At 47.0% G+C, this 105,164-nt stretch overlaps 2 protein-coding genes across 13 annotated transcripts; both read right to left on the bottom strand.

The window, feature by feature from the left end:
• Nucleotides 1-9,594: 9,594 nt before the first annotated feature.
• Nucleotides 9,595-25,538, bottom strand: PIGV (phosphatidylinositol glycan anchor biosynthesis class V). Of its 12 annotated transcripts, XM_054690841.1 has the most exons (7): nt 25,467-25,538; nt 23,096-23,235; nt 20,821-20,910; nt 20,524-20,687; nt 17,773-17,906; nt 13,192-14,313; nt 9,597-11,847 (listed from the first exon to the last, which is right to left on the bottom strand). In XM_054690841.1, the coding sequence occupies exons 5-7, from the start codon at nt 17,848-17,850 to the stop codon at nt 11,566-11,568; spliced, it is 1,482 nt and encodes a 493-aa protein (XP_054546816.1). In that variant the 5' UTR covers nt 17,851-17,906; nt 20,524-20,687; nt 20,821-20,910; nt 23,096-23,235; nt 25,467-25,538; the 3' UTR covers nt 9,597-11,565. The 12 variants fall into 12 exon arrangements, with proteins under 12 accessions (XP_054546819.1, XP_054546816.1, XP_054546814.1 ...); XM_054690839.1 differs by lacking the exon at nt 25,467-25,538 and having other exon boundaries at nt 23,096-23,292; XM_054690834.1 differs by lacking the exons at nt 23,096-23,235; nt 25,467-25,538 and adding an exon at nt 21,875-21,914.
• A 3,942-nt stretch (nt 25,539-29,480) lies between these two features.
• ARID1A (AT-rich interaction domain 1A) lies at nt 29,481-98,914 on the bottom strand. The gene is given in 22 exon segments (XM_037500520.2): nt 29,481-32,539; nt 35,456-35,586; nt 35,949-36,840; nt 37,309-37,411; nt 37,493-37,633; nt 37,713-37,863; nt 38,244-38,419; nt 38,588-38,720; nt 39,853-40,060; nt 42,068-42,277; nt 43,427-43,536; nt 43,633-43,778; nt 44,879-45,191; nt 45,811-45,978; nt 46,526-46,615; nt 46,874-47,114; nt 71,448-71,564; nt 72,579-73,028; nt 74,249-74,461; nt 97,814-98,265; nt 98,268-98,797; nt 98,799-98,914. Coding segments are annotated over 22 exon segments (6,819 nt in total). The 3' UTR covers nt 29,481-30,811.
• Nucleotides 98,915-105,164: the final 6,250 nt, after the last annotated feature.

Here is a 105,164-nt window from a genome sequence, read left to right as displayed (position 1 = left end):
GTCCTCCGTGTGCCGGGCACCGCGCCGAGCGCCGAGATTTGGGTGGTGGACTCGGTGATCTTCTTCTGGCAACTCCAGGCCACTCTCCGCCGTCTCTGAGGACCGATTGGACAGGCATTTCAGGGGCAACGGGGGTGGGGACAGATAAATCTGCCTTGAAAGCCAGGGGCTTCCTAACTACTGTCTTGAAGTTCACAGGGGGGTGTGTGTGTGTGAGAGAGAGAGAGAGAGAGAGAGAGAGAGAGAGAGAAACACAGAGAGAGAGAGACAGAGAGAAATCCTCCGACTTAGATCTGTGATCCAGACCCGGGTTTCCTAGGCATCAACTAAGGTAGGGTTCATGCCTCAAGATTTCAGTGTTTTCCAGGAATTCTGAATAGATTCACTTGTTACTGCCGTGTAACAAATTACCACAAGTTTAACTACTTAGAAACACATCATTTCACGGGAGTCTCCTCATGCCACTGGTGTGGCTGTCTTAGAGCTTCAGAGGCTGCGATCAAGGTGTCAGCAATGCTGCATTCTCTCAGCTCAACTCAACTGGAGAACACACTTGTGAGTCCATTCAGATTGTCATTTCTTTGTGAGGGCTTGAAATTTTCACTGGCTGTTGGCTGGAGGCCTCCTTCAGTTTGCAGAGATCATCTGCAGCTCCTGAGACCATCTGAGCTTCCACATTTCCTTGCCATGGGTCTTCTCCAACATGGCCGCTTATTTCCTCAAGCTCAGGAAGAGAGTCTTTAGTTCCAGTCAGCTAAGACAGTTTTATATAATGTAACTTACAAATGTATGTAAGGGGAGTGACATCCCATCCCTTTGCCATATTCCCTAGGTTAGCAGCAAGTCACAGGTGCCACCTGAACTCAAGAGGAGAGGATCACACAAAGGTGTGACTACCAGGAGGCAGGAACCACTAGGGGTTAGTCACCTTAGTGTCTGTTCACCACACTGAGGACTCTGAAAACCTAAGGAAAGCCTGGAGACTTGAATAGGAGATTCAGAAAGGAAGTCGAAATACATGATGGGGCGAGGTAGAACAGCAACAACAGTGACCTCAAGGATCACTAGCCGATGCACATTCCAAAGGCCACACAACAATGATGCCCTTGGTGCCAAAGATTCTGGGTTTGATGAGCGCCCACCTTGGAGTGAATCACCCGTGGACTTCCTCCTCTCTTGCTCCTGGGCTATGAAACAAAGTCACAAAACTGAGCATACTGGTTGTAATAGATTTCTGTTGTGCTGCCTCAAAAGGGTCCTCTTGCAGTCCTCTTTCTTGTTCCTTGTCACTTCACAGGAACGAAGCTATCCTGCTTGATTTCCAGCTTCCCTCCTCTCTTTTAATTTCTATTTGCATCTCTCTTTATTTCTCATTTTAAAGAGGGCCTTCTGCCCATGGCCAGCCTCTACTCATGTCCTACCTTTCTTCCTGTTCCTCAGTATTGCAAACACATGTTCAATTCTTCTCCACTAATTAAAAAGAAAACTAAGCTAAAAAAAAAACAAACAAACCCCAAAACCCAGCTTTCCATGTCTGGCTGCCTCCTCACTCTAGGCTTAGATTTATCTTTTTTCTTTTTTTCTTTTTTTTTTTTTAAAAAGATTTATTTATTTATTTAGACAAGTACTGGGTATAGTCAGAAGCACGGGAGGGTGAGAGAATTCACCAGAGCCAGAGCGGGGAGCAGAGCAGGCAGAAGGACCAAAGTACACTGCTGAGGGGAGCAGCGGGTATGGCAGGAGAGGTCTGCGCGCCATGTGGGACCCTCCTCCGGTGGCCAGGGAGCAGCCGGGGATCGAACTGGTGCTGCAGAGGCTGGGGGCAGCTCAGAGGCTGGGGGCAGCTTTGCAACCCAGCACTCAACCGCTGCTCCACAGGGGAGGCCCTAGATGTATCTTTTTTCTCTCTCATTTAGAGTCATATTAAAGAGAATTTACTGGGTCTCCCTCGTGGTGCAAGGGGTTAAGACGCAACCTGTGAAGTTATCTGCAGTTACTGCAGCACAAGTTCAATCCCCAGCCAGGGTGCAGCAGACCTCTCCTGTTTAGCCCGCTGCCCCCCTCAGCAGTGTACTTCAGTCAATCTGCCTGTTCTGTTCCCTACTCTGTCTCTGGTGAATCCTCTCCACCCCCACCCCCCACCTCTGGCTTGTACCCCAGTTCTTGTATGCATAAATAAATAAATCTTTAAAAAAAATAAAAGAGTAGTTACCACTTCCTTGTCTCCTATTTGCTTCTTAACTTTTTACAATTTGGCTTCTGTGTACATCACTTGACTAAAACTTTTCTCTAAAACATCATTAGTGACCCATTTAGTATGGCATGAATTATTCATTCTCACTGATACCCAGAGGTCCCAACCTTTCTGACAGATGGGTGTAGCCCTGAGACTGAATTATGGCTAATAGAGTGGGAATGGAAATGGCAGATTGGGCCACAAAACTCCCAGGTACTGCTCCTGCCTCTCCTTCCCATCTGCTAGCAGAATAGAGAACCCGGAGACAGTCAGTTCAGTGTCAGCGTCTTACCCCTACTCAATCACATTAATAATTCAGTAAGACTATATTCAACTGATGTAATTCTAGAACATGCACAATTTTTTTTTTTTATTTGTAGCAATTAAGTCTGATGGTTACAAGTAAGAGAGGCCTTTATGGTGAAGTCCTATGGCTCTCTGGCCACGAATTAAGCTGAGAATTTAAAGAATTCTTTCTGCCAGGCCACTGATGCATTCAGAAGAATTCCTCCCATACCAAGTCCCTGTAATCATCAGCACTACCATAACAGTCACATACAGTAAGCACTTGGGCCCCCAAGGCACTTGCTTTAGTTGGCACTTCATCATAGATAACCACAGGTGGTAATTTGATTAATCATGATGCCACAACAAGCCATGGATTAGTGGCATGTTTCTCAATGGCAAAGAGCTTAGCACATACAAATCCAATGACATAACTCAACCAGTTCCATAATCCCATCTTTGGAGGTCTCTTTCCTGGGACCACTCCTAGCACCCATTTCTGTATTGGTTAGGGTGCAGTCAATGAGAGAAACTATGCCAGTTATCAGACAGAATTTAATATAAAGAATGGTTAGAATGGTGGACTAGGTATAAAGTTGTTAGCCACATCACTAAAAGGGTAAAAAAAAAAACAGACATAATGCAGACAGCATCAGCTAGGGCTAGAACAAAGGGAAGAGTCTGGGATGACTAAAAGCTAGAAACTCCAGGTCTCTAAATCTGGGGTTGGTGTCTGGTATCTCTGAATTTAGAGGAGGATCAACACTTCCGAGGAAGGGGTGCTACCCAGCTGGTGTGGGTGCTTCTGGAACACCTTCGTGGTGGTTCAGCAATTGTTGGAAAAATTGCAAGGTGGGTTCAGCTACTACTACAGGAAGGAACTGCTACTGCTGGGGTGAAGGAGCATTGCTGGGGTGACCTCACAGGAACAGGAAGCAATGAGAAGTCCTTTCTTCCTCCTCTGGCCCCACTATCTCCCTCTAGTGGCCCTTGTTGGCAGAACCAAACAGAGCCCGCTGACAAAGCAGAAATGGGATTTGCCAGCCCCAGCTCCAGTATTTCACAGCAGAAAGTACAAGGGTGGGTCTGGAGCTGAGAGGCATTAACTTGACAACTAGCACAGGTGCCTTTATAAAGTATTAGAGGAAAGAGGTGAACTCAGGTGAAAATTAGATTTCAAAAACAAGAAAGAAAGGGAGACAGAACAAGTTTAGAGATGATGGGCCTGTCAGAGTTGGAAAAGCTGACTGCTTCTGGACAACATAATGTAAAACAAGATTGGAAAAGGTCTTAAACAACCTGAGTTGAAAGATGTGATCACCACTAAGGCAAATATGTTTAGAGTGTGACCTTCCCACTTAACTTCCCTGTTACTTCCCCAGGTGAAACCTCCCCAGTTTCAGCATAGCTATGTTACATTCAGAGTGAGGAAAGAGTTTAGGAGACAGTGGTGATACGGTTGTACAACGATGAAAATATGCTTAATGCCACTGAACTTTACACTCAAAAAGGTCAAAATGGTAAATTTTGGTATGTGTATTTTTACACACACACAAGCCTTTGGCTGTCTGAAATTTAAAATAATTTACCCCTGCCCCCCACCCCCCGCCCACCACCATGCTTAGACCAGTAGGAAGTAAGCTGTGAGAGCTGAACATTCTCCAAAGAGGTCATACTTTCCAGAACCCATCTCAGATGTGACCATGAAGAATAGTCAACCATGGGCCTCCCCGGTGGCGCAGCGGTTGAGCGCTGGGCTGTAAGGCTGCCTGCAGCCTCTGCAGCGCCGGTTCGGTCCCTGGCTGCTCCCCGGCCACCGGGTGAGGGTCCCACATGGCGCACAGACCTCTCCTGCCGCCCGCTGCTCCCCTCAGTAGTGTGCTTCGGTCCTTCTGCCTGCTCTGCTCCCCGCTCTGGCTCTGGTGAATTCTCTCACCCTCCCGTGCTTCTGACTGTACCCAGTGCTTGTATAAATAAATAAATAAATGTTTAAAAAAAAAAAAAAAAAGTCAACCAGGAAGAACTTCCCAGAGGGCACAATTGGAAGTCATAGAGGATGATGGCCAAATGAGTTCCTCCTAGAACAAAGTCAGGATCTAATTAAGGAACTACCCCAGCTCGACATATCTGAAGAGTAAAGAATTGGAACTGCTTGGGACCAGTGACTGTTGTACACCTTCCATTCTTTCTTTTTCTGAGTAGGAAGTTACCCTATTCATGTACTGAAGTTACCCTATTCATGTACTTCCATTGTATGTGGGTGTACCAATTTGGGGGTACCAATAACTTGGTACCAATAACTTGTGATGTAGCTCCTAAGAAACCATATCTGAAGCTGACTGAGACTTGGAGTTGAATAGAGTGACTAGAGGGGATGTGGCGTTACCTCTTTTGCTAACCTCTTTGCAGAAACAGAAACAGCAGAAACAGGCATTTGGTCTGAAAGAGAGATTGAGGCAGACTGTGATAGATACATGAATACATGTTCATTTCTTCCTAAACTCACAACCCAGACTTCACTTCCCACTAGGGTAGCCGGATTTGGCAAATAAAAACACAGGATGCCCAGCTAAATTTGAATTTCAGATAAACCCTGCATGAAACATGATTATACTGAAAAAACATTTATTTACCTGGAATTCAAATTTAACTAAGCATCCTGAATTTTATCTTCCCAAACTCCCTTGCAGTTTTACCATGTGACTGAAATGGTATCAAAGTATAAGTGGTGTGCATTTCTTCCAGGCCTGGGGCACTCTGAACATCTAGAGGAGGGCTGATTCACAAAATGGAAGAAGCCGGCATCCCAAGTGGCCAGTTAGGACCGGCATCTCTTCCCCTACAGCTGCACTAGGACAATGTAAACAAGAAACATTTATTATTAGGCCACTGAGTCTTGGGCATTGTTTGTTATAGCAGTTATCCTGTGCTGAGGGTGCCCCTCATCCTTAGATTCAAAAGCTTTTCTCATCTTTTTTTTAACCTTAATAGCATATGACCCTGTTAATCATCTTTCTTCTTAAAACTCTCTCTTTCTCTGATAATGTTTCTGGTCCTTTGATGATGATGATTTTAAAAATAATAAACTATCATTCCTGAAGTTCTTCCTATGTGCCAGGCTCGCTATTAGTGTTTCCTTTACTCTTCATAGCTCTGTGGTAAGTGCTATTGCCCCCATTTTAGAGATGAGAAAAGATTTAGAGATGTTGACTCACTTATCCAAGGTCTTAGAGGACTTCTCTTGACACTTTCCTTTTGACAATCCCATCCAGCATACTGGCTGCTGTAATTATCCTGCCTGCATGGGTCAGTCTCCTTGTCCCAAGTTCCACGTTTCCTGGCCAGTGGGGTGCTGATGGCACTGTAAACTCAACGTGCCCAAATCGCAGTTATTTTGTTCTTAGTACTGTTCTTTTTTTTTTTTTTTAAAGACTTATTTATTGATTGATACTAGCACTGGGTACAGTCAGAAGCGCGGGAGGGTGAGAGAATTCACCAGAGACAGAGTGGGGAACAGAACAGGCAGACTGACGAAGTACACTGCTGAGGGGAGCAGCAGGTATGGCAGGAGAGGTCTGCACACCATGTGGGACCCTCGCCAGCGGCTGGGGATTGAACCGGCACTGCAGAGGCTGTGCGCAGCCTCGCAGCCCAGCGTTCAACCGCTGCGCCACAGGGGAGGCCTTTTCTTCTTCTTCTTTTTTTTTTTTTTAAGATTTATTTATGGGCTGCCGCTGGTGGCGCAGGTGGTTGAGCGCCATGCTGTGAAGATGTCCGCAGCCTCTGCAGCGCTGGTTCGATCCCAGCCAGCCGGCGAGGGTCCCACATGGTGCGGCAGACCTCTCCTGTCTCGCCCGCTGCTCCCCTCAGCAGTGTATTTCTTCAGTCTGCCTGTTCTGTTCCCCACTCTGTCTCTGGTGAATTCTCTCACCCTCCTACACGTCTGGCCTGTACCCTGGTTCTTGTATAAATAAGTTAATCTTTAAAAAAATTTTTTAAAAAGATGTATTTATTTATGCATACAAGAGCTGGGGTAGAGGCCAGAGATGCGGGGGGCGAGGGGATTCACCAGAGACAGAGTGGGGAACAGAACAGGCAGATTGACTTAGAAGTACACTGCTGAGGGGAGCAGCTGGCGAGTCAGGAGAGGTCTGCTGTGCCATGTCGGTTGCTCCCTGGACAGCCGGGCATTGAACTCGTGCTGCAGAGGCTGCGGATTGCTTCATAGTGCAGTGCTTAACCTCTTGGGCCACCAGGGAGGCCCCCTTAGTACACTTTCATGTGGTAGCTCATCTAATTCCCACAACATCCATAAAAGACAATGTCACTATCTTATCTACAAGGTAGGCAGTGTCATCCACAGTTTACAGAAGAGTAAATAGGCTTAAAGGTTTGGTATCTGGCTCACATCTCCATAGCTTAGTACACAGTAAAGCTGGGCTTACGGGTCATTTAACGGTCTAGATCTCAATTGCCTACTTCCTACGCTCATTCTCTACCCTTACCTTTTAAATCCTACCTATCCTTCAAAGTCCAGTTCAAAGGCCATTTCGCTACAAAATCTTTTCAGGTCTTTCAAGCTGAGAGATCGCTACCGTGTGTAATTTTATAGAGCACTTACTTTGTATCTCACGTTTTCTGAAGTATACAAAACTTTAATTTATTCTCATCATCAAGAGGTTCAAGTAGAGATACAGAGCAAGAAATCTGAGTATCCCTTCACTCCCCAGAACTTATGACTTTCTGTTTTGATTAATGATTCTGTATCTCTGCTAGCAACTCTATCAGTCGAAGACAGGAGGCATAGCCGAGTCACCTTCAGTCCCCTAAAATAGGCATTAATAAACAACTGCTGAAAGAATCCATCATTTTCAAATCCCTGGAGCCTGTACATATTACACGTTTAGATGAAGGTAAGAGGGTCTGTTCAAGAAAAGTGATTTTTTTTTCTCCAGGGGTGACTGGTAAAGACATGTCAAACACTCCCTCCCCTCCCACCATCATTAAAGAACAAAAAAGCATCTACCTCTAGGTATATGAAGCGTCTGGTTTCTGTTTTAGCTGGGTCTCAGAAGGAAATGACTTTTCTCTGAAATTGTAGACGCCCAACCCAGCTGCAGCATTGTTAGACCTCAGGGTAAACAGGAAGCTTCCTGCCTTGGGCCCTTCATGTCCCTCTCCCAGACTATTAAAGGCTGATAATAGGATGGTAAAAGGACAGCTGCTGGCCATAAAAATCCAACTATCCCTTAGATCCTTAGAGAACAGCAACTAGATCCCACCAAGGTCAGAGAGAAAACAATCTTTCTGCAGGTCACAACAGGTGTGTCTACCTTGCAGAGATCCTGTTATTTTTTATGACCACTTGTAACTATAATGGTCTTTGTAGAATACCAGAGTGATTTAGTATTAGTTGATCCTTAGTACTGGAGAGAAGAAGGGATTCCCACTTAGAGGGTTTCTGGCCCTTGAAATCACGTTTTTCTGGGGGTGATGCGATCTACTGTGAAGGTTAAGCTGAGACTACCAGAGCAGTGAGATCACCCTGCCCCATAGAGTTTGAGTCACCTCTTTCTTTTTTATTTTTTTTAATTTTTTTTTTTAAAGAGGCACGTATTGTATTTATTTGTTTGTTTGTTTGTTTGTTTATACATGCACTGGGTACAGTCAGAAACGCGGAAGGGTGAGAGAATTCACCAGAGCCAGAGCGGGGAGCAGAGCAGGCAGAAGGACCGAAGTATACTGCTGAGGGGAGCAGCGGGCGGCAGGAGAGGTCTGCGCGCCATGTGGGACCCTCCTCCAGTGGCTGGGGAGCAGCTGGGGATCGAACCTGCGCAGCAGAGGCCGCGGGCAGCTTCGCAACCCAGCGCTCAACCACTGCGCCACCGGGGAGGCCCTGAGTCACCTCTTTCAATAGAGAAACAATTAGTCCTGACTATCCCCCCAAAAGAGGCAAAGACAAGAATCCACGAGGGCAAAAAATCTGGAGCTCCTGACTCAGCAATAAAGAGCTGGAACAGGACCTCAACACTTCCTGCACACAGAGTGGAAGGCCCTGGGTTTGCAGCTGTTGGTGAGGGAGGGAGGGAAGTTTCTGCCAATTGGAGGGACACTAGGGCAGGGGTGATCATCTTTTGCCAAGAAGGGCACTCGGATGTCTTGGCAGAAGGCAGAGGGCTGCCCCAATCTGTGTGTACATTTTCAGAAGCATTTGACTCTGGACCAAATTCTCTCAGCTGTGCTAAAGCTGGGGCGATGGCTGGGAAATGCTTATTGGCCAGGCTGACTAGAAGCTCCAACAGAGGGTGCTGGGGCTCAGCCAGCAGCTTCCCTTCAGCTGGCAAGTTTAGCTTTCTGTCATGGTCAGAGGGAGTGTATCAAAATTCCAATTCTCAGGGCTCTCTAGTAGCTGCTTATGGTTATCCACCTATTTTGAAGTTTTTGCTTGCTGGAATTTTTGGCTCAAATGGGGAATGAGTCGTAATGATGCAGCCTCTTACCTGGCTCAAAGAATGACCAAAAATAGCTCAGCACAATGACCTTACTACCATTGCAGGGATGAGTTCATAACCTAAGGGGGGCCAGGACGATAGCATTTCATTCAAGCTGGATTTACCTACAATATATCAACTCATGATGCCATGAATTCTCTGACACGGGTCTATCAGTCATGCACTGAAGACTAGCAAAGAAACGATTCAGTTGCCCGGCGCAGGTTTACTTGCTCAGGACATGCAGCCTTAATTGCGAAGTGTAATTGCTTTCTCTTATTCAGAAGAAAGGTGACTTAAGTTACCCCTCAGTTGCATTCAAGGGTAGTGAGAGAGTCTAAATGCTAAAACCAGAAGACCTGAATCTTTCCTCCTAACAGCACATGTTTAAGTCTACAAAAACTGTTTCAGCTGGGATGATTCCACTGTTTAAAGTAGATCTGAAGACGGGACCTTCCCGGTGGCGCAACGGTTGCGCGCTGGGTTGCGAAGCTGCCCGCAGCCTCTGCAGCGCCGGTTCGATCCCCGGCTGCTCCCCGGCCACCGAAGGAGGGCTCCACGTGTCGCGCAGACCTCTCCTGCTGCCCGCTGCTCCCCTCAGCAGTGTACTTCGGTCCTTCTGCCTGCTCTGCTCCCTGCTCTGGCTCTGGTGAATTCTCTTGCCCTGCTGCGCTTCTAACTGTACCCAGTGCTTGTACAAATAAATCTTTAGGGGGGAAAAAAAAAAAAGTAGGTCTGAAGAACTTAGAGCTGAAAGGACCTTTAAAAAGTTACATGGCTCACCACAATTATATCATCCCACTAGGGGTAGAAGGACAGTATCATTCCCCCTAGTTTCAGAAGAGCTACTAAAGATCTGAAAATGTTCCCAAGGTCACAGCTGGTAGGTGTGGTTTCACCCAGAGGTCTAGAATCCAGGACTCCAGCCTCCTTGCACAATGCTCTTCTTACTGTGCCATTTTTTTCCCCCAAAATAGTTTGTATTATTTTACAAAAGGAAATTCATTGATTGTATAACCAAAAGTTGTTTAATGTGCACATATAAGACTTTTATTTATTTTTTGGGTGGGACCCTCGCTGGTGGCCGGGGATCGAACTGGCAGTGCAGAGGCTGTGGGCAGCCTCGCAACCCAGTGCTCAACCACTGCACTACCAGGGGAGGCCCAAGACTTTTTTTTTAATGATTTATTTATACAAGCACTGGGTACAGTCAGAAGTGTGGTGTGTGGGGTGTGTGTGTGTGAAAGAATTCACCAGAGCCAGAGCGGGGAGCAGAACAGGCAGACTGATGAAGTACACTGCTGAGGGGAGCAGCGGGCACGGAGAGGTCTGCGCGCCATGTGGGACCCTCGCTGGTGGCCGGGGATTGAACCGGCGCTGCAGAGGCTGTGGGCAGCTTCACAGCGCAGCGCTCAACCACTTCGCCACTGGGGAGGCCCACACATATAAGAATTCTCATTTAAATGAACAAATCATTAAAAAAAATCATCATAAACAATATCCCATTTAGAAAAGATGATCTAATCTCACTTATTACCTCTGCTACACTATGCAGGCCTCCACCCCACATTCAGACTACTCCAATTAGGGCCTTCGATAAAATTTACATTCCTTTTTTTTTTTTAAAGATTTATTCATTTATACATACAAGAGCTGGGGTACAGGCCAGAGATGCGGGGATGGGGGTGGTGAGAGGATTCACCAGAGTGGGGAATAGAACAGGCAGACTGACTGAAATACACTGCTGGGTGTAGCAGCAGGCGAGGCAGGAGAGGTCTGCTGCACCATTTGGGTTGCTCCCTGGCCGGCTAGGGATCGAATTCGTGCTGCAGAGGCTGCAGATTGCTTCATAGTTCAATGCTTAACCCCTTGTGCCACCAGGGAGGCCCGAGATAAAATTTACATTTCAATAATTTATATTTAATTTTACATGTGGTTCAGTGGCAAGTATAAGAGTATCTTTACTGGGCCTCCCTGGTGGCGCAGAGGTTGAGCGCTGGGTTGCGAGGCTGCCCGGAGCCTCTGCAGCACCCGTTCGATCCCCAGCCACCGGTTGAGGGTCCCATATGGCATGCAGACCTCTCCTGCCGCCCACTGCTCCCCTCAGCAGTGTATCGTCAGTCTGCCTCTTCTGTTTCCTGCTCTGGTGAATTCTCTCACCCTCCGGCACTTCTGACTGTACCCAGTGCTTGTAAAAATAAATAAATCTTTAAAAAAAAAAAAAAAAAGAGTATCTTTACTATGCTTGTTTGACAAGACAGATCCAGGTGTACTTCAGACTTGAAATACGATTTCTTCTCTTGCAAAGAATAGTTACTACTCTAAAATTTGCCATAGCCAGCACCAGAAAGGGCTCTCTAGTGAGTCACACTTCTCCCATTCCTAACCCATCTTTAAAAAAAGAGAGAAAGAGAATGCACATGAGAGAAAGGGGGTGCTTCTAATGGACAGAGAAGGGATAGCAGGGCAGGGCAGTGCAGGTAGAGCCAATATGTGTTTGTACTTTCAGACCCTGGGTTAAGGCTGCTTCAGTCTGTCCCCTGAGACTCCAGGTCATGTCCAAGGCAGGAAGTTGCAATGCAGGAGTAGTCCCAGGAGCCAGTAAGTCAGGAAGTAGCCTAGAATGCATTGTGTGATTGGAGAACAGGTTTTCCAGTTGTACAAAAGTCCCATGATAGAATTTCTGGGGACCTTTTGTCCTGGTGGGGAGTCCCCTGCAAGAGGCTTCCCAGGCATAGTCTCTAGGGACCTTAGCAGCGGCTCTTGATCCTGAAGCAAGTGAGCTGGAAACCAGTACACAACAGGCGTGGAGGAGCCCAAAAACCTGGTGAGAACCTGGAGATCATAAGAGAGGGAAAACCCACACAATTATTGGACTCTTACTGCCTCAAACTGGACTAGCCTGGCAGTTCAAGGATTAGTGGGGTAAACTACAGTCCCATGACTAGAAATGTACTATATAGGGAAAGAAATTCAATAGACCTTAGGATTTGCCTTACAAAGCTGTGCATGACACCAGCCAAGTGACTTCAATATTATGGTAAATATAGGTACAGACTCATTGCCACAAAAGGGGCAAATCAATACTAGAAACTCTATACGGTCTGATTTTAGCCCAGGGCCTGGACTCTGAACTCTCAGCCATGACATGGGCTTTGGGAACTTGAGCTGATTCCTCCATTCCGTAAGGATGGTAAAGCAGAGGGAAAAGGGTAGGGAAACAATCTTCCTCCTATGGTATTCACAGTCAGTCTCCAAACAGCCTCCCTCTCCCCCTCATCTAACCTGGAAACTCTAAGCTTTGCTGGCACTCACTCTAGGGGCTAATCCAGCTACAAACACAGAATGCTACTTTCAATTTCCTCTGTGCCTCTTATTCACACAGCTCAGAGAGGTTTACAACAGCAATGTGCGCCTCCAAGACGCAGAAACTGCTAAGGAGTGGCCAGCAAGGGGACAAAAAGCCTTCCTTGGGGTTATGTTGGAACTGGGACTAGAGCCAAGAAAAAGAATTGAATGTACAATCAAGCCCTTCCTCCAGCCCTCTCTAGCCACCCCCAGCACCCAAACATTGCACAAGACATGTCCACTGAAAACTGAGCACCTGCCAGAGTTCAGAGTACCTTCAAAAGTCAACACGCAAGTAGACATTCTGGGTATAACTGTGTATTATGGGAAGGTCCAGGGATATTCTCTGCGTTTGTTCCTATATGGCAGTCAGATCAGGTCCTTGTGCAACTCTCTTTGCACATGTCTTCCCATCTGCCCAGAATGTTCTTTCCTAGCTTCTTAAATGGAATTCTTTCTTACTCTTCTAGCCCCACCGTGTGATGCTTCGCCCTTAACTCCTTCAGTCAGTCAGTGCCTTTTCCCTCTGTGCTTCCATGATAATTTATCTCAAACAGCAACCCCTCCTCCAACCCACTGTAGTGTCTGTTTATCTGTTAAAGGTCTGTCTCCCCATTTCTACCATGAGACCCACTAGGGCAGAAATCATACATTACTCACGTTCCATCCTCAGGGGTCTCACCCAGAGTCTGGCGAAAGAATGCCCCCAAATAAGTGCTGAATTAATAAGTTAGCTACAGGTCACTCAACTGGGAAGTCAATTGTCTTCTTTGTCCTTGGCCAAAGGGTTTGCCTATATTCACACCCTTACCCAGCCAGGAGGCACCTCACCTGAACATGCATGCACAGACCACCAAACAGCAACAGCGCTACAGCGTGGACCAGGTACACAAACACCCGAGGACTGAGGAATCCAGGCTCAGGCTTCTCTAGAGTCTTATTGATCTTGTTCCTTCGCATCCCGAGTGTAAGGCAGAGCCAAGGGTGGGTGGTCACATATGTCCAAGTTGCCCAGGCAACCAGCACAGTCACTGGGGCAGCCAGTAGAAAATTGGGCACCTGCTTGAGCTCATAGTATCTCAAAAAGCCAACATTCCAGTAGATGTCCTGGACGTAGCTGTAGATGATGGGGAGCTCCCAGGAGCACCAAGGCGGCACATTTCCGTCAGCGATCCGGTAGCTCCTGTTCACAGCTAACTGCAGGAAGGGCTCGGGGATGGGGCGAGCTGAGCCCGGCAGACAGAACTGGGAATAGGCATAATACTGAAAGAGGGCAAAGGGAAGGCCAAGTGTGAGCACTGACAGTAACACAGAGCCCAGCAGCCTCAAGAGGCTTCTCAGAGGATTCAGCACCATGAGAGAAGAGAAAAAGCTTCGGCACTGAGCATACACGAGGAAGCCAGTGTTGACAAGACCGTTGGAGCGCACGCCGGTGGCGAGGGCAAAGAGGAGTCCGCTTGTCCGGCTTCGGCCCCTTTCCAGCTGCCCCATGGCGCTGAATGTCAGGAGGGCAAACAAAGCTTCTGAGTAACCCGCCGCCAGGAAGACATTGGCGGGGCTGAGGCAGAAGAGCAACGCTCCATAAAAGGCCTGGCGGGGACAGTGCAAAACCAGACGGCCCAGGTCATGAAGTGCAACTGCAGCCAGCACGGAGAACAAGGAATTGAGGGATGCTACTGAGATTAACAGGCAACTCCGTAGGCTCAGCAACCCCTTCAGGGGTCGCAACAGTTCAGTTCCTGCCAACAGGACTAGAGGGAAGCCAGGGAAGAAGGCAAAGTTGTGCTCATACAGGTAGCCGTGCTCAGCAATGAACAGAAAGTGTTCAGCATCCCAGTGAGACAGGCCACCCAGAAGACCTTCCACAATTTGGTCCACAGAGCCTGAGGGGGCGAGGCGAGGAGGAGTGAAGGCATCTGCACTGTGATCTGGGATGATGGCATTGAAGAAAGCCTGTGGGATGAAGGAGAACTAGGATTTTGGTCGAGCAACTAGAAGAAAAGAATTACCACTTAGTAAAATGAGGAAGAACAGACTTGTTGGGGGGGAATCAGGAGTTCACTTTTGGACTAGCTTAGTTTGAGCTTTATATTCTGGTCATAAGTCAACTAAGCAGTGCAATATGCAAGTCTGTGCAGGAGAACAAGCAGTGCATGGATGGTATTTAAAGGCGTGAGACTGAATGAGATCATCGAGGGAGGAAGTGCATCTTGAGAAAAGCAGAGATTGGAGGGCTGGGTACTGGACAGGTCAACATTCCAAGGCTTGAGAGAGGGTGAGAATCCAGCAATGAAGATAAAAAGGAACAGTCAGGGAGAGGAAAACCAGGAGAGAACATTATCTGAGAGGCAAGAAAGGAAGTGATCAACTAACTGTCAAATGCTGCTGATGGGTCAAGTAAGATGGGACTGAAAACTGACCACTGCGTTTAGCCATGTGACGGTCATGGTGACTGTGACAAGAACTAGTCCAGCAGAGCAGAGGAGCAAGAAGTCTCCCCAGACTGGATTTAGCAGACAAGGGGAGAAAAGAGACAATGCATACAGACAATAATTTGGATGGGTTGTACTGTAACGAGGAGCATGGAAATAAGGTGAATGATAATGTGGGGTGAGCAGAAATCTTGTTTTATTTTTCAGGTGAGAGATAAATGTTTGTTTGCCCACATGTATAATCAGTGGTAGAATGGAAGTCACTGAACATGCAGAGATAGGGGAGAATTGCTGGAGCAGATCAAAGATGACAGAATTGCTACTCAACTGGAGGAGTTCATCTCCAAGAGGACAGAATACCTTCAGCAGTGAAGGCACAGAGGTGCAGATATAGGTAGCTGATGGATGTGGTGGGAGCATATACAAGGTCGTTTCTGATTGCTTTTATTTTTCTGAGTTTTCACTCAGAAAAGGAAGTTGGGGAAGAGGTGTTAGAGAGCCAAGAGGAAAACTAAGTCACTGAGAGGTAAACTAAATCATCCATTACCCCAGTTCTCAAAATAGGCTGTGCACTGGAATTATCCAGGGATGATTTAACTGGGAATGCAGGAGGGGTAGACACTGAGGTCTTGGTTTTTTTTAAGCTCCCCCATGTGATTTTGAGGTGCAGAAAATTTTGAGAGAATGGGACAGTGAATGGGTTAAGGAAATACACTAAGACTGCCAGGTAACACAAAAGACTTACTAGTGATCTTGAATAAACAAAGATGACTAGTATAGTTGTGTGTTTTTCTCTGGACAGATACAGGCATGGAGTAGGCAGAGAACTGAATTTTTTTTTTTAAGATTTATTTTTATTTATACAAGAGCTGGGGTACAGGCCAGAGTCACGGGAGGGTGAGAGTATTCACCAAAGACAGAGTGGGGAGCAGAACAGGCAGACGGACTGAAAGCATTGCTGAGGTGAGCAGTGGGCGAGACAGGAGAGGTCTGCCTTGCCATGTGAGGATCTCCCTGGCTGGCCGGGAATCGATCGGTGCTGTGGAGGTTGTGGACAGCTTCACAGCGCTGCGCTCAACCCGCTGCACTACCGGGGAGGCCCAGAGAACTGAATTTTTTTCCCCCAAAAGATTTATTTATTTATTTATTTATGCAAACGCTGGGTACAGTCAGAAGCACGGGAGGGTGAGAGAATTCACCAGAGCCAAAGCAAGGAACAGAACAGGCAGACTGACAAAGTACACTGCTGAGGGGAGCAGCGGGCATGGCAGGATAGGTCTGCGCACCATGTGGGACCCTCGCCAGCGGCCGGGGTTCGAACTGGCACTGAAGAGGCTGCGGGCAGCTTCGTAGCCCAGCACTCAACTGCTGTGCCACCGGGGAGGCCCCCAGAGAACTGAATGTAACCAAAGTTAGGCTTGGGAGAAAGAAGCGAATTTTGTTATGTGTGGTGGACCATGGAATCTAAGTTGGGTAATAAGGGGAACTAAAGACATGAGGAGGGTGAGGGACAGTGAAATGGTGGTAGAATCAATGAACTACAAGTCCTGAGGGGTAGAAGAATCCTTAGAGCTGGGATACCAAAGAGAGTGAACAGGAAAGACAGGAGACAGTGGTTAGATGTTATCATCTTTATTAATACTGAAACTACGAAGGTACCAAAGGTAGTGCTGGAAAGAGTGACAGTTTATCAGAAGCAACTTTCAGGAATGAAAAGGAATGAGCTGCCATTAACAGAGAGGACAGCAGCAATGAAGAATAATTGGGGATATAACTGATAGCATAAGTTTTAAGGGTGGAAGAGGAAGGTAAAAAGGAAGAGACAGGGGCCTCCCTATTGGCACAGGGGTTAAAGTCTCAGCCCTATCAAACTATCACCAGCCACTGCGGCATGAGTTCAATCCCCAGCCAGAGAGCTAAGCTACAAGGTGGAGTAGAACTCTCCTGTCTCACTCACTGCTCCCCTCAGCAGTGTATTTCAGTAAATCTGCCTGTTCTGCTCCCCACTCTGTTTCCGGTGAATCCTCTCACCCCTTGCACCTTTGGCCTCTATAGTTCTTCTATTCATAAATTAATTAAATACAAAATAAATAAATTGGGGGGCATCCCTGGTAGCACAGGGGTTAAAGACAGCGCTATCAAGCTATCACCAACCACTGTAGCATGCATTCAATCCTCAGCCCCCAGTCCTCCAGGGAGGGAGCAACCCAAATGGCGCAGCAGACCTCTTCTCTCAACCGCTGTTCCTCTCAGCTGTGTATTTCACTAGATCTTCCTGTTCTGCTCCCCACTATGTCTCTGGTGAATTCTCTCACCCCCCCACACCTCTGGCCTATACCCCAGTTCTTGTATGTGTAAACAGAGGAATCCTTAAAAAAATAAATTGATTGGCTGATTGAAAAAAATACATATCAAGGGTAGCCTTGGGGGGAAAGGGAGTTGCAAAAGGCCAAATGCATCCTGAGGGTTGTCTATGGGTGAGCAACAAAGGGAGGCACCTGGGGGAAGGGCTGGGGGAAGCTGACTAAGCATACAGTTTTAGGACAGTGCTACCTCTTCCCCATTCAACTGACTCATAAAGTACTCAGCCACCTGGTAGGATGACCCAGGGCAATGTTTTCAGCTGTCACACCTTGAAACATCTCTGGCTACAAAATATCATGGTCTGTTGGAAAGACCACTAGTTCAGAAGTTAAGGAACCTGGGTCTGATTCTGTCCCTCTGTTATTTGCTATGTGACTTTAGGGAATCCATTTAACCTTTCTGGTTCTCTGTTGCCTCTTGTGTAAAAATAAGGGATTCAGTTTAGAAGGAATTAAAGGCCATTTCTAAGAGTTCTGCCCACATTTCAGCTAAAAAGTCACAGCTTTATGATTCCAACCACAAGTACGGCACAGCTGGAAGTGGAAAGGAGATGGGGCTATTCTCTAGCCCCATCACATGGAAACTGCATGTTCAGGACAAAAGATCAGAGACTGACCTGCAGCACCAAAGTCAGGACACGGCAGCTGACCGCAAACCTCAGCACCTCTTTCTGGAATGGGTCCAAGGGCCACATCCTCCCATCACCAGGAATTCAGGAGTGTTGCTGCCAGGACTGGTTCCCTCAGGCTTCTAAATACCAAAACACAAGAAGGAAATATCACACATGGGCTGAAAATAAATTTTTGAAAGCATTCTTTTTTTTTTTTTTTTTTTTAAACTTTTTTTTTTTTTTTAATTTGTTTGTTTGTTCGTTCGTTTTGTTTATACATGCACTGGGTACAGTCAGAAGCGCGGGAGGGTGAGAGAATTCACCAGAGCCAGAGCGGGGAGCAGAGCAGGCAGAAAGACCGAAGCACACTGCTGAGGGGAGCAGCGGGCGGCAGGAGAGGTCTGCGCACCATGTGGGACCCTCCTTCGGTGGCCGGGGAGCAGCCAGGGATCGAACCGGCGCCGCAGAGGTCGCCGGCAGCCTTGAAAGCATTCTTTACGGAGACTATCTTCAGTATTACCAAGGCAAAGCGAACCACCTAACTTCCCAGATGAAGGAAAAGCATCTGGAAGACAGATGGGACCACTTAGCGTCAGCCTCAAGCACCGTGTTCTTGTGAGAAAAGTTCCACACTAACAGGTATAAAGCAGAAAGCTATGTTTGCAGGAAATCTTTAAAAGCCTGTTGCATGGGCCTCCCCGGTGGTGCAGAGGCTGAGCGCTGGGTTGCAAAGCTGCCCGCAGCTTCGGCAGCGCCGGTTCCATCCCTGGCTGCTCCCCGGCCACCGGAGGAGGGTCCCGCATGGCGCGCAGACCTCTCCTGCCGCCCGCTGCTCCCCTCAGCGGTGTACTTCGGTCCTTCTGCCTGCTCTGCTCCCCGCTCTGGCTCTGGTGGATTTTCTCACCCTCCCGCGCTTCTGGCTGTGCCCAGTGCTTGTATAAATAATAAATAAATAAATCTTAAAAAAAGAAAAAAAAGCCTGTTGCATGTAAGTCCTGGGTTCAAGTTCTGACTTTGTCATTCACAAGTTCTCATTTAGCCCTTCTGAGCCTCAATTCTTAATGGATAAAACGGGAACATAGTATCCCATAAAACTGTCATGACAGTGAAAGGGAGGAAAGTGGCAAGTACTACTGACTCATACTGTGGTTGCTATTATTTGGTGTGCGTTCTTTTACTCTTGCCCAGAATAATAAACTAGGTCCCAAACCAGAGTCCCTAAAGTGGGGCACAGGACTGAACTCGAAGACCACACTGTCTGTACCCTCCAGCTTAGCCCTCTGATGTGTGCTCAGCTGGTCTGTTAAATTAAGCAAAGAAGGAAAACCACCACTCAGCAGGACTTCAGCCAGGGGGGAAGACAGAGTTGACTACTAGGGATGAAGAACTGTCATTTCCCATGTCTTTATTGGAATGACAGCAATGTATAAACAATTTCAAGGCCATTCTGAGGCAAGGAATGCACTTTAAGGCTTTTTTTTTTTTTTTTTTTTTTTAAACAATTCCTTGGACTAAGGAGCCGTGACTCCCAATCATGTTAGAATGTTCGAACACTAGTAGTCTGAAAAATCTGAAGGGAGGGCAGGGCAAGAGCATCAGAGACAGCTCATCAATTTGGGGTAAAGAACTATTCTTAAAGGAAAAGTATTTTTTTTTTTTAGGTTTAGATATTTTATTTTATTTTATTTATTTTTTTTTAAAAGATTTTTTTTTTATAGAGGCATGTTTTATTTATTTATTTGTTTGTTTGTTTGTTTTTTGTTTATACATGCACTGGGTACAGTCAGAAGTGCGGAAGGGTGAGAGAATTCACCAGAGCCAGAGCGGGGAGCAGAGCAGGCAGAAGGACCGAAGTACACTGCTGAGGGGAGCAGTGGGCCGCAGGAGAGGTCTGCGCGCCATGTGGGACCCTCCTCCGGTGGCCGGGGAGCAGCCGGGGATTGAACCGGCGCTGCAGAGGCTGTGGGCAGCTTCGCAACCCAGCACTCAACCGCTGCGCCACCGGGGAGGCCCTTTTATTTTATTTTTTAAGATTTATTTATTTATTTATACAAGCACTGGGCACAGTCAGAAGTGGAGGAAGATTAGAGAACTCACCAGAGCCAGAGCGAGGAACAGAACAGGCAGACTGACTGAAATACACTGCTGAGGGGAGCAGTGGGCGCTGGCAGGAGAGGTCTGCGCGCCATGTGGGACCCTCGCCTGGTGGCCAGGGATAGAACCTGCTCTGCAGTCTGCCGGCAGCTTCGCAGCCCAGCGCTCAACCGCTGCGCCACCAGGGAAGCCCAAGGAAAAGCATTTAAGGTGAGAAATTAACAAGGAAGATTGGTAGACTTCTTATTTGACTAATATGTTTAGCTCTCATTTCTGGAATTTTCCTCTGCTCCTCACTAGACTATGTTATATCCTCTCATTGCACCGAAGCCTTGTCGTCTTTATTGCTACTGCTTATTTAAGTTGTTTGTGGGGGCAGAATCAATCTTCTCCCAACGATATCCCCACGGTCTACCATACAAACAGGCATTTTAAGCCAGTGTTCTGACTGAGTGGATGTAAGAACAGGATGTGGCATCACTAGTTCATTGATTCTGGATACAAAATCCGTGCCCAAAGTGTTCCTCTCACTATATCTCATGTTAAGAAAAGAGGACAAAGTCATTGAAGCCACAAGGAAATAAAATTTCTCGGGAAAGGGAGCAAGATTGGTCAATAGCAACAGTACTTTTTCCTCAGCACAAGGGGGCGACTGCTGCTTACCCATCACCAGGAGGCCTGGAGGAAGGGAGGGGCCACCAACGCCACACTGGTTTGCTCATCAAAATTCAGTTCAAAGGCGAGCTTCAGAAAGCCCCAGAGAGCAGCGGGAGTTTGTGAATCCACCCAACATTTCCAACATCTGACTCCCAGAATCCAGAGGAAGCCTAGAAAGAAGCACAGCCGACCTCACACAGCTGCTCCTTCTCTTTCTATCCTAGGGTGAATTCACTCTTTTCCTGCTTTGCCTTCCCGCCCACATGCAGAAGAAAACTTGGTAACAAAAAGCACTTAACCCACCTCTGCCTCTTCACCAGGCTTCCGTTCTTCCTTTCCTCTCTCCAAAGTCAAATTCTAGCCTCCGCGACCACAGGAGACTTGTAGCCTACACTTTACCGTTCAGGTAAACCAAGTAAAAACAAAAGAAAGCCAGTGAGTTCTCCCTCTCAGCTAATTGCCACCCTCATTTCCCAACAAGCTCTTTGCGAAATCAGACTCTCTGAACTGGCAGGACACTTACAGAGCAACTAGTCTTACTCTGATTTCCCGTGAGATAAATATGCCCCAGAGAGGTGAGTAATAAAAATCTCCATAGAGATCTCATTATTAGACTCTGTACGGCCAGTATAATTACCATCGCCATTTTATGGATGTGGTGTGGAAACTGAGGCTCACCAGGGTCGAGTGACACACCCAAAGTTGTACTTAGAGAGGTGGTATTTTTGCTTCTGCACCCTCCTGGTCTTCCCCCTAGACCTCACCCGGGCCAAAGGGGACGCACTCAGCCAGGACGCGCCTCCCAGATCCCAACTCTCAAGTCCACTCCTTGCCCAGGGATAGCGCATGCTCTTGCTGGGTATGCTTAGGGCGGGGAAGGCCCTATCTGAGAATTTAGGGAAGCCTGTTGAACTGGAGCCCTGAACTCTCTGGTTGAGGCGAACATGCTCGTGGGGTGGGCAAGTCGTTGGGACCCAGAATCCTCAGAGTCAGAGGCCTCGCTGGCCGTCAGGGGCCGCGCTCCGCCAGCCCACGCGGGCCTGAAGACCTCTATAGGTCGCTTCTTTCGGATCGGGCCCCTCTCCCCAAAGGGGCCACAGCCCAGAGACCACCCCTGAGAGGGGCCGGAGGTGCCCGAGGCCGGAAGGCAGGGGAGGGCGGGAGGCGGTAAAGGAAGAGGCGGCACCCAGAGGCCGCTATGGCGGAGGGGCGGGGCTTCTCGCTCCTCCGCAGCCTCCACTTCATCTTCCGTAGCCTCCGTTTGACAACTTCCCTCCCCACCCCGAGCGCCAGGTTCCCGAGTTAGCGCCGCGTCCCCACCACCGGCCCATCTCGACCACTCAAGTGGTGTCCGAACCTCAATTCCTCCATCCGGGGCCCCGAGCGGCCCGCGCCTGCGCACTGGCTCCGCCGACGGCGGCCCCGCCCCGCTCCTGCCCGGACTCGGAGCTGCCCCGCCCCCTCCGCGACGGCCATGTTGACTCTGGAAGAGCTGGGCGAGGACGGTGTAGCCCCAGGACTCGGTGCCCCTCCGCGGTGGCCCCTGCCCGTCCGGCTGACAACTGAACAGTTCACGCTTCTCTGTCCCCCTCCCCCGCTTTCAGCTGGTCCGCCGGGGCGGCCGTTCCAGAGTCGGTGCTGTTGCCCCAGTTCCATCCCGCAAACATCCACTGAGTTCCCGAGGTGCTCTGAGGCTCTCGCGGTTGTGGGCTGCCCCGCGGCCTCTTCATAGAAGCCAGAGCCGCACTTTCCTAGCTGTCACGCAACAGCAGCTCTGCACAGGGCCCAGCACACAACAGATGTTCTCTAAATAGAAAGAAAAGCCTTGGGGTTTCTGTGGCCAGCAGTGGCACCCTGCGTCGCGGGTGTGAAGAAAGTGGGGGATCCCCCTGACTTTCCCCTTCTCCAGCTCCAGGGATCGTCTCTCCTATTTCAAAAAAAACCTCGGCCCCACTTCAGATGGCTAATGAGAAGGGTGAAAGAAACTTCAGAGAACACTCCCCCCCAGGTCTCCTTCCTCATTCAAGTAGTTTCTCTCCTAGGAAGTGAGGCCAAAAAAGAAGAAGAGAACCTTAACTCAACAAAACCGTCTGTTAGGGAGGGGCAGCCAGTTGGTACCCCTGTAACGGAAACTGTTAGAACAACTTTGCACCCTCCTTAAAGGAAACAGATAATAAATCCTTCTCCGTTGGTGGATTTCTTGTTTCTCAGGATTCCAAAGCCTTCTGTGGTTTCAGTTATCTGCCCTGCAAACGAAGCAGGGGTCTGGGTTAGCCTCTGGCCACAGCCCTGGCTGAGGGAGGGGCTTATCTTCTGCAACAGCTACTAATGTGGGTGGGAACAAAGAGAGGTTGCTATCTTTCCAAGCAAAGAAAACCAGCCCACATCAGTTGGGGGCTGGGGCTGAGGATGGGGGGTGGGCAGGGAGGGTATCTTCCTGATTCTTTATAACTCCTTTAGTCCCAGAGACCTAAACTGCCCTCAGGTATTTGTTGTGTGTAAAAGGTGGATAAAGTTTAAATCACATTTCAGTTGTGTGTTGGAGAAGGGAAAAAAATGGAGTGTGGAATGACTCTACCTCCAGGTTTTTCAGCGACACACACTTGTTCTCAACTCCAGAGGCCTGTGAATGAATGGGCAAAGCTGTGGGCACACTTGGGACTGGGGCCGAGGTTATGGCTTGAATCTCTAGAAGTCTGTGAGGCTCTAAGTTGTTCTCTGCAAAGACAAAACTGAGAAATGAACTGTTCTTGCTTTGTGAATTCTCAAGGAAAACACACATGCATTCTTAAGATTCCCTATCCATACTAAAGTCCCCCTAAAATCTACTTGTAGAAAGGACAGGGGACTCCTATGATGAGTCAGAATGTTTTTTAAAAGCTCAACTGTCACCCTTTCAAGGGAGAACTTTGAACAGGTCTTCAGCTTTACTTTCCTGCAATTTCTCCTTCCTTTCCTTCTCTGCAATCCCCCACCCCCTTTGGCACTGTTTCCTGTTTCATTTTCTGGCTTCTGCTCCGTCAGGAAAACAAGGAAGCTGAATCTTGTTCTCTGAAAGCCCTGGCTTGTCAGAATAGAAGAAGACTAAGTGGGATGGAAGGGAGTTCTGGGCCTCCAATGCTGTGAGTAAGTCGTGGAGGAGGCAGCGCTCTCTAGGCTGTTTTCAGAGTCTGCAGCTAAAATGGAGCCTGCGTCTACACAGGGAGCCAGCGGAGCGACCAGCACTGTGGGAGAGTCAGGGAGACAGAGCTGTAACCCAGAACACCAGTAAGACTCTCCTCTTCCCAGCCACTTTCGTTTAGAAGCAAATATCCCGAACCACCAAGAAACAATATAAATCCCTGAACTAAACAATTCAAGCAAGCATCACTTTCTACAATTCTAGAATGTAAGAGAGTACAGCATTTCTTTCTTGAATTTGCCTGGCTCTGCTCTTGTTCCTGTTTGAAACACGTTGCTGCCAGCCTCCTCTTTGGCCAGCCCATTATATTCAGGTCTCAGCGGAAGCATCACCTGTTCTGAGAGGCTCTCCCTGATCACTCTTATCACCAGGCTGCCCTGCTGCCCTGTTTTTTTTTTTTCTTTTTCTTTTTCTTTTTCTGTTTGTTTGGTGCTTGTGTTGTTTGCAGTGGGTGAGACAGGTCTGAGGTGCCATATGTGGGTTAGTTTACTGCCTGGGGATTGAACTCAGGCTGTCCTGGTATAGTGCTGAGACTTAACCCCTAGGCCACCAGGAAGGCCCTATTCCCTGTTCTATTTTATTCAGAGCACTTATCACCACCTGGTTGCCCTGTTAAGAATTTTAGTCGGGGGGGCCTCCCCTGGTGGCACAGCGGTTGAGCCCTGGGCTCCAAAGCTGCCTGCAGCCTCTGCAGCGCCGGCTAGATCCCAGCCAACCTGTGAGGGTCCCACATGGCGCGCAGATCTCTCCTGCTGCCCGCTGCTCCCCTCAGCAGTGTATTTCTTCATCAGTCTGCCTGTTCTGTTCCCCGCTCTGGCTCTGGTGAATTCTCTCACCCTCTAGCGCTTCTGACTGTACCCAGTGCTTGCATAAATAAATAAATAAATCTTTAAAAAAAAAAAATTGATACCTATATTTTATGGATGTGGGAACAGGTTCAAAAAGAGGAAGAGGGCCTCCCTATTGGTGCAAAGGGTTAGGTTGCAGTGCTATTAAGCAATCTACAGCCACTGCAGCACAAGTTTGATCCCCAACCAGGGTGCTGACCCACACGGCGCAGCAGACCTCTCTTGTCTCACTGCTGCTCCCCTCAGCAGTGTGTTTCAGTCGATCTGCCTGTTCTGTTTCCCACTCTGTCTCTGGTGAATCCTCTCACCCTATACACCTCTGGTATGTACCCCAGTTCTTGTATGCATAAATATATAAGTCTTTTTTAAAAAAAACCTCGATGACTATTTGAAAAAAAAAAAAAAGGAAAGAAAGGGGAAGAGACTGGCCAGGTGACACTGCTAGTGGCAGAGGTGGGGCTTGAATTCAGGTCTCCAGTCTCCCAGACTGGATTTTCCTACCACTCTGTACTATTTTAAGCTTTCTTAGACTTACCTCTTTCTCTCTCCTTTTTTCCACAATTCAGAGTCTTTATGTTAATTTTATGCTGCGAATTAACAGCACCTACCTACATTTCCTCCACTAAATTCTTCTCTTGGGCCTTCCTGGTGTTGCAGGGGTTAAAGACAGTGAGTGCTTTCAAGCTATTGCCAACTGCTGCAGCAAGAGTTGGACTGGCCGGCCAGGGAGCTGCCCACATGGTGCAGCAGACCTCTCCTGACTCGCCAGCTGCTCCCCTCAGCAGTGTATTTCAGTCGATCTGCCTGTTCTGCTCCCCACTCTGTCTCTGGTGATTCCTCTCATCCCCTACACCTCTGGCCCACACCCCAGTTCTTGTATGCATAAATAAATATTAAAAAAAAATAATTTTTTCTCTTACCTGTTGGAGTTATTGAACAATATAGGAGTACCTTCTACATGGCAGGATGAAGCTGTGACATTGAGCAAGACATAGCCCCTGTTCTCATAATGATAATCATAATATCTACCTCATGAATTTTATAGTACTTGGCATCAAGTCCTCAAGAATGAGGGTTGTTGTAACTCCCTGAACAAAAATAGGAATAGGTGATTTTTCCACTGAGGTTGTGGAGAAGCAAGTGTGGTAGTTTGCATGGAGCAGTCACCTCTCTGGAGAAATCTGACAACTCATTTCTCTTCTCCAGCTGCCTTGCCTTGCTCCTGTCACCACATCTGCAGATGACCATGGCCCCAACCTGGGGAGAGGAAGAGCCCAGTTATCTATTCTCGGTAGCTCCGTTTCCAGACACTGAACTATCTATGGCCTCAATCCTATGAGAATGGAGTAGGCGACCCTGTCAAGTGGCATTGACTTCAAGGCCACACCGTTATAGGACAAACATGACCCCACAGGTTTCTGATTCTGTTCCTGCCAACCATTAGTAGGCAGGGCTAATACCTGTGATAACAAACAGCACAAAACCCCAATTTTATGCTACTTCTTTCCCCTGTGGCTAAAAAGGCATTTATTGGCAGTTTCCAAGGCTGCTGGGTGACATCTTCATACATCTTCACACTTGGGGTGGCACCTGCCTTATTTTTTAAAGATGCCCATCAACCCCAGTGCAAAGGCCCTACTGGGTCTCCCACTTAAAGGAGCCAATCACTGATCCTTTAAAGCCCATGGACACTAGATATTTTTTACCCTTCCTTTGGTGTTTGCCTTTTAGTAGTTAGAAAACCTTGACCCTACTGAAGCATAGTGGGAAAGGCCTCAGCTACTTGGGGGTGGCAGTGGCTATAAGGCAAGAGAGCCAATGAGGCTGAGAGTATTGTTTAGGCCGGACTTGGCTGCTCTCCAGCTATGAAAGAAGGTTAAGGTCATTTGGGGGGTGGGGAGGGAGGAGCCTGGGAAAAGAACTACTAGCCACACCCCTGGGTTCTCTACTGGAGAGGTTCTATTTACTTCTCAAAAGCAAATTACTGGGCCTCCCCGGTGGCGCAGCGGTTGAGCGCTGGGTTGCGAAGCTGCCCGCAGCCTCCGCGGCGCCGGTTCGATCCCCGGCTGCTCCCAGGCCACCGGAGGAGGGTTCCACATGGCGCGCAGACCTCTCCTGCCGCCCGCTGCTCCCCTCAGCAGTGTACTTCGGTCCTTCTGCCTGCTCTGCTCCCTGCTCTGGATCTGGTGAATTCTCTCACCCTCCCGCGCTTCTGACTGTACCCAGTGCATGTATAAACAAACAAACAAAATAAATTAAATAAATAAAGCATGCCTCTATTAAAAAAAAAAAAAAAAAAAAAAAAAAAAAAGCAAATTACTCACAGCTCAGTGGCTAGCCGTTCTCTCAGCCTCTGCTAACTCCAATCAGAAACTGGTGATCAGGCTAGACTCCCTGCATTGCAGGACAGCAGATGACAGGAACCCAGGAAACCGAACTCCGAAGCAATAGTCCACACATGGCCCAGAAATGCACTCTCTAGACCAGAAAGGAGTTCAAGAGGCCTGGAGCAAAAAGCAGTCACTGGCAACATGGTTCACCAAAATCCAGATATGTAGAGCTTCCCACTTCGTTTATTCTGGAAGAGTCCTGGTTAGGCCTCTTGGCTGGTTTAGCCAAGTCTATTTCCCCCTCAATCCTGTCTGATTTAAATATTAACCACCACACTTAGTTTGACAAACACTTGCTTGAAAATCTTGGTGGCAATTTGACTACACGCTATTGATAAATACAATAAAAACCCATCTTGTCTGCTGAGCTCCACAACTAGACCGTTACCCCTGGTTGTGCTCCAGCCTAGGAAGGCGGTGCAGTGTGGTGTTAGGAAGAGCATGGGCCTTGGCTTAAGGGGGCTTTGCTTGGTTTGTGAACCCAACCACTTTACCTTCCTTTGCTGTGAAACGGGAGCTGGAATACTCACCTCCCAGGCATGGGCTGTTGTAGAATTATTCGATGTGCCATGTCTGGCACACATGTGGGTACTCAGTAGAAAGTGTGTCACTTCTGAGTGTCCACAATAATAGCATTTTCTGTTATTGCTTCTGGTTTCTCCATTGTTTTCTCCCAAAAGCAGATGAACAGAGAAACTATGCCTTGCAACATTAGCCTCATAAAAGCTGCATCTGGTCAACATCTACAATTTCATTCAACAAGTGCCTCAGTGGCTCCTCTGTGCCAGGTTGTGCTATAGGAACAGGAATGCAGCAGTGACTCAAATAAAGCTCCCTGCACTCAGAGCTTTCATTCCAGTGGAAGCCAGTACAGGCCAGGTTAAGTATAATATACTTTAGACCAGATGGTAACAAATGCTATTAAAAAAAAAAAAAGAAATGAGGTAAAAAAGGGTAATAAGGTGGGGGAGCAGTAGGTGTTTCAAATAAGGTGATCAGAGGAAAGATTCTGATATATTTGAATAGAGACCTAAAGGAGAGGAAGACTTGAGTCATGGAGATTTCTGGTAAGTGCATTCTGGACAGTTAAGTGCAAAGGCCCCAAGATGGAAACAGCTCTGCATATACAGTGAAAGAGAGCCTGGCTGAGGGGTAGCAGGAAATTACTAGGTAACTGAGGCCCCCAAAGGTCATTAACAGGGCAAGAATTCAGAGTGAGAAGCACAAGAGGATTTTTATTTCATACTTTAAAAGGGACATTTGGTCGCGGTATTGAGACTACATTCAACCAGGCAAAGCAGCAGCAAGGCCAGTTTGGAGGACATTTTAAGAATTCAAGAAAGATACAGTGTCTTGAACTATACTGGTAGTGACTGGATTGAGTATTTTCTGAATAGCACTAACCGCCTAAATGTGGAAATGAGAATTCTTTTGATACAGTGATAAGAGTCGCCATATTGAGAAGTTACGAGAGAAATAGGTGTCTACCGGAAGATAGGTCATCTTGTCTTGGAGTATTCAGATTAAACTTCCAAGCAAATATGTCAAAAAGGCAGTTCCATGCTTTAATGTGGAACCAGGGGAGAGATCGTCTGGAGTAAAAAATGGTTAAGTTGGCGGTTACTGCCAACTAAATGATTGTTTTATTTTTTAAAACTTCTAGGAAAAACATGCTCTCTTTCCCAGTTGTTCCTAAGTTTTATTTTTCTAGTCTCATCCATTTCTTTGGCTTTTTTTTTTTTTTAAAGATTTATTTATTTATACAAGCACTGGGAACAGTCAGAAGCGCGGGAGGGTGAGAGGATTCACTAAAGCCAGAGTGGGGAACAGAAGAGGCAGATGGACTGAAATACGCTGCTGAGGGGAGCAGCGGGAGCTGCAGGAGAGGTCTGCGCGCCATGTGGGACCCTCGCCAGCGGCCGGGGATCAAACCAGCGCTGCAGAGGCTGCGGGCAGCTTCGCAGCCCAGCACTCAACCGCTGCGCCACCAGAGTAGGCCCCATTTCTTTGGCTATTTTTAAGATTTATTTTATACAAGAACTGGGTTACAGGTCAGAAGCGCAGGAGGGTGAGAGAATTCACCAGAGCCAGAGTGGGAAGCAGAACAGGCAGAAGGAGCGAAGACACTGCTGAGGGGAGCAGTGGGCGAGGCAAGAGAGGTCTGCTGCGCCATGTGGGGTTCTCCCTGGCCGGCGGAGAACTGAACCGGCGCTGCAGAGGCTGCAGACAGCTTCACAGCACAGCGCTCAATCGCTGTGCCACCGGGGAGGCCCTTCTTTGGCTATTTAAACCACTTTATTTTGAGGCTAACACACTTTTTATGCCTAGCACCTCCTTCTGCAGGTGAAATAATCTCAGAGCTTTCTTAAATTCAGACTTACACTTGGCAGTGAAGTGGAATACGGTCCGGATGACACCATTCAAGGGAGGGAGCACAGCAAGGAACACATGCAAGAACAGGCCCAGGGTCCTCCCTCCCCCCACCCCCCAGAGGGACAAGCTGTGAAAGAGCTTGAAAACAATCAAAGGCCTCACAAACGTCTTACCAAGATTTAATGTACATTTATTCTTAACACGTGGAACATATAGTATAAAGATTTCATACTGAATAAATGATATTCATTAAGCCAAAAAAGGAAAAAAGGAGGAATTTACATCAAGTTTTAGCTACATTGTTTGAAATACAAATATGCAGATTTTATCACTGAAAAAATCTCAATTGTGTTTCTTCATCAGGAACTTCAACTGAACCTAGAACTTCTTCACACCTCGATTAGAAAGAAACAAAACAAAACAAAAACCCAGGAAAAAAAAATAAACTATAAGTTGATTGGCTGCTGAGACAGCAAGGACTTTTTACAGAGACCTGTACAGCATCGCACCAAGAGGGGCGACGTCTGGCAAGAGATTAAATAGCTGTGTCTCGCTTGTGCAGGTCACCAACTTGTTAACTCGTCATACTATAAAGGGGTAGCGGGGAGGGGGGGACCAAACTGTGGGGCTCCGAGGGTATGTGCAATGTACAACGTCATATATATACACACGTGGCAGCGCGGCCGCTGCAGCTAAAGGTTAAAACCAGTTCTAAGAGGTGATCTTGGGGTTATCCATACAATCAAGGAGGAGAGAAAGAGGTCAGGGTGTTGTAGGTTCACACATGATACTTTGGGGGAAAAGCCTTTTTTTTTTTTCTCCTCAACGTTTAACTAAAAACATTTTTAAAAACTACAGCTTGCTGCTGACCCAGCGTTTTCTGTTTCCATGTGAGACATTATTACAGTATGTTTACAGTATCAGGTGTACAGTACAGTACATGAAAGGGTCTACACGCTACTGCACAGGCCTTGCCAGCGAACAGGGTCTGTTCACAACTGCGAACGTCTTGGCTCCTGCAAGATTGTGAATGTACAACAATGAACCACGCACAGTTCAGCAGTCATCTTTTTTGTCCTTCAGAGGTTTTTTTTGGATTTTTTTCCTTTTTTTTTTAACCATTAAAAACAGTTATGAAATGTGGCATCCCGTTGATGCAAGGACTGGGAAAGCCATTTTTATTTTATTTTTTTCCCCAAACTCACTGTAAACAACAGTAACTTTGGTTAAAATAAAAAAAGTCTTCTATGTAGGCAGAGCTTTGTCTTTTCAAATAGGGTGGGGTCCTGAGGGGAGTAAGGTGGGCAAGGAAGAGAAGAGGGGAGGGAGGTGGGGAGGGGAGGAGGAGGGAGAAACAGGGGAGACTTTTTCCCAAGGGAGAAGCTGGACAGCACAGGGTAAACTGGATTCTGAGGTGGTTTTGCATAAATAAAGGGCAACAGTCAGTTTCTAAGTTCTCCACACACGCACACACACACAGGGAGGGAGGTGTCCCACGGCTGTCATGACTGGCCAATCAAAAATAGTACATCACAAATGACTTGTGAAACCAACGAGTTCATCAAGGGCGATACCGAGATGTCCAACAGCCGCGACTCGTACAGCGTGAACTCTGAGTGGTTCTCGTCCACTTTGGCCAGGGCCAGCAGCGCACGGGCAGCCCGCCGCATCATGTCCACGCTAGTTGGCTCAAAGGGCGGGTTCTGCATGTGAAGCAGGCTGGCCTGGCTCTGCTGGAACTGCGTGGCAGCGAGGCTGTCCTCCAGGAAGCCCAAGAGGTTGCCGATGCTGCCCTTCTGCACTGCGATGGCCCGGGCTGCCAGGCTGTCGCCCTGCGCCAAGTTGGCCAGCAGTACCACGGCCATCTCCCGGCATACCGGGTTCTTTCGGTCACTGAGGAAGCGCACCATGGTGCTATACAACTTCTCCAGGCGGCTGAAGGGGGGCGTGGCCAGGATCAGGTCCACATTGTTGTCCTGGATGCTGAGTTTGCTGAGGGTTTCCAAGACCAGTCTCTGGGGGGAGAGGACAGCATTGGGGCCCAGGGTGGAGAAGGGGTCCTGGGCTTCGGCTGAAGGGCAGACCGCCCAGTGGAGGAGTCCGTCCAGGACAGGGAGGCAGATGCTCTCGGGGTACGGGGAGAGGTCCAACTGCCCCGAGATGTTGGCGAGCGTGACCAAGGTGTTTTCCCGGAGCATCTCCAAGCAGTCCCACCACCACTCCACCTTGTTGCAGCTCACCCCTTGGTCCTGCTCCTCCTCCTTCTCGTAAGTTAGCGGCGCCTGCTTCCGCTCTGGGTGCTTGTGGTGCAGCAGGATCAGCTTGCCCAGGATCAGCAGCAGCCCCGGGTGTTTGGACATCTCAAAGTCGTTGCCTGGTACAAACGACAGGCTTCGGATGGTATTGGAGACACAGACGCAGCGCTTGGCAAGGGAATCCTGCCAATCCAGAAGGGTACACAGTGGGGTCTCATCTTTACTGTGGGGTTCGTCCTCTAAGATCTTGATGTTCCGGTGGCTCTGTGCCGGGCTGATGCCGAATGGAAACTTGCTGCTCTCCTTGGTGGCTTCTGCACTCTTAGTTCCCTCCTCAGCCAATGTACTAGACCGGGTGGACAACATGTCATCCATAGTGGCTGTGATCCGTTTTTCTGGAGGGCCATCAGGTGGGGGGCCCTCCTGCTCTGTTGTCCCTGGTGTACCCTCTGCTGTTGTGACATGTTTCCGGGTGACTGGTGGGCAGGGCACATGAGGCCGGGTAGGCAGCAGCTCTGTCTTGCTCTCAAAGTGGGTCTGGATATGCTCAGTGGTGTCCCCCCCACCAATCCGCCAGTGCAGCAGGCCGCTGTCAAACTCCTGCACGCGCCCAAGCTTATCTGAGCAGTCCACCACAAACGGGTCGTTCTTCTGCACGATCTTGACTGGAAGCTTGTCAAACTTACTGATCAATTTCTCCTCACTATTCTCTGGCGTTGCCTTATCCTTGCCCGAAAAGGCCATCTCCTCATCATTTTCAACTACTTCTTCTTCCTCCTCTTCTAGTTTAGTCCCTAGAAGGTCTTCCCCCTCCTCCCCCTCAGTGGGGGCTGGACTAGATGCCTTGCTGAATCTCCCAGGGTCCAGTAGTGTTCTCTGACCTGGGTCACCCACCTCATACTCCTTTAAAATGCCAAAGATCTCAATCAGGCAACGTCGGAAATATTCCACAAGGAGCTCTAGCAACCCTGGGAGCTAAGAAAGAAAGAATAAGAAATAAATTAAAGGAATAAAGAGGGCTAAGAAGAGAATCCTTGACTTGAGAGACATCCCAAGGTCTTCTTCCTATTCCCCCTCTCCCCTTCTAGTTCACGCTACATCTGTACAACTGGAAGAGGCAGTCTCTCCTTTCCCAAAGGCTCTCCACAGAGCAAGCTTAATCACACCTATGCCAAGCACAAAAATTCTTCCTTCTGCCGAACCTACCTTCACATAAGCCCAGGATGGAAATGCTGAATGAATATCTCTGCAGCTTACCTACCAGGGCTACCATCTCTTTCCTAACCAATTTCTGCTTTTCTGCACGGGGCCCAGTTTCCTACACATTGGCGGTTGACACTGTTCCTCTTGGGACACTGTGTACATCCAAGTAGAGCCCAAGTTTAGGTAAGGTGAGAAGGCATTTCCCAGCATGCGCTGAGAGAGGGAATGCAGGATGGACAGATGTTCATGTGCTTATTAAGCTCCCCAACATTCCAGGAGGCTGAACCTGGACAGCCTGGAACACAAACACTGGGACAAAGCTTCAGTTCTCCATACACTGGTCCAAGCTGGTGCTAAGCAGACCCAAACTGCAGCCTGGACTCTGTACAGGCCATTTACTTCTAGGAGAAAAGTCATTTCCAATTAGATTACTCTTTGGCTGACCAGTTTAGTAGAATGGAAGACAAAAGGGCTTATAGGAATGAAAAGGAAATTCTGTATTTCCTAAAGAAAATTCTGGGCTAATTCTGTACTCCCAAGGTTTGAATTTTGGCTTTTCTGGGCACTAGCTGCATATAGGACTTAAATTTTCTAAGCTGGTGCCTGCAGCCTCTGCAGCGCTGGTTCGATTCCCGGGCTGCTCCCCGGCCACCGGAGGAGGGTCCCACATGGTGCGCAGACCTCTCCTACCACCCGCTGCTCCCCTCAGCGGTGTACTTCGGTCCTTCTGCCTGCTCTGTTCCCTGCTCTGGCGAATTCTCTCTCACCCTCCCGTGCTTCTGACTGTACCCAGTGCTTGTATAAATAAATAAATAAATCTTAAAAAAAAAAAAAAAGTATTGAAAAAAAATTTAAAAAAAAATTTTCTAAGCTGGGGCGTCCCTGGTGGCGCAAGGGGTTAAGCACCGCACTATGAAGCAACCCACAGCCTCTGTAGCATGAGTTTGATCCCTGGCCAGCTAGGGAGAAACCCACATGGTGCAGCAGACCTCTCCTGTCTTGCCCGCTGCTTCCCTTCAGCAGTGCCTTTCAGTCAGTCTGCCTGTTCTGTTCCCCATTCTGTCTCTGGTGAGTCCACTCACCCCCCGCATCTCTGGCCTGTACCCCAGCTCTTGTATGCATAAATAAATACATCTTTAGAAAAATTTTTTTTTCTAAGCTATTATTTTCCCATCTTTCCACTGGGAACAATGGAAATTCCTCAACTTCAGAGGGTTGTTCTATGGTTTAAACGGATTGTGTAAAATATCTGGCAAATGGGAATTATTCAATCATTATTTGTTCCTTTTCTTTCTCAGAGGAGGCAGTATTACACAATGGACACAAAGACAACCTTTGGGGCCAGAAAGGCAGCTGTGAACCTGGACAAGGATAAGACTCTGAACCTATTTATGTTATCTCCAAATGACCACACCTGCCTCAGAAGACTGTTATGAGGATGATATGAAGGAAAACATTAAGGACCTGGCACAAAGTGAGGACATAGAATGGTGAGTGTTAATAATAATGCCCTCTAGTCAGTTCCCTGATAGACAGGCTGGCAGGTAGAAGGATGACCAAAAGAGAGCAGTTACTGGGAAAGCTTCATGGGCACGTCTAGTGGAGAGGGTCTACAGTACCTCTCTGCAGGAAGATCACTGAAGCACTACCACCACCACACCACTCCGCCCAAATTTTTTTTTAATTTTTTAATTTTATTTTTAAAAGATTTATTTATTTATTTATACAAGCACTGGGTACAGTCAGAAGCACGGGAGGGTGAGAGGATTCACCAGAGCCAGAGCGGGGAGCAGAGCAGGCAGACTGCTGAAGTACACTGCTGAGGGGAACAGTGGGCGGCAGGAGAGATCTGCACGCCATGAAGGACCCTCACCTGGCAGTTGGGGATTGAACCGGCACTGCAGAGGCTACAGGCAGCTTCGCAACCCAGCGCTCAACTGCTGTGCCACCGGGGAGGCCCCCCCCCTTTTTAAAAGATTTATTTATTTATTCATATAAGAGCTGGGGTGTAAGTCAGAATGCAGGGAGTGAGAGGATTCACCAGAGACAGAGTGGGGAACAGAACAGACAGACTGAAATACACTGTCAAAGGGAGCAGCGGGCAAAACAGGAGAGGGTCTACTGCGCCACGTGGGTCACCTCCCTGGCTGGGGATCAAATTCGTGCTTCAGTGGCTGCAGATAGCTTCGCAGTGCTGAGACTTAACCCCCTGCACCACTAGTGAGGCCCATTCTCACAAATCTTTACACTTCCCATTCTGTCCCTTAGGAAAATGGGTGCAACAGAGCCTGCTTCCTTCTTTCAGAGTACATGAAGAAAGGGAAAAATAAAGAACTGCTCTACTCACTGATAATGACCATAGGTTCTTGGCAGTCTAGAATATATGGTACCCACACTGACATCAACAGAATCTGCATTTCTCACCAATATAAGAACGTTTTTCTCCAATTCCCTTCAAAGTCAATCCTGACACCTCAAACAATTACTGTTCTCAGTATTCTGGGTCTAAGGCGAGTACAAAGTACTGGCATGGAAGAGCAGAGAGCCACAGCGTGAGTGAGAGAGGAGACTGTGTTGGCAGGGGTTGGCTTAATTCCCTGTGTTACTCAGTAAGGTCGACTTCAAGATCTTCACCCCCCTGCTCCCCTTTCCCTTTCCAATCTTCCCCAGGAACCTACCTATACTTACCTGACTGAGGTTGAAGGTCATGATGCTGTTGTCATCATATAGCAGAATGTTAATGGTGTCTAGTGCCCACGTGCTCTCTGCCAGCAGCCCAGACTTGAGGGACATCATTACCCGCCATGCCTCTGGGGTTCCTGAAATAAACCTCCATGTTTCCATCCACCAGCTCCAGTTGGCTGGAGATTCCCCACGCCCCCAGCCTGGCCCATTAGGCCACCCTGAAGATCACACACAGGAGGAGGCAGTTCCTAGCTGGCAGATGACGCACACCTGTCCCTTGGGCTCCTAGGATCTCTCAGTGAATCACTGCATAGTGATTCCTTCAAATGAAGCCTGAGATCAGCTGATTTCTTCCTTACCCAATGTCATTGGCCCTATCTATTTCAGTCAACAATGGGCCAGATTGAACCTCATCCAGAATACTGGGATGGAGAGAGAACTATGGAACAGGTGGAAAGGAGGAGATTAAACAACCCAATCAGGGCGGTCTCCTTACCAATGTCTTTCATTGTGAGCCGCCTCCTCTGCTTCAACACAGGTTGTGTGGCTTCAACAGAGCCAGGTGGGAAGGTGATGTCCCGTCTAATCATTGGGGGTTGCACGGGTGCAGGTGCAATATGTGAGGCAGGTACTGGAGGGCCTGCCTTCTGCATCTTCATCCCAGAGTGCAGGAATGAAGACTTGCTAGGAGAGGTGCGGTTCTCCATTGGCCGGGGCAGGGGAGCGGGGCTCGATACCTGAGGAATGTGATTCTGCATGCTTGGCTGGGGCTGGTAGTTGGATGGAGGGGGCCTTGTCATGGGGGGCACAGGGGCAGAAGGACCATATGGAGGCTGGCGCGTGCCATGGGAAGGCCATGGGCCTTCATGGTTGGCCCTCTGATCCGTGTGCAGCATTTCATCTGTTCGGTTCACGCCATGATAGGCAGGGCCCTGGGGGGCAGAGCCTGTGCTCTGCCTATTGGCATAATTGTAGGTCATGTCATTACGCCCCTGCCACATGGTGCCTTGTTGAGCAACCTCAGCTGATGCCTGTATGGGGCCGCCCATCATTTGTGGTGGCATATTCTGCTGGGCATTAGAGCCAGGGGGTGCAGAGACACGGTCTCGGCCAAACTGGAATGGAAACTGGTTCTGGGGGCCGCCTGCTGGTCGGCGCTCAGTAGCGGCAGCGGCAGCAGCAGGATAGGCGTTGCCATACTGGTTGTACACATCTTGCTGAGGGGAAGGCTGGGCAGCTTGTTGCTGGCTGGAGGGCTGGGGCTGGGCTGGGGGCAGCTGCTGCTGCTGGGGCTGCCCCTGCCCTGTGCTATATGGCACGCTGTACATCTCCCCTTCATGCCTCTTGGCAGGAGGACCATATGTGCCATCCATTGGCCGCTTGTAATTCTAAGACAGGGAGAAGCAGAGGGTAAGTTAATACTTTGCACTCTGGGACTCCAGACCCACAGCTACACCAAAATTCGATGGGCTTATTCCTGCCCCTCTAGAAGAGAGGACACAGACTCCAAGGGAACAAAGGAATTACCACTACAAAGTAACTTTTGAAGTTTGTTTTCAAAGCAACAACCATTTTCTATTCCCATCTGGCTCTCCCTTGCTCTAAGTAGAAAAATGTAGAAAAGTTCAAAAAAATCAAAATAAGGTGTATTTCTAGTTCTTCTGGAAAACTAGAAATTGGACTGGACTCAAACAGAGAAGAGACTGAGGGCTTGGCTCTTTAGGCAAAACTGGCTGTCTGGGTGAAAAGAATGCCAGAGGATCTCAAATGAGCTTCCTCAGATCTTTTCAACTTTGTTTTCTAGCTGCCTTTTCCAAGGGGAACCCATGTGGCAGGCCACCGCATCTCCTCCTCACCTGCTGCTGCTGCTGCTGCTGATACATTGTGGTCTGCTGGCTGGGGAAGGGGCTGCCGGAAGGGGTGCCTTGAGTGGAAAACTGATTGCCATAGGAATCATGTCTGTAGGAGGGAGAGAAAGGGGATCAGGGTGGGAAACAGCAGAGTCTAAGTCATGGCGGCAATGGGTTCAGCAACACTCACCGTTGCTGCTGCTGCTGCTGCTGCTGCTGCGGGGGGTAGCGGCTAGGAGAATACATCCCAGAGTCTGGGTTGGAAGGCATGAGATTCGGCTGTGGGGCTCCAGTGCCCATGTTTCCCTCAGGGCCTATTCCAGGCTCCGTCCTAAACAAATTTGGAGAACTAGGTTGAATCGATTATAGCAGTGGGGTGCTGAGGTGGAGAGGAGTGGGGTCATGCTTACCTCACTCTGTCATAAGGACCTCCATAGGGATAGTGCTGTCGAGGTCCCATCGCCACATTTCCCAGCCCAGGGCCTGCAGCTCGGCTGTAGGGGTCCCCCATCCCGCCGTTGGGGCCCTGCCCTGAGGACATGAAGGGATCACTCCCTGGAGCTGAGTGCAGAAAGAATGGCAGTGAGCAAGCTGGCAGGTCAGCAGGCCTAGCATCTATCCCTTGCCAGCCCAAAAGCCCAGGCCCTCTTCAGAACTTTGGGTCAATTCAACTGTTCTTCTGACAGGTTCAAAACTGAGCTCTAGACAGGCTGCAACCAACAAAGACACGTACTTGTTATAGGTGACAAGGTTAAGACTGGGGAGAGTGAGACAAGAGAAGTAGGGATAGAGGGGTGGTGGTGAGGACAGAGGGGTGAAGTCCAGAAATGCCTGTATCACAGGATGGCTCAACAAGCATCCTGAAGTAGTCTTAAGCTACCCCCACTCCCCCAATTCCTGGCCCTGACCTCAAGGGCACAAAGCCAACACCGACTGGTTACCTTTCCTCATGCTGCCATAAGGATCCTTATTTGGCTCATAGGACATGCGCCCCATCATGTCAGAGGTATTCATACTGGGCTGGTACCCAGGGTTTGGAGTCATGGAATTCCGCTTCTGGAATGTGGGGTCACTTCCATCAGGAAAGGCATCCTGAATCCCAACTGAATTGCTCCTGCTCGAGTGAGGAAAGCCAATCAAATCTCAAATTAGGCCAATAACAGTTATTCCTTTTATAACTCAGGGAAAATAGGAGCCACTGGCTAGGCAGGCAGAGCAGGGAATCCTCAGCTCATGCACTTCTGCTCAGGCTCCCCTGAATTACCACCTCTGCTCCTGGCCTTACCTCATGCCCGGCAAGGGGGGTATCTGACTGTGTGGTGTGGATGCTGGAGTTGGTGGCTTCAGGTCTCCTCCTTCTGCCATGGAACTGCTGGTTGACTGAGGTGTCTGTGGCCCCTGCATAGACCCTGATCCCGCTGTGGATAGAGATATGGGGTGAGCAGGAAAGTGAAGTCCCACGGAAACACACAAATGCCCTGGGATCTCTTTGGAAAAGATCTTAATAAGGCTAAAGCTAGGGTTCTTTAGCCCAAACTACCTTGTCAGCTGGGGGTTTGCAAGGCCAAGTAATAAAGAGGGGGAATCTGAGGGGTCTATGGTTCTCTGCTACTGTTTCTCATTTGGAGAACAGAAGTGATGTGGTGATGCCATCACCATGCTAGTGATTCCTTGAGTTTCTGTATCCCTGATGACTTCTAATTTTCCCAAGGGCCCTGTCTAACCTCCAAGTCAGAGCCCCTGGAATCCTGGGTAGGAAAGTTCTATCAACTCAAACCTGCAGTGCAATTTAGGAGTCTAACAGAGCCTATTCTCAAGCATCTAAGCAGTATCACCGCTCAGCTCTGATTGTTCCTCTAAGCTGATAAGCACAGAACTACCAGTAATTAATGTTTCCAATAGTTACCATCTCTAGCAGCAGATATCCCACTGCCTAGGCCTTTCCAGCTGATGAGTCATCTCAGGCACTCATTACATCCTCAGAGGTCAACCCCAGGGCACATGTGTTTACACCCACCTTCTAGGAGCCCTGGCCTTCTTCCCTCCCCATGCTTGCCCAGGCCCCAGTCTCCTCTCAGAAAGGAGGGTGGGCAGAAGCACTCCCAGCAGAGTTCCATTCATAGCCTCTCCAACCCCCTCCCTTCCCATTCATTACCATCTCAGCTCCCTGGGGAATGTAGGGCTCTAGTCTGAGCAGCATTCTAAGGCGCTGACATCAGTGGGCCAAAGCTCCCAGATGGCCCTGCCTCACTGCTATTTGTCAGATTTCCCTACTCCTCTGGTGTCCCTCCCACTCACTAGTTTACAAACATTTGGCAAGATGCCAGGTGCACAATGAAAATTAAAACTTAAGAGCTGCTGCAGACTACCTCCCAAGGGAGTCGCCACTGCCCACTCTTCAGTCTGCCAACCTGTTCAGCCATGTGGCAGGGTAGAGCAGAGAACACATCCCTGGTGGCTGGCACTGCTGAGTAAGGAGCCTAGACTATAAAGGTGAGGTGACCCTTAAAAGGTAAGCAGCCTTGGTGGGGCCGCTCACCAGATCCTTACCAGGAGAGGGAGGCTGGATCTTGGGCTGTGACTTCTTGGAATCGGCAGCTGCAAAGATGTCTGGGGGAGGGTCTTCTCCCCGTTCTATCTTGCACTCAAAGGCATAGAGACACTGGATATACTGCTTTTTCAAGGAACTGGCAGCACTACTTGAGGTGCCCACATTGAGGTTGGTTGCAAGTTCCCGCCACTTTTTGTTCTTGTTGACCTGTACAACCAACCAGAAGAGTTGGGGTGCATCTTTCACCGGGTTTTCCTTCCCCCACACCCTATGATGTTACCAGGTATACATCTACTGTAGAATCAGTTCTCAGTACCCCCAAAGGAGAACCCTGCAGGGGAGGAGGGTGAGAAGATTCACCAGAGACAGAGTGGGGAGCATAACAGGAGGATCTACTGAAATCCACTGCTGAGGGGAGCAGCAGGCGAGACAGGAGAGGTCTGCTGCACCATATGGGTCAGCTCCCTGGCCAGGGATCGAACTCATGCTGCGGTGGCTGGCAATAGCTTGATAAGCATGGAGACTTTAACCCCTGAGCCACCAGGGAGGCCCAAGAACTCACACTGTCATTAGAGTTCAATTACACCAGAGCATCAAAAGGTCTGAATCCTTCTGAAAAGTGGATGACACAGGCCCAGGTCTTGGGATTCCCTCTGTACTTCATTCCTTTTTTTTTTTTTTTTTAAAGATTTATTTATTTATGCATACAAGAGCTGGGGTACAGGCCAGAGATGGGGGTGGAGGGGGTGAGAGGACTCACCAGAGACAGAGTGGGGAACAGAACAGGCAGACTGACTGAAATACACTGAGGGAAGCAGCGGGCGAGACAGGAGAGGTCTGCTTCGCCATGTGGGTTGCTCTCTGGCCAGCTGCGATTGCTTCATAGTGTGGTGCTTAACCCCCTGCGCCACCAGGAAGGTCCCCCTCTGTACTTTAGTCTATCCTTCACCCACTTTATCCTGCACTTTATTCACTGGTTCAGGGAATCCAGGAGCCCATCCAATTAGAAAGTATGCCAAACCTAGCCCATTTTCCCTTTTCCCTAAATGAAGGAGAGGCCTAGCTATGAGAACTCAATACCATGGCGAACGGCAGAAATAAGCCCACGGTCACCTCAGAAGCCTTCAGTGGCTTTGCTTCCCACGCCAGTTATGTGGCAGGGTACACGTGTCTTGTTTTGTTTTGTTTTCCTTTGTGGGGGAGGGGAGCAAAGCCTGAAGGGAGAAGGAATTCATAACTGACTCTTGGTTGGCTTTATTCCAATCACTTTCTTTTCTGCTGGTGACAGCTGTTTTCCTCTTCTGATTTAGAAGCTTTGGAATATATCCCCTTCCAGACACGCCTCCCCCTACCCCCGCCCCCAGCTCAACCACAAACTCGGGCCCAGCAGCCGTCTCCTGGTCTCATGAACATAGAAGAAACACAGGAGGACAGTCTGCAGGCCCAGTGTGCTGCTAGCAGCACTGCCTCACCTACTTGCCTCCGAGGCTGAGTGTAAACCAGAGCTGAGTAGGGCAGGGGCAAGGATCAGGGTGCCATTAGGCTCAGAGCTTTTCAGCTTTCACTGAAGTCTCCCATACAGAGTAAACAATTTCCTACCTACTTCAGCCTTCACAAACTAGTTCTGATAAATAGCTCCTAAAATCCTATCTTCACTGGCATGCTTCCTGCAATGAAAGGGTCAGCAACTACTCTGACTGCCCTGGTACCATCTTGCCAACCAATTTATGTGGCAGAAATTCTGCTAAAAACTTCATTATTTCTAGCCTTGAGCAGTCTAGCAGGGAATACACTGCCCCTACCTTACAAGCAAGAAAATCAGGGCTGAGAGTTATGAGACATCACTTTGGTGAAGTTCAGTATGTTGTAAATGGCCAAGACACCTCCCAATACTCTGTGTCTCTGTCTACTATACCAAGACAACTCTCGAGGAATTAGAACGCTCACAGACTCCCCCCCAATTTACACACCCTTGTGGGACTGCAGCTATATGGTAAACTTAAAGCAAGTATTTCATTCTACCCAGGGAAGTCTCAGCCTCCTGGCTTTGCCTTATCTTCTGAAAGTCCCATGCTCCCTGACCTGTCAAGTACGTGACACAGAGAGCAGGAGAGGGTAACGACCCTGCATACTGCATGGTGTCAGGAGACTCAGTCACGTATTTAGAGAGAAACTTGTTGAAACCACAGGAGAAGCCAAGTGCCAGGCACTCACCTGAGTCAAGCCACCAATCTCCTTCACAGACACATAGAGGCGATAGAGGTCCAGAGGTTTCCTACCCACAGCAGGCAGATTTGTCATGCCCATGGCCTTCTCCTCCGTGAAGGCCAGGTAACGGTCCACCCACATCTTCCTCTCAGGCTCACCACCCAGCTCGTATAGCTTGGTGATCTTCTCATTGGTTGTAGTAGAAGAACTGGATTTCTGAAAGGGGCAGGTCAAGATTTATGGGAACTGACTGGAATCAGAGCCTATACCAAAGGTCTTACATGCCCCTCAATAAGCGCAGTAGTAAAGCTTATTTTTAAAATTTTTTTATTTTTAAAGATTCATTTATTTATTTATACAAGCACTGGGTACAGTCAGAAGCACAGGAGGGTGAGAGAAATCACCAGAGCGGGGAACAGAACAGGCAGACTGATGCAATACACTGCTGAGGGGAGCAGTGGGCATGGCAGGAAAGGTCTGATGCACCATATGGGACCCTCACTGGCAGCCGGGGATCAAACCGGCGCTGCAGAGGCTGCAGGCAGCTTCGCAGGCCAGCGCTCAACCGCTGCGCCACCAGGGGAGGCCCAGTAGTAAAGCTTCTTAATTTGAGGTGGTCACTAGATCCTGGATACACTTTGAGAGACTATTTCAGAGAATCCAAGAAACTAAAAATGTGACCTTGAGATAATGGGATGGACTAAAATAAAAAGAAACTTTTCTTCTTCTCAAGAAGGAAAGGGTTTCCCACCTGGGGGTCAGAGGTGCAGGTCCATAGGAGGTTGCAGCAGTGATTTTTTTTATTTCCCCTCCTTTATAAAATGGGGAAAATGAGGCACAACCAAGGGTAGAAATGTTTCCAGTGACTCAAATGCTGAGCAGGTTGTCAGACTGTGACACAGTCTATAGGCAGCACACTGATGACCAAGCTACAAGGAAGTCCAGGACTCACACCCCACCTGACTTGTCTCCTCCTTTAGAGAACCCAGGGCAACAACCACTCCTGCTACTCTGAGTAAGGTTCAGGAAGAGAAGAGCAACCAGTGGCCCCCATGGCACATCTATCAATGCACGGATGGGGGCAGTTCCACAGAGGTCAGTATGGAGGATTGTAGACTACGGGTCTGGCATTTTTATCATCATGCTATTTACATGAGGTCTGCTTACACCAACACAAATCTAATTCAATGAGCTCTTATTCTGGGACCCTTCATGATAAGGAGCGGCAACAGTAGCTTTTTCTGAGATGATCTAGTGGGTGCCACAAAGGGCTGGAGTTTAGTCACTGTTTTTCTTTTCCCTTCCTATCATTGGAAACAATGGGACAGAGAGAAAATTGAGAAGAGTGAGGATAAAAATTATTACCTTGGATTTGGATTCTGTCTTGGGTGTCCCATCTGCCTTGTTGTTCATTTTGGTAGCTGGAGTTAACTTAACATCCCCGAGACCCATCATCTCTGGGCTGGCTGCCATCCCTATAAAAGAGAAAAAAATTTCTCAAGTCCAATAGATCTGAGACATGAAGATCACTGGAAAAAATCCCTGGAGTGAGCAATGACTAGAGGACTTACCTGCTGAATTGTTGGCCATGGTTCCGCCCATGGGATATGGTGGTCCCTGAGGGTTGATCATGCCAGCCATACTATTAATCCCTTGTCCATAGGGAGGTCCAGTGCCCATCATGCCCCCTTGATTCATATTGGGGTAGCCTGGTGGCCTGAGGGAGAAGATGGAAAATGAGAGACAAGAATTAGAGACACCGAGCTTTCAGATTTGGACTTGAACTAAGTTAAGACTCTCAACCAAGATCATCTAGTTAGGCCTACAAGGACAAGGCCCCGCAAATCACAACCGTGCATGACGTGACCATGATCTTTTCTTCTACTCGCCACAAAAAAATCCTAGAAGGATTCAAGCTCCAAACAGGATACCATAGATCATTTAGAAATGATACACTCCTCAAAGCTTGAAACCCAATAATGTCTTAAGTATTGCCTCCCTCTAAGTCATTTCCAAAGTCAAGTTGTGGTGAAAAGCATAATAAATTCAATACTCAATTTTATCACTCTCTGCCATGCAAAACACCAACTAAACTGAAGCCCTTACAACATACCACCTGGAAGGGACACAACATATTTTCTTTCCTTGCCTTTCTTTTTTTAAAAAAAGACTTCTTTATTTGTGCATATAAAAACTGGGGTCTAGGCCAGAGGTGCGGGGCTGAGAGGATTCACCATAGACAGAGTGGGGAGCAGAACAGGCGGATCTACTGAAATACACTGCTGAGGGGAGCAGCGGGTGAGACAGGAGAGGTCTGCTGCGCCATGTGGGTCAGCTCCCTGGCTCGGGGTCAAACTCGTGCTGCAGTGGCTGACAGCTTGATAGAGCTGAGACTTTAACCCCTGCACCACCAGGGAGGCCCTCTGCATATTTTCTTGATGGACCTACCATAAATTGTTTTTCCATCATTCTGAAGTACCATCAAATCTACTTCTTTACAATCACTCACTCTAATACTGCTTTGGTTCATCAACATCCCAATAAGACAAGAATCACTTTAAGAACTGTAGGTATCAAAGGGGCCCTTGAACAGCAGACACTTGAAAAATAGTGTGAGCCTTCTGCACGTTAGCACGAGTCAAAAACACAGGATCACACAGAGTAGGAGAAATTTTTAACCCAAGTCATGTGTTTAACACTATAAGGACACCTACTTTTTCTAACAAACAAAACAAAAAAACACTGAATAAAATGTACATTTACCAAAATTACATGTATTTGCTTACACTGACAACCTCTTAATTTCCCAGGCTTTACCTGTTTTGGATGGAGTTGGCAGCAACATGCATGGCGACAGCAGTTTCTTGAGTTTTCCGGTTCATGCCCCCTGGTGGGGGACACATCCCTGACCCAACCTGAGGTGGCATATTGGCCATGTTAGGGCCATAAGGCCGGTTGCCCATGGAGGCATGACTCATTCTCCCTGGAGGGAGTGTGCCGTAAGGTGGGATGCCAGGCTGCCCATGCATCTGACCGCCAGCACCCATAGGGTTCATGCTTCCAGCCATGCCTGCACTGGGGTAGTTAGCGTTGGGCAAGGCATTATAATTTGGCTGCCTAGGGTAGCCTCCTGGGAAGGGAAGGAGAGAAGATGCAGAGATTTGGTTAGTGATTCACTAGCAACTCACCAATATTTGCTCAACAGTAAAACTCCAAAAATAATAAACAGAAATCATTCAATATTTGGTTCGGAAAAAGACCAAATCAAAGGTAGTCTTTACCCCATTAAAAAAAGAAAATAAAGAGAAATAAAAGGGAGGATAAGAGCATATAAAGGCAGGCCTCAGTTGCTCCCTCATCTTTAAGACAGCACAGCACAGAGCAAGGCCAACTGCAGGCTGGTTTTATTGCTTTCCAGGCCCTTCAATTGCCAGATTCTTTTCTTTCTAAATACTCATCTTGCCTTCTATCTTGCATTCTGTACAAGACGTTCAGCTTTAGATCCCTTTAGGTCTGATTCTGCCTATTAAATGTCTCTGCTCAGTCTTATTCCCATTTTATAGGTGAAACAGAGGCTAGGGGTATTCCAAGTCTTCCCAATGATGACAACTCTGTCCTACATTAGGGGCTGGCCTTCGTGGGTTTCAGGTGAAAGATAGTCCTACTGTTATAACCCAGACAGCTTTGTATCAGACAAGGAACTGTTCTTGTCTAACCTCTATGCACTTCTAACTAGGGAGTATACTCACCTTGTGGGCCGTACTGACTCCCCTGGGGACCGTAACTCCCCATGGAGTTCTGCTGGTAGGAGCCCATGCCGGTGTGCATCTGTCCTCCGGAAGGCTGACGTGGAGATAAGGCCGAGCCGGGCTGAGGGGAGCTGTACTGGGGCATCTGGGGGTTCCTCTGGATGTAACCTATTTGTGGATAGTGTCCATACAGTCATGACCCAGGTACAATGGAAATGAATGCTCTCCCTTATTCCTAGGAGTTTACCAGCTACCATTTCTTTAGCAGCAATTTGCATAAAGTCTCTATTTTATTTGCTATACAAACATGTCCTTGTAAGCACCTACTCCTCCCCCACCATGACATCCACACTAACCAGGGCATGCCAACTGTTTGCACTAAATGGAGGTTTCAAAAGAAAAATAGCAATGACAGAAACAACAAAAAAAGCAGTGCATCATTTAAAGGATGGAGACTAATGACGACCTAGGTAGGGACAATGCAGAGGGGTGAAGGAGGGAGAAATATATCAAAATACAAACACTAAGGAACAAAGAATGGCTACAGGGGAATACAATTCTGGAGCTTCCAACATGGCCAAATCTATCTTCACAATTTGTTGCTGGGATTATTATCTTAAATTTCATGGCTATATAGTTTTCCAAAAGTTATTTACACAGGATAATCAAGTGTCTGTCTTAGCCCTCTACCCCTCCTCAAAGCCCAGGTTCTTACCTCGATCTTGGGCAATGCTCGATTGGTTCATGGAAGGATGCATGATGCTGTCCGACTGGCCACTGGGTGGCCGAGGTGGCATCTGGTTACCTGCTCCAGACACAGAAAGAAGTACGCCAATCATTGGCTAAGCCTGGAAACTCTAGAGGTCAATTCAGAGCTGGAAATGGCTCCTGGGAAGGCCAGGCATCCCCCAGTATCACATACATAGAGAGATTCAGCCAAAGGGCTCCTATCCTTCTTTAAACGCTGAAGGGAAACTTACAGACATATGGAAAGTGAGGCTTCCTGCTACTGTTGGGGGACAGTTCCCATTCCCTCTCCCCAAAGCCCAACTCTCAAGAGTACCTGGCACTGCAGCAGGCGAGAGTGGTCCTGAGCGAGACTGCGCAACACTGGCAGGAGAGCCAACAGGGGACGGGGAGGGGCCTCGGATGCCAGGTAGGTGAGGGGAGGTATGAGGAGAGAAAGGAGACTGAGCTGGATTACTCTGCTCTCCTTGGCTGCTTGAAATCCCTGATGTGCTCACTCCAGGGCTCAGAGCTCCTTCTGTCCCCATGGGGAGATCATCTATTGAACCAGAAAGATCCTGAAACACAGAAGGACACGGATTAGCAATATTAGGCAGAAAGACTCTTTTTCAACAATCCTATTACATTTTCCTTAAACAACCAAGAGCAAACATTCTGCACAAAGATTAGCAATCATGATACTATTGCAGCTTTACTTGTGGCAAACTATTAAGGGTCAAACAAAATATTTTAGTCTGTGTGCCATGTAGTTTTTGTCACACACAACTACTCAGCTCTGCCATCAAAGTGCAAAAGCAGTCAGAGAGCACACAAATACATAAAAAAAAGGGCATGCCGATGTTCCAATAAAACTTTATTTATAAAAACAAGTTACCAGTCAAAAAACTGCACATTGCTGCCCCCTAGTCTATCCACTCAAAAGTAGATCTAAGTCTTTGGTCTTTCCCAGCCCCAACTTCTAGTCATAAAAGAGTAGTTCTTCCAATGAAACTAGTTATTTTCCAGGGGGGGAACTTTATGAAACACTGCCAGGATGGCGCCAGAGCTAATACAGAATGTTAACAAGTTTGGGCAACATTTGCAGATCCCCTCACTGTCAGATTATTATAACCTATGTTTACCAAAGGCTCAATTACTTCAAGTTACTGTATTTCGCAACATAAGGGGTAGGAGGTGGGAAAGGACATATTATACAGAAAAGACAATTCCTTGACTGCCAAAAAGGTCTAGGACTATATTCCTAACACCTGACCTACAAGAGAGATAAATGTTTGCCAAGTGAACAATCTCAGTTTTCTTAGTCTTAAATTCTTCACTGAGAACTGACTTATTTGGCAGCTACTCTTGCCTTGAATTAATCAGTAGAGTTCACTTTAGGTCAACAAATTCTAAGATTAGCAATCAGAAGCTCCATATGAAAAATATTCACTCAGGGAATGTACCCACAACGCCACCCCCTGCCCCATGTTCATTGTCTAGCAATGCTGCTGGCTAGACACTACACATTAACTTGCGACTAGGAACTAACTATACCCCAAAGAAAGAATGAGTCTTTGGGTTTGGGCTGAGGTCTCAAAAAACCCTAGTACTCTTAACGGTCAAGAAAAGAGTTCTCTTAAACAGACATATCTGGGGAGGAAGGAGATCCAAAATGGGCTGATTTGAATCTATTCCTATTCCTACAACAAGCTCACCTTCAGAAGATCAGTTCAAGGTGACTCTGACCCCAAAGTCTAACGTAACAATGGAGTTTTAGGCTCTCCCCAAGTATCCAGGTTGGTTGAACCTTCTGCAAACCAGATGGCTACTTCACTAGGCTGGGAGCATTTCTACGGAGTTCTATGGGAACAAAACTTACTCTGAAGTCAAGGCAGTCAGGGAGATGTGTTTATCTGGTCCAGCTATCAGTGTTAGCTGAGAAGTTAGAAAATGCTGATTTTCCTATAAGCAGCAGCCTTATATACCACAACACACCTTACAAATGAAATAAGGATTAGTCCCAGCCTGGAAGGGAACTCAAAAAGCCCTCTCTAGGTAACACCAAAGGGTATCCTTCCTCTTAAAGGACTAAAGAGCCCTGGGTTCATCCCAGCAGAGAAGATTCAATCTCTATGTAGAGGTCTAAGTTATACCAGGAGACATCTGGCCTCTGAGCTAAGGATAAATAAACTCAGAGAGTCAGCAAGATGATTCTGTAGGCAAGAAAAGGTTTCCGAAGCACTTGTTAATAAGCCCTGATCTGTAATAGAAAACACAGCCCAAAGGCTGTTTTTTAGGAACCAGTAAGTCCCCTAAGCATTCCTTCCTTTAGTCTTTACTCCTCATCAAACTGTCAGCTTCTGATAATAAGAGCTACTTGCTTAATAAAATCAGTGTATTTTGGAATAGAAAAAGAATCAACAGTCCATCTGCAAGACAAGAACTTGGCTCTATACAAATACCTTTTAAAACTTACATGTTTTGAACATTTTGGCCTTTAATTATACCAGTAAAATAAGAATATTCTCATGGTAAAAACATTTCAGACAGTATAGCGAAGTCCCCCTCTGCTCTTTCTGCAGCCTTCAATAGAGGTGCATATCCTTGGAGACCTAGAGAGGTGATGAGGAAGGAAAAAAAAAAAACCACCAAAAACCAACATCCTCCTTCCCCCATCAAGCACTGCCATCAGGGTCCAGGCAGGGTGCATGGATGGATGCTCCTTCAGTTATGTATCTGTTAAAAACCAGGCTCTCTACAGACCCACAAGTGAATTTCCTAGTCTAGTTGAGGCATCCTAGGATCTTGAAGAAAACACTGGTAGCCCCTTGTGTGGGTTCTCAAGACCCTGGAGGCATCTGTGGTGGCAACGTGTGGCTTTCTTCACAAAGGCTCGCAGGACAGCTGTTGATTTTGGTAAAGTGCCCTGAACACCTTGGAGGAAAAATGCTAAATAAACCACTGACAACAGCAGCCCCATGAGGGCTAGGATGCCTGGGCACAGCATAATAGTGGGGAAGAAAGCAGCATTAGTCTTCTCATCTCTTGCATTTGGTTGGTCAAGGGCCAGTGTCTCAAATTGTCAGATAGCAACTGGTCAGCAAGGGGATAGTTGATTTAAGAAAGGAAAAAAAAAAATTAAGAACCAGATTTTTAGGATCGTATGGGACAAATGATCTGTTAATATTAACAATATTTGAGTATCTATGAGTTAATTTTCTACAATTCTTGGAAGCAGATATGACTACCACCACTAACATACTAAAGATGAGAGAGCTGGTGTTCAGAGAGGTTGGGTTACATGCCCAAGTCATCTAGCAAGTAGGTGGAGGAAATCAGATTTTGAACCCAGGTCTGCTGAACGCCAGAGTCTTAAGTTCTCTCTCTCTACATTATGCTGTGACACTACATGGACTGAAGAAAAAGCACCACACCTTTCAGTAAAGAGGACAAGGTCCAGCTGTTGGCACTCAGCAGTTGTGACCTTAGGCAAGCTGGCAACAAGATCAGCTTAGGTTTCCTCACTTCTACAATGAGAAGGCTAGACAAATCTAAGTTTGTGACACGCCTGGGGTATATGCATAAAACTCCACTGGTACCATATGGTCAAGGCCATATGGACTATGCAATTCCAGCAGCAGTACTCTGGAATGAGAGCTATGACAACGTATAAGCAGTTTAAGACGTAAGACATCCCATCACCATCCCAGTGGCTAATCACAGTAAATGTCTTTACTGGGAAACAGGAAGGAGCAGTTAGGGCAGAAGATTCCAAAAGAAGTCTCCCCTCTATATACATGAACAGATTTTTCTCCGAACTCCATGTCCTTTTATTGCACAGGACACACCTCTGCTTTCTACCCTACAAAAAGCCAGTTTTTCAGGTCTTTTGTTCCATAAAAGGCCGGATGTCTGGTAGTTGAGTCAGACCGCAGTGTGCCTGTAAGTTCAGTTTTCCACAATGTACTCAATACACAAAGTTCAATCAATCCAAGACCCTATTCTTCCAGTGGGGGGAGCATGAATGACAATGACCAACCTTTAGCATTTGGGGACTCAGTTCCCCCCAAGGGCCCACCTAACAGGTACCTTCTGGGAGGAACACTGAAAATAATTATAGCAATGCCCCTCAAGTGGAAAGATCTTTTTCCGGGTTGCTCTCCCCCAAGCATAATCTTGCTGGGAGATAGGAGGTGAGGGTCAGCCCACTCGGTGCCCTGCCAATTCCAGGGAAGCAGCAGGGCCAGGGAGAATTTCCTCACGTGTTTCCAACGTGTTTCATGCATTTTATTGCTCATCTACCATGCAGATCAAAAGCACTGGAGCAGGTCCAACTATTTCACACAGAATCTCACACTCCAGGCTGGCTACAGCCCCAAAAGCCTTCGTTTCTTCACTTGAAATACTGCCCAATGTTATTTTGGGATATGACCTGATAGAGGAAGCCCACAGGGACTCCATGACGATAACCGTTCCAGCTGTGATTGGCTGCCCAGCCCCAGCGAGTGCCAGGATGGGTTTGTCAGGCTCTGCTGACAAATAGGACTCAGCAGCTAACACCTTCTCTTCACACCATAACAAAACCATGCCCAAAATCACAGAGTCCATACCTCATTGTGGATGGGGGTGGGGGCTGCTAGTGTCGCTCTCACAGGAAAGGTTTCAAGTTCTGACATGAACTGGCTGGCTGATGGAGTACATTTTCAAGCAGGAAGATAGCAGATCAGGGTTAGAGAAGGGAGTTTAAACAATCTCCTGCCAGTCTCACGAGAATGACATCAGTTCATTTGGTTGAGCAGATTAAATAACACCAATAGGCAAGTCTAGAGAAAAGGCTCATGGTAATGCTCAGATTTAGCATTTCTCATATTCAGCTGAATCCTTGAGGAATGTGTTTTTGTTAACCCCCAGATGGAGTTCTCATAGTGTCACTGTTGTGAAAAGTTTTTGCCAAGTTGTGGTGGCTACTGACAGGAAAACCACCCACCAAGAGAACTAGGTACACCCTACACACAAGCCTGGACTAGGAAGTTAGGGTGTGTGATGGGAAACTCAATACTCAGCTGTACCCACCTGAATGTCAACCCTTGGCTAAAAAGTCCAAATACACAGCCTGAAGTGACCAAATTTGCACTAACAACTTGTCAAGTGCCTAACAAATTCATGGCCATGGCAGGAGGCTGCTCCCATGCTGGAGAATGGCAGGGAATCCTGGTGGACAAGGAAGAGGCTGGGAAACCTAACCCTTGAAGAAAGGCAGATGGTAGGAAAGGAAGCAACAGCTTTGACAAACTTTAAGGAAAGGGGAATACAACAAACTTAATTACGGAACTACTTAGTTTTTCATAAAGCTTCCACCTTTTTGTCAAGGGTGGAGCAGGGGGCTATGTCTAAAGCAAACAATTCTAAAGAATATTCAGTACAATAAAGTTTCGGCCCTGGGTTCTCTTTCTTCTCAGTCTTTGTTGAATGGAAGCAAGGGTGAGCTGACCTACACCCAACTGGTAGGGACTGCAGTTAAAAAAAAACATGGTATGGGCCTCCCTGGTGGCGCAGCGGTTGAGTGCTGGGTTGCGAACCTGCCCGCGGCCTCTACAACGCCGGTTCGATCCCCGGCTGCTCCCCGGCCACCGGAGGAGGGTCCCACATGGCGCGCAGACCTCTCCTGCCGCCCGCTGCTCCCCTCAGCAGTGTACTTCCGTCCTTCTGCCTGCTCTGCTCCCTGCTCTGGCTCTGGTAAATTCTCTCACCCTCCCAGTACTTCTGTCCTTCTGCCTGCTCTGCTCCCCGCTCTGGCTCTGATGAATTCTCTCACCCTCCCCGTGCTTCTGGCTGTACCCAGTGCATGTGTAAACAAAACAAAAAACAAACAAACAAATAAATAAACATGCCTCTATTAAAAAAAAAAAAAAAAAACATGGTACTTCTGATCCAGCAAGTGGGCTCATTCCAACACATTAACCTCCATCCCTGCCTAGAGAGCAGGCTAGCTGGTGCTAGCTGAAATGCCAAGAAAGAATCAACACCCTGAACAGGCTGCCTCTTACACCGGGCACTTTCAGGTGAGGGGTTAAGCAGGTGGTAAGGCAGAGGGAGAAAATTCTCAGAGGCAGGCACCATCCTTTTACCATCTCCTCCTGCACCACACTCAGTTTGGAATAGCAGAAATAGCTACTCCAGGCTCGGAGTACGGTATTTCCTATCCCCAACCCTCAGTTTCCAAAAACTCTCAAACTCTCTCTTCTCTTATTCTACAATAGACTGTTTTTCTGGGGATAATAGGTAATTTCTTCCTGATAGCTTCTGGTTGCTGGGTGGGAAATGCATTGCAGAGAGAAGTCAGACTTTTCTAGTATGCTTTTCTTTTTTCTTTTTTTTTTTAAAGATTTATTTATTTATTTATACAAGCACTGGGTACAGTCAGAAGTGCGGGAGGGTGAGAGGATTCACCAGAGACAGAGCAGAGAGCAGAACAGGCAGACTGACGAAGTACACTGCTGAGGGGAGCAGTGGGCACGGCAGGAGAGGTCTGCACGCCATGTGGGACCCTCACCCGGTGGCCAGGGTCGAGCTGGTGCTGCAGAGGCTGCGGGCAGCTTCGCAACCCAGCGCTCAACTGCTGTGCCACCGGGGAGGCCCTCTTTTTCTTTTTTTTTTTTTTTTTTAAAGATTTTTCATTCATTTACACAAGAACTGGGGTATAGGCCAGATGCGTGGAAGGGTGAAAGGACTCACCAGAGACAGAGTGGGGAACAGAACAGGCAGATTGATGAAATACACTAGGGGAGTCCCTCCCCTAGTATGCTTTTCACAGACCCATCGTCAAGAAAAGATCACTATATATACACATAAGAATTCAGAAATTAAGCTCTGGGAAACCAAATCTCCAAATTCAAAGGATGTTGGAAAGAGGAATAAAAGCAAGTCCCTTTATGTCTCCCTGTTGAAAGTAGAAGAACTGACACAAATATATGACTATCATATGTTCTACCCCAAGGTGAGTGGTCAAGACGCATATTTAATTCTTACAATTGTCTTCTGTTGTAGGCCTTACCCATTTCAAGACATTAAATTACTTGCTCCAGGAAAGACAGCTATGATCAAAAGAGCTAGTCTTCGAACCCACATTCCTGATTCCAAAGCTCACACTCACTCCACCATAAGGTGCAAACTCGCCACCTTCAAAGGCTCCGTACCCCACAAGAAGTCTCCACACATGCTGAAGGATTAGTTATGTGAGGCCAGGTCACCAGGCCTCACTTCGTGCCTCTGTAGAAGACTAAAACCAAGCCATCCAAGTCTACAATGCTATGCATTCCAGCTTTCCTACTCTCTCTCTTTCTTTTTTTTTTTTTTTTGAGATTTATAAATTTATTTATACAAGCACTGGGTACAGTCAAAAGCGTGGAAGGGTGAGAAAATTCATCAGAGCCAGAGAGGGAAACAGAACAGGCAGACCGACGGAGTACACTGCTGAGGGGAGAAGCGGGCATGGCAGGAGAGGTCTGCGCGCCATGTGGGACCCTTGCCCGGCGGCCGGGTATCGAACCGGTGCTGCAGAGGCTGTGGGCAGCTTCGCAGCCCAGTGCTCAACCGCTGTGCCATCAGGGAAGGCCCAGCTTTCCTAGTCTTTCATATTTTTCATGGTTTATTTCAAATCAGTTGCTTTTTACCAAGAACCCTCTTAAGTCTACTTTTTCTTATCTCCGGTTTTTCTCACCTCTGGGTGCTTAGAAGGGTAGTTAAGGTACAAGGGGGGGTGGGGAGGGAAGAGTCACTTTGAGTCTAGGAAAAAGCAGGAAGTTCCATAAAGGCAGGTATCCGGTCTCTGCTGGTAACAATAGCCAATACAGTTTAATCCTATTCATTACACAAGGCTGTGGCCCCGAGAGAGAGAGAAATCAAACGTCCCTGGTCTCTGGGCGGCCTCAACCCAGGCCATCTCAACCCTCACTTTCTTTTTCTTAAAACAAACAAACATCCCACCCTCACACTTTCCTGGTCACTCAACCTAGTCTTTGAACCTAGTTCGCAGGCACCCTTCCAAACTGTAGGACAACTGCAATTTGTTTAGGGGCCCTATTCCCCAAACTGTGAGAGGGTAAGTACCTCTGGAGGCAGAAGCCAAGCAAACTTCACCCCCCTGCCCACAGACATGCTCCAACAATGGGTTAGCAGAGCTGTCTGTCCTCAAATACAGAGCAGAGTGACCAATTCCCCAAGACGGAAGAGTAGAACTGGGTGGGAAGACCAACTGCTTGAAGATATACCACAAGACAGCAACTACTTCAAAGATGAGAACAGCTTTGTGGAGACAAAGTCTCCACAGTCAAATACAACTTCTCTGGTCTTGCCCTCACCCCACAGACAGGGTCCAGCGTCCCTCTCCAAGGCACTCTAGGCCTAGAGTTACAGAGCTGATGGCCCTGTGCTGAATCTGTGCTTTTCCCTACTAGCTTGCAGGACCAGACTATATTCTCCTATTTTATGAGTGACCAGAAAAATGCCAGGCTCACAAAAGACAAACTACTTGAAAGGCGTTGCTCAATGAACAACCTACTCAAAAGAAGCCTCTTTAGACCCAATCTGTTAGTATCCTCTTTTTCCTTTCTTCCTTATTCCCCCACTCTAAACTTGTACCTGAACTCTAGACCTCCACACTGAGGAAGGGAGGACACTCCTGGATGCTGGCATCAATGGAACTGGGTTTCTTTTCTAAAACTGAAAAGTGCAACTCCGAATGGGACTTGGCCATTTGGGTAAAAGCTCTTGATAGAACTGCAGCGCAGGGGAAAAGTCTGGAAAGGAAGCTATGGGGAGGTGGGACTCTGTGTCACTGGAGAAATTTCAATTTAATTACAAAAATATAGAAACTTGCCACTCTAATGCACCTCAACAAAATATTGAGGCTGAGGGTGTTGCCAAGGTGAAAAAGGGGGAGAAGATAGGCTGTTGGGCTGCTTGCATTCCTGTGGTGGGAGCCCCAGCAAACAGCAGCTTGGCCACTGCGGCAGCCATTGATTTTCCAGGGGTCGATATTCTGCTCCTACAGATCTGCTTGGCTAGAGGTTTAATCACACTGAGTGCTTCTGCTCAACATCTCCCCTGCACCTCCCCCTCCCCAAACCAATAAAACAAACACCAAACACAATGAGAGTTGGCAATAGATAGATTGTGTTCCCCACAGGTGGCCCCCACCCCAGAGAAATTTTAAGCCCCAATTCCACAGGAGTAAATACAAGGGAGAAGGAACTAAAGCTACAAGGGTAGTACAGAGGAAGCCGCAGGACAGACTCACGGCCCCAGAGAACCTTTTAATCCACTGCCCAACACTCCCACACAGACTCTTCTAATAACCAGGAGATGTGACATTAAAAAACCCAGGTTCCCATCTTGTGGGGGGTAGGGGTGGGGGTGGGGGATGAGGGTGGTGGACGACAGATTCTAGAACTCCCATAGAGCATTGCTTGGTTGAAACCTTGCCTTCTAGTTTATCAAGGTGGTGACTAGGCCTGTGCAATAATTCTGTGTTACCTACCTGGCCAGCCTTTCTACACACATCCTCACCCCCTAACAAAGGGCAGGAGAGGACATCTTTTCTAGGCAGAAACCACCTCTTGCCCATAAATGTACAGAGTGTTTTAAGGGTCACTAGCTAGCAGATTCAATCTGAAAATAATGAAACTGGGTCAGAGCCGGGCTTGAGTTACAGCAGTCAAGAGCAGTACGTATTTATGGAATAGGGCTATTCTAATCCCAGCAGGAAATGAGCATTGTAGGGCCAAAGAAGGCAAAGAAGGTAGGGACTCCCTTTCTCAAAGTCAAGTGTTCCCTGTTAGGAAAGCAAACCACACAGACTTTGTTCCACGATGATCATCAGCTTTAATCTGAGAGCTTGAGTAAGGAAGACAGGAAAGGGAGAGAGGAAATGAACACGGAAAAGCAAGCAGAGTTCTAGGTATAAGAAGTTTAAGGGGAAAGGGGTATTGCCTTAGGCGTCCCCTCATATGCCTGCCCCTGAGGATTACAGCAGCCAGAAAGCCAGTTAAGGAGGTAATGTGCACAGCAGGAAGGCAAAGCTGGCATTGTACTGAACACAGCCTGAGGTCTAGGGGGCTGGCGGACTTCCTTGGGTTGGTATTTAAAGTCCTAAATTCATATCCACCAGTGATCTTCCTTACCATGGTGTATTGGATCAGAGAAAATTCAAAGATTGCAGAGACTCGAGAGAAGTGGGGAACAAACATCTGAAAATGGGGAGTGGACAGACTTTTAAGCCAGAAAAGTCACCAATCCCAAAAGGCCTTTAAAACCAAAAGAACAACTCTGAACATAGGGAGAGACATAATCAAATTGTAGAAATGAATGTTGAAAGGGAAAAATATTCTTTTTTTTTTTAAATGATGGTGGGAACTAATTTTTTTTTAAGACTTATTTTTTTTATTTATACAATAGCTGGGGTACAGACCAGAGGCGTGGGAGGGTGAGAGAATTTACCAGAGACAGAGTGGGGAGCAGAACAGGCAGGCGGACCAAAAGCACTGCAGAGGGGAGTAGCGGGCGCGACAAGAGACGTCTGCCTGGCCATGTGGGTACCTGGCTGGCTGGGAATTGAACCAGCGCGGCAGAGGCTGCGGACAGCCTCACAGTGCTGTGCTCAACACTCTGCACCATCAGAGAGGCCCTGGAAAATATTCTTGATAAGAATCTCTATAAACACCAGTTCTTTTTATTTGGAAATAAGTGTCTCACTTTTACCTTTCCCGAAATGTCAGGAAATCACCTCCATTCATCTCAGTAAATAAACAATATTCAATATTCCTTCCACATCAAAGGTGACCTTAAGGGATAGGTTTGCTGCCTGTTTGAGCCTTCAACCCCTAGTTCCTACCTACAACAAAGCATGGCTTCTTAGCTTCCTTGGAAAGGTTAAAAAGGAGGGAAGCTGCAGCTCAGAAGTGAGTTTTGCCTCATGGCAATCAGAAATTATGTCACAATACCAGCCAATTCCAGGCTGACACCAGGTGGGGAAGATGGAATAGGCTCAAGCCACAGAAGTCGATGGAGCAAGAGATCAAGCACTGTTTCCCAAAGGGACAACACTGGATCACAAAACAGCTTCACCACAGCTTTCATGTTGAATACCAAGTGTTTTAGACACATGAGAAAAAGAATATAGAGCTGATTCTATGCTTGATTTGTCAGATAAGTGTACACAGCTCAACTACCAGCGGCCCTCTGGACTGAGTTCTTAGGAACAGATTCTTACTCCAGTGTGGGGTGGCCCTAGTACATAGAGCATTTCTAGAACTTAGTTTATTTCTGGTTCAAAAACTTCAAGTCCCCACCAAGGACAGAAAAGAAACTGGCTTTCTGCTTTTGGTTGGCTTTTTGGGGAGGACAATAGCAGAAGCTAAGGCATGTTCTTTACTGCGATAATCTCCCAGCTAGCTCTGTGGAAGGTTATAAAAGAACCAACAGGAAAGAAAAAGGAAAGGGGGATGGGTGAAGGAAAACCATTATCACCAAGGCAACTGAGTTCATCCATACATTGACTCAAGAATTTCAGGAAATTCTAGTTTTTTAGATTTCTTCCTTCTACAGTAAATGTGTCTTAAATCCTCCTGGGAGTAGACCTAAATCCAGAAGCTACAATTTTGCCTGGAAATCTTAACCCCATACCTCTTTCTTTCCTTTCTCCAAAGAAAAGAGAATAGGGCCTCCCTGGTGGAGCAAGGGGTTATGACACGACCTATGAAGCTATCGGCAGCCACTGCAGCATAAGTTCAACCCCCAGCCAAGGAGGTCACCACTCCTCTCTCCTCCTCCCCCACTGCTCCCCTCAGCAGTGTATTTCAGTCAATCTGCCTGTTCTGTTCCCCACTCTGCCTCTGGTGAATCCTCTCACCCCCCACACCTCTGGCCTGTACCCCAGTTTTTGTATGCATACATAAATAAATCTTTAAAGAGAGAATATAGAAGACAAAACCTGTTTGGGGGGCCTCCCTGGTGGCACAAGGGTTGGGACACAACCTATAAAGCTATCTGTAGCCATTGCTGAACAAGTTCTATTCCCGGCCAGCCAGGGAGCAACCCACATGGCACAGCAGACCTCTCTTGACTTGCCCTGCTGCTCCCCTCAGCAGTGTACTTGGGTCAATCTGCCTATTCTGTGCCCTACTCTGTCTCTGGTGAATCCTCCCCCCCCCCCACCTCTGGCCTGTACCCCAGCTCTTGTATGCATGGATAAATAAACCTTAAAAAAAAAAAAACAAAAACAAAACAAAAACAACAAAAAAAAAAAAACCAGGGCCTCCCCGGGTGGCACAGCAGTTGAGCGCTGGGTTGCGAAGCTGCCCGCTGCCTCTGCAGCGCCGGTTCAATCCCTGGCCACTGGCGAGGGTCCCACATGGAGCGCAGACCTCTCCTGCCGCCTGCTGCTCCCCTCAGCAGTGTACTTCGATCCTTCTGTCTCTTCTGCTCCCTGCTCTGGTGGATCCTCTCGCCCTCCCGCGCTTCTGATTGTACCCAGTGCTTGTATAAATAAATAAATCTTAAAAACAAAAACACAACACCTGTTTTTGGAATGTGGCTTTCTTCTTTCTCTCAAAGGAGCTTTTTGCCGATCCTTTATAATAAGTTGGTCCTAACAGTAAAATCACTGGAAATCAGGGAAATCAATGCTCTTGTTTCTGAATACCCTCGGACAAGTCCTTTGCCCTTTCTGGACCTTAAGTTCCTATTAAGTAAAGTGGGGGTGAAAGGGAGAAGAGGTAGGCAGGGTGTCTGTATTAGTGTTGTGAATATTCTGTGGACTGGTTCATGCTGTCTGTTTGACTACATTTCCCAGAATCCCCTACAGATGGGTTTTAGATATAATTCAGGTTCTGCTAATTCAGCAGGCTCAAGATTAGATCAAAGTATAGCAGAGACCATACTTCTGTCTCCTTCACTTGTTTCTGCAGGAACATTTTTGTTTTATCTTTCCAGTTAACTAGGTGCGGGTTCTGATGGCAGCAGCTGCAGCTTGATTCCACTTTACCACCCCCTGGATAACAGATGTAAAACAATAATTCTCCTAATGTCTCTGAGTTAGGAGTTTCCCTGGTGGGTCAAATCTAGGACCAATTTCTGGAACAGGCCCAAAAGGCCCAAAGTGTCCCTCAATCCTTCTAACAATTTTGTTAGCCCAATTCTCTATATTAAATCCCTCTCTATGAAATATACCTAGTTCAGTTAAGAAAACAATGACACAGGGGCCTCCCTGGTGGCGCAGCGGTTGAGCGCTGGGTTGCGAAGCTGCCGGCGACCTCTGCGGCGCCGGCTCGATCCCCGGCTGCTCCCCGGCCACTGGAGGAGGGTCCCACATGGCGCGCAGACCTCTCCTGCCGCCCGCTGCTCCCCTCAGCAGTGTACTTCGGTCCTTCTGCCTGTTCTGTTCCCCGCTCTGGCTCTGGTGAATTCTCTCACCCTCCCGAGCTTCTGACTGCACCCAGTGCATGTATAAACAAAAAACGAACAAACAAAACAAACAAATAAATAAATTAAAAACATGCCTCTATTAAAAAAAAAAAAAAAAAAGAAAACAATGACACAGTGTTATCAAATGATCCCCTCAAAGAGTAGTTGTGAAAGAGAGAACAGAATTATTAACAAGCATATTCTTTGCTAAGCTAGTGTCTTCTGAGGAAAACGGGCAATGTGGGGGAGGTTTAGAAATTTAAAATATATTTGCCCAGTACAACCTCCTTTGCTTCTTCCTCTTTTTACAATCTCCTTGGCATTTTCTCCCTCCCACTCTTAGGTGTTGGGGGGTTGAACTGCTCATACAACTGGAAAGTTGAGTCAGCACAAAGCTTCTTCCCATCCCTCTATTCTCTTCAGGCTTTTACTCTGCTTAGGATAGCACTACTGGCCCAACCCAAAACAGTATTCACTGGGCTTCAGGGAGACTTGGGCTAAAATGGACACTAAGTGTCTTCTTCAGCACAGGACATGTTTACAAACTCTTGGAGCAAAAGAACCAGGGGACAGTGGTCCCCATAGCCCTGCATGGCTAATGAATGAGGACAAACTTGGCCTGCACAAGATCCCAGCTTATCTTCTTACACCAATTTCTGGTCTAAGCAACCAACCACTAGCTTCCTGTAGCAGAGCTAGGGACAAACGGAAAAAAACCAAGGTCAAATCCAAGTGCTGTCCTTGGTGGGAGAGGGTACTTCCTCGGGTCCTCAGTAGGGCTAGCTGACCCCAAGAGCCATCATACTAGAGGTAATGCTCAATTGGCTTTTCAGATGCAAGTTGTTCCAAAGAAAACAAAAGGTTCTACCAAGAGGAATCTGTGTGAGACACACAGGCAGGAAGCAGAGCTGAGCCTCCAGTGACTAGAATAGAAACAGGAAATGGGCCCAGGAACAAGCATAAGTGATGTGCTGCAAGCGGCACAGGCTCTAGCAGGCACCAGGCAGTCAGTGCTGGGGCAGTGTGACTAAGATGGAGACACGACGGGCCAGCATTGCTAGAGAACTGGAGTTCTAGAGACGGGATGGCTACTTGCACAGGGCACACACACATGCTGCTCTGAGCAGGCTGGGTAGGAGTGACAGGGGTGGGGATTTCCTTTTTGAGACTGAATAAATTGGCTACAAATCAAGAGGAGATAGATAGTTAGCTATGAAAAAAAAAAAAAAAACAGGCTGCCAACCTCAGAACAGCCTAGTTTCTCTGGTACCAAAATCACCAGTAGCATCTGTGTTATCCCTTTGCAAATAAGCCACCAAAAACCTAGACAAACATTGTTAGTGCTGCCTCCTTTCACAGCGAAACGTTAACAAAAAGGAACACCAACAGTGTAAAATTAAAATTCTTCAAATGTAATTTTCTTTCAGCTTTTTGAGGATTTCTGTCACTCCTCCCAAGTAAACTTAGATAACAAAAAGCTGCCCCCCACCTCCTCCCCAGCTCAGGTAGGGCAAGAGCCTAGGGGCTACTCAACAAAGGTTGATGAGCATCACCCGAAACAGGTCCGAGTGCTCAAGCACCAACACCAACATTAAAAACTGCCTGAAGAAAAGGGAGAAGTACCAGAGAAGTTATTTCAACTAGGTTTTGAAGTCAAGGTAGAAGTTTGCTGGGCATGGTGAGGGACAGGGGAACATCTAACAGAACAACGGGAAGGGAGGGCTAGGAGCGGTGAGGAGCTTCACTACACCTGAGTGGCCAGAGCTGAGGTATGCTGAGCCTTGGAGTCCCACAATGATTCTGGACTACAGGCATGGGGAGCCAAGACCTCTCAAAAGCACCCACAAAACTGGTGGTGGTCTCCTATTCCCATTCCTCACACCCAGAGAATACTTAAATTTTACTACACACAGTAAAATTTATTATATTCCGTAAGTCCTCAGCTTGTTATTTCACTTGAAAATTTTACTTTCAGCTTTTAGGATCTAACTTCTTACTTCTAATCACTAGACAAGAGAAATGCCTGGGGACCTTGTTAACAGTGCTGAATTCAATAAAGTTGGGCCCAAGAATCTGCATGTCTCGCAAGTTTTCAGGTGAAGTATGCACTGCTAGATAGTAGACCACACGTTTTTAGCAGCAGAATCTGACTCAAGTGAGCTTTAATCAGGGCACTGTTCGAAGAATTGCACAGAACAGGGTTTGATTCCATTCAACACAAGGGGATCCAAAGAACCAAACTTAGGTCAACTTTCATTCGACCTAACGTCAAATTTGAGGTGATTCCCTGGTGAGGACCTCTAGCAGTCCTGCCCTGTAGATCTGGCCATCTTCCCCTCTCCCTCCCACCATCTATCAGCTGCCTTTCCCACATATGCATCTGTGTCTGCATCACAAGGAGTCTGGGAAATCAAAAGTGAAATACACGTTTACATTCCCTCATTTTAGGACAAATCTAGTAAAATTTAAAAGGCAAAGCTATGAGGCTTTTGGCAAAAGCGAAGAGAATCAAATTGTCCCTGTCTTTCCTCTACTGAGTGGGATATTAAATATCAGAGAGAGGTGATTCAAATTCTGGTACATTTCAATCTCTGCCCTTCCAGGACAGCTGGTGTTCGCTGTAGCTCTTTTCCTGGTCTCATTCCTAACCTCTAAGGTTTGAATTCTATAGGAACAACAAATCTCCCTCTCATTTCCTTTGTCCAGATCACTGTTAAGTCATGCTCTCAGGGTCTGAGAACATCACAGAAGGGAAAGATGAGTGCTAAGAGCTACTATGTTGTTAAGTGAAATCAAAGAATGACTTGGAACCCCCCAAGTGATGATAATACCTACATATATTTAGCAAACATTAAAAATCCCAATCTGTTCTTCACCTCACTCTGAGTATCAGTAACCTCCACTCCTCATCAGAGGAAACAAATATGATCCAGATCTTTTAACAGCAGCCTCTTAATAAGTCTTTTGGTCAAGGTATCATCCCTTAAAGCTAACTCCACGAGTGCCTTCGAATCCATTTTTTCTTCCACTGTCTATACTCTTAATATTCTGCCACCATCTCCACCCTCCCATCCATCTACCTCACACACATGCACGTATTGAGATGAAGACTATTTGGGCTAATCCAGCTTCCTTTGCTGGTTTCCTTCCCACAAGCCTTCAGAAATCAGGTCCTCTCCCCATCTAAATTAAGATCCAAATAACGTGCTTAATGACAACTGTAACAACCCATTTTCCTTGAAATATGAATTTGATGTGGCTCATTCTCCTCCCTTCCCTCCACTGGATTCCAGAAATATGAAACAATCCTGGTCTCCTCTGATCTCTCCACTTACCTAACAGGTGTATCTTACAGCCAACTACAGGCACTGTCCAGGGTGCAGTCTGGATTGTCTTGCTGTACTCCACAGCCTGGGAGGCCCACCTCATTCCAAGCTGTAACTACTAACCATCACACAGACAACTCGCAACTCATCTTCTATCCAAATTTTAGTCTCCTATCTCTAATTAGTAAGCAAGCATTTGTTTTTAGACATTTCATTATACTGACCTTCTCAAAACTCAGTTTTTCTATTAACCTTTCTAGTTTTGTCGATGAAATCTCTCTTTTTTCTCCCAATAAGGATTGTTAAATCTTCCAAAGGATCCACTAATTCTCAGTTCTTTTTTATTTTTTTTTAAAGATTTATTTTATTTATTTATGAATACAAGAACCGGGATCTAGGAAAGGTGTTAGGGGTGAGAGGATTCACCAGAGACAGAGTGGGCAGCAGAACAGGCAGAGCTACTGAAATATACTGCTGAGGGGAGCAGTGGGCAGACAGGCGAAGTCTGCTGTGCCATGTGGGTAGCTCCCTGGCCGGGGATCGAATTTGTGCTGCAGTGGCTGATGATAGCTTGACAGTGCTGAGACTTAACCTTTTGCGCCGCTGGGGAGGCCCCATTCTCAGTTCTATAGATCTTTTTCTTGCACATCTCACAATTAAGGCTAAGTAGCTATGCGAATGAGACAGAAGGATAGAACTACACATTTCTAGTCAGAATTATTTGAACAGTTTTAATAATGTGCTTGCTTCCAGACTCTCCACTTTTCAAACGACACACCAATGGATTTCAAACTACATACCAATGAATTGTTTTTATAAATCATTAGTATTAATCATGCTATTGCCCAATTATATATTTGCAGGCCTGTAAGATCAGATCCAAATATCTTATTTAGACTACCTGGATCCCAACCCCTGGGATCTAGCTTCCCTCCTACTACTAGCCATCTCAGCAAGCCTTATCTTGACCTAAACCCTCAAATATCATCAATACTATACCCTCCCACCCTGATCTGTGGTCTCTGCTCAGGCTGTGTTTCCCCTTTCCAACCACTAAAGTACATCCACATTTAGCTCATTCTGAACTTCTTCCATGAGGTCTTTTCCCCAACTACTTAGGCAGACATGCATCACTGACTTTACCAAACTGGCATCCTCCACCATAACGTTCAGGCACACATTCTTCTGTCTATTACTAATGAAACAGAGGAGGGCCCTTCAGGAGAGCAAATGTAATATCCAAAATTATAGGTATGAAGAGTTCAGATTACCTCTGAAGTCAATGAAGTCCAAGCACCTGTCTACTGCGTGTTTGCCTTCTATGTAAGACCCACAGCAAACAGCTCACCAAGGTTTTACTCCAGGGACAGGGAACTTACCTACTGGGGCTTTTGTTTTGTTTTTGTTTTTTAATATCTTCATCCTCCAGGAAAGGAACTTTTATGTCACACTTGGGCTAAAACTTGCAGCCAACAGGTAAGTCAGCTGTTTTATTATATATTTTTTTAAAGATTTATTTTTATTTATTTATACAAGCACTGGGTAAAGTCAGAAGCGCGGGAGGGTGAGAGAATTCACCAGAGCCAGAAGCACAACAGGCAGGCTGACGAAGCACACTGCTGAGGGGAGCAGCGGGCGGCAGGAGAGGTCTGCGCGCCATGTGGGACCCTCCTCCGGTGGCCGGGGAGCAGCCAGGGATCGAGCCGGCGCTGCAGAGGCTGCGGGCAGCTTCGCAACCCAGCGCTCAATGCAAACCAGCGCTCAACCGCTGCGCCACCGGGGAGGCCCATAAGTCAGCTGTGTTTTTTTTTTTTTTTTTAAAGATTTATTTATTTATTTATACAAGCACTGGGTACAGTCAGAAGCGCAGGAGGGTGAGAGAATTCACCAGAGCCAGAGCGGGGAGCAGAGCAGGCAGAAGGACCGAAGTACACTGCTGAGGGGAGCAGCGGGCGGCAGGAGAGGTCTGTGCGCCATGAGGGACCCTCCTCCGGGGGCCGGGGAGCAGCTGGGGATCGAACCGGCACTGCAGAGGCTGCGGGTAAGTCAGCTGTTTTAAAGCAACAATGTAACTTGCCAGGTTTGATTTTTTTTAAAAAAGATGTTCATTCTGGTGGACAGACTTGAAAGGAAAAGAAACAGAAGTCAGGAGTCTATGGTAAGACACCAAGTGAGAGAGAACAGAGGTCTGAAAACAAACACAGGTAATTGGGGAAGTGTAGTAGACACCAGATTCAAAAGCCATTCCTGAGGTAAGACTAGAATCATTTTGATCAACAAAGGAAGGGATCCAGTGATGAGCACAGAGTGGAGGACAGCTCCTAGGATGGCGCTGGCAGGTAAGAGCTGCCCTATTCCAGTAAGAAACTGCCAAGGTTGCAGTGGCAAGGTAAGACCCATTTTCCCAGGTCTCTTCTTTCCACCATTCTTAAGTCATAGCCTTCCCACCAGATCATCAAGAGTCAAATTACAGCATAAGTCACCACTAGTATTCAAGTTACCACTGTGGCTTCCTACTCTAGGAATTTTTTCTCACCCTTTCAAAGGACTGTTACTCTAAGTATGGTCTTTAGAACTTCAGCACCACCTGGGAGCTTGTTAGAAATGCAGTCTTGGATTTCACCCTACATACTGAACCAAAAGTGGTCAGGGTAGAGATCAATTATCTGTTTGAATTAATCGCTAATGATTTTTTTTTAAAAAGATTTATTTATTTATTTATTTATTTATACAAGCACTGGGTACAGTCAGAAGCGCGGGAGGGTGAGAGGATTCACCAGAGCCAGAGCGGGGAGCAGAGCAGGCAGGAATGAAGTACACTGCTGAGGGGAGCAGCGGGCGGCAGGAGGGGTCTGCGCGCCATGCGGGACCCTCTTCCGGTGTCCGGGAAGCAGCCGGGGATTGAACTGGAGCTGCAGAGGCTGTGGGCAGCTTCGCAACCCAGGGCTCAACCGCTGCGCCACCGGGGAGGCCCAATCGCTAATGATTTTTAATGCATGTTAAATTTCAGAAACATTGATTTAGCTCACTTCTCCAGATCAGGACTAGCAATTCTTTATCTATTTTCAGGCACTTACAGAAAATTCTATCCCAGGTATACTTTGAAGACCGAAATATAAATTTACAAACACGCCTCAAGTAAGAAAAATTGGGGAAACATTCATTTTTCAAGGGAAACCACATATACTTCAATAGATCACTTAAATAGAAGCTTTTAAAGATGCAACTCTGTTATTCTCAAAATGACTATAATCAAAAGTCAGATACCAATTTCCAGTTGAGTCCCTTAAAGAATTTGCCCCCAGTGGGGCCTCCCTGGTGGCTCAAGGGGTTAAGCACGGCACTATGAAGCAATTGGCAGCCTCTGCAGCATGAGTTCGATCCTGGGCCGGCCAAGGAGCAATCCACATGGTGCAGCAGACCTCTCCTGACTTGCCTGCTGCTTTCCTCAGCAGTGTACTTCGGTCAATCTGCCTGTTCTGTTCCCCATTCTGTCTCTGGTGAATCCTCTCACCCCCGGCATCTCTGGCCTGTACCCCAGCACTCGTATGCATAAATAAATAAATCTTAAAAAAAAAAAAAAGATTTTGCCCCCAGCCCCAAAAATTAAAGACTTAATGAAATACTTTAGAGCTCCGCTTACTCATTCCTTATAAGAACTTTTTAACAAGACAGATGACAAGCCTTAGCTTTATTTCTTCCTAAGGTCACTGCCAGAAAATACAAATGAATTAATCCATCCTCTAAAACACAGTTTTGGGCCTTATTGCAATAGTCTGTGATACCTGCTCTGTAGGCAGTAAAAATATGATCAAACTGTCCCCTGTCAGATGTATACTTTTGGGGTGAGCAACATAATGGATATTGTTCAGGTTCTTTCATTCAGTCAGCTGAAGTCTTTTGTATGCCAGGCACTTTGGTGGCCATGAGAAAGAGCAAGTTAGTCCTCACTGAGCTTGCATTAAATAAACGAATGACACTTGAGATAAGCACTGACAAGAAGCATGGGTGCTACAATAGTCTCTTAGGGCAAAGGCTCCTGGCACAGTTTGCAGTAGTGGAGCTTTACAAGGGTTGTAAATCCAAATCACCTGGGACCAAACCAAATGCCTAAGCCCTAGCCCACATCAAACAAATCAGAACTCTGTGAACCTGACAATCAGTTATTTATTTATTTTTAATTTATTTTTTATTTATCTATGCATACAAGAACTGGGGTGTAGGTCAGAGGTGTGGGGTGGTGAGAGGATTCACCAGAGACAGTATGGGGAACAGAACAGGTGGAGCTACTGAAATACACTGCTGAGGGCAGCAGCAGGTGCAGCAGGAGAGGTCTGCGCGTCATATGGGACCCTCGCCAGTGGCTGGGGATAGAACCGGTGCTGTAGAGGCTGCAGGCAGCTTCGCAGCCCAGCGCTCAACTGCTGCACCACTGGGGAGGCCCTAGTTTTAAAGATTATTTACTCCCCAGATATCACACAGCCAATGTAGAAAACCACTGGTCTTGGAAATCACGAGATATTAGTGGGGCACAGAGGTCAATAATACAGTGTGTGCCCTCCAGGAGCTGCCCACCTAGTGAGTACAGATGTTAGCAAAATGCTATGGTAACATAGATCCAACATATCTCAAGTGAAGGATGGTGTTTCTCTTGGTAGAAGGACAATTGGAAAGTGATCCCAGAATAAGTGTGTTTTTACCTGTATCAGCAAGGTTAGGGTTCTAAAGATGGGTGCTGAGGCACTGAATTATTCTTTTTTTTTTTTAAAAAAAGATTTATTTTTATTTATGCATATAAGAGTGGGGTTATAGTCCAGAGGTGGGGGGGAGGGGGAAATTCACCAAAGACTGAGTGGGGAGCAGAACAGGCAGACTGACTGAAATACACTGTTGAGGGGAGCAGTGGGCGAGAGAGGAGAGGTCTGCTGTGCCATATCATTTTGCAGTGGCTGCCGATAGTATCACAGGGCTGAGACTTAACCCCTTGTGCCACCAGGGAGGCCCCTGAATTATTCTTTATGCTTTTTAAATTTGACTTAAATTATCTCAGGTTTTTAAAAAAGTAAAATAAAAAAACTGCCTTTGATCAGTGAAAGCATCACAGAAGTTATTATGATTGAGTTTTGATGCTTGATAAGAAAAGAGTTTTCTGAGGAATTATCTTGAAGATGTAGTTTGAAATGTGAATAAGTGGAGTTGGAAGGAAAAGTATATACTAGGCAAAGGGAAGAATGCAATGTCTGAACGCAGAAGTAGCATGGGGCATTGCAGAAACAGAGAGCTGAGAGCAAAGAGCAAGCAAGAATGAAGTAAAGGTTTTCAATGTGACATCCCTGGTCAAGTAGTATCAGCAGCACCAAGGAATCTGTTAAAATGTAAATTCTCAGACCTCACTCCAGACCTACTAAATCTGAAAATTGGGCAGGAAGGAACAGCAATCAATGTTTCTGATACTGTGGTAATATCAAGGATTTGGGATTTTATTCTAAGATCAGTAAAAAAGAAATGGAACAGGTTTTTTTTTTTTTTTTTTTTTTTGCATAGAGGAACTGGGGTGTAGGCCAGAGGTACAGGGAGTGAGAGGATTCACCAGAGACAGAGTGGGGAGCAGAACAGGTGGCTCTACTGAAATACACTGCTAAGGGGAGCAGCAGGATAGACGGGAGGAGTCTGCTGTGCCCGATGTGGGTCAGCTCGCTGGCCGGGGATCGAACTCAGTCCACAGCGGTGATAGCGCTGAGATTTAACCTCTAGGTCACCAGGGAGGCCCATGGAATAAAAGTTTAAATAAAAGGATAACATGACCAGGATATCCGCAAAATGGTCTGGCATTAATAGCTGAGCAAGAACTCAAAATCTCATTTTTGTAATAATTACGATCAGAAACCACACTGTCTTTAAGGATCACAATACCTTTAGGGCTAAGTGGGTAAGGTGAATAAGTAAAGAGGGTGATGTGGAAAACTATCATCTACTCCGGAGCCAAATACAAATAGGTGTGCTATAAATATTTGTTGAGTGAAGTAACACACTGACAAAGCTAAGAATCCCTTAACATAGCTGCTTAAGAAAGGACAGAGGATATAGGGAATCCTGACTTCTCCTTTCTTAAGATATGACTGTTTCCCAGCTTGGCTAGGCAAATTTGGCATCAAACCAAAATTTCAAAGAATAAGCACCTTTGATTTCTTGGTCCAAGAAGCAGAGGGATAAAAAGCAATTCAACAAACAAAATGTCAATAACCCAGCCAGTTTACTTCCCACATGGAGCTCCTGTCACAGAGCAAATGACCCATTTGGATGAATCTACAGCAGCAGCCTGAATATGGGTATGTTCCCTGTGAGAGGCTGCCCAGGAACCACCCTCCCCCCTGAGCCGAAAAGGCTGCCAACATCTTCACTTCCAAAGGCATATCAGAAGGCCTTGGATTCAATGATGCTAGGCTCTCACCTCAACCCTCATGCATGTGTTTGTACACTAGGCTTCTCAAGATTTAAAACACACCCAATACAATTCTGCCCAAAGGTCACTGAAAGCAAACAAACTTTTTCATGTGGAGCAACTTACAGCATTATCAGATATCTACAGATTGGGTTCTTGCCACAATAGCACCTTGCCTAGATTTAGCCACAGACTGTAGGTGATAAGAGAGTGGTTACACATCTCTGACTGAATCAGGTTGAAAAGTACATTCCAGTGAAGCGCAGGATTCAGAAAAGGATCACAACAATCAATGAAAGGGAACAAAAAGTGATTCTGTTATTTAAAGGCTTCCTCCAATTCCTTAGTTGAGAAAGTCAACAGTCTCAGAAGTCTCAATCAACAGCGCTATATATCCTCGCCTGGGAAGTCTGACAGGTAAGTGCTGAGGAACTTCACAAACTTTGCCCCACTAAGGTTACTGCTCAGAGATCTTCAGGGAAGCCATAGGGGGCTTCATGATGAACAGATCCTGCCTCCTACCTATTCCTTTAAGGTCCAGAAACCATATCCCCCAAGTCTTAGAATAACTAAAACAAACTTCAAATCCACGTAGAATCAAAATATCCAAAGACTCTTATTTGGGCATGTGTGGCTCCATTTCTATTTCCTAACTGCAGTAGGATTTGTACTGGAGGGTTTGCAAACTACTGTTTTACTAGGTTTCAGAGCAGCCCATTTTCTTCCTGTGTCCAGCAGATTAACTTCTGGGGCCTGAGTACTTGCCTATACACAGGGGCAGAACTAAGACTAGGTATAAATGTTCCCAGAAACAAGCCTACTATATTAAATAATTGGTGTTAACTGTCTTTCAGGTGTCAAGTACAGTCCTCCTGCCCTCTGAGATGATAATGATGATAGCTGGCATTTATGGAGTGCCCACAATGCACCAGCACTTTCTCTATATTAACCTTTAATGTTAATAACCACCCTATGAAGTGGGTGCTTTCAGGTTCACTTTACAGATGCAAAACCTATAAGGCAGGCAAAGGTTAAGTGATGTGCCCAAGCTACAAATTTAGTGGCAGAGTCAAAATGCAGACCTAAAAACTGTGCCTCTGCAACCTCAAGTTCTTGATCAGGGTATGGTCAGTCAATTCCATAAACTCTAATCAAGCATCTAGGCACTAAGCACTCTACTAAAGAAAAGCACCTATTCACACAAACAACCACCAAAAAAAACAGCCTTTATTTACTCTGCCATACTCCATGTGACAATCCACACTGAAGGTACCCCAGATCCTACTTCCTAAATGCTAAGACAAAACCCTAAAAATTAAGACCTCAAAAGTAAAGAAAAACAACAACAGGGACTTCTCTCAAATTTGATGGAGAGCCAACAGAGCTTCCAACATTGTCATCGTCTCTGTCCCTCACGCAGATCCTTCCCAAGAGCCCAAGATTAAAAACATGACCAAAAAAAAAAACTAAACATAAATAGCAAACCTATTTCCCAGGCAGGCAACCGTAACAGATATTCCACAAGGTCAGTTCATAAATTCCTATTCAGAATTTTGAACTTGAATAGCTTACAATTCATCTAGTTCAATACCGCCAAAACATTCAACTGGAAACTTGCTTTCTTTGCTTTCCTCTAGCCTTTCTGCCCCCATCATCTTTTAGGGGGTGACAGAGATACTCACAGGCAAGCTCGAGGGTCTTGACTGAAGACTCAGGTTCATATCTTCTTGCCCTCCCTTGCTGGAGGTCATTGAAGGGGCTGAGGATGCCTGAGACCCAAATGAATCTTGAGATAACTCCTAAACAAGAAAAACAAAAGCTGTGAAGGTCTGGTATTGCTAAACCAGTACTTCATGCTGAAAGGGCTAAGGGGCTCTCTCACAGAAGAGAAGCAGCGAGGGACTGCCCAATGGTGCACATTATTATCTGACGACAGAAAAATTTAAGAAAATATAAGCTGTAGCTCTTGAGAGCAGAATGTCAACGTTTTCTTTCTGATGGAGCCATTGACCCTTTATCAACACCTACGGAAAGGTGTTCCTTAGGGTTAGATGCTGTTGTCTAGCTAACACTAGGATCTATCAAGGAATGAGACCAATTAATTTTAAAAGCTCATGCTAGAACCTCTGCATTTATGAGTATTACGTCCTTCAAAGACATCACCTTGGGAGAAGACGTTCCCACAATGCCACCAATTTGTGAAATCTTTAGGAGACGTACCGTCACCCAGTCACTTCTCCTCATTTTACTCTTTAAAAAATAAAATCCAAGTTATTTTGATTTCCTCTCCTACCCTGTTCATAGACAGGGCTGCAAATAAATCTTAGCTATTTCTCACAATCAAATATACCCCCCAAAATAAAAGAATTTGCCACAACTGATAATATTCTAAAAAAAACGTCGTGTCAGTTTTGATGGCAATTTCAAATGGTGGGGTCTAAAATATTTTGAGCAATAACAGAATGGAACAGAAGTTGGAACAAATGTACCGTATTGCCTCCAAAAGTGACTGCTTTTTTAAAAAGACCAAACTCACTTGGATTCTTAAATTCTGACAGACTAGTTTCTTATTTGTCTATGCAACTTTCCATTGTCCTATTTCTTCATCAGTGAGGAGAGCTACAGGTTTTTATGCAATTAAGAAGGTTATGCCTTTATTAGTTCAATCAATCCAGTTAGCATGTTTACCAGAGTTTAATTGGTTTTTAAGTGCACATTAGAGAACCAATTTGTATGGCAAAGTTCTCATGATACCAACCCCCAAGCTGTCTGTGGTCACACACAGGGAAAGGCAAAAGGCAAGGGTATCTTACCTGTGGTGGAGGGAAGCGCTGCTGAGAATAGGCAGTTTGCTGTGACTGCTGAGACTGGGGTTGAGGGTATGCAGCCTGCTGGGAGAGCGTCGAGGGTGCTGGCTGCTGAGGTTGCTGCTGCTGGTAGGGAGACTGTGCCTGCGGCTGTGAGTAGGAGGGCTGGCTCTGGGGGTGCTGCTGGGTTGTGGACTGCTGGGAGGGGTACGGAGTTGGGGACTGCTGATGTGGAGGCTGGGATGGCTGGGAATATGGAGGCTGAGAGGACTGGAGCTGCGGTGGCTGAGACTGTGGCTGCTGCTGATACGAAGTTTGGGCATGAGAGGTCTGGGATGGTGGTTGCTGGGAGTAGGGTGGCTGCTGCTGCTGGGGGTGAGGACTTTGCTGGTTGTAATATGGAGTCTGGCCCTGCTGACCATACCCGCTGGGACCTTGTTGTCCATAGGGAGGAAGCTGTAGGAAAGGAAAGGATACTTTTAGCACTGACTCTGCTACATTAAGAAAGGTGAGATATTCTGGCAGAAGCTATACCCTAAGGATGAATATAGAAAGCAGGCAAGTCAAGTATCACTATTTAGAAGGCCCACGATTTTTCTACCATCCTTATCTAAATTGAGCCAGGAAGGACAGCCAAGTTGGGTTATGTGTTTGTTTATAAGCAGACTGTATTCACAATTTTACACTCCTTAATATTTGGATAACTTACAAGAGTGGCTGGTTTCATTAATGCCTACTTTATCATGGCCTAGATATAAGCACTAGAAACCTGTTATCCTAGTCATAACGAAGTCAGTAACAGCCTGGCTTGGTGACTGAAAATCTAGGGTTTAGTAATCTAGTCAATGTGCAAATCACTAAGTTACTCTGGTTCTCTCTTTCATTTGGTCTTCATCCAAAAAATATTTGAGAACCTACTTGCTTACTTGTACTAGGAACTATTCTAGGCACTGACCGGGGATACACTTGGGTAAGTAGGAAAAATAGTAATAACCACCTCACCTCTACTCCATTTTCTCATTTTAAAGTAAGTGTGACAGGTTGTTTTCAACAGGACAAACTTTGCGTTAAAGTCTTACAAGTTAGGTTTAATGTTTTATCTCTCATCATTTCCATTATCAATATTACTCAACTATAAATACGAAAAAATGCCATCAAAACAAAAATTAATAATGAAGAGAAAACGTTGTACATGGCCATACAAAAGGAGATTTGGAAAATCTTATCATTTGTAAAGGCACTGTTATGTTCAATCTTCACTTTTTCTTCTATTCCCAGTCCCTCCTCAACATTGATCTTGAACCAGACAGTTATATGTAGAAGGCCTTAAGAAACTGTTATACGCCAAAGGTCTTCCATTCCCAGGATATATGGTTTAAATGGTTTTCTTGGTAGTCATGAACAGGTACTCAGTCACTGCCTTTCTTCTTTCCCACCTCCTTCAGAGATTACCACTAGGTGGGTACAAACAGGCCAGCCAAATCTAAAAAGACATGTACAGCCTGTGGGCCAGGGACCAGCTTTCCTTAGAGCACAAGTAGTACACTGTAACTAGCTGAGCCAATTGGCCCATGCTCCTTTCAAAAGGCTTCTGCCAAAGACTCATTCTGATTCTACAGCTCACAAACCAGATCCTGGACAGCAACAGGTTTAGGGTAATCAGAGTCACAATCTACCTGCTGTGAATAAGAGAGGCCGCCCATGGTACTCTGCGCCCGGCCCTGCATGGTCATCGGGTACCGCTGCGGGGTCTGGGACCCATATGGCTGCCCTGGGTACCCATGTCCTTGCTGTGGTCCTGATGGAGGTCCCTGTTGTTGCGAGTATGGGTTAGTCCCGCCATATGGCTGAGGTCTCATCTTGCCCATCTGATCCATCGGACTGGATGGCTACAAAATAAAGAGCATTTCGTTAACCTGAAGTTTGTATGGCCTCCAGCCAATCTTAACACAAATCCAGACATACAGGTCTTTTGTGTCTGTATGCCACATAAGAAACCAGTTACTATGAAAAAGTGATGGTACAGACCTAGTAACCTTTGGGTAAGTCATTTAACCTTCCTCAGAACCCTGACTTTGTCATATGTAAAATGAAGACACCACCAAGTTTGTGAAAGCATCTTATAAGCTATCTGCCACTTAGGAAGAGGGGTACTACTTGAAATCCAAGGCGCAGACCAGTTGTACAGCAATGGATCTATGGAGTCTATAGTGTAGAAAATGAGAACAAAGGTACTTTGGTTGGGAGAGAACAGTGCTGCTGTCCCCTACCATGAGATCTCATTCTGTAACACTAAAACTGATGCTTCAATATCATGGTTGGGAATTCAAATACACAAGAAACACCTAGATGTTTCTATTCTTTAGATATAGTTGATTCTTTTCTCCTTACACATGTGTGGCCTGTTTGTGCTATGGCATAAGCACTTAAATTTATGCTTTCTTTCAAATGGATGATGTTATAAGTTGTTAGGGAATTCTGACTCTGAATTCAGACCCCTATGCATCTCAACTGAGAGGGTCAATTCCTTTAATATTCAAGAATTTGAGGGTATGAGGAGGACAGAACATCTCTTTAAAGAACAAGATAGAGAAGACAGTCTAGTACCAATAATGAAAGCTCAAAGTTTTGATATGTAGCTATTTGGCTATAAATATAGCTTTCTGTGGGGCAAGAGGTTCAACCAGGTCATTCATTTTTTTAGTATATGTGCTGCCGAAGCAAACACAGGTCATTTATTTTTTTGACGAAACTTTATCCTACTGGAGCTACATGAAACGGCTCCAGCATTCTTTTCCCTGCCAGAAACTTCTACCTATATCTATTAGTGTTATGGGGGGTAGGGGGAGCAAGGGAAGAGTTTCTTCAAGCACCTTAAACAGACACACTCAGGTTGGAGAGCAAGCCTGAACCTGATATAATACTTGAATACTGAATCTGAAATTGGGGGTGAGAGTATCATTAACTATCAAGTTCAGCGGTTCTTAGCCTTTAGCAAGCATCAAAATCACCTGAGGGGCTTGTTAAAACACAAATTGCTAGGGTCTATCCCCAGAGTGACTGATTTTGCAGGTTCAGGATTAGGTCCATGACAGTCACTTAAAAACAAGTTCCCAGGGCCTCCCCTGGTGGCACAGCGGTTGAGCGCTGGGCTGAGAGGCTGCCTGCAGCCTCTGCAGCGCCGGTTCGTTCCCCGGCCGCTGGCGAGGGTCCCACAAAAAAAAAAAGTTCCCAGGTGATAGTGATACTGCTGGTCCAAGGAATGCCTGGTGTAGATTACACCGAGGGTTCCTTCTAGTTGCTATTCTATAATAAATTATTCTACAGTTTAAGGGCTCTAAAATCTTACTTAAAAACAACAAAACCCCTCCAAAATAAGGGGCAGGGAAAGAATACTACTTATTTGTTTTATAATAAAGAAAATGGGTAAGCCAATAAGTCAGAGACTATTCTTCTAAATATCAAGCTGCAAAATACAGAAGCAAAGTTCTCTCAGGGAGCAGCTGAAATCTCAGCTAAAAAGGTAACAGTGATCAATGAGGGTATCTTCCTAGTTTCTAAATTACAGAGAATCATAGTAAAACCGTGGCCCAAATCATCACCACGATCAATACTATTAAAGGGCTATTTCCAACAACCCTAATTAAATGACTTTTGCCCAAGTCTGCCTCCCTAGCAGAAACTCCAATAATGTTCCTAATCATAATTTTGATAATATGTGGATTCTTTTGGGACTGTTTACTAAGTTCAAATTTAACAACTGGACTAGTGAGTAATCATAGCACATAGTCTTTCCAGATACACCTGGCAATGACGCCAATCACCACCATTCTCTCCTGAAAAGAGATCAGGGCTTACAAGGCCATATCACGCCGCCTATCATGAGATCCTCATCTCATCCCACACTGCAGAGGCTGTCCATGAGGCTCCCTGGTGAAGAGACTATACATTTGTTGAATGGAAAGTCCAGCCCACTCTGGGTATCTGTCAGTCCAGGTCTCCCAGCAAGGCATGAGGCAGTCATTGCCATGGCTACCATGGAGCTTCTAGAACAACAGCTATTAACCAGAGCTACAGATTGGAATTTTCTGTGAAGCCTCACAAATGTCTGGACCTCTACCTGGAGACTCCAACTTAGAGCCCTTGGGAGTGCTCCCCGCTCTCAATATTCTTGGCTAGTCTAATGTATACTGCCAGCTGAAACCAGTGATCCAGAAACAGTGTCCATTAAAATTTTCTGTGATAGATGACTATGAAGTACTTGAAACATGGGCATGAATTGAATTTTTAATTTTATTTACTTTTTATTAAAATCAAATAACCACATGTGGCCAGTGGTTATCATAGTGGGCTGCGCAGTTCTAGAGCAATGTTCATAAATCATTCTCACCTCTCCCTTCTAAACAACAGTTTGAACTTCTTACCTACCACATCCTGTACAGTATAGCAGAGAAAGTACAAAGGGCATAGTAAATCCATAGACTTGGGTTCAAATCTAACTCTATCACTGTCTGACCTTAAATGCATCAGTGCTTCATCTAAAATGCACATAACACTCTACACAGTGCCTGGTATTTAGATGCTCAATAAATAGTAGTTATCAATAATGATAAACAGTGCTTCTGCCTGTCTCCAAACCACTCCAGGGTGCTCCAACCATACACATTTTTCAGTCTCACGCCAAGTTTCCCTGGACACAGTACAAGCCCAATTCTATGCAATGGCACATGACCCTGCCCCTCCTGTCCAGAATGGCTTCTAACAGAAACCAGCCCTCAACAGGAAGCCACTTCTCACTTCTTCAGCACTCTCTCTCGTCTCTTACATTTCTATAGGTAAATTCAGTTGTATTATAAATTCAGTCAGAATCATAAGGTTTAGTTGCATCTCTATATACTAAGTTTGGAGAAGCCAGAGGTCAGAGGTTGAAAGTGCCCCATACAATCCCCAAAATCCAAATGCAGAGCTAGAACTCAGAAACTTCAATGTGCCAGGTTGCCCGACTGCAAGAAACAGGTAAGGAACACTACATGGAGAAAGCCCAGATCAAACCAGCCACAGCGCCAGGGACACACCCTAAACCCAAATCAGGTTATGTGGACTGAATAGAAAAAGAGAAGGTAGAATGAATAGCCAAGAGACAACAAGCACACTCTTGAGAATATTCTTACCTGCCCTTATAGGAGAGAGCTCCTCAAGTTGCATAGGCAGCCCCAAACATAGGGCTTGAAAACAAAGGCTAAAGAAGTTACCTTTTCCTCTCGGGGGGGTAGTTAATGAAGGGTACAAGAATCCTTCCATCAACTTTAGGAAATCTTCACACAAGTCAAAGAAATTATTCTAAAAAATAAAGATACTCCCTCTCCTGTTCATCAGATTTCTGACCCTCTCCCTATACCAAAGGGTTAAAATCAACAGAATATGCAGCTTAGCAAACTGAAAATACAGTCAGTTCAAACAACCATATTACTCCAGTCTCGTGTCAGTTAAACATCTTATATCAGTAGAGATGAGATGGGCAAGGATCTAACTTACACTTCTGATGTTTAAAACTATCATGAAAGATTTGTGATTTGCAGTTACTGGTGAAATATCATCTTCCAATCTCTCGTAACAGAAAATGGGCCTTAAATTCTTCACTAATCAGTTTTATTGAAAAGTAACAACTTCAAACCAAAACAAGCCCTACCACAAGCAGGAGAGAAAAAGCAGTATCAGCAGCCTGCAGGCACCAAGAAAGAGGCTGAGAAACACCAAACCCAGGCTGCAATGAGCCAGAGATTCCACTCTGGGAAGGAGAAGAGAGGAAATCCTTTCAGTGGGAAACCACAGGAGTAGATTACTGTGATTACACTTCAAAAGCAAAGACTCTGCCATAGACACATAACTGAGAGGAAAATGCTGCCCTTGATCAGGGAAGTCAGGCACCCCGCTATATACTCTCCTGCATTCATAAAAAATAAAAATAAAAAAGGGGAAAAAAGCCCCCCATCTCCATCCTCCACTTATCTCCTTCCAGATCACTAACCCTGTTACAAACTGCCTGCCAAATGAAATGCATCAAAAGATGCAGTTTAGGGGCATCAAAGGCAATGATGCCTAGGCAGGCTGGTCCTCTGACTACACTGAGAACAGCTCAAGCAGACGAACTACCTGCACGGCACGTTCCCCTTCTCCAAGCAAATGGAATGACACCCCCTCCCCACCACACCCCAGGCCAGTGGGTTAATGGAATCCCTTACAACTTCTTAATGCACCAAGGAAAGCTGTAATGACCCTCAGGGGGCTGCCGAAATAGAACACGTTGGTCTTCAAATCCCCCAACTTCTGACCATGACGACTGAGAGAGCAAGAGAACAGGGGCTCAAGGATTCAAACTCGCAAGCGGGACGATACCACTGAAAGAGAAACTTAGTTTTGTTGAAATGAAAGTTCAACCAAGAGAAGCTCCAGGCTTCTTCCCAATCCAAAGATGCAGAAGGAAGTGACCAGGAAGCAACCCCAAAAGAGACAGATTTGGTACTCAGGTTTGGCAAGAACACGCGCACAGAGGGATGGGGCTGACATTGCCGAAAAGGTCTTCATCAGAAAGCAGACTCTCGACTACGGCTTGTTCTGTCACCCTAAACACCAACTAGCTGAAGCCAATACAAACCTAGAGCCATAACCTCAAATTCGGGACATTTAAATATTAGTTCTTACTCCTTGTGCTTTCAATTTATTCCTGGCCAGATCTGTTGTATGACTTTTAATAATAACAATAAAAAAAAACATCCCTGGCTCTTTAACCGAAAGAACCCCCTAATTGATTCCCACAGTAATTAACCTGCATTTTACCTCAGAGAGCGGTAGTTAAGGAAGTCGGCACTGCTATTTATAACTCATCTCAAATTGAGGGCAGACTGCCTAAAATCTAACACATCCCAGCTGTACTCCTGTTTGAACTGGGGCCAAGGGAATTTTTTAAAGCAATCTTGGCACCGAATGAATGACACCAACAGTATGAGAGCTCGAGCGGTTGTGTTGTGGTGACGTAGCACTGGAGGTGGAATGGGAGGGGGCCAGTGTACTGTGATCCCTCTCGTGCACGCCTGCTGCTTGCTTGAGTCCCAGTACAGTAAGCTGGGAACCGCCCACTGAGAGCCAAACACAGGAAAAGGCTTTTCCTGTGGAACGCCTTGAAGTGAGAAACACATGGCTAATCTGCATAAACGCGAAGCCACACCGCCCCTGCCAGGAAGGTTAGTGCTCGTAATCTCTGGCCATGAAGCTGGCTGCCTGGGAGGACTTGGACTGGCGCCTGATAACCCAGAAAGAGCCGAGAGAACAGATGGGTAAGGACCCCGCAGAAAACAGTCCCAGGTCACGTGACTCGCCACATGGCCCCGCCAGCACAAACTATTGTCTGGCTGTGGAGCTCCCATACAAAGGCACCCGGCCTCAGCTTCCTGTGATTACAGGGACAGCCGGCAGCTGTTGATCCAGTTCCCGTATGGGACCCTCCCCTGTTGAGGAGCATTCCAGGCAGAGACAAATACAAAGTTAAGGCCTCTCCCAACCAATGCACTTTCAGCTTCCTGAAAGCTCCACGTGGCTCCACTCAGCAGTTAGGAGGGCAGAGCAGACTTCCACAAAAAGAATCACCCTCTGCACCCTGGTACACAAACTGATCAGCATAGAGCTTTCTCATTGTACCCTTCCAGCCACAGATATTAGATATCTGGATATCTGTATCTAATAGGCCCTCACCCTGTCTTTTCTTGATCCTCAAGTACTTTATGGCTTTGAAGATTGGCCAAGAATCCATACCCCAGCTGAGGAGAAAATGCCCAGAAACTTGTTTAGTTCCATTCCCATACCCTGCCTCTTAAAAGGAGACTCCCTTTGTTTTGTTTGAACAGACAAGTTTTCCTACAGTTTATGCAACCTAAGACAATAAAAGATTCCTAACTGCCTATTGAGCCTTGCCAGAGACATCATTAAAGATTTCCTGAAGCTAAATTGATAATAGGAAAATAAAATCTCTCATCAGCTATACCAACACCTGACCCAGGAAATCAAATCCATTCAGCCTATGATTTTTACCATTAATAGGCTAAGAATCACACTCTCATTTTCTACATTACAAAAGACAAAGAAAACAATTCTCCTATTCCAGTTCTAAACTGGTCATCTGCCTTTGATGAGAAACCACCAACAATTAGTAACAGTTTGCAACTAACACACCAAAGGATTGGTTTTTTAAAAAATTGTCTCAAAGTTCCGTAAGTGTCCAAGTTGAAAAAATTCAAAATCCATGATGAACAAAAAGTTCTATCTACCCCATTTTGTTTACAGAAACCAGAAGGGGCTGCCAGCAGACATCAGACTTGGATAATTCCCATCCACATTCGTCTCTGAAGTGATAGGGGATAAGACAGGGGGCCTGCTTCTCTCCCTGGATCACATATATTCAAGTCACTGTGCTCCATCATCCTTCCAGATCAGAGAAAACTCACTAAGGGTAGGAAAAGGAGACCAAAGGATAAGAGCCATTCAATCATCTAGTAAAAAGCACAGATGAGAGCCAACTGCAATAACCACCTCACAGCTGTCCACCCAGAAGAGGCATGCCCGAAAAACCACAACCAGGTGGCTGGTGTTTTTATTTTTCCTTTGCTTCCAGAAAGAGCCCTTAACTAAGGCAGCTAGAGCATCAAACTAATGAAGTTCCTTCTCAACCAGAGCATTTTCACCAGCCACCTTTCAGAGAGAAATTGCTCTTCCTAAAATGATTAAAATCACTTCAGTGGAAAACCAAAGTTGGCTAACCAAAGTCTCCCAATTTCCAACAAATTACAAAACCTCAATTACAAAAAACCAGGCAACTTGAGAAAGCATTCCTCTTTGGGTACTGCATAAAACCCAGGGTCACACAAACAACAGAAAAGCCCCAAGAACACAATTAAACAGGAACTGAAATGCCATTTGATAAAATTCAACATCCCCTTTTTACAACCTTTTAAATCTCAAGAGTAAGGCATCAGTACCTCATGGCAAACTACTCAAAGAACACCACTTCTCTGACCAACTCCCCAGGGGAGCAGACAACTAACCACGTTGTGCCTGAACTGCCTCAGCTACACAACAGAATCCTGCCCTCCAGATTCTGAATCAGCGGCTCTGGGATGGGGCCAGGGCTCTCCTCAGGAGATTCTCATGTCCAGTCTGGAGCACTTGGGCTACATGGCATCCCTTCAAAACTCCTCCCATCTCCAGTACAAAGTGACTCTAGAACACAAATGCACCTTCAGTTTCCTTAGCCAAACAATGGTGTGCAGAGGGCAGTGCCCCAGCAACAGAGAAAAACCAGGTGTGCACCTCAGATTCCCAAATAAGTCAAACTCCCACATATTCTTATGCCCAGTCTTAAATTATTCACCTGAGCCATATCACTAACATATATGCATTATGTGGTTACTTGTTTACCATCGGAATACTATACTAGAATAAGCTCCACAAAGGTAAAAATTTGTATGTAAAGTAGGAAAGGAAAGGGAGCTGTGGAAGAGAAAAGTGAAATTCTAGAGGTCTTACAATTCCCAACCCCATTCAAGCTGAGAGGAAATCAGGGATCCACAAGGAAATTTGGGATCCACAAGGTCAGTTCTAGGCAAGTGTCAAGTGCTGACTCTTAAAAGGCCTTCAACTTCTCTGTCCCTGTTTCTCCATCAACAGAATACTGATAGTGCAGCACCCTCAAGTTTGACTTAAATGAGTTAATACACTCAACAAAAAACACTGTTCCTCAAATGAGCTGGATACAGGACCTCCCCAGGTGGCGCAAGAGGTTAAGACGCAACCTATGAAGCTATCTGCAGCCACTGCAGCACCAGTTGGATCCCCAGCCAGGGAGCTACCCACATGGCGCAATAGACCTCTCCTGACTCGCCTGCTGCTCCCCTCAGCAGTATATTTCAGTTGATCTGCCTGTTCTGATCTGTCCATTACAAGTCCACTCTGTCTGTGGTGAATCCCATACTTACTTATCTTGTGTAGTGTCTTTATCCTAGACTAGAATAAAAGCTCCAGGAGGTGAACGTATGTCTGTGTGTGTTTGATTGCTGTATCCTCCAGCACCCAAACTATTAGCTATTGTCATCCTAAAAAGCTTAGGAACTAGAACAGTTAAGGTCTGGTCTCACATGATCAAGACCAGAAACCCAAAGCAGTCAACTAGAAGTTAACAAGGAGTCAAATAAATTAAGGTTAAACTTAAAAGAAAAAAAGGCAGTCTTTGATGCCACTTTGAGCAAGTCACTTCACTCCCTGGCACTAAAACCACCTATCAAAAAATGGGGATACAGGCCTCCCTGGTGGCGCAAGGGGTTAAGTCTCAGCACTATCAAGCTACCCGCAACATGAGTTTGCTCCCCTGGCTAGGGAGGTGACCCACATGGTGCAGCAGACCTCTCCTGTCTTGCCCGCTGCTCCCCTCAGCAGTGTATTTCAGTGGATCCGCCTGTTCTGCTCCCCACTGTCTCTGGCAAACCCGCTTATCCTCCGCACCCTGTATGCATACGTAAATTTTAAAAATAAATCTAAAAAATGGGGATAAAGAAGTGTTTCACAAAGCTATGAGACAGTTCAAGTGAGTAGTACATAAGCAACCGACATCACTTCCTTCTCTCTACCCTCACTAGGAGAAAAAGCAGAATGGGGTTGAAAGCACAATTTCAAAATACCGACATACAAAACAACACATAAATCAAACACCAAAAGGACAGGCGAGTCCAATTCGCAAGCACCACCTACTTTCAGTCTGTTCTAACAAGGGTAGTTATTTAGTAGTAGTTCCTTCTAAGAACTCTGGTAGTCGAGCCCAGTAGTTTTCAACAGAGGCAACAGTAACCCAAAATTTTGGGGAATAAATGTATGAGAGTGCTTTTTGGTTCTCTCAGTAATGCTGCGGTGTGGCGCTACTGGTGTGTGGTTACCTGGGAGAAGATGTCTTACAATGCATCTCTTCACCAACAAAAGCTCTGCTGAGAAACAATGGACTCTAGTCCATTACAAGGCCACTCTCAGATGGAGAATTTCCTATAACAGTTGACCCCGGAGCAGTGCAGGGAAAGGGAATCAGAATTGACCAGTACCTGCCCCAAGACCCCAACAGTACAAAGTCACCCACTAGCCATGGTGATCATAAATAAAAATTTACTTTATATAGTTGGAAGATAATTTACCTAAGGTGATTCTTCTCCAGTGCACTCATTACAATGGTAATTTTACAGTTATTTATTAAGTACATCTTTGCCCACAAGAAAGTACTCCATGAAGACAGGAATTACACACCCTCTGTTCACAACACAGTGCCTGATACCTTGTCAAAGCTCAAGAATATTTGCTGGGCCTCTCCTGGTGGCACAGCGAGTTGAGCACCGTGCTATGAGGCTGTCTGCAGCCTCTGCAGTGCGGGTTCAATTCCTGGCCAGCCAGGGAGATACCCAGACGGCACAGCAGACCTCTCCTGTCTCGCCTGCTGCTCCCCTCAGCAGTGTATTCAGTCCGTCTGCCTGTTCTGCTCCCCGCTCTGTCTCTGGTGAATCCGCTCACCCTCCCGTGCCTCTGGCCTGTACCCCAGTTCTTGTATGAATAAATCTTAAAAAAAAAAAAAAAAAAAAAGAAGTACTTGTTGCATCAATATAATGCTTTTCAAAAGGTTTTGCCATAAGACTTCTACAATGGCAAGTCCCCAAATGCTTTAATTTGGACAACACTACAGCAACAGGACCAGGAAGTTAAGTGAACTTAAACAAAAATTCTTATTCTGAAAAGTCTTGAAAAATGAAGAGTCTTGAAAAATGAAGAATAATTGTCTAGGACATCTTAATGGTATGCAAGGAACAGGTTACTGCATCCTAGTATGTTTACAGTAATTTAAAACTCAACGATGTACAAGACCTTGCTACCCACACGAGGTGTTAGGGGTTAACAACCAGAAAAAGGAACTTCGTTCCACAAGCCACTCTTCAGTGCTCCTACCAGGGGAAGGGTTTGAATGTGGATGGACCACAAGCCCACCCGAGTGGGTCAGTATCAGGTCCATATTCTTTTAAGATTTATTTATTTATTTATACAAGCACTGGGTACAGTCAGAAGCACGGGAGGGTGAGATAATTCACCAGAGCCAGAGCGGGGAACAGAACAGGCAGACTGACGAAACACACTGCTGAGGGGAGCAGCAGGCGCAAAAGGAGAGGTCTGAGCGCCATGTGGTACTCTCGCTGGCAGGCGGGGTTTGAACTGGTGCTTCAGAGGTTGCAGGCAGCCTCGCAGTCCAGCGCTCAACGGCTGCGCCACCAGGGAGGCTCAGTATCAGGTCCATATTCTGGTGAAGATATTGGGAAGCACCATCAACGTCACTAATTTCAAATAATCTCATTAATTCTTGTGACCACCACAGACCATTTCCCAAAATATCAGTATTTCCCTAGGCCCCCCCAAGCCCACTCTATATAAGGCACAATTAAATAAAGAGTGGCTCAGAGCACATCCAACCTTATTAAGATTGCAGGTGCCTTCAAATCCTCAGGCTTTTTAAGGTCAGCAATTCCCTGGACAGAAAGTCAGAGTCTTGTAAATTCTCCGGCTTCTTTTAAAACTTGAGAAGTACATTGGTACCAACCTCCTCTCATCACTGTCCATGGAAATGTGTACAGGAGGCTTCATCGTTTATACCAGAAATATACGGGACCAGACCAAAGTTACTATTTGTCTTTTCTGAAGTTTGTCTCTTCTCCTTGTTATCTCCGTCCAGTATAATCAAACTGGAACAGATACTTGGCATGCTAAAATATGGAAAGCTAGCTAAAATTTATCCCTCCTCCAACTCCTTGCCCCCAAGTCTGTTTTGGCTCATACACTCTTTTGAGATGTGTTATTCAAGGCACACAGAATTTCTCTTTAGTGAATGTGTCTGAGTGGGTGAAACCAGCTATCTCAATCTCGTCTTATTTTAACCCAAAATACCATAATGAGACCATGTATTGGTTACTTGAGCTTTCATGTAGGAATGTTAAATAAGGCAAGTCAAAGCTGCACTGGGAAAGCAGAAGACTCAGTTACTAACTAGAAAGGAAAACAAGAATGTTACCAAACTGTACTGGGCCAAAAGAACCCCAAACAGACTGAGGGCTAAGAGTTTCAAGGCTAAAGGCAATACAGTAGGAGGTGGTGATCATTTAGGAAACTTCAGTTTACTGGTTAGACAAAGCCACACCTGCCTTACCAAGGACCTCCCTGGTGGCACAAGTGGTTAAGTCTCAGCTCTATCAAGCTACACAAGATTAAGCCCCCACCCTGGACCTACCCACATGGTGAGGCAGACTTCTCCTGTTGCAACCGCTGCTCCCCTCAGCAGTGTATTTCAGTCAATCTGCCTGTTCTGCTCCCTGCTCTGTCTCTGGTGAATCCTCTCACCCCCAACACCTCTGGCCTACACCCCAGCTCTTGTATGCATAAATAAATAAAATAAATCTTAAAAAACTAAAAAATATTTTACCAGCTCTGGTGTGGTAAAGTTACTGAGGTCTCTATGACACCAAAGAAGAGAATGAAAAAGGAAAACAGACAAAATGAAGCTACAGGACAAAAGGATCACAAAGTGGCCTTAACACACACACAATGTAAGGCTCCCTGCTAGAGTGTCAGTCTGTACATACGGACATCAAATCACAGACCAAACTATCCACAGACGGCCTCCGGGAAGCCTCTCCCTTCATCACAGCCGGGTCACAGTGATCACAGCTTCATTTCTCAGGTAGGAGGGAAAAGACCTGGCACTAGGAGACCTGTTGTTGCCTTTTTTTTTTTTTTTTGGTAATGAAAGATACAGAAACCACTTAGGTTTTCAGAAAGTCCAGATGAACTAGAATTCTGGTTCTCTAACTGGCCTTGCACTGTTAACGTGTATACCTCGTTATTTCTGTTACTTCCATGCCCAGCACAATCCTTACTCAATAAGTTCACACAAGCAGAGACAGGTCTTGGCTCAAATGCGCACTCAGAGAGAGACTTCATCCACTTCAGAGATGGGGCAACTTACCAGGAGCTTACTTAGAGGTCTTTATTTGCTAGGATTTCACAACAAGGTACACAAGGAAATGAATCACAGCAAAACTCAAGCTGGCCATGGGGGAGAGGGAGGAGGAGACAGGGAAGTCATTAAGTACGGCCTACTGAGAGATGACCAGATCACCAAAGGTCCTGTTCTTCACTCAGCCAGCACAAGCAGAAGGGACAGCATGGCATTTGATTAATGCTCTAACTCTGGACTCTTGATAACATTTTCAAGAATCACTTTCTTAGGGAGTTTACTCAACTGGTCATACTTGAAGACCAACATAGGTCATCATCCTAAATAAAGGATTTCCCATTTCATCAAACAGCCAGGACCACAGACTCAGATTATCCTCAGGCTGTCTCAAACAGTCAAGAGAGTAGAAGGTAGGGAGCCCCTAACTCCTATAAATAAAAAGACATGTTATATCACTAAAGTTTATCATGACTGCATAGGAGATTCATCTCCAAAGTTTCTTCTCTCCAAGCTCCAAGCACTTACAACCTTTTCTCCATTCAATAAAGACTCACATTCACTTACAAACTTTTCTCCATTCAATAAAGACTCACATTATGTGAAGGGTAGACAGATAAACCTGAAACATTAGCCAACGGTATAATTTGGGTAGACTCTGTAGGCCCGCTGTGCATCGATGGTTAAATCCAGTGGTTCTCTCAGACTCGAGCATGTATTACAATGGCCTGAAGGGCTTTTTAAAACACGCTGCCAGAGTTCTGGATTCATCAGGTCTAGCTGAGTGTGTTTCTATACAGAGCTCAGGTAATGTGGATGCTGGTGGTAGGGATCACACTGAGGAACCACCACACTTATCTAACTCTTAACCTAGAACAGATGCTTAGTAAAGTTTCTTTTCAGTATTAATAGAATTCAAAGGTATTAATAGAATTAATAATTTCAGCATTAATAGAATTCATCGTTAAGAACTATGGGATAGTTTGTAACTCAGTGAAATAGTTAAAGAACCAGTCTTTTAACTACTCAATTCCATCCCCTCTCAAGCAGGAGCCTATACCAATCAAGAGTCATTAGAATGTCATTTGACAAACCAATAGTACTTTCACATATCACATATCTTATTTGACGAAATAACTGCTAGGTCTGCGCGCCATGTGGGATGGCTGGGGATCGAACCGGCGTGCTAGCAGCTTAGTGCTTTTTCTTATTTAATAATAGCATCTGCGTGTAGATATTTTTCCTCATTATACAGTTGTGGATACAGGTTCAGAGATGGTGAGTTGCCTACATTCACACAGCCTTGGTTTTAGAGCTGGCTCTGCTATGAAACTTTGTGTGTCCTACTTAACCTTTGTGTGTTCACTTCCCCTAAGTGGAAAAGTAAGACAATAATCTCTGCCCTTCCAATGAGGGCTCCAGGTTTGCAAATATTCTCATAATGTAAGTTACTCTCACTTAAATCAAAGTGAAGGTCTTTATCTTTGTGAATCCTGCTCCTACCCCCACTCTCAAAAATCCCCCCCCCCACCGCGCCCCAAGAATAAGGGGCCTGTGAACCAAATGTTGCCAATTCTCACCCTGGGGGTCCCACAGCCATTCATCAGACACCCAACTAGAATCCTAAATGAAAGTTATGGACAGGACAGAAATCTAAGCATAATGTCAAAGTGGAACTAAAGGCTTTTCAGTCTTTCACCCCACTTAAGAGTTCTGGGTCACTGCAAAAACAACGTCCCAATAGGTCCTGAATTATTTATTTCAGAGAAGCAAATTCAGTATGTTATAATGTTATAGCTATGGAGAATCTGGCAAACCTTGATCAAATCAGAACTCTACCTTTTACTGGCTTTTTGCCTTAGGGCAAATTTCTCATTCTATGTCCTCTTCTGTACACTAGGCAGAGAAAGAGCAGAACCCACCTCTCACAGCTTTGAAGATCACAATCAGGAAACTCATGGGAAGGTCCAAGCACAGTGCCTGGCACATAATACATGCTCAAATGCATGGTAGCCATCAATATTCACCCAGCTTGCCATCATCTGAATGTTAGGATCTCAGTGAGGTTCTTGGCCTATCCCTGCTCCAGGACAAAGCTACGGATAAACTGCTCAAATCCTTTATAATTCTTTGGAACCCCAAATTCTTAAACAGGTAAAAAGTTATAAGTTTGGGGCCTCCCCGGTGGCGCAGCGGTTGAGTGCTGGGTTGCGAAACTGCCCGCAGCCTCTGCAGTGCCGGTTCGATCCCAGGCTGCTCCCCGGCCACCAGAGGAGGGTCCCACATGGCGCGCAGACCTCTCCTGCCACCCGCTGCTCCCCTCAGCAGTGTACTTCGGGTCCTTCTGCCTGCTCTACTCCCAGCTCTGGCTCTGGTGAATTCTCTCACCCTCCCGCGCTTCTGACTGTACCCAGTGCTTGTATAAATAAATAAATAAATCTTAAAAAAAAAAAAAAAGTTATAAGTTTGGAGACAAAAGGCAGGCTATCCAAATCTGAATCATTAAGAATTCCATACTCCTAAGTTAACGCGCAGAGCCAACCCATGAACTCCACACCACCTTAAGACTACAACATTCTCCAAAGGGCAAGAGAAAAAACCATCTGTATCTGCCAGAGCAGACATCCTAACAAATAGCAAGTAATTGCCAGCATTTGTGCTCAGGTGGCTTGTCTCTAAGGACAACATAAAGCAGTAATAAGGTCTAAAGAGAGGGGAAATCACTGGGTGAGGAGAGTCCAAAGACATTATGTTTCCTCTAAAAGGAAGAGCCCAGCAAGTAGTAACTTTTATCCTATACCATGTGGCTGAGTTCACACTTGTTAAAGTCAAAATACACCCTACACAAATCAGAGTTGAGAGCAAACAGCTGGATCCAGATGCACTCATGCCCAGCAAACAAGTTGTGACCTCAAGGAAAACAGGAGGCAAAATTAAAACAGCAAAAACACAGAAAATGAGTATTTAAATAACTGATATCACACCAACCATAAACTCCCCTGCTGTCATGCTGGTGCTAGATCTTGAGGGGGGAGTTCCCTGTAACAGAGTTGTCTATAAACAAGCAAGTTAACAAGTTTAAGAGGAAAAAGCATACAAAAATCTTGGCTGCTGGTGATGAGCCACAGAAAATCATGAATGTGTCAGTGCCAAGGGAGAAGTCTAATACCTAACACTGCAGTCTTGGGAACCCAGAAGCACTGAGGCCATAAGGAAGCCCAAATGCAAAAGAGAAAGAAGAAAAAAAAAAAAAAAAAAAAAAGCACATGGCACATTTCCTCTTCATATGGGTGACAATTCAAGCAGCACTCTGGGCCTGCAGAGCACATAGCTCTGGTGCCTAAAGCCCCTTAGCATTTCACATCCACATTAACTTCCTGGAGGGCGACAAAAAAATCTGTCCTGGATTACTGGGTGATTTCTAACATGTACCATAACCAACACTAAATCAACATTTTAAGGATCAAATTTCCTACTATGCAACATGTTGGAATGCATTCTTGGCATAAGACCTCTTCCCACAGCAGTCCACCCTAGGAAAATGCAGAAGTCAACCTGTCCCCAGATCATCTTTTCATATGCACAAGTGACTAACAAAAACAAATAAAAGTTCATTCAGATGTCCCTTCATGTTCAATAAAAACTCATTCCATCCATTCAAACAGGGGGAGGAGCAATTTCAGGAAGAACACTGTAAGCGGTTAAGTCAACGTTCACCCAAATTTGGATTGCTCTAACACAGGAATTTGACTGAGGAGTTCATCTCAAACTCCTGCTGTCCAAGACAGATGAGCCATTGTGCCCACTTCCAAGCACTGGAAACTCGCTTTTGCACAATGCCAGAATGGCAAGGCAAAGGAAGTTGGAACATTTATTTCTAAACTCAAATCTCTATTCAAGACTCTGTACTTCTACACTGCAACAGGGTAAGCCATCCTTATTCGAGGTGGAAGCAATGCAGCAATCTGGCAATGACCACTCTAAGCATCTTCTACTGTTAAGCATACACTTACAGGCCTTGTAAAGTGCCAGAAAACACTGTAGTCTAATCACACATGGACTGGCAGGTAAGAGAAACCAAAATCGGTATATTTCAGAGGCTCCCTTAAGGAACAAGCAAGTGTGTACAACATTAATGAGCTTCTTAGCAACAGTTAACCTAACTGAAAACAATATTAAAGGGCATTTCTGTGAACAGACGGGCAAACTGCACATGTGCAGACTTTATCTACCCATCAACCCTCACTGTAAGGCCTGATCAAGCAACTCAGTTCAAGCACAGCTAACGAATCTCTACACACAGCAGCAGCCTGAGAGTTCCAACAGATACTTATGGTTCTTGTTTTATTTAAGAAAGGTCAATTTGCCAAAAAAGAAAAAACTCAGGCTCTCTAACCAAAGGTGAACCACCTTCACTGCAGAATTGTCCAGGACACATAACTGTGATGGTGATACAACCTTCCAAACCCAAAATTACCACAAGAGCCCCCAAACCGGCCAAGAAACAATTCTCTTTCATGTAATTTTATGGATAGGGTCTAAAGTTTCAAAGTCACTGGAATGAGACAACTACAGGTCTGGGGACAGATGTATTTTAACTGGATTCTAGAAAGTCTATGGGAGTCTGAGTAGCATTATGAAAAAGCAAATTAATATTGTACTTTTCCCTTTCTTGAATATGTAACTTCATTAAATCATTGCCTCTGAAAAGTTGCCCCAGGTTAACCCTGCCCAACGCTGATTGTTACTTATTTTTTAATTTCTTCTGCTCATGTACTTAGTTGGTCTATCTACACTTACAAAAACTTGCTTTGCAAGTTTTCCAGATGTGTACCTATAAGCATGCTTCCCCAAGAAAACAAAATTCCTCTAAGGAGATACTGTTCTATCTTTTGAGTCTCTTCCTATTATCTAGTCTGCACGTTCACAAAGTGCTACTTTCTACCCGCACTTGGATCTCCAGATCTCCCTCAGGTAGAAATGACACTCTCAGCAATAAGTCTAAGCCCTCACCACCAATATCCCAAGCCTTTGGTAAGTTAGCCAAACTAAATATTATGGGCAGGGCTAAAATTACATTCATATTTCCTATTATTATTATTATTATTATACTTAATCAAAAAAGCACTTGTACAACTCTGGTGAGGAAAACTGGTATCAGTGTCAGACTTTGAGAAGGTAAATCCTGTCATCTCACAAAGCTACCAAAGCAGAGTGCCACAGACTGACAGCTATATTTCCAAAATACTTCTTCCTCCGTAAATTTTTTTTTTCACCAATGAAAACCGGTAATGATTATAATTCTAAAACAGCAAAATCAAAAAACAAAGGTTAAATCTACCCACATAGTCCTTCAGGCTGCATTTACTGAGTCCCCAAACATTTGGACCTTGTTCCCATCCAGGAACATATATATATACATACACACACGCATATAAAATACGCAGAAGTCCACTGAAAACTACTTAGGTCAATCTTGCCCTTGGAGTAGGCTTAAAATCCTGAGAGCCATAGCACATCAGAGGCTAAGGATGTCCCTGGGGTTGCAGTATCTTCTTTTCTTTCTGGTATTCCAAAAATGCAAACCCAACCCAAAAAAATCTTACTAAACTACAAAACCTTTCTGAAAGAATAAGACTTGAAAACTCCAAGATTCGCAAGCCAAGTGTCTGGAGCACACCTACCTCACTACTGAAATTAAGGACCTTTTTCTTTCGCCTCTGAAACGACAACCGACTCTGAAGGGCTCCAAGCACCTGGACTCAGGGCAGAGCCAGTGCCACAGAGGCTGCTCTTCCAAGGCAACATCTTTTCACTTCATATCTCTTTTAGATTATCTCTCAATCTCTGTGTGCTCCGCCCACAGCACCACCTTTTCCCTAACCCCAAGTCTTTTCCTCCGATGTTATTTTATTCCACCACATGAGAAGAGACTAGCATTATCTTTGCTTGAAAACTGTTTATTAATTTGCCTGTCAAACATGCTATAGAGCCGTTTACATCTTACTGCAGAAACCTCCTGGGTACATATTGACAGCTCAGCAAGTATTTACACAAAGCTCTGAAACATTTGGTTCCTTCAGAGAGGAAGAAGCTGCTGTGTCAAGCAGAGAATTATCAAACACCTTTCCCTCTACCTTTTCCCCTTTTATAAAGGGAAGCTTCCTTCTAGCACACCTCTAATACGCCTAAATTACACTTTTAAACGACTAAGCCAGGAGGAGAATGGCAATTCAGGTGTGCTGGAGAAGAGAAAGCAGCATTTCCAGGACCACGAGCAAACCACACCAAGCAGCTTGAAAAGACAAGGGCATAAGAAAAGGCAACTACACCTATGAAACAGACCCCAAGACACACACCTTGCCCTATTCCAGTCTCAGAAACTTTTGCTCCTCTCTCAGCAAAATTTACAGGGCAAGTTCAGGCACTCGGATTACAACCAACTGCCCAAACCAGACCTAAACCAGCACAAACACCAGAAGTGTCTGGAGAGCTTAATGCTACCTTCTCCCCACCTTCCTATTCCCCCCAAAGAGAGGGCGTGTTAATACCCATCCTCCATCCCATCACCAATTTATCCCCTAAATTCCCTCTTGAAGAGTCTGAAGCAATTATTTCTCAAGTCTTGCTTTAATGAAGTCTGCCTAATTTTTCAATTATTTAGTGTTTTAAACCACCAGTCAGGTGAAATGACTTAGTGGCAAACAGATCAACAGTTTCAAGGCAAAACAATCTGGTAGGTTTTTTTCCTATAAAGGGACTACAGACCACCGTGGCATCCAACTGTTCAGAACTTGTGCCCGTAAATCCTCAAGAGAAAACAGTTTTGAGTTCCTTGTGCCCAAGGAAGAAAGATGGCTTCAAGTCCCCTACTGAAAAATACAGGAAGAAGCTGTCTTCATAACAAACCAGGTGTGGAAGCACAGATGTGTAGCACTGAACCGAGGGTCATGCAGTCCGTCGACTTCATTTTACTGATGAAAAGAATATGAAAAACAGAGAAGGCAAATGAACTGCCCGAAGTCACAGTTTAATGCAGAGCTGTGTGTAGAATCAAAGCTTCCTGAGTCCTGTGCTCTTTACCTCCTCACCACACACAACTTTGCCACACACAACTCGATGTGCATCAGTAAACGATAATGACCAGTCAAAACAAGGAAAAACCCAGAGATGAAAGCTTTGGGAATCTAGACTCCATTTCAGAGCCCAAGGTATCACACCGCTCACTGACAAGAAAGTCAACTTATTTTGAATACCATGTTTTAGTTATATTTCCATGTTTCAATTGCATCTAGAATTCCAGGATTTTAAGTCAATCAATAACAACCTTTTCCAGGGCAGGAACAGGAAAGCAGCCCCCACCATTACTTTGTGAGCCTATTTTCACATTTTTAAAAAAGTTCACTAACCTCTTTACAAAAAGGCCTGCTATAGATATCACACCCCACAAGAGTCAATCTAACATATGAATGTTTAATGCAACCCGAGACATCTTGTTACAGCAGGTGCCACTGTCATGGTTACTCTGTGTCACACACAAAGAACCTTAAAAAATCCTCACAAGGCCCAGTACGAAGAAGCCAACCTTGGTTCTGGCTGTTTTCTCTGCTCTGGCCACCATTACAACCCCTATGACCCCCTCTTCTTTCACAGACAGTAGAGAAACATGAGGCCCCCACAACTAAGCGCCTCGCGCCATGTGGTTTTCCTGGTCCCTCCTACTTGAGGGAATTCCAAGAGTCCTGTGTTTCAGCCAGCCCAGAATTTCTGCCAGTAGGCATTCCCATAATAAAACTAGGATTCCTTTATTTGTTTCCCAGGAGTCAGAAGTATCATTTGATATTTCCATAGCAGGAACTAATTGGCTAGCCAACTTCCACAATCAAATCCATCTTGATCCTGGACTACCTATTCTATTTCATTTTTTACTCACATGAACTGAGAGAAGTAGCACCCCATCACTTCTGCCATATTTTACTGTCAAAGCAAGTAGAGAGAACAGCCCAGACTCTTTGCAGTTGCAAAGGGATGTGTATAGAGAGAGGGGAAACAACTGTGAGCACGGCAACAGGGAGATAGTTGGGAATCTTTTAGAGTGGCCACAGCTAAAAGCATTGGGAATAGAAAGCTTCACATCAGGTTCGAGCACATCTGGTCAAGCACATGTAAGGTTCAAGACTTAGTTCCATCAGCAGCTAGTGGTAGGATCCAACACCTTGAGACGCACCATTACTTACTAAAAAGAATAAAGGAAAAGTTTGTCTGCTGGGATTTTCCCAGCTCCTGTGAGAAAGTCATAGCTGGAACAGACACACTTACCTAATCCTTATTTCCTAAAGGCAGAGTCAAGTGAGAGCAGTACCACCTTAGCTGTGCCCATCAAGCCTTTGTAAAACACTCTTAATCCAAGACTGAGTTAAGGAAAAAAAGGGAACAGGGCAAGACCCCAATATTGAAGAATGCTTAAGAACAGGAAGTTTACTGTGGTCTGCCAAAAGTTTTATTAGTAAGAAGCAATTCAACAAATTATCCATCTACTACCCCCATCTAGACTACATACTTCAGCCCAACAGAAGTGAAGTTGCACTGTCTCTTCCACAAGTAAATGGAGACACTCTCTGTCTGGGTGGATAACCCATTCTCTGGGTCTCAGGAGAGTAGGCACCTGAACTGAAATGGGACAGGAATCACATGTTGTGTGGAGTGCCAGCCTGGGTGATATTAGAAGGCGATCAGAAATTCAGCCAGGGGCAAGCACAGATAAACCAGGACTCACTCTCTCTACCATTTATTTGGGACAAAACCACAGTACCTTGAACACACTGAAAGTGCTCAAAAAAGTGTTTAAAGACTAAAAAATAGAAATCACTATTTAGCAAGGATGGTTATACCCCCCCCCAAATGCCTGAACATCCTTAAGCCAGAATTTAAATTAACTTTTACTTTTAAAAGAGCCTTGACTTACCCCCAAATTACTGCTCCAATAGTTTTTAAGAGAGGTAAATTTCTCAGTCCCTCCCCCTAAAAAGAGAGGAAATAAGGGGAAAGAGGTGTAGACTATAGAATGGATGTTATCCTCCACACGCTCGAAATCCAATTTAAAATTTCCAGGCAGAGAACAAACATCATGGCAGGCGTGGAAAACAGGCACAGAACTTCAAACCTGTCATCTAACAACGATTTTCAAAATTCCCAGCTGAAGGGAAGAGTAGGAAAGCAGTTCTAGGAGGGGGAGGCAATACCACTAATTAGGCAACATAAACCAACAAAATCTAGCAGAGCACAAAGGCACAATCAGGACTGCTGGGAGGGGGGCATAAAGGGAGATCTCCACCCTCTCCCAAAAGATCCATGACTCCACAGAACAGCCAATATTCCTGATGGAAACACTGAAGCTAGAACATGACGAAAAGAGCAAAATTAAAATAATGCACGAAAGTATCAAAAAGTTGTAATTTTTAAGCAAGTCTTAAGGATCGCTGCGGAGCATACCTTTATTTTCTAGGCTTGAAATTATTCCCTTGGAAGAAAAAAAAAAAAAACTCTTAAAATGCACAGAAAAAAAAAATTGGTCTATTCAAATGTCTACCACGAAGTTTTAAAGTTAATTGATGACAAAACGGAAAGGCTTGCTTTTTGAATATTCCAGGAACAAATGATAAATTTCACCAAATCCAGCCTTCAGGAGAAGAAAGTCCCTCTCAACCAAGATCACGAAAGATGTCAGCCTCCTTAAATTGAGCTGGTCTCCCAAAGTTCAATTAACAAAAGAAAAAGTGTTAACAAGACTCAACACGTAAACAAAGAATGAGGCCAGTCTTCCTTAAAACAGAACACTTGAACCTAATATGAAATTCTCTCAGAAAGCCTCCAGTTCTCAAAGAAAAAAAAAAAGTTTTCTCCCAAACCCCCCCCCCATAAAGAGCCCACATTGGCCACTCAATAAAAGGTCCAGTAAAATCATTTCAATTCTGCAACGCCAACAGGGTCAAAATTACTCAAGACAAATGCATCTTCAGAGCCATCAAAGAAGTCCATTTATACCACCAGGAAAGTCACAAAACCAAAACAAACAGCAAACCCATTGTAGAGAAAAACTCAGCTACTGTTCTGACAACACACAGAATCTATTTCAGGCTGCATAAAACATAACAAGCAAAATAAATCCAAGGTGCAAGCAAAACGCCACTGCCTCCTCTTTTGTTTCGGGCACAATGTAACAAGGGCAGCCTGTCTGAGGCTCTGCTCCTGCTGATACAGTATTGCTGCTTAAACCTCCCTCCTCAAGGTCACAGCCAATTTCAGCTCTGGAATAAAAGGCAGATAGTGGCAGCGAAGGTTTGGGTTATCACTGGCAGAAAAGCAGAGTGTAAAAGTTTATGAGCTCATCAGGATTGTTGTACCATTACATCAGAGGCAATTATAAATGGCCAAGAGCAGGAGATGGGGAGCCAATCAGATCACAGATAGGATGTCAACCTAAGACCAACTGTCTCCTGGCTTTGACAGAAGGATTTTACCTCCATAATTCAAATCCCAAACCAAAGCAATCTGCACTTACTACTCCAGTCACTCAGCTGTTTACCAGCACTTCCAGGGAGAAGCCCAGGCCACTGGGCCGGCGGAGACGAAGACGGGAGAAGGCCCGGGTGGCCCCGGGTGAACCGCACCCGGCCTCTCGCTGCCCCCAAGCAGGCCCCTGCCCTCCCGCAAGGTCCCCCCGAGGCCCGGGGGCCCCTCCTAGAAAGGAAAGCCGGGGGACAGCCTGGAGGAAGGCAGGGGGGGCAGAGAGGGGCGGCAGGTGAGCCAAGAGCTGCTCCCTCACCTTCCCCAGCTCCTAGCACATCCTACACCCCTCGCCAGAGCCCCCAGCACCCCTTCGCCCCAGGCCGGGCCCTTCCTCGCACCCTCTACCCCGCACCCCCTCCCAGGCCCCCGGCGCTCGAGGGGACCGGGGGAGCGAGAGGGGGGCAGCAGACACCCCCGGGAAAGCCCCACACAAAGGCTGAAGGAGGGAAGGAGAGGAAGGCAGACAGGCAGCCATTTTAAGAGAGAAGAGCCAGACAATGGCAGCTCCCCGGCCGCGGGGGCCCCGGCCCGGGCCCCGCGGCCGCCCCCCGCGCCCCGGCCCCGCTCGCCCCGGCCCCCTCCCCTCTCGGCCGTGTACCTGCGGGGTCCGGGCGAGCGGCTGCCCCCCGCCGCCGCTGCTCCCGGGGCTCATGGGCGCGTGGTGGCTCCTTTGTTGGGCCCCTCCCGAGGCGGCCGCCGCCGCCGCAGCCCCCCAGCACTGCGAGGCCATGTCCGCCGGGCCCTTGCCGGCGCCCCCGTCCTGGGGCCCGCCGCCGTAGTCGCCCCCGGGGTAGCCCTGGTAGCCCCGGGCGGAGCTGGGCGACGTGAGCAGCTGGTTGAGGGTGGGAGTGGCGGTGGGCTGGGGGGTGCCCCCGCCGGCGGCGGAGGGGCCGCCGCCCCCCATGGCCCCGAAGCGCTGCTGGGCGAAGGTCGACGACGACGAGGAGGCGGAGGCGCTGGAGGAGGGAGGCGGCTTGGAGCCCGCGGCCGCCGCCGCCGCGCCGGAGCCCGGAGTGCCGCCTCGCGGGGAGCCCAGCGCGTAGGCCTGGGGGGCGGGGGGTAGGCGCTGCGGTTGGGGTAGTAGGAGTTGTACTGGTGGTTGGGGAAGCCGTGGTCGTGCGAGTTCTGCGGGGGCCCCGCGTAGGGCTCCAGGCCCGCGCCGCCGCCGCCGCTCTGCAGCGCTGCCAGGCCAGGGCTTTGTTGTCCGCCATGTTGTTGGTGGAAGACGGCGGCCGCGGCGGCGACGGCGGCCGGGCTCCGGCCGTAGGGCTGCCCGAAGCCGTAGGCGGGGGGCGGCAGGGCGGCCGCGGCCGCGTGCGGAGGCGCCCCCACCCCGTCGCTGCTGCCGCCGCCGCCGCCGCCCGGCGGCTCCGCGAGGTTATTGTTCAGGGCGGGCCTCGGGCCCGCGTTCCCGTTCGCGTTCTTGAGGTCCGGCTCCGCGCCCGGCCCGCCGCCGCCGCCGCCGCCGTTGCTCTCGGCCGCGTCCGGCGGCTCCTTGCCCGGCGGCGGCGGCGGCCCCGCGGCGGGGCCCTCGCTCTCCGGCCCGGCGGCCGCCTTCATCTCCCCGCGCTCGGCCGCCGCCCGCCGCCGCCTCGCCCCCCGCCTCCTCCCGCGGCGGCTCCGCTTTCTTCAGCTCCGAGGGCGGCGGCGGCGGGTTGCCCAGGCTGCTGGCGGCGGCGGGGGCGACCTGCGCGGCCATGATCCCCGCTGTCTCGTCCGCGGAGCGCCCCGGCCGCGGCCTCGGCGTCCCCCGCCCTCCCGCCCGGCGCGTCCCCCGGGCGCCCTCCCCACCCGCCGCGGGCCTCGCGGGGCTCCGCCGCGGCGCCCGCTGCCCGCTCCGCTCCCCGCCCCGCCGCTCAGGCTCCGGGCTGGCGGCGGCGGCGGCGGCCGAGGCGCGGGCGGCTCAGCGGCTCCCGGCTCTGCAGGCGCGGGACCCGGCTCTCGCGGCTCATTCCCCCCAAGCCCTTGCCTGGGAATGAGGGGGGCGGCGGAGGCTCCGCTCCCCAGGGCCTGGCCCCGCTGTGACTCTCCGCTTTCTGCTGCCGGAGAAAGGAGGAGGGAGGAGGGAGGGCGCGAGGGGGAGGGGGCGGGAGGGAGGGAGCGGGGGGAGGGGGCCGGCCGGGCGGGCTGGAGGGCGCGCGGCGGCGGCCGCCCGGGCGCCGGGCGGCAGCGTCGGAGCGCGGGCCGGGCCGGGCGCGCCGCCTCCCCTCCCGGGCCGCGGCTCGGGCCGAGGCGGTGGCGCGGCGGCGGGCGAGCGGGCGGGCGGGCGGCCGGGCCGAGCGGCGAGCGCGCCCCACTCTCCTCCGAGTCCCCCTCACTCCGACACGAGGCTCAGCACTGCCATTTTACCCGGAGCCGTCGCGGCCGCCTGGCAAACCCGGAGCGGAGCGCGGAGCGGGCGCGGGCCGCGGAGCGAACTCGCTCCCTTCCCCTCACAAAGGAGGAGGGGAGAGGACGAGCCGCGGCGGCGGCAGGCCCTCTGCCGCTCTCGCTCGGCAGCGCCGCCGCCGAAGGCTTCGGGGAAAACCCGGCCCGGAGCCCGCGCCTCCCGGAGCCCGCGCAGGCGCCTCCCCCCGGCGCTCCGGCCCCGGCGGAGCCCCTCCGGGCCGCGCGCGGGGGAGCGGGCGGCGTGAACTTTACTCGCGGCCGCAGAATTGGCCGGAGCCCGAGACCGCGGCCGCCTCGGCCCAGGCCTGACCCCCCTGGCAGCGGGCCTGGTCTCTTGGCTGCTACTTAGCACCTCCACAGCACTTTGCTGCTTCAAAGCCGGTTACAAACCCGCCCCACAGACCGGCGGAGGGAGGGAGGGAGGGAGGGAGGGAGGGAGCGGGGGGCTCCACGGTCTACCCCCTTTGCAAACCAAAAGGAATGACAGATGATTGTTTAAACTTTCCATTTTCCCACTTCCCTGGCCTCTTTGGCGGTCCTCAGGAGGCCCTGGGGGCATGAGGCTGGATTATCCCCATTTTACAGAATTGAAAGAAGGGGAGGGGGGCCCTGCCCGTCGCTTAAAATCGGTCCGCAGAAGAGGGTGCCTTCGAAAAGGCCTGGGGTCCCCAAAGTTATCGCCTGTCTATTGAGCTAAAATAAATAAATAAATAAATAAATAGGCCGTCACGCTATGCCAATATATCTAACAGTGGGATCAGAACATCACGGTGGGTCGAAGACTAAAGCTGGTCATGTCGCCACTGACTTAAAAGTGGTGGCCCCTAAATCTCTTTTCGGGTCAGAGGACTGCATTCTCGCACGAGAACCCAAGCCCCATCTTTACCTTCTGAGAAAACTTGGCCCACAATGACCCCAATAGTTCCAGTCTCCAAAGGCAGTACTTGTAAGACTGTAAACACAATCGCTGGAAGAATCCGAGTGTCCAAAGGAACCACAGCAGAAGGATGGCAAAGGGAGGGAGGGAAACCATTTTCTCCCTAAAGAGAGAAAAGGGGCAGTCTTAACAGGCTGCTTAGAAAATGGCTACAACCCAGATTTGTTTTCTATGCTCTAGTGTAGAGTCTTCAAAGTTTACCATTACCTTCTAAGAAACCCTCCTCCATTGATCCGGAGGCATGCATAGAAAACACCCAGAGCTACAGGCCCCGGCTCTTTCCTCTTCAGGCTGACTTGAAATGCTCCGAGGTGACAGGCTACAAAAGCCAGAGGGGATTCCAGCTCCTTACCAGACCTGAGGCTGCCTTGGGTAAGGCCCAGGCCGGCCTGGTCACTGAACACCAGGGCCTGTTCTCCCCTCAGACCTTGTAAATGAAGACTTCACGACCACAGAACCATCCTCTTACAACTTTCAGGTCCTGTAGGCCGCTGGGGTTCTGATAGTGGCGGGTGATTTCAAATACCTGAGCTGGTTCCCACTGTTGGGGGTACATAGGGTTGCCCTGTAACACTACTACCATGAAATTTCGGTGTGTCTTACATACACAAAAGGCCAAACCTCCCTGACGGTCTCAGAGTGGTGTGTGCTTTTTCTTTCCCAAGCCAAGAACCAAACAGGCCTACCAAGGTCTGACTGGCATGGGCTAGTGCCCTGGTTTCACTCACAGTCCTCAGGGGCAACAACTCTCCGCGTGCATTAGGTCCTAGAAACCAAATTATAGGCTGCCTCATAAATGGAGCTTGGCTATTAAATCAACTGCCTCTGAGCTGGCAAACAGTCCTGAGTCCTGCACACAAATGAGGAATTTTTTACATGCAATTACCCTGCCATTTTCTCCAGAGCCGGAGTGTAATGGGAAACCTGGAGCCCAGTGAAAATCTGGGCGCCAGAATGGATGTCTCCAAAGAGGCAGTCCTCATCCCCTTTCTTCACGGTTGTGAAATTTGGAAAGCGCCGGATTCCCTGCCCTACACGTGGGCACGCTGTTTTGAAAACAGCCACCATTTTTACCGAGCAATAAGCTACAGGGCACAAAAATCTATCCATCTGGGTTGCCGGACGTCATGTGGATTTTCTCCTTTCTCACTTTTCGAAAACCGCCCATCTTCCCGTGCTCTCTTCCTCTTCTCCCGCCGAGCCCCACGCCAGCATCCCGGGGACCGCCAGATCGAAGGGAACTTTCTTAGAAACTGGCCCCTCAGCTTTCCCCAGGGGCCATGGCAGCGGGAGCGGGGGGAGGGGAGGAGCTGGGCACGTGGCTGGCCCGAGCGGCGAGACCCGGGTTTGGGGCTCGGGGTCCCCCCCTTGGGGGAGTTTTCTCCCCCAACGCCCCTGCCTTTTAACCCCACACCCAGGCAGCTCAGGAATCCCGGCGCAGATTGGAGAACTGGGACCAGAACAGCGCTCCCCTCACGAAAGCGCCTCTTGCCACCGACAGCCTGATGGCAAATATGGACTGAATCGTTGACATGGAAACCGGACTAAAGTCTCGCTCTTCCTCACAAGAGAGTTCTTATCACCAGCCCCGGCCGCGCGGCGCTCGGCAAACGCGGACTGGATTTCCGGCCGGCGGGATCGGGAGGCGCCTCGGCGCGCAGTGTCTCACCTCCCGCGGCTGCGGCAGCCTGGAGGGGGGCAGGGCTGCCAGGACGAACCGCCTGGAAATGGCAGAGGATGTGCTCTCATTTTACCCGGCTGCACAGTGTGCACGGATTGGGCTCGAGAATAAGGGAACCACCTATTAAAATGCAGCCAACTGCAAAATGTGGAAGCGAGGCCTGGAGGGTTTGCTAAGAGAGGGAAACGCTTGCAAGGAGGACACCCCTTCCTCTCTCGCAATTTGCTTCCCCTCAGTGTCCGAAAGGCAAAACTCAGCAAACAAAAGATCGGGTTGGCTTCCAGGAGGCGCCTATCCTTTCTCTACTCCTTGCAAGGGGGGGGAAACGTGTTCGGGCCCAGGCCCGGGAGCCGAGAGGGGGGGGGTTTGCTTCGGTTCTGAACTCTGGGGGCTGAGCCTCGGTGGGGGCCACAGGCGGCCCCGCCGCGGCCGGGCAGCAGACACCCAGCGCAGCTCTCTCGAGTGCGAACTGGAGCTGCGAGTTTGAGCAAAAGGGCAACTATGTCAGTTGACGGAAGCCAGAAGCGGAGCTCAAAGCCCGGCGTGGATTTCCAGCTGGAGCTGTCTGTTGCTCAAAGTTTGTAACTCGGTGTTCAGAAACAGCCCCAGCGGAGGCTTCGGGAGCAGTGTGAAAGTCTAGCACTACCATCTGACAGCGAGCTGCAAAACTTTGGGCTGCATATTAAGCGAGGAAAGTGGATTGAAGCGAGAGTCAAGGCAATTCATTATATTGCAGGGCTCCGAGGCGGGAGCCGTAAAAACACGAACTGGATCCCCCCGGAGGAAAATGGAATGGAGTCTGAATGGCGCTCCACAGCTCTTCGCGGTAAAATTGTGCCTGCCCAGCATCTAGAATCGAGAAGGAGCTACCCCAGCGGCGTCTAGCGTGGTAGGCGCTCAACAACCGCGGGTGTGGATCCTATTTCCACTCCTCTCAAAGTCTCCAAATAAACGCTTTGGGGGGGAATTGCATGTCAGATTGGTAAGGAACACGTTTGAGAAATGTTCATTTCTGAATGAGGCTTTTTTTTAATTTTCCCACCTGAGGAGTAGCTACGCAAAAAGACACTCAAGCACAAGCCAACTTTTTTTGTACCGACATAGAATAAGAATTACCTTCCCCGTTCTGCTCCCCCAAAACTAAAATCAGAGATAAAATAAATGAAGGTTCAGGCTGGTCTGGTTTGTGGCAGGTTTTCAAACAAAACTTGATACCCAGGGTCAATCTAATTAGAGGGAAAAGATAACAACTCCCTCACACCCCAATATGCACATTCTCCTGATTGGCCAGTCTTATTGGTGAGCTTACTGACTATTCTTTTTGGAAAGACAGAGTAAAACTACTGATAATATTTCAAAGACAAGCAAGCCCAGACCAAAATCACCGGGCAGATCAGGAATTTGGACCTTTCTGCCACACTTCACTGAAGATTTATATTCAACTGATACACAAAAATAGTACATGAAAAACTATTTACAATGAAGCTTACAAGTCACTCTATGGCCCACTGGAAGAAAAACTTAACAATTTCCTATTTGATGCTTACTATATACTAAGCTGTTTTTAGGTTTGGAGTGCTAAGCACCAACAATACTACCAAGGAAAGATCAAGTCACCAATCTTAATACGATTGCTGAAACTGACAAAATCTGTTGTCTTTGACTTAACATATTAAGCCAATGTAAGATTCTTTTGTTTTGCTTTCATCTTTAAAACCAACCTGGGAAATTTTTACACATGTAAAATGATTATAAATATTTTAAAGTTAAGGATGGAGGAAAAAATAGGAAGGACAACCAAATGTTCTAGGTAGGTATTTCTTTCAGCCCTTGATTGCATAAAGCTTTCTGCCATTTTACTGAGATAGGAAAAAGACTCAGAGTAGTGAAGTTTCTCATAGCAACTCTGGAATGGATCTGGAATGGAGTCTTTTGCTCTAACACAAGTTCTGTAGAAGAGAGTGGGGAAGAAGGAAAAACACAGTTTTGAGCACTGACAAAATGGAGGGAGGCAGGCATACAGTCCTGTGAAACAGGATAAAAGGCTAAAACAGCAACTGTGCTGCCTGTTCTCTGCAGCACAGCCACCTCAAGAGAATTCTCCAGCATGATCATCTCCAGCTTTTTTATGTAAGAATCAAAGAAATCCAAAGGAATCTACTAGGCATAGACAGGAAGTGAATAATGCCTAAAGGAAAGCATTCTGACTAGCCTTAATAGAGTTCAAACCCATCTATCCCTACAGAAAATGGCTCCTTCCAAAGATAAAAAGAAAAAGTGAAGCAAACAAAAAGTCAGTGGAGGGGCCACGGTGATGGCAGTATGTGGCCTCCAGTGATGCAGCACTTACCACCCACCTCAAGTGAAAGCAGTCAGGAAAAATTACAATGAGTTTTGGCACTTTTCCAAATTACCACTTTCTGTCCTGAAATTTAACAATACTGAAACTGGATTCAGAAGCCACCAGAGGGGCTGGGGGTAGGAACCAGCAGATTGGATCTTATTGGCCTATCCCGCCAAAGAGGCTTCCAGAGGCCTATGTACAAGTGTGTTGTTCTTCCAGTATTGCTGTGGAAGGGAGAGAAAGGAGACAAAGGAGAAATAACCCCACACAGTTCATTGTGCCTATTGGACAGGCTGTTTAAAAACACCACTGAATCTCAATCTCTCTCTCTCATTCTCTCTCTCTCTCTCTCCCTCTCTCTCTCCCTCCTCTTCCCCCTTCCCTCACTCCCTCCCTTCCCTCCTTCTCTACTTGCTTTCAAGAATAGAGCATATCCACAAACCATTCTCAAATGAAAGAGGGCACAATGCAATGCAATATTAGGCCATTGTTTTGCCTCAAATTCCAAGACCAGAATATAGATTACACATTTTTAAATGTAAAGTCCCTTTTGACTTCAGAACAAAATCTAAAAACACATTTAAATTTTTTCCCCCCAA

Source organism: Talpa occidentalis, unplaced genomic scaffold (assembly GCF_014898055.3).
Source record: "Talpa occidentalis isolate TD23 unplaced genomic scaffold, MPIMG_talOcc4v2.1 talOcc4.9, whole genome shotgun sequence".
Classification (NCBI taxonomy): domain Eukaryota; kingdom Metazoa; phylum Chordata; class Mammalia; order Eulipotyphla; family Talpidae; genus Talpa; species Talpa occidentalis.
The sequence above is the reverse complement of the archived record's forward strand: the minus strand, read 5'-3'. Positions and strand labels throughout refer to the sequence as shown.

Excerpts from the sequence above, each read along its gene's own strand:
- PIGV (XM_054690841.1), bottom strand. The coding sequence starts at position 17,850 with ATGTGGCCCTTGGACCCATTCCAGAAAGAGGTGCTGAGGTTTGCGGTC. Across the intron at positions 14,314-17,772 it reads TCCTGACTTTGGTGCTGCAG|GCTTTCTTCAATGCCATCAT; the intron begins GTCAGTCTCTGA and ends TTCATCCCACAG. Across the intron at positions 11,848-13,191 it reads GTCTGTGCATGCATGTTCAG|GTTCTCACCAGGTTTTTGGG; the intron begins GTGAGGTGCCTC and ends TATGATCTCCAG.